At 34.3% G+C, this 105,856-nt stretch overlaps 10 protein-coding genes, 1 non-coding gene and 1 pseudogene across 12 annotated transcripts; 4 read left to right on the top strand and 8 right to left on the bottom strand.

Moving 5' to 3' along the window:
- The first annotated feature begins 14,040 nt into the window (after nt 1–14,040).
- LOC145558959 (cyclin-D3-1-like) lies at nt 14,041–19,314 on the top strand. Its single transcript, XM_081620335.1, has 4 exons — nt 14,041–14,832; nt 14,943–15,144; nt 16,600–16,730; nt 18,312–19,314. Exons 1-4 carry the CDS (start codon nt 14,323–14,325, stop codon nt 18,744–18,746), a joined length of 1,278 nt encoding a protein of 425 aa, XP_081476461.1. The 5' UTR covers nt 14,041–14,322; the 3' UTR covers nt 18,747–19,314.
- A 19,427-nt stretch (nt 19,315–38,741) lies between these two features.
- LOC145560316 (DNA-directed RNA polymerases II, IV and V subunit 3-like) lies at nt 38,742–45,998 on the bottom strand. Its single transcript, XM_081621572.1, has 4 exons — nt 45,445–45,998; nt 41,161–41,398; nt 39,465–40,103; nt 38,742–39,144 (listed from the first exon to the last, which is right to left on the bottom strand). Exons 1-3 carry the CDS (start codon nt 45,891–45,893, stop codon nt 39,834–39,836), a joined length of 957 nt encoding a protein of 318 aa, XP_081477698.1. The 5' UTR covers nt 45,894–45,998; the 3' UTR covers nt 38,742–39,144; nt 39,465–39,833.
- Nucleotides 45,999–49,266: 3,268 nt separating this feature from the next.
- LOC145558955 (uncharacterized) lies at nt 49,267–51,693 on the bottom strand. Its single transcript, XM_081620332.1, has 2 exons — nt 50,701–51,693; nt 49,267–50,207 (listed from the first exon to the last, which is right to left on the bottom strand). Exons 1-2 carry the CDS (start codon nt 51,590–51,592, stop codon nt 49,432–49,434), a joined length of 1,668 nt encoding a protein of 555 aa, XP_081476458.1. The 5' UTR covers nt 51,593–51,693; the 3' UTR covers nt 49,267–49,431.
- Nucleotides 51,694–55,377: 3,684 nt separating this feature from the next.
- Nucleotides 55,378–58,554, bottom strand: LOC145558958 (cyclase-like protein 2; annotated as a pseudogene). The gene is made up of 7 exons (XR_014092631.1): nt 58,253–58,554; nt 57,674–57,718; nt 57,368–57,440; nt 57,031–57,128; nt 56,767–56,837; nt 56,135–56,270; nt 55,378–55,601 (listed from the first exon to the last, which is right to left on the bottom strand). The product of XR_014092631.1 is annotated as a cyclase-like protein 2 (transcript).
- Nucleotides 58,555–59,448: 894 nt separating this feature from the next.
- LOC145558957 (cyclase-like protein 2) lies at nt 59,449–64,501 on the bottom strand. Its single transcript, XM_081620334.1, has 7 exons — nt 64,025–64,501; nt 63,727–63,771; nt 62,690–62,762; nt 61,132–61,229; nt 60,671–60,741; nt 59,903–60,038; nt 59,449–59,809 (listed from the first exon to the last, which is right to left on the bottom strand). The coding sequence occupies exons 1-6, from the start codon at nt 64,431–64,433 to the stop codon at nt 59,913–59,915; spliced, it is 822 nt and encodes a 273-aa protein (XP_081476460.1). The 5' UTR covers nt 64,434–64,501; the 3' UTR covers nt 59,449–59,809; nt 59,903–59,912.
- A 4,809-nt stretch (nt 64,502–69,310) lies between these two features.
- LOC145558956 (uncharacterized) lies at nt 69,311–70,942 on the top strand. The gene has a single exon (XM_081620333.1). The coding sequence runs from the start codon at nt 69,359–69,361 to the stop codon at nt 70,529–70,531; it is 1,173 nt and encodes a 390-aa protein (XP_081476459.1). The 5' UTR covers nt 69,311–69,358; the 3' UTR covers nt 70,532–70,942.
- Nucleotides 70,943–76,123: 5,181 nt separating this feature from the next.
- LOC145560315 (uncharacterized) lies at nt 76,124–78,267 on the top strand. The gene is made up of 5 exons (XM_081621571.1): nt 76,124–76,299; nt 76,384–76,442; nt 76,552–76,601; nt 77,557–77,699; nt 77,771–78,267. Exons 1-5 carry the CDS (start codon nt 76,280–76,282, stop codon nt 77,973–77,975), a joined length of 477 nt encoding a protein of 158 aa, XP_081477697.1. The 5' UTR covers nt 76,124–76,279; the 3' UTR covers nt 77,976–78,267.
- Nucleotides 78,268–79,110: 843 nt separating this feature from the next.
- On the top strand, nt 79,111–79,181 carry TRNAG-GCC (transfer RNA glycine (anticodon GCC)). Its single transcript has one exon. It is a non-coding gene; the product is annotated as a tRNA-Gly (tRNA).
- Nucleotides 79,182–79,362: 181 nt separating this feature from the next.
- On the bottom strand, nt 79,363–83,513 carry LOC145558954 (transmembrane 9 superfamily member 3). Its single transcript, XM_081620330.1, has 7 exons — nt 83,250–83,513; nt 81,915–81,955; nt 81,250–81,835; nt 80,929–81,066; nt 80,670–80,826; nt 80,049–80,533; nt 79,363–79,758 (listed from the first exon to the last, which is right to left on the bottom strand). The coding sequence occupies exons 1-7, from the start codon at nt 83,402–83,404 to the stop codon at nt 79,539–79,541; spliced, it is 1,782 nt and encodes a 593-aa protein (XP_081476456.1). The 5' UTR covers nt 83,405–83,513; the 3' UTR covers nt 79,363–79,538.
- Nucleotides 83,514–85,156: 1,643 nt separating this feature from the next.
- Nucleotides 85,157–89,756, bottom strand: LOC145558934 (transmembrane 9 superfamily member 2-like). Its single transcript, XM_081620309.1, has 7 exons — nt 89,407–89,756; nt 88,513–88,553; nt 87,844–88,429; nt 87,524–87,661; nt 87,250–87,406; nt 86,657–87,141; nt 85,157–85,704 (listed from the first exon to the last, which is right to left on the bottom strand). The coding sequence occupies exons 1-7, from the start codon at nt 89,562–89,564 to the stop codon at nt 85,485–85,487; spliced, it is 1,785 nt and encodes a 594-aa protein (XP_081476435.1). The 5' UTR covers nt 89,565–89,756; the 3' UTR covers nt 85,157–85,484.
- A 704-nt stretch (nt 89,757–90,460) lies between these two features.
- On the bottom strand, nt 90,461–96,160 carry LOC145558051 (ADP-ribosylation factor 1-like). The gene is made up of 9 exons (XM_081619202.1): nt 95,917–96,160; nt 95,727–95,828; nt 94,366–94,541; nt 92,963–93,064; nt 92,040–92,202; nt 91,676–91,746; nt 91,199–91,318; nt 90,950–91,068; nt 90,461–90,856 (listed from the first exon to the last, which is right to left on the bottom strand). The coding sequence occupies exons 1-9, from the start codon at nt 95,960–95,962 to the stop codon at nt 90,781–90,783; spliced, it is 975 nt and encodes a 324-aa protein (XP_081475328.1). The 5' UTR covers nt 95,963–96,160; the 3' UTR covers nt 90,461–90,780.
- A 6,991-nt stretch (nt 96,161–103,151) lies between these two features.
- On the bottom strand, nt 103,152–103,882 carry LOC145560314 (uncharacterized). The gene has a single exon (XM_081621570.1). The coding sequence runs from the start codon at nt 103,816–103,818 to the stop codon at nt 103,249–103,251; it is 570 nt and encodes a 189-aa protein (XP_081477696.1). The 5' UTR covers nt 103,819–103,882; the 3' UTR covers nt 103,152–103,248.
- Between the last annotated feature and the right edge of the window lie 1,974 nt (nt 103,883–105,856).

Below are 105,856 nucleotides of genomic sequence, written 5' to 3'. Positions count from 1 at the left end.
ATCGGAGCTCTTTTGAGGCAGTGAATAGCTCTTGGAATTGTGTGATGATCTATAATGGCATATTGCCTTATTGAGTATGACAATGGACATGTTCTACACTCTACAATGAGTGTTAGGAAATTGGAGCTAATTCCAACAGGCTTTTTTTGGAGGCTTTAGCTCATTCCAGGATACCTTCCCTTGCCCATGAGGAACCAAATGAGATCTAGAGCTTATATCGCTGTGGTTTGGAGTGGCGACTAATTTCTGTTGACACAAGGGGCAACAGTTGTTTAACACTGCCACGGCTGAAAGGGGGTTGTTGGCGCGATAATGTTGGATGCTCTGGATGAAATTTCTTGCCTTAAGGGAGTGACTTGGGTCCATAATGGTGACTCTAGACCTTACATCTACCAGACATGAGAACTGTAATCTATAACTCCTGCATGCAAGGCCTTGATTAGACTCAGATTGGTATTTAGCTTTTTATGATTTTGCTATGGCCAATAAGCAATAGCCCGTTTCATAAAAAAAAGGCCCTAGATAGCTCCAAAGAATTGTCTACAAAAAGGCTATTATAAATGGCATAAAACCTAAAATAGTCTGAAGTATTGTATTAGAATTTACATGTGAGTTAATATAGGTTGATGGATAAACTGGTAGATTTCGTTTTCCGGTTGATTGTGGCTTAGGTGAGGTTGGAAACGACCAGGCATGATAGGAAAGAGGAGGCGATTTGCAATGGCTAAGTCGAGGTAGACATGATCATGAGTTTACTTAGTTGTTATTGTCTGTTGACCCTTCATGCACACAGATCAAACATGAAGTCAACTCGTAAAATTGAGAGATTAAGGGAAGTCTAAACCTTTCAGAGAATACACAAGTTTGAGTCCTTGTTTAACTGTGATAAGCAATTGTCGTCGATTTTGATCTTGATTTAGGTTAGTACCTTGTAGCATTGCCATACCAATTCAGATCCAGGCCTTTCACTTATCACTTTTATCAGCCAGCAAAATGAGTATATCAAGTGCCTATAAACTGCCTGGAAAAAGGAATTGGTTCCACTTGGACTGTAACTTTCATCAATTCATCTATCCGACCATTCTCTTTAATAAGAATGATTATGTCATGAAATGGTCCTAAGAAAGCCAAAGGGCTACTGAATCTACCATTTTGACCAACTACTCTACATAAAACACTCTCCTATAATACTCCTTCTGTGTCTAAATAATGAAGGCTACACTTGAAAGAAATATCATCTTTAAGAAGTGAGTTTGAATTCCTTTATCATTCATGTATCATTAAGGGTAATGTTGAAGGAAAAAAAAAACAATAAATCTGGAAAGAAGCTTATTGTTGCTCGATTTGATTTCACTTTTTAGAGATTAAATTCAGATTAGTTGAAGTAAGTGTAGATAAACAATTTAGATAATTCTAAACTACGTAAGTCAAATAAAAAAAGTAGTCTCCAGGATGAGTTAAAATACTCCATTGAAATGTAGCATATTACTTAGGGACAAAAAATCGAAGAACTGTGATGTGATCAATTCTATAATGAGATGAAGTAGCTATGTATGGAGAAGCCATAGAGGTTATAAAAAGAGTTGTATGGCACTAAAGAAGGTAAGCTAGCTAGCACGCATGCAAAACCCCGGTTGCAATTATGATCACATGGAGGAAACTAAAACTAAGGCTATGATCATCATGCATATAACAAAGATGTTTGTGTTTGAATCATACTAGTCATCCTACTCAAGTATATGCTTCTTTTCAACTCCCTTTTGACCATCCAACTATAAAAAAAGACAAGTAAAACCAAAAAGAAACATATATTAAAATAATTAATAAAGAAATTTTAGCCCCCCTAAAAATTGAAAGAGAAAAGGTAAAAAAAGGGGGGAATTAAGGGTAAGGTTTGTGTAATGTCACATTCAATTTTGATTTTATTTTTTTTTGTTGTTGTTTTTTTAATATATACTTCGTACAAAAAAAAATTTATTCTTATTTTGTTTTTATTTTAGGCAAGGTTGAAACCTGAAAAGCACATGACAATTAATATTTTTTTTATAAAAATTTAAATTTATAAGGAAATTAATTTTAAAAAATTAAAAATCAAATGTTCCCACTGAAATTCACCGAATAGTTTGTCCAAGTGAGTGGTTGAGTGTAGTTGTCAAAAGGGTCAAGCTTAGTTGAGAAATGATGAGATGACTATATGAGAAGTTTGAGGAGTATGTAATTGTACTCTCCCCTTTTTCTTTTCTTTTTTTTTTTTCTCTTTTTTCTTTCTTCTTTCTTCTTTATTCAAACTTAAGAATTTGTGTCACTGAATCATGTTTGACATTATACTCACTCTTTGTAGTTGTAGTTGTTATCAGTAACAAAAACTTCAGCAATTGAAAGACTTTGTGCAAACTTTGGCCAACTATTCTGTTTGTTAGTCAAATTGTTAGTTCTTGTATAATGACATTTTCTTTTAATGTATGTTCTAAAGGCTTTGTAGTGTCTTTGTGTCTGTGATGCTTAACTAAACCCACTTTGCCTAGTGAGCAATGGTTAATATTCGCGTAAACTTTTTAGTCCAATCACAAAGGATGTTATTGATATTTTTAGTATTAACGTAGGGTGTTTTATGATTATATATAGTAAGTTCGTAACTATATAGAAGGGTAATTTTGGAATAAAAACACTTGGTAATGGACTCTGGTCTGAATCTAAAGATCAACTAGGATTTCCTACTGGTTATTGATTTGATATATTTGATGGTTTTATGTACTTTTAATAAATTTTAAAACCTTAGAAAGGAAAATGTTGAAGATTGTCATTAGGTAAATACTAAATAAAAGTTTCTTGTACATTATTAATATGCTCATTAAGGGCATGTTCTCTCCAGCTTAATTTCAATTCATTTCAGCTCTATTCAGTTCAGTTCAGCTCCGCTCCAATCAATTCAGTTCAGAACAGTCCCTAAGATACATGCAAAGTGTTATCTATTTATCCGGGAAAAATTAAGATCAAGCAAGGCTTGGTTTAATGCTAGTGACCGAGAAGTCTTTAGTTCAATCTACAGTACTGACATTAGTGCACATGTGGGAGTTCATTCCCTTCCATTGTTTAATGATTACATTAATGAAGAATTTAAGACTAAGTATCAATCAAGTAATATCAAATTGGAAAAATGGGGATCTTGTTTTCACCTTTATTTGCTGTAAAAACCTTGAATTGAAACTTAAAACATCCCACCACATAGTTTTATGATTACTCTCTTATGATATTGCATTACAGAAAATCATGGTAAGTCTTTCTCTCTGATATAAGTATTTTATATTTACATTTGTTTTGAAACTTTAAACTTTTTTAGGCAAAAGTTAATCCAGGGTAACATTCTAACTAATTAGTAATGAGTGAGTCAAAGCTGTAAAATTGCAATATTAATGAAAAATTAGCACATAATTAGAATGTGATCAATGACCCAACAAAATTCTTTTAACTTTTAATTGATTCAATGATTATTACCAAATCATATCTGACCCATAACACTGGATCTTTCTTAATCTTTTTTTTTAAAATAAAAAATAAACAATTATCCCAAATATCGCCTTTTTGTGTTACAAATTCCCTCTCAAAGGACAAAGATCCAGGACCAAAGGGATATTGGGTCCCATATTATACAGATCCAAGAGGCAGTTTTTAGTGACTTAGTGGGAAGGAAGATGATTATCTGCATTTTTTTGTAAAATAATTCAAGTTTAAAAAGTAATTTGATTTTTCTATTACTTCCTCCGTTCCTTAATATTGCAATAATTGGATTTTTATCCTATTTACCAACGCTCCCTTCCGTTGTAGTTATTTACTCGGTATAATGACAGTAAAAATCTACAAAGTAATTAAAGCGTAAAATTCAACATGTTGTAATTTGAAGGGAATTATTTCTTGCTATATATTGTATCTAGAGTTTTTTTTTTTTTAAAGGAAATTTATTACTGTATTACTGATTGTGCAGTTCTGGTGTAGTACATTCAAAATCTTTTTGAGAAATATGTTTGTGTACTTTGTGGGGTACTTCTGAGTTTTGACTTTGAATTTCTAAAAAAAAAAAAAGAAAGAAAGAAAGAAAGAAAAAGGAAAAAAAAAAAAAAAAAAAAAAAAAGGTGAATGAAATATTGAATCTTTATGCAAACCAGCTGGGAAGGGCAATTGTTTTATGTGTTGTTTGTGGTTAGGGCTTCATCATAAGGAGATGATTCTTTTTAACTGTTTTGCAAACTTTGTTTTTACCTTTTTATTTCCTGTGTTTTACAGTAGTTTTGGTCTGAACATTATTAATTAACAAGTCTTTAATTTTCATAGAAATGGTTTTGCGTCAGGTGATTGTGACTGACATATATGTACATTGTGCAAGTAGGTTTCAAATATCACTCTTATCAGGTATGTGCCGACCATAGTACCATACGCACTACATACATATGTGGCATACACTACGGAGTACATAATCCGAAGTAAGTAGTACGGAGTATAAAGTAATCAAGTAGACCTGGAAAACGGGTCGTTCGGGTTGAGTGCGGGTCGGACCAATTCGGGTTTCGGGTTAGTTTTTGGGCCAATGGTATTTCGGGTCGGGTCGGGTATTGGGTTAACGCTACAGGTCGAGTTAGGATCGGGTCATCCTTCGGGTCCAATTATCGGGTTGAGTTCGAATTGGGTCTATTCGGCTCAAGTTAATTTTCGTCTGTGTCGATGTATAAATTTGACTAATAATATAGTATTGTAATTATCAATAAGTATAAAGTATAACAATTGAATATTAATAATATATTCAATAGACAATTCCAACCTCACTATATACACAAGACTGTATTGTTTCATATGTTTGATCACTAATTCACTATCATTGATTAATTGGTCAAAAATTCAATGTAACACTTAAAAGAAAAGGCTAAGAGTAATAGTAATAATAACAATAACAAAAACTAGTGTTCCTAATCAAATGGATTTCTTTATGAATTACGAGTAATAAATTACATGCACATTTCAACAGGTGTATACACACAATATCAACTGGGGTCAAAGCCAGGTCGGGTCACTTCGAGTATCAGGTCGGGTCAATTCGGGTATCGGGTCAAGTTCGAATCAACTCCACTTTAGGTCGGGTCGGGTCACTTACGGGTTTATGTTATCGGGTCAATTTTGGGTCACAGGGCAAGTCATTCAAGTTGGATCAGGATTGTCAGCTCTAGTATAAAGCACCTTATATGTTATATGTGTAATAGTAAATGTTACACCAAGTATCACATAATCTTGAGTTATATTAACTTTAACAAAGACAATTTGGAACAAGGATTTCCTTACTTATCCCTCCACACTCAAAGAACCTTATTACATGAAAAAAATGGATATGCTAATCATAGTGGAATTCCAGCCCATAGGGAGCTTCTCATTACTCATTAGAGAAGATGCCAACTATCAAATATACATTGGAGTACTTTTGAATTGTGATCATCACATAAAAAAATGTACTACTTCTTTACTCTTGTACTTGTATGTTGTGTGAGTACTTCTGATTATTCATGTAAATTGGTTTGAGATTTACTCTTATGTGAATGTCATATTTATCCACACATATTATACGCATTGACGTATGTTATGCAATGATTAATGAATCATCATACACATGTATGCATAATTTGATGTGGATTTATCAATTAAAGTTGTGTATTTTTATTATTTATTATTCTTATTGTGATTTACTATTTACTAAGTGTACAATGTTGTCCTGTTTTTGTGTTTATGATAGGATTTGAAAAATGAAAACATTGATCTTCATTTTGGACAATGATTCGATCCTTTATCAAAAGTTGGATATTATCTCAAAACAAATCAAAAAGAATATATTCAATAAATAAAAAAAGTTTTGCTTTAAGTCCTTATTAATCTTTTAATATCAAATTGAAAGATTAAAAGATGATACTGTTGTGGAAAAAAATAAAGTATGCAACACATTTAAAATTGAATTGTTAGCTGGGGGATATAGAACATGGAGGTCACTTAAGTAACTTTTCTTTCATTTACTTTTAGGAAAAAAATAATAAATAAATAAATAAATAAATAATTGTAATAGTACTTAAAATATAATGTTGGAATTGATTCAAGAATGTGTATTCTATTCAACTAATTTTGTTTGTTTATATGGCCTTAGTTCTACTCTGATCATCGAACAATTTTCTACGGGATAGAAGTAGAAATTGAGAGAGTGTAAAATGACAAAAATGCTACTAGAGAAAAGAAAGGATACAAGTATACAACTCATAGATAATACAAACGATTTAATGAAGATTTCAACAACAATTCTCAATCATTGTCTCACACTATAAATCAGATAATCTTATGATTCTCATAAGACATTAGTATATAATTTGGAAAAACTGATTTAAGTCAAGAGGACCGTGAGCTAGTCTATCTAAGCAAAAAAATTGCATATTTATAAAATGATCAAAATAGTTTAGTCAGCAAAACAAAATTAAATCAAATCATATGAATTGAACATAATCTATGTCTTAACTTGATTTCTATTTTATAAAAAAGTAGTATCATTTAAGCATAACTTAGGGTCTGTTCTCTTACATTGAAATTCAGTTCAGTTCAGCTCAGCTCAGTTTAGTTCATTTCAGCTCCTAATTTTCTTCTCTTATAAAATATTCAGTTCAATTCAGCTCAGTTCAACTCAGCTCAACTCAGTTCTACTCAGCTCAGTTCAGTTCAGTTCAGCTGAGTTCAGTCAATGAGAACAAACCCTTAAGTTATTATTGTATATTTAAAAAATGTCGAAAAACTACTATGACAAGCTAATCAACAAAAATAACTTTTTTTTTTTCAATAGATCACGACCACTTTATTAGCTTTCATCCAATTTTTTTTTTTCCAATCTAATGGAGTACCTTGTAAATTTTAAACACACAAATCTTAAATAAGTTACTTAAAAATAAAAATATTGATTTAGTCAGATTAAGATTTACGCCAAAACTGAATTAGTAATACAAAGTCCAACATGCATACATACTCTTTTACTTGTCAGTGAGTCAGTTGTCAGTGCAAGAGGGACAAATATGTTTGATTAATGCATGCTATCAGCGTAAAACACCAACAAACTAGACGTACGTTTTCTATTTAATTCTGCTAATAAAAATAAACACATAATTCCAAACACACATAAAATATTCATACTAGTAGTATAAAGTATATACTCTTCGAATTGCCTACACATTTATACCAAATACTATATTTGTCATATTCATATATACTTTCGGAATATATATAAACCCCGTAATATAGTTGCATGACATTTATGACGTACCAAAAAAAATGTTGCATGTAGGTCCATGCATTTCTAGAATAGGGTTAAAAATTTGAGGACAAAAATAAATTAAGATAGAATTGTAAAAAATTCCAAAATAATATTGTTACACTAGTGACAGAGCAAAGGGGTAAAAATTGAAGTGTCATTGGTTTGTTTTATCATAACTTTGGTGCACGTCAATAGTAGCGTACCTTCTCTTTGGCTAGCTGTTTTTCTGCAATCTTCCCTTTCCTCTCTCCTCTGTTATTACAAGACACCATTAATTATGACTTTCTACACTCCTCCAATTCACTTGCTTCTATTGATTGTGCTTATAACGCACCGGAGTACATTGCATTGCATCACCTTGTACTATTGCTCCGACTCGGGTAGTTGTGTTAGGCATGGGTAGTGTCACTTGTGTATGTGTGTTCAACTTCAACTGTTTATTTAATTTAATGTGGGTTGCGGAGAAGTACTTCTATTGTCTCCTTTTATTCTTTGTCATGAACGAAGATAGGACTATAGGAGAAAAAACTTTGTTTACCAACCAGGTTGTTTATTAGAGATTAGTGGTAGTGGAATCCAACTCACCATCACAACAAATTAGTATACTTGATCAAAGCAAGGTAAAATTAACCTTAATTATATTTCCATACAAATCTACCTAATTTTAATTAGCATACGAATAATACAAACGTCCAAACAAACTAGCGTTACAAATTTTACGATACAAAGGTACCAAATGTACCATGATAACATTGTGGGAAAAAAAGGTACGTGGTACTTGAAACACATAGCAAAACCCATAAAGCTAGAATTAAAGGGCAACGTCTTACGTCTATAGCTATATTGCTCCTTCCCAATCGACATGCCTATTTTCCCTATTGCATTTACAAGAGCGTGCTCTTTTGCCAGGGTATGGCTTCTCATTTGTCAATTTTCGCTTCATTTTTATTTTATTTTATTTTTTAAATTTATTTTATCCCCTCCTTATATTATTTCCTCATTTATATAACACTCATATTAATATTATTTTGAGGATTACAACTGTCATCCTAAACTGTACTTCATAATTCTCTCGTGATATTTTATTTTTTACAAACTCACTTTTTTTAATTTTTTTCCTTTATTTATTCCCTTTATTTATCTTTTATATACTTTTTTTTACCTTATCTCTAATTAAGATTTAAGAGTATAATTTTTTAGACCTCCTTTATAAAAAAAAACTAAATTAATTTTTTTTAATTTACCCAAGAGAGGACCAAAGTAAAAAGAGCAAAAAAATGCATTGAAATACGTAGTCCCATAGTATCACGGTGTCTCTTTATTTAAAGTTTTTATAATTTTAATTTATACTTTAAGAATAATAATTTTTTTAGGGAGTGCTTTTGGAAAATGTAACATCATGATTATTCAATATAAATGAGGACAAAAATTGGTATAATTAAAATTAATTTTATATCAGTCAACTATAGATTGACCTTGGAATAGTAATTTTTATTGATGATCGAGTCCTTTAGGTTTGAGTTGCTTTTTAGTTTGTCTGTCAGAAGGAAGTGCTGCAAAAACAATGAACAATTTTCGTGTGTTTGTACTTTTAATAAAATTAGGAATTACCCTTTAGTTAATATTTAATGATTGATAATATAAAATGTACATTGTGTTAATGTTTTGGAATGCAAGTAATGATGGAGTTCCCACGCTAGAAGGGAATTGACAGGGTGTGAATTGGTGATAGTAACCTATTTTTGATTACCAAAGAAAGAGAGAACTATTCTTAGAATGTATTGATAAGGAAAGGATGAATAATGATGATTATACTTGCCAATAGTTATGAGATTCGACCTCTTACAAATGGTTTTCAATTTTAAATCTCGAGAACTTGATAAAAATAGGTTCAACTTAGGGTTTGTTCTAAATTTCAGTTTAATTCAGCTCTAATCATTTCAATTCAGTTCAGCTCTCTAATCATTTCAATTCAATGTCTAATTTTCGTCGCTCATAAACAATTCAGTTTAGCTCAGTAAATCAGAACAGACCCTTAGACATTTTGTTGTATTTATTACTTAACTTTTTGATGAAAGAATATACTTATATTGCTAGATCATTATGGTATAGGAGAAGTTAAGTTTTTTTGGTTTAGTCGCAAAGGTAAGGTATTGAATTTATATACGAAGTAAGTTGAATCTACATGTCTAATATGCCGTATATGTCATTGTTCAAGCAGGTTTTTCATATTGAAATTTAACCTGTCACGGGATATCTAATGTTGTGAATAGTTAGTTTTTATGGTTGTGTGTAATATTTAAGGACAAAACGCACAACACACCTAGAAAAAAATAAGAATGCAAGAATTGGTGGAGGTAGAGCTTTTTGAGCTATCCAGAAGAGTAAAAACAACAAAAGAAAGTCCCACACTCTACTCTAGTCTCTCACGAGTATTTTGAATCCTTTTTTGAAAGAACTCGAGTATTTTGAATCCTAATAATAGTCCAATTAACTTTATACGTTACTCGTATTAGTCTAAATATAGAGTGGTTGTACATACTAATGAACCAAACAAAGGGTTCTCTTTGTTTGATCTCTCGAGCAGTGTTGCCTTCTCTTTTTCGTCTTCCTCTTCTCTTACATGTTCTTTTCATTGGGGGTCCATTTCCTTTTATTTGCCTTCTTTCTTTCTTTTTTTTCCCCCTCTCCACATAGGAGAAAAAAGTTTGCATTTCTCAAATTTAAAATAAAGATAATATTTGTTAAATTAAAATAAAAGAAAAATGTTATACATAATCTATGGAGCTACATAAAAGAAGCATAAAATGGAAACACAAATGAAAATATAATAGTAAGGGTCTATTCCAATTTACTGAACTAATCAGTTCAGTTCAGCTCCTAATTTCCTTCTCTTATAAAATATTCATTTCAGTACAGTTAAGTTAAGTTAAGTTCAGTTCAGCTCAGTTCAGTTCAGCTGAGTTCAGTCAATGAGAACATACCCTAATTGGGGCCGAATTGAATTGAATAAAGCTGAAATGAATTATTTATGAGAGAAAGAAACTAGGAAATAAACTGAACTGATTGGAGTTGAACTGAAATTAAGGGTATGTTCTCTTCACCTTATTTTCAATTCAGTTCCTAATTTTCTTCTCTCATAAAATATTCAGTTCAGTTTAACTTAGTTTAGACCCTAAGTTGAATAGAAGTTAAGCTCTTTGGATTCATGGCATGTTATTTCAGTTCAGTTCAGTTCCTAATTTCCTTCTCTCTTAAAATATTCAGTTCAGTCCAGATCAACTCAGTTTAGTAAATCAGAACAGACCCTTAGTCGCGACTCTCGAAGGTAAGATATTGAATTTTACTAACTAAACTAAACAAGGCTATGCTATTTTTTTCCTGGTGAAGTTTTGTGGAATTGAATTCTTTTTATTTTTTGAACTAATTTTTACTATTAATATTGAGTTTAGTTTAATCAAGAATGTGTTTTGTTGTGCAAGTATATTGTATAGAATTGAATTATAAATCAAACTAGTATTGTTAAATAAAAGAATGCAATAATGTTTCCATCATCACATGATAAACAATGACATGAGTGATAATAATTGGATATTTAACCATTTGTATAATTGGATGTTGTTCAAGCAGATTCTTCATATTGAAATTTAACCGAACACGGAGTATCTAATATCGTGACTAGTAAGTTTTTATGATTGTGTATAATGTTTAATGACAAAACGCGTAACACATTTACAAATAAAATAAGAATTCAAGTATACAAGATTAGACACACGAAGAGTTCCTTGAAGTTTCCAGAAGAGTAAAAACAACAAAAGGAAGTCCCACTACTCTACTTTAGTCTCTCAGGAGTATTTGAATCCTAATAATAGTTCAATTATTCTTTTACGTTATTCGTATTAAGCTAAATATAGAGTGGTTGTATTTGTATATACAAATGAACCAAACAAATGGTTCTCTTTGTTTGATCTCTCGAGCAGTGTTAGCCTTCTTTTTTCGTCTTCCTCTTCTCTTACATGTTCTTTTCATTGGGGGTCCATTTCGTTTTGTGTGCCTTCAAATTTTTTTCCCTCCCACATAAATGGTTTACATTTCTCAAATTCAATTTTTTTTTTCTTTTTTCCTTTTTTTAGGTAAGAAATTGGAAAATACAAGAAAACTCTCCTCACGATTGGAAGATACAGTAAGGGTGCTTGGGATAGCTCGATTTGACTATTTAACATATCGTGTTGAGCTTAGTTGAGTCGAATTGTGACCGAGTCGATCTCAAGTAACTTGCAATTTTTATTTATTAATTATTAATGGTAAAAAAAAATACGTATCAAATTTTTTAAATTTTTAGTAAATATAATATTATATAACAGAATTCGAGCTTCTCGCGACTTTTGAGTTGAGTAATGAGCTACACAACTTGACTCATTAATCTTTCGAGTTAATATCATAGCTCGTGAGTTGTCTCATCTCACCCCTAAAATACGAAGCATATTTGTTAAAAAATATATACGGAGTATAACTTGCACCTCTCTTTCTTTTTTTTCCCTCTAGAGTTTATGGATTTATTTGTTTTGGTGAAAAACATTGTTAAAAAATGGTCTTCTCTTTTTTCCCCATTTTCATTCGTTTGTTTACATAAGAGTATTGTCAATGGTGGTGCATAAGGACATGCTAGCAGTTTTTAAATAATTATTAGCTACATACTAGCCATTGTGAAACTACAACCTCTTATAACTAGCCAAACTACATAGTTGTATATAGTTATGTAATTTCACTCCACCATGCTATTATATTTATTTATTTAATATATTTTTATGTATTTTTTTAATGATTTATTTATTATAAGAAAATACAGCTTACCATTGTAGAGGCTATAGCTTAAATTATGTATCTTAGAAATTTATGATGTGGCAATCCAAAACTACATGTACATGTAGCTAGCCATTGTGGATGCTCTAAAGAGTAGAAAACAATTTTTCCATAAGTAGTTGGCTAATTCTCTCCGTACTTTTGTAGGGAAAAAAATAAAAAATATTTTCCTTTTTTTTTTTTGAATAGAATATTTTCCTTGTAATTAAGGTATTTCACTCTTTTCTTTTTAGGACTTGTTTAGTCCATTTTATTTTTATTTATCTGATTTGGTTTGGACTTATTTGATCTGATTTAATCTAATTTGATTGTTTAATTTGACAAAACTTTGAAAATTAATTATATTACCGGAGAGAACGAAGGATATGAATCAATTAATGTCTTTGTTAGTTATCCAATTGTTGCACAGCTTATTCATTTTTTACACCCATTATGCTCATCCCACCCAAATAATTTTTTTATACGAAGAACGGCCATGAACCCATCCTATAACGGGGGAATGTAAGGGAAATTCATTTTAGAATGTGCAAGGTGAGATTCGATAACTGACCTCACGCCTGAAAGTTGAAGAATTAGTCAATTATTATAGTCTCATATCTCATATATTATACGGAGTAGCTTGATACCCACATCATACTAGTTGTGGCGTGATCACACTTGCTCATTTTACTCTCTCTATTTGCAAAAAACCTTGTTTAAATTGTTACCGACACATAATCTTATTTAGAGCCTAAATGGTTATGGATCAACTAAATTAAACAGAGGCTGCAAAATTAACTGAATTGTGCACTAAGGGCTGGCCTGTTCACATTTACTGAACTGCGCTGAGTTGAAATGAATATTTTGCGCGAGAAGAAAATTAGGAGCTAAACTGAATTGAATTGAAATTAAGATGAAGTGGACAAACCCTAAGAGGTTGTTTGGTTCACTTTATTTTTGTTTATCTGAACTTATTTGATCTAATATGATTTAATCTAATTTGAATGTCATATTTGACCTTAAATTTACGATAATCTATACGAAAAAAATATATTAAGTGGGGTCTTGTTAGATTCGTAATAATGTGTATTTTATTAATATGTAATTTTCATATTTATTTTTATTACGAAATCAAATATATTTAGCGATACAAAACTGTACATAAAACGATGATATGATATGAACTTATTTGTTCTAATAAAAATTTATAATTTTTTTTATCTGATATGATATGAACTTATTTTATAATTCCGTATGAAATAAGTAAAAATAAGGTGAACTAACACAAGGCCTAAGTAACCCTGTTTTTTAGAGCTGCTCTGCTCTGCTCCGCAGTGTATGGAAGCCTAGCCCTGCTCTACTTTATACTGCTCTACTCTACCCTACCCTGCTCTACTCTGCCAGAAGCTCAAAAGAACAAGGTCTAAGGGTCTGTTCTCTTACGTTGAAATTTAGTTTAGTTCAGTTCAGCTCAGATAAGCTCAGTTCAGTTCAGTTCAGCTCAGCTCCTAATTTCTTTCTCTTATAAAATATTCATTTCAGTTCCGTTCACTTCAGTTCAGTTCAGCTCAGCTCCTAATTTCATTTTCATTTCAGTTCAGTTCATTTCAGCTCAGTTTAGTTCAGCTCAATTCAGTTCAGTTCAGCTCACTTCAGTCAGTGAGAATAGGCCCTAAGTGAGTACTACATATAATACTCTGTATAATACTACGGAGTAATCTACTATACTGTCACATACGGAGTACTTACCACCGAAAGCAAGAGCTTTTCTCTGTACTAAACCCCAAAACCAAAAAACAAAAAAAAGTAAAAAAAATAAAAATAAATTCTGCCTCAAAATCCCATCTTATATAAAAAAGGACAAGCGTGATATCTCCTCACTTCTCTGAGATTATAAATCTCATCCCTCTCCCTTTCTTCTCCCCCCTCTCCCCTTTCACTTCACTTCTTCCATTAAAAAATTTCACATCATTTTCTCTCTCCTCTCTACTCTACTCCCAGAGTAGCAAGAGAGATTACTATCATCAATGACGATTATCTTTATCATTTGTTAAATCTTTCACCATTATGAAAACTACTATGTAAACCACCAAAAAAAAAAAAAAAAAAAAAAAAAAAACCCATTTTTTTAATCTGAAGTTGAAAATTTTCCAAAAAAAATGGCATCTTCGGATGAATTCCAACAAAACCCATTCTTTCTGTTAGACGCTCTGTATTGCGAAGAAGAGAAATTAGAAGACGATGAAGCAAACAACGATGATGACGAAGAATGGGATAAACCCAACAATGGCGGATGTTTACTGCCACTTCTTTTACTAGAACAAGATTTGTTCTGGGAAGATGAAGAAATTCGGTCTCTGTTTTCCAAAGAAGAGGAAGAAAAAAAACAGGGGATTATTTTTTCCAACGAAAATGGTGGATTTGATGTTAAAACTCTCTCTTCTTCGAGAAATGAAGTTGTTGAATGGATTCTAAAGGTCAATTCCTATTATGGGTTTTGTACCTTAACCTCTGTTCTTGCTGTAAATTATCTTGATCGATTTTTATCAAGTTTCTGTTTTCAAAAGGATAAACCTTGGATGTTTCAGCTTACTGCTGTTACTTGTCTTTCTCTTGCTGCTAAAGTTGAAGAAACTCATGTTCCTCTTCTCCTTGATCTTCAAGTTCTCGTATGTCCTCTTTTCTTTTCTTGTTTACTACGTACCCGTGTTCGGGTTTTTTTTTAATAGTCGTAATTAAAATGTGACGACTAAATTGGGACGGTGTTTGTGTTTTAAAGGTGAAAGGAGGAAACTATGTGTTTGATGCAAAGACAATACAGAAGATGGAGTTGTTAGTGTTGTCAACATTGGATTGGAAGATGAATCCAGTGACCCCACTTTCGTTTCTTGATCATATAATCAGACGGCTAGGATTGAAGAATCATCTTCATTGGGAGTTTCTCAGGAGATGTCAAGGACTCTTACTCTCTCTTCTCTCTGGTAAGTTTAACTAAAATAAAATAAAACTCTTATTTATTTTTATAAATTAAACTTAAATAAATAAATAAATAAATATTTGTAATAAGTATTTAATTTGTTTCTTGTAATTTATTATTCTGAGTTTCTACAAGTAGTTGGTGGGCATGGGCCGTGCCGGGCCTGCCGTGGGCCGTGCCTAGGCGGGCCATGAACAGTGTCGTGCCGGGCCGTGCCGGCCCACGGTGGAGGCGGGCCGTGCCGTGCCGTGCCGGCCTTCAAGCTTCCCCTGTCCACGGCACGGCACGGCCCACCGTGCCGGTCGTGCCGTGCCGGGCCGCCCGTCGTGCCGGCCACCGTGTCGGCCCACGGCTTACCCTTTTTTCTTTTTTTTTTTAAAAAAAAAAATTAAAAAAAACTTTAAAAAAACTTGAATTTTTTTTATGAAAGAAAAAATTGAATTGAATAATTATACAATTTAATATTTGAATTTAATAATTATTAAATTTTTTATGGAGTTAAGTTATATTAAATATTGTTTAAATTATATTAATATTTATTGTTCATTCATAATTTACTATATATCATATTATTCATATAACTATATAAGTATTAGACAAAAATTAAATAACAATATAACATATTGCCTCCACCGTGGGCCGTGCCTGCGGGCCGTGCCGGCGGGCCATTTCACGGGCTCGTGCCGGGCCGTGCCATTTTTTGCTTTTTTTTAAACGCAGCCCGCACGAGGCACGAGGGGCGTGCCGTCGTGCCGGGCCGGGCCACTCAGCGGGCCGTGCCGTGCCGGGCCATCCTCGGGCCGTGCCCGGGCCGCCCGCGTGCTGACCCGGCCCATGCCCAGCTGTCAACCATAATGTGCACCTATTCTAGAATTTGTTTAGTTTTTTGAGTAAAAACGTTCAGACTTATTTTGTTTTTATTCTACTGTATTTAATTATAGTATGACTTTCTACATGTGTAAATCTTGACTTTATTATTTGCTCTACAACTGTAAATTTTCATACATTCTCATAGTGTAGATGTCCATGAATAAGATCATGTGAAGTTTTCTCTCCTACTTAAGAATGTGTTTTGCTCTAGTCCTAGTGTTGTCACATTATTAGTTCTTGTCACGTTATTAGTTCTAATTGATGATGACTAATTTGGAGACTCGTACTTTATCTAGTTAGTCAGTTGTCACACTAATCGTTTATACTCCGTATTACATATCAAACAAGACAACCGATCTATATCATTTTATACTACATCTAAATTGACTGGTCGTATTATTCACTATCCAATACTCGGTATTAGTTGTCACGTTAATAGTAAACATTGAAGTATCACTGTGATGAATAATCTAACATGTAGGGACTAGAAGCATTTAATATATACATGTATATTTCAATGTTTCATATTTTTAGTTGGAAAAATTGGTAATGATGATTGGTTGGTTGGTTGGTTGATGATGAAATGTAGATTGGAGATTTGTGAGTTATCTACCATCAGTATTGGCAACTGCCACAATGATGCATGTCATTGACCAGATTGAGCCATGTAACCCTCTTGATTACCAAAATCAGCTTTTGGGTGTGCTTAATATCAGCAAGGTTAGTCCCTAATTCTAATTAATTCCCTCTAATTATTATTAATTAAACTTATCATCAGATCTAATCTAATTAAGAATGCTAATTCTAATTTACTAGTGGTCAATGGGATCACATTTTATATATTGTGGGTAGGTCACTAGGTCATAATTAATCCCTTAGAGATCTAATAATTAATTTTGATTCACACTTAAAAATAATAAATAATAACCTTTTGTCCTAAGATATATGGATGAGGTGTCATTGTCCCAAAATATTTAGGGCAGTTTTGGTTTTTGTATGGAAGGGTAGTTTGGTCAATGTCATTCTTTTTTTTTTTGAATGTATTGTACTTCATTCCTCAAGAGTAGTACATTTTATATTAAAAAAACAATAATGATATATTGTCTCACGAAAATCTTTAGGTATTCAATGTGCTATATGTATCACATGTTTTGGTACACTTGGTCAATAACCCTCTCTACCTTTGTCTCTTATCTTTAAATTCTAGTCCGCCTCTTTTATTTAAAATAAACATGGATGTCCTCCTCTTGAGGGCTAACATAAGTATATACGAGGCTAATACAAATAATTCATGTATAATATTGTAAAAATGCTAATTGAGAAATGCATGCAATTGTTAAATTTGTTTGTTGATTAATCCGTTGTTTTATTCTTTATAGGTGTTATTTCAATAAGACCTTTAACATAATTCTTAAAATACCTTTAAAATTCGGAAAATAATCTTTTTAAAAAATGTACTCAGAGTTAAACCTATCAATAGTATGCCAGCGCGTAAAATAAAGGTTTAAACTACAGTGTACCCCGTATATTTCGAAAAGTACCTTCATTAGTTGCATAGAAATGACAAGACAAAGTTCATCGTGTTTCTTTCCCTGTTGTTAAATGTTTGTTCCATCCATCACATTGGGAAACTCCTTTGTTTTCTTAAGTTTAAAACTTACATTGCTTGTACACAAAACTTGCTTGTGTTAATCGAACTTTAATCACTAAAGTCTCTTCGATAAGCGTGAATAATAATTTGTTTGAGCTCAGTGCGATCCAGTCTTCCCTTGAAACTCTTGATTTTTTCAAGCTTCAAAATTATTGGTTTAAGATTATTGTTTATTCCTAGTGGTCGATTATTTGTGTATACATCAAGTTAAAACAGTGTGTGATTTCATCATTTCTCGAGGTACTTTCAAATTCAAAATTATGATTTAACTAGACTTAAGTGGAGTAACTTTTTTTTTTTTTTTTACTGAGTATGGTTCCAATAAAGTGCATGCTAACAATCCTATACGTCCCTTGGAATTATTTTTTGGTGTTAAGTTATACACTTGTACGGTTAACTTGACATATTTACGTGGACACACAAAAAGTCGGATAAAAGATTTTATCTCCATTTAAATAACAGGTTCTTTGAGAGCTATTACCTCCGTTTTATATTATTTGTAATAATTAGACATTTTTTACTCACTTTATGTCAAATTATTGCAAAAACGGGGATAGTGTTTGATCTTTAGAGTGTGGCCTACGTACCATAAATAATCTGTACGATTATCATTATCTTTGCTTCTTCTCATATTGAACGTACTATTACAGGACAAGGTGAATGATTGTTATCAACTGATCGTGGAGAAATCATTATGCGGAAGCAAAACCGAAGACAATCGCAAGGTAAAGAGAACGTTCGACGAAATGATAACGGCGAAAAACAATTATCCTCCTCCCCCTCCTCCTGGACCTCAACAACCTACTTCGAGCAGTGATGTTATCCCAAGTAGCCCGAGTGGAGTAATGGATGCCTACTATCTTAGCTGTGACAGCTCCAACGATTCATGGGCTGCCACGACAACTCAAATGATGGGAACATCATCAACATCTTCGGTGTCATTGTCATCGTCTTCATTGTCATCTTCAGTATCCTCCTCACCAGTGATGAGCAGGAAGAAGAGTAGAGTTCATGAACAGCTCATGCCATTGCAGCTGCCTTCTCTCTCAAGAGTCTTTGTCGACGTCGTTGGTAGTCCTCGTTAAGCTTATTCCGGTCTATTTCTCTCCTTTTGGCGGTCTATTTTCGAACTAGAGCCTTTCTTCTACTTCTTCTCTTGAAGTCCTATATACTTGCAAAAAAAAAAATGGGGACATATTTATATCATATAATAGTAAACACTTATATATTATATGGTTATAAATTCATTCCCGCCCTACCATTTTAAATTTCATGTATGTATGTGTCATGCAATTATGTTATGGTTCATGTATGTGCATGCATGCATAAACATTTACTATTACATGATGAATTAGAGAAGACATAACATGGGAGAAGAAACTTTGCATGCATGTGAAGAAAAGAAACATGGAGTGGGGGCCCAAATGAGGATTTTTGGGAGCAAGACTTTGGACCTTATAATGGGGGGTTTGACCTAGAAGAAGTGGGCCACCACTAAAAAAAGGACTAAAGAGGAAGTACTATTTTTGTATCTATTTTCTAATTTTTCTTTGGTTTTATTAGAGGGAGTAGGGGAATGAATTGAGTGTACACCATTCATTTTAAACTACTCCAACAATCATGATTAATTAATAAAAATTAGTATTAAGTACAGTTTTGTGAATAATTGTCAATTGGGGTTGATTGAAATCATTTTATAGGTACTATGATTTTTTTTTGAACGGGATTATAGGTACTATGATAATCATGCATATTGAGACTTTATTTTTTTTACTTGGTCAAACTAATAGTAAGATGCACTTGGTACAAAGTATAAACCATTAGGGTTGTATATAACATTTGATCTGTGATAGATAGCGAATTAGTTGATTACGATGCGAGATAGTAAGTCGATTCATAATCCATATTGATAGTTTTACATTGTGCACATTAAGCACACAATTAAACTTAAACCCCTACTTGATCATCACTGGCTCAAATAACTAACATACTTCTTCAGTTTTTTTAGTGAGTCATGCAATTTTTGGAATAGAAAAAGATAGAGAGAAGAAATAAAAAGGACTCATGTGATATGATAGATAAGATATAGAGAGAATATAAAAGAAAATTTGATGCAACTAAATTAAAACTTCTATTTATAAAATGTTATACAACGGAAGAAAGCACATAACAGTAATGTAACATACATGAAACATTCACGATATAAATCAATGATTGAAGATCAATCAAGTCTTTTTTCATTATACTATTGTCGGTAACTTACATTTAAGCAATGTAAAGCTTACATTCTTCTATAAAAGAAACTTAAGCATGTAAAGTATACATTCTTCTAAAAAGAAAACTTGTACAAAACAAAGTATATTAAGAAAAAGGGGCAATAAACATTATATTGGGCCACATATAAAACATCTTTAAGCTAAAATGTGCGTATTAGTGGATGATCATATCATGGGAAGAAGTATAGTCTTCTTTTCTAATGGGGTTTAGATTTTGCTTTGGCTTTATTCACCAGGTTTTCCACTTTTGGAACCACAAAAATGAATCTAAGCAGTGCATGCGAGCCATTTAATTTGTGCATAAATCCACGATAATATGGAGGGCCCCATTTGCCGGTTGACATGTCAATCCGAGCTATTCCCTACATGATTACATGTCCTTTACTTTTAATGGAGTAATAATAATAATAATAATAATAATAATAATAATAATAATAATAATAATCATCCTCTATACTAATGCCTCCTCCGTGTTTAAACAAGGGAAACTACGTATGTCAATGATAGATCAATAAGTACCCACTTGATTATATCTATTCTTATGTAATCACAAACATTAGTCAAAGTGAATTAAATGAACATTTACTCAACTCCTCATTACTTCATGTCTCAGCCTTACCATCTAGAATAATTATCAATTATGATCTAATGTTGCACACAAATTAATATTATACTACAAAGTTTTAAAAACACATGCAAATAGTTAAGCGTCTTCAAATGCTCAACTACAAAAGTAGCAATATGGGGCAACGCTCAAACTACTCACTAGTCCACCTTTAGGAAAAGTTGTCTTACCTAGGCATTTTAAGTTACATTTAAAACATTCTTTACACATCTTTATGTTAATCAAACGACACCTTAGAAATAATGTTGTTTGCAACAATATAAATTAAAGTCAAATAAAAGACTTGTGATGATTTTAAGTGATACGTATACGTAAACGGTTAAATTGGCAGTTTAAATGTAAAATAGGTGATTCCAATCACTTTGACGATTTTATGAAGTGTTATTTATAATTATTGATAAATAAAGATATTATTAATTAAAATTTTGCATTAACAATTAAATTGTATCATTTGCTTTGAATTTGAAGTTCATAGAGTAGATGATTTACATATTATATGAGGTGATCATATGAGAATGAGATGGAGTATTGGAGACTTGGAGTCCATAGATAGAGGAGTCACCAATCCATGAAAAAGCAAAAAGGTCAATAGTGTTGGGGGTAAAATTGAATTATTTAGGGGACAAAATCTTTGATTGTGGAGGAGAGAGAGTGTATTCCTACTACTTTGTTCCCTACTTTTAAGGTTGGGTAAGAGAAAATAGGTGCATGCTGGAGATCATGATTTATAGGACAATTTACTTCCTTAGCCCACGATTATTTGCACCAAATGTACTTTTAATGGACTCTTAGGCAAAAATTTTAGTGTAGTTTAATTAAGTTTGGGTGAGTTTAATTAAATAGTAAAAGGGAGGAAAATAGAAGAGAGAAAGTGATCCCATATGTTTAAGTGTGATAATGGGTTAAAGTGTGTGGGAAAGATGAGAGAGAATGTGGTCTCATATGTTTAATTAAAAAAGGTTAAACAAAATTAAAACATAAAAGTAATTAAGGGTAAGATGGTCTTTTTACACTTTAAATTTTACTAAAGAGGAAAGAAAATAATTTGTTGCACATAATAGAGAGCACCCATTTATGATAAATGCTACAGATAATTATAGGCGGAGGTAGTATATTTACCTCTATTTTTTTTTTTTAATTGACACGTATTTTTTGTAGGAAGTTTTTTTTCTTAGTTGACATATTTTTGTTGTGAAATTAGTTTTATTTTTGCATTTACTAGCTACCCTATTTGTTTTATCATTCTCTTTCACTCTCTCTTTTCCCTCCTTAAGATATATGCCTAAATTAAACGCGTTAACTAAATAAAAATGGAGGAAGTATTATTTTGGTTTTATTTTTTGATTCTTCCCCATAAAAATAAATAAATTAAGACCAACAAAATTGAGGTCAAGCCAGCTAGTCCCCACTTCTATTATTGTAGAATAATATGATGGCTAACCTCTTTCCAACCTTTTATAATAATAGATGGTTTTATGTCTCTTTGTTTATAATTAGTGCTTTGAATTGGTCTTTTCTGGTATATTATTAGCGTTTGAATGTGTTGTTTTTTGGCTATGTATATTAATAGTTATCTACAACTTTGGAATATTTTATCTCTTACAAATAATACCCCAAAGTTGCAGATAACTATTAACGGAGATAGTACATTATATTGGTCAGTATATGTATGTGGTATACAATTTTCGAGCTTGTAAGAAATAATATAGTAAAAAATACATGTGATTTAGTATAGAAAAGTGTACCAATTAATAAGATAATTGATTGGAGATAGTAGCTTAAATTATGTACAAAGTATATATATATATGTAAATGTATATTAGTTTAAATGACCAAAAGAACAAACAATTGACTCTAGGAAGTAAAGTCTAGAAAGTTATTTCCTTGATTAAATAAGTAAAGTTAATTTGAAAAATAAGACACCTAATGTTTGTTTCAAAAGTCTATAGATTTCAAATTAAATCATTTCCCTTAGACATATGAACAACGCCCTTGTTGAACTGTTGAATGCTAGATGTCAGTATGTCACACGTTATATTAATCACTAATACTACCTCCTTTAAATGTTATGTACAACTTTGGGGTATTGTTAGTGAGATATAAAATATTTCAAAGTTGCATATAACATTTAACGGAGATAGTATTAGCTGAATAGATGTCCACATCAGAAATGTTGCGATGAATAACAGGCTTGACTTATAGTATGTCTCACTAATGTATAAAAATCATTATCATATAATGATCAATCTATCAACATTAATATTATGAAGCTAGATTAGCTTACTATACAATATACATTAGCTTTAAAAAGTCTACAAGAACAAATTAACTTGTCAATTCCATATGGACTAGTAGTATAGTATAAAGAGTCGCATTGCATGAAAAACATCTCAGAGAAATCACTATTTTTTATGATTACAGCTGTAAAGCTAAAAAATGACAAAAAAAATTAAAAGAAAAGAGAGAAAAATGGACCAGCTGATCTAGTGGTCTGATAAGTAACAGCAACAAAGAGAGCCTATAATATATGGAAGAAATAAAGCAACAACAGCATAAACATTACAATAACATTCTGAATTGATCTGAACTAAACACATTTGTAGTGAGAGTGAGTTTTTTTTTTACAGTTTCTACACATTTTGTTTTTAAAGCTTTCTGACATTTCTTTACCAACTTTGTGCAACTCACTCTCATCATTTTGACTCAAAACCACACAAAACTTACAATCTTTTTATAAAACGTTGTCACTATTTATATATAGTTATATACACATTTTATGTTACATGGTGTAACAACTAACAACTATGGAGTAACACTGTAACAACAATGTAACAACCATCAAGTCAATCTGCTTGATTTCAGAGCTACTCTTTAGCTAGCCTTTGAATGAATCTGTTAAGTGTTAATTAACAATGTTAGTTTCGCATAAGCCTTTGAATGAATCAATAATGTTACTTGGTACGGAGTATTAGATTTTGTTCTCCTTATCTGAATGATTTGATTTATTGTATGAGTAGAGATACGTTTCTTAAAAAAAATAATAATAATAAATAAAGAGGGTATAATTTAGTCAAAATAAGAGTAAATTTAAGCAGTCAGAGAAAATAAGCTAATAAGAATAAAAAGTTTTATTAGTGGCTAATAAATGGTTCTCATATATTCATTCGGTTTGAAAATAATACTTATCGCTTATATTCTATGATGAGATTGATGACATATAAAAAATTGATGGAGATACACATGTTGAAATCAATAGTTGCATACGAAGTATGTCTTATTCAAAGATGTTTAATTTGAACAAATTGTTGTAGACATGCATGTAATGATTTGTGATAGATTTTACCACTACACTCTTACTTAAAATTGATTGTTTGAAAGAGTATGTGAACTCATGATTATTCATTGAATTGATGATTTGTCACACACACACACAATAAAAATAAAAATAAAAATAAAAATAAAAATAAAAAACCAATTCGATGTACGAGTACACAATTCACGTAAATTTCACTAGTGAATAAAAAGTTCAATAGGGTACGTTCTAGAGCTGTCAAAAGTTGACCCAATCCGAAATAGCGACTCAAACTCGATTATTAACCGACCCATTTAAACCCGAAAAATAATGACCCAAACCCGACCTGAAACCAACCCTTGACCCTAGTATGTGAGACCCGATCCCGAATATGAATTGAACCGGAGATGACCCAACCCGAATGTAACCCGTAAATTATTGACTAGAACCGAACTCGACTTGACCTGAAATTGACCCAAACCCGTTTTAACCCGTCAAACCCGAATTTAACCCGACTTGTTACTAAATAGACTTGAATTCAACCCGATCCGTTCCTAACCCGACCCGAATTTAACCCAATATGTTACAAACCTGACCCGAAATCAATCCAACTTGTTATTGACCTGACCCGAATTCAACCCGGCTTATTATTGACCTGACCCGAATTTTACCGAACTTTACTAACCCGACCCAAGAATTCAAGCCGATCTGTTACTAACTAGACTCAAAATCAACACGACTTGTTACTGACCCGACCTAAATTCAACAAATTGTTCCCGACCCGATTTCAAATCACCTTAAATGCAATTTAGACCACTTTATTATTGTTGATCAAAACATTTGTCTAAGGAGACCAAGTCGGTCCAGGCCAGCAAAAGAAAGGAGCATCATCCTCAAATTTAAGATTTAAATATAGTGAATATTTGTGGTATGGTCAAAGGAGATAAGTATCTTCCTAAATTATAAAGTATAGTTCCCTAGTATATTGCCATATATATTATAGTCAAAGAAAATAATTAACTTGATAAAAATGATGATTATCTATTTATAGTTACTTGAACTATAATATGACCTAACTTGGAAATGACCCTACCTGATTGTAATTTGCAAATTATTGACTTGAACATAACCCGACTTGACTCCGAGAATGACCCGACTTAGCTTGGAAATAACCCAACCTGATTATAACCCGCAAATTATTGACTTGAACCGAACCCGACTTGAACCCGAAAATGACCCAACTTGAAAATGACCCGACCTGATTATAACCCGCAAATTATTAACTTGAAGCGAACCCGACTCAAACCCGAGAATTAACCGACCTGATTCTAACCCGCAAATTATTTACTTGAACCGAACCCGACTCGAACCCTAGAATTACCCTAACCCGTTTTAACCCGTGAAAACCCAAATTAAACCCATCCTATTGTTCACCCGACCCGAATGTAACCCGACCGGTTATTAATCCGATCCAAACCAGATAAGAAGTATGACCCGACGTAACCCGACTCAAGCATGACCCAACCAAAACCCGACCCGCATAGGTATGGAATTAATCCGAATTAACCCGACCTGAGTTGACCCGACCCACTCTTACCGACCCAAACCCGACTCGTTTACCTAAATTGACACATCTACCCGAAACCCCCAAAATTTCTAAAAAAGCGTGGATATTAGCCTTCAATTTTGGAATTTTTTTGACTTTTTTTCACCCGAAAATAAAAATTGCCAAAATGTTTACCATTATCCCTAATACCCACCAGGAGTCCAATTGGGTGGGTGGAACCATCCAATTTGCCTTTAAACGACCAATTTACCGGTTTACAACTTGCACCGATTTCATTAACTCAAACTTATCACGAACATTTATGACAACATATAATGATCATATATGGATCCAAATGGCATTATATGACCCCGAGATTTATCCCCTAAAATCTTAATGCTTTCGACATCGGGCCCCGAAACATTCGAAATTTCTCTAAAAAAGTGGATATTAGCCTTCAATTTTGGAATTTTTTGACTTTTTTCGCCCGGATATAAAAATTGCCGAAATGTTTACCATAGAATCAAATACTCTTCGGGAGTCCAATTGGGTGGGTGGAACCATCTAATTTGCCTTTAAACGACTAATTTACCGTTTTACAACTTACACGATTTCATTAATTCAAGCTTACCACAAACATTTATGACAACAAATAATGATCATATATGGTTCCAAACGACATTATATGACCCTGAGATGTATTCCCTAGAATTTCAAGACTTTTTGACCCCGGACCCCAAAAACTCCAAAAATTCTCAAAAAGCGTGGGTGGAACCATCCAAATTGCCTTTAAACGACCAATTTACCGGTTTACAACTTGCGCTGATTTTATTAACTCAAGACTACCACAAACATTTATGATAACATATAATGATCATATATGGTTCCAAACAGCATTATATGACCCCTAGATGTATCCCCTAAAATCTAAAGGTTTTTCGACACCAGGACCCGAAACATCCAAAATTTCTCAAAAAACGTAGATATTATCCTTCAATTTAGGAAATTTTTTAATTTTCTTCTTCCGTAAATAAAAGATGCCGAAATGTTTACCACGGTCTCTAATACCCTCCAGGAGTCCAATTGGTTGGGTGGAACCATCCAATTTTCCTTTAACAATCAATTTACCGATTTACAACTTGCACCGATTTCATTAATTCAAGCTTACTACGAACATTTATGACAACGTATAATGATCATATATGGTTCCAAACGACAATATATGAATCCGAGATATATCCCCTTAAATCTCAAAAGTTTTCTACACCGAGCCCCGAAATCTCCAAAATTTCTCAAAAAGCGTGGATATTAGCCTTCAATTTTGGAATTTTTTTATTTTGTTCGCTTGGAAATAAAAATTGCCGAAATCTTTACCATGGTCCCTAATACCCTTTGGGAGTCCAATTGGGTGGGTGGAACAATCCAATTTGTCTTTAAGCAGCTAATTTACTGGTTTACAACTTGCACCGATTTCATTAAATCAAGCCTACCACGAACATTATGACAACATACACTAGTAGAAAACACTAAAAGGGAAGCGGTTCAAACCTCCTAATGGGAAACGGTTTTGAACCGCTCCGGTTTAGGGGGCTTCCCATTGCCCATTTAAATAAGAAGCGGTTCAAACCGCTTCCCTTTTAGAGATAATGGGAAGTGGTTTTGGCGTCAAACCGCTTCCCATTATGCCTAAAAAAATTAATTTTTTTTCACTAAAATTAAAATACAAACAATTAACATATGCATAAACATAATTTTTATTAATCAAATGATGTAATATTACATTTTCATCAAAAAAAAAAAAAAAAAAAATTGTAATATGACAAAATACTTAAATTAAAATACAAACAATTAACATATATATAAAAAAATACAGCATTTTCCTTGAAAAAAAGACAATAATAATAATAAAAAAAAGCATCCAACACCGCAACCACCAACCGCCACCAGCCACGCGCAATTCATCCACCAAACACCAACATTTACCCACCAAAACCGTATCACCACCACCACCACCAAGCACCTTTAACCAACCTTTAAATTTTTTTTAAAAAAACCCATCTTACCAACCACGACCTCCACTCAAACCAGATCAGCCGCCACCTGAAAAAAAAAAAAAAAAAAAAAAAACAAACACAACCACACATCACCGTAAAATAAAATAAAAAACCTCAAAAAAAAAAGGAACATACCTTAAAATCCACCAAAACACCAATTTTGGCTTGAGATTATGATTTTAAAGGTCAAATTCGACCATGAAGAACTCTAGATATAGGGTTTTCATGGATGAATTTGACCTAAAAACCTAAAAATCCATGGTGGTGCTTGCTAGGTGAGTCGGTGGTGCTTGCTCGGTTTGACATAAAAACCGAAAAAAATTGTAGCTTTGTCGGCGTTTGTGGTGGTGGTCGGCATTTGTGGTGGTTAGAAGATAGAAGAAAATCGAAGAGAGAAGGAGATCGAAGAAGAGGAAACAGCAGGAGAACGAGAGAGATGAAGAGGAGAGAGAAAGCGCCAAGAGAAGAGAGAAGAGAGAAGAGAGGAGAGAGAGAGAGAATAAGAAAATAAGGGGAGAGAGAATATAAGGGGCGGATACTAGTTGTACAATATTAGTTTTAGGGTTTTTTTAAAGGGAAGCGGTTCACTCATAAACCGCTTCCCATTTGTATGTTTCTCTCTTTTTTTGGCGGGTTTTTGGAAGCGGAATTCAATAACCGCTTCCAATTTGGGGCTTCCCAATTGATTTTCTCTACTACTGATATAATGATCATATATGGTTCCAAACGGCATTATATGACCCTGAGATGTATCCCCTAAAATCTCAAGGATTTTCGACACCGTGCCTCGAAACCTCCAAAATTTCTCAAAAAACGTGGATATTAACCTTAAATTTTGATTTATTTTTTTTACTTTTTCTTCGCCACTAAATAAAAATTTCCGAAATGTTTACCATGGTCCCTAATATCCTCCGGGAGTACGTCCAATTAGTGGGTGGAACCATCCAATTTGCCTTTAAAAGTTGATTTTAATTATCGGTTTATAACTTGCACCGATTTCATTAACTCAAGCCTACCACAAATATTTATGACAACATATAATGATCATTTATGGTTTAAAATAGTATTATATGACCCTGAGATATATCCCCAAAAATCTCAAATATTTTCAACACCGGGTCCCGAAACCTCAAAGATTTCTCAAAAAGCGTGGATAATAGTGTGCAATTTTGGAATTTTTTGACTTTTTTTTGCCCGAAAAATAAAAACTGCCAAAATGTTTACCATAGTTTCTAATACCCTTCGGTAATTCAATTAGGTGGGTGGAACCATCCAATTTGCATTTAAACAGCCAATTTACCGGTTTACAACTTACACTTATTTCATTAACTCAAGCCTACCACGAACATTTATGACAACATATAATGGTCATTTATGGTTTCAAACGTCATTATATGACCCCGAGATGTATCTACTAAAATCTCATTTCTTTTCGACACCTAGCCCCGAAACCTTCGAAATTTCTCAAAAAGCGTGGATATATATTAAAAATAATGAATTTTTTGACTTTTTTTCGCCCAGAAATAAAAATTACCGAAATATTTACCATGGTCCCTAATACCCTCTGGGGGTCCAATTGGGATGGTGGAACCATCTAATTTGCCTTTAAACGACCAATTTATCGATTTATAACTTGCACCGGTTTCATTAACTCAAGCATACAACGAACATTTATGACAACAAATAGTGATCACATATGGTTCCAAACGACATTATATGACCTCGAGATGTATTTCTTAGAATTTCGATACTTTTAGACACCGGGCCTCGAACACTCCAACATTTCTCAAAAAGCGTGGATATTAGCCTTCAATTTTGGAATTTTTTGACTTTTTTTCGCCAGTAAAAAATATTGCCGAAATGCTAACCATTGTACCTAATACCCTCCGGGAATTCTATTGTGTGGAGGGAACCATCCAATTTGTCTTTAAATGGCCAATTTACCGGTTTACAACTTGCACCGATTATATTAACTCAAGATTACCACGAACATTTATGACAACATATAATGATCATTTATGGTTCCAAACGGCATTATATGACCCCGAGATGTAATCCTAAAATTTCAAGGATTTTCGACACCAAACCCCGAAGCCTCCAACATTTCTCAAAAAGCGTTGATATTGGACTTTAATTTTGGAATTTTAAAAAAAAAATTCGCCCGGAAATAAAAATTACCGAAATGTTTACCATGGTCACTAATACGCTCCATGAGTCCAATTGGGTGGGTGGAACCATCTAATTAGTCTTTAAACGGCTAATTTACCGATTTACAACATGCACCGATTTCATTAAATCAAGCCTACCACGAACATTTATGACAACATATAATGATCATATATGGTTCCAAACGTCATTATATAACCCTGAGATGTATTCCTTAAAATCTCAAGGTTTTTCGACACTGTACCCAACCTCAAAAATTTCTCAAAAAGCGTGGATATAAGACTTCAATTTTGTAATTTTTTGACTTTTTATCGCCTGAAAAAAAAATTGCCGAAATTTTTACCATGGTCTCTAATACCCTCCGTTAGTCCAATTGGGTGGGTGGAACCACCCAAATTTTCTTTTAACGGCCAATTTACCGGTTTACAACTTGCACCGATTTCAGTAACTCGAGCCTATCACAAACATTTATGACAACAAATAGTGATCATATATGATTCCAAATGACATTATATGACCTTAAGATGTATTCCCTAAAATCTCAAGGTTTTTCGATATCGGACCCTGAAACCTACAAAATTTCTCAAGAAGCGTGGATATTAAGCCTTTCATATTTGGAATTTTTAGTCTTTTTTTTTCGCCCGGAAATAATAATTGCCGAAATGTTTACTATGGTTCCTAATATCCTTCGGGAGTCCATTTGGGTGGGCAAAACCATATAATATGCTTTTAAACGGCCTATTTACCGGTTTATAACTTGCACCGATTTCATTAATTCAAGCCTACCACGAACATTTATGAAAACAAATAATGATCACATATGTTTCCTGACGGCATTAAATGACCCCGAGATGATCCTAGAATTTCAAAACTTTTTGATACCAGGCGCCGAATCCTCCAAAATTTCTCAAAAAACGAGGATATTAGCCTTCAATTTTGAAATTTTTGACTTTTTTTTTCGTTCGGAAATAAAAATTGCCGAAATGTTTACCATGGTCAGTAATACCGTCCTAGAGTCCCATTGGGTGGGGGGAACCATCTAATTTGCCTTTAAACGACCAATTTACCGATTCACAACTTGCACCGATTAAATCAACTCAAGCCTACCACGAACATTTATGACAACAAATAATGATCCTATATAGTTCTAAACGATATTATATGACCCCGAGATGTATCCAATACAATTACTAGATTTTTCGACACCGGGTCCCAAAACTCCAAAATTTCTCAAAAAACGTTGATATTAGCCTTCAATTTTGAAATTTTTTGACTTTTTTTCGCCCAAAAATAAAAATTACCGAAATGTTTACCATAGTCCCTAATACCCTCCGGGAGTACAATTGGGATAGTGGAACCATCCAATTTGTTTTTAAACGACCAATTTAATTACCAGTTTACAACTTGCACGGATTTCATTAAATTAAGCCTATTACGATCATTTATGAAAACATTTAATGATCATATATGGTTCCAAACGGCATTATATGAACCCTAGATGTATCCCCTAAATTATTAATACTTTTTTACACTGGGCCCCGAAACCTCCAAATTTCTACAAAAGTGTGGATATTAGCCTTCAATTTTGAAATTTTTTGATTTTTTTCGACCGGAAATACAAATTGCCGAAATGTTCACCATGGTCCCTAATACCCTCCGGGAGTCCAATTGGGTTGGTGGAACCATCATTAAATGACCAAATTACCCGTTTACAACTTGCTCTGATTTCATTAATTCAAGCCTACCACGAACATATATGACAACAAATAATAATCATATATAATTCCAAACGGCATTATATGACCCCAAATGTATCCCATAGAATTTCAAGACTTTTCGACACTGGGTCCCGAAACCTTCAAAATTTCTCAAAAAGCGTGGATATTAGCCTTCAATTTTGGAATTTTTTGACTTTTTTCGTCCAAAAATAATAATTGCCGAAATGTTTACCATGATCCCTAATACCCTCCGAGAGTCCAATTGGGTTGGTGGAACCATCCAATTTGCTTTTAAATGAACAATTTAATTACTGGTTTATAACTTGCACGGATTTCATTAACTAAAGCCTACTACGATCATTTATGACAACATTTAATGATCATATATGGTTCCAAACGGCATTATATGAACCCGAGATGTATCCCCTAAATTATTAATACTTTTTTACACTGGGCCCCGAAACCTCCAAAATTCTCAAAAAGTGTGGATATTAGCCTTCAATTTTGAATTTTTTTGAGTTTTTTCGACCAAAAATAAAAATTGCCGAAATGTTTACCATGGTCCCTAATACCCTCCGAGAGTCCAATTGGGTTGGTGGAACCATCCAATTTTCCTTTAAACGACCAAATTACCGGTTTACAACTTGCACAGATTTAATTAATTCAAGCCTACCACGAACATTTATGACAACAAACAATGATCATATATAGTTCCAAACAACATTATATGATCTCGAGATGTATCCCATAGAATTTCAAGACTTTTCGACACCGGGTCCCGAAACCTCCAAAATTTCTCAAAAAGCGTGGATATTAGCCTTCAATAATTTTGGAACTTTTTTGACTTTTTTCGCCCAACAATAAAAGTTGCCGAAATGTTTACCATGGTCCCTATACCCTCCGGGAGTCCAATAGGATTGGTGGAACCATCCGATTTGCTTTTAAACGAACAATTTAATATAATTACCGGTTTACAACTTGCACGAATTTCATTAACTAAAGCCTACTACGATCATTTATGACAACATTTAATGATCATATGTGGTTCCAAAAGGCATTATATGACCCCGAGATGTATCCTCTAAATTATTAGTACTTTTTTACACCGGGCCCCGAAACCTCAAAAATTTCTCAAGAACTGTGGATATTAGCCTTCAATTTTGAAATTTTTTGATTTTTTTTCGACTGGAAATAAAAATTGCCGAAATGTTTACCATGGTCCCTAATATCCTCCGGGAGTCCAATTGGGTGGGTGAAACCATCCAATTTTCCTTTTAAACGACCAAATTACCGGTTTACAACTTGCACCAATTTCATTAATTCAAGCCTACTACGAACATTTATGACAACAAAAATGATCATATATAGTTCCAAACGGAATTATATGACCCTGAGATGTATCCCATAGAATTTCAAGACTTTTCGACACCGGGTCCCGAAACCTTCAAAATTTTTTAAAAAGCTAAGCGTGGATATTAGCCTTCAATTTTGGATTTTTTTGACTTTTTTCGCCCAAAAATAAAAAAAGGTGCCAAAATATTTACCATGGTCCCTAATACCCTCCGGGAGTACAATTGGGTTGGTGGAACCATCCAATTTGCTTTTAAACGAACAATTTAATTACCGGTTTACAACTTGCACGGATTTCATTAACTAAAGCCTACTACGATCATTTATGACAACATTTATTGATCATATGTGGTTCCAAACGACATTATATAACCCCGGGATGTATCCCCTAAATTATTAATACTTTTTTACACCGGGCCCCGAAACCTCCAAAATTTCTCAAAAACTGTGGATATTAGCCTTCAATTTTGAAATTTTTTGATTTTTTTCGACCGGAAATAAAAATTGCCGGAATGTTTACCATGGTCCCTAATACCCTCCGGGAGTCCAATTGGGTGGGTGGAACCATCCATTTTTCCTTTAAAAGACCAAATTACCGGTTTACAACTTGCACCGATTTCATTAATTCAAGCCTACCACGAACATTTATGACAACAAAAAATGATCATATATAGTTCCAAACGACATTATATGACCATGAGATGTATCCCATATAATTTCAAGACTTTTCGACACCGGGTCCCGAAACCTCCAAAATTTCTCAAAAAGCGTGGATATTATCCTTCAATTTTGGAATTTTTTGACTTTATTTCACCCAAAAATAAAAATTGTCGAAATGTTTACCATGGTCCCTAATACCTTCCGAGAGTCCAATTGGGTTGGTGGAACCATCCATTTTGCATTTAAACGACTAATTTAATTATCGGTTTACAACTTGCACGGATCGGATTTCATTAACTCAAGTCTACTACGATCATTTATGACAACATTTAATGATCATATATGGTTCCAATCGGCATTATATGACCCTGAGATGTATACCCTAAAGTATTATTATTTTTTACACCGGGCCCCGAAACCTCCAAAATTTCTCAAAAAGTGTGGATATTAGCCTTTGATTTTGAAATTTTTTGATTTTTTTTCGACCAGAAATAAAAATTGCCGAAATTTTTACCATGATCCCTAATATCCTCCGGGAGTCCAATTGGGTGGGTGGAACCATCCAATTTTCCTTTAAACAACCAAATTACGGTTTACAACTTGCACCGATTTCATTAATTCAAGCCTACCACGAACATTTATGACAACAAATAATGATCATATATAGTTCCAAACGGCATTATATGACCCCGAGATGTATCTCATAGAATTTCAAGACTTTTCGACACCGGGTCCCGAAACCTCCAAAATTCTCAAAAAGCGTGGATATTAGCCTTTAATTTTGGATTTTTTTGACTTTTTTTTTTTGCCCAAAAATAAAAATTGCCGAAATGTTTACCATGGTCGCTTATACCCTCCGGGAGTCCAATTGGGTGTGTGGAACCATTCAATTTGCTTTTAAACGGCCAATTTACCGATTTACAACTTGCACCGATTTACCGGTTTACAACGGCCAATTCAATTAACTTGCACCGAACCCGACTTCAACCGAATTTGACCCTAACCCGTTTTAACCCGTCAAAACTCGAATTTAACTCGACTTGTTATGAACCTGATCTGAATTTAACCCGACCCGTTCCTAACCCGACTTGAATTTAACCCAACCTGTTTTAACCCGACCCGAAATCAACCCGACTTGTTATGGACCTGACCAAAATTCAACCCGACTTGTTGTTGACCTTACCCGAATTTTACCATACCTATTACTTACCCAACCTAAAAATTTAATCCGATCTATTACTAACATGATTCGAAATGAACAACGATTTGTTATTGACCTGACTTAAATTCAACCCAAATTGTTCCTGACCCGATTTCAAATCACTTTAACTGCAATTTAGACCACCTTATTATTGTTGATCAAAGCATTTTGTCTTGGGAGACCAAGTCGGTCCACGCTAGCAAAAGAAAGGAGCATCATCCTTAAATTTAAGAGTTAAATATAGTATATCTTTTTTGTATGGTCAAAGGAGATAATTATCTTCCTAAATTATAGACTATAATTCCCTAGTATATTTCCATATATATTATAGTCAAAGGAAATAATTAACTTGATAAAAATGATAATTATCTATTTATAATTAGTTGAACCCGAATATGACTTGACTTGGAAATGACCCGATCTGATTGTAACCAGCAAATTATTGACTTGAACATAACCCGACTTGAATCCGAGAATCACCCGACTTGGAAATGACTCAACCTGATTATAACCCGCAAATTATTGACTTGAACGGAACCTGACTTGAATCCGAGAATGGCCCGACTTGGAAATGACCTGCCCTTATTATAATCCACAAATTATTGACTTGAACCGAACCCAACTCAAACCCGAGAATGACCCGACTTGGAAATGACCTAACCTGATTATAACCCGCAAATTATTGACTTGAACCGAACCCGACTTAAACCCAAGAATGGCCCGACTTGAAAATGACCTGACCTGATTATAATCCGCAAATTATTGACTTGAACCGAACCCGACTTAAACCCGAGAACGGTCTGACTTGAAAATGACATGACCTGATTATAATCCGCAAATTATTGACTTGAACTGAACGTAACTCAAACCCGAGAATGACCCGACCTGATTCTAATCCGCAAATTATTGACTTGAACCGAACCCGACTCAAACCCGAGAATGACCCGACCTGATTCTAACCCGCAAATTATTGACTTGAACCGAACCCGACTCGAACCCGAGAATTACCGTAACCCGTTTTAACCCGTGAAAACCTGAATTAAACCCGACCTATTGTTCACCCGACTCGAATGTAACCCGACCCGTTATTAACCCAATCCAAACCCGATAAGAAGTATGACCTAACGTGACCCGACTCAAGCATGACCCAACCCAAACCCGACTCGCATAGGTTATGGAATTAATCTGAATTGACCTGACCCGCTCTTAACCGACCCATTTACCGAATAGACAGCTCTAGTACGTTCTATTAGACGAAATGTATCTTTATTACTCTGTAGAATAATGTGAAGATGTCACCATCTAATGTAACGTTAAACAATCATTCATCAAGGTCATAAAAAAAATGCAATTATCAAGGGAATGAAAAAAAATTAATGTAATGCCAAAAAGCATGTAACCATTTATAGGAGCGCTTCTGCAATCTTACTTTTAGAATTTGTATTTATCAATGAAAATTGAATTTGAATACGATATGATATTCACAAACAAATTAAACAAGAAGATGTTGGTATTTTTGGATATAAACAAGCTTATTTATCTTTTTTGATGTCCTTTAACGAAGCCATTCTGTGTTGCACACTTCAGCGGGACGTCTACAGGAGCAAGCATGCTGGTCCTAGCATTTAAAATCATACTAGGAGCACCCTTCTCTTTAGAAGTTATGTTCTTGCAAATTATTGTCGAAAAACTAAGGATACTAATCATACTATAGTTTGTGAGAATCGATCGATCCCAGGATTTTCTTAAACTGAAAGGGGAGTTTTAACCACTTGAGCTATTTCTCAAATTTTCTTACTACTAGAAGTTCATACATTAAAAGTTACATTTAACGTCTCATAATAAGCATGGTAAGTCAGCTTTACTTTAGAGTTGTGGATCATATAGGGAATTAGTTGGAGATAATGTAAGTCATTAAATAAAAGTAACTCAAATTGGAGACAATGTACTAAACACAAGGTTTGTACTCCTTAATATGTATCAATTTTGAAAAGTATGTTCAAGAATTCTCTGTAGAATGAAATCCCAAAACAGACTACTCGTAACATTTCACATGAATATTTTTTAATGAACCCGTGTAAGATTAATATTGTGCATTATTATCATCTAATTTGTTATATAAAGTAATCATTTACTTACTATTAAGTTCATACAATTTTTACTTCATTATTGTCAATGCGATACGAGTATATTGAAAGAAAATAACCGTCAAAGTTTTGAGTAAACTTACAACCAGAAAAAAACATGTTGTACAATCAAGATTGAAACCTGTCATAGGAAATCTCCAAAAAAAAACATTTTTAGTACGGAGTATATGTTATTCTATGGTCAAGAAAAAACATACTCCTATACCACATAGTAAGATTAATAAAAACTATTATGTATTAAATGATACTATGTATATTTCACCAAAAAAGATCTTATAAAAGAGTAAATATACGAAAAAAAATAGTGAATAGTGAATTTGTTAAGGAGTCCAAATTAATAGGGGCATTGAAGGAAGACATGAACTCCTTAACTACTCAAAAATAAAAATTTCGGGAATTATAAAGTTAATTACAATTTTGCCCCTGTGGGAGCCTAAAGAGGTCCCTATTATCAGGGCCAAAGAAAAGGACAAGTGCTAAAATTGAATATTTATAATTCTATGAAAATTAGTTGGACACCATTTATATACAAGTATGTCTCAAATCTGTGATACTAAGCTGCAATTTTGTAAGCATGTTTGTTTTTCAGACAGAGATACTGTTATTTTAAATAAATTTTATTTAATTTTAAATTATTAATTATATTTAGGAAATTTTGTGTAGAACTACCTTAAAGATACGGTCATTTGTGAACAACTACCCATTTTTTTTATTTGTTTAGAACTACCCACAAGTTTGAAAACATTTGGGTAGCACTACCCATTAACATTTTTCGTCCAATTAAGACGTTATCGGAGCTCACTTTTTTCACTTTTGCCACCCAATTAACTCTCCCAATTTGTATAAAGGTTTTAATTTACCTTAATTAACCTAATTAAGGTTTTAATCATAATTTATTTTAGGGTTCATGAGTGTAGTATTATTTGGGGATTTTAATTTCTAAGGTTTGGGGTTTAATTGAATTGGGGTTTTTGCTTATTTTAGCATTAATTGACTATTGTAATTGAAAAAAGTAAAAAAAAAATTGGGCCAAAATAACGTTTTAATGGGACGAAAAACGTTAGTGGGTAGTGCTAACCAAACTTCTCCAAACTTACGGGTAGTTCTAAACAAATAAAAAATAAATGGGTAGTTGTTCACAAATGACCATATTTTTAGGGTAGTTCTACACAAAATTCCCTTATATTTATGTGTAATTTTAAATTTTTTTTTTTTGGGGACACAACTACAACCACCCCACCCTCTAAAATTAAAAAAGACTGGCTAAGAAATGAATGTACAATCTCACAATGTCTGACCTCCCACTTGGATGTGGGTTTACCAAGAAAACAACAGCCCTTTTTTCTCAGATTTTATCCTGAATTTTACATATATATTGCAGAAAGGACCATTTTTATTTCAAAAAAAAAAAAAAAAAAAAAAAAAAAAAAAAAAACTCATAATTGATTTTAATTTATTTTTTGATAAAAGATGGATGATTGGCAAATCATGACAGGATTATGTGAGAAGCGTCAAAAACAAGGGCCTTGGCTTACGGTGTAAATAAATAATCATGAGAATACTGAGAATTTGTTTTTCTAAATTAATTTGCAAGATATAATCATGGAGATAGGTTTCCTAAAAAAAATGGAGGCAAGGTTTATTATAGAAGTATGAACTATCATATACATTACTTTCAAAAAGAACAAATAAAGTTATTGACTTGTTGATCAATTCCTAATGTTCCTATAATACATTCGGGTGTATGTTTATCAGGTGTAGTTAATCGCGTAAATGAGTGGTTTTCTTCAAATGTAAATCTTGATTTATTCAATTGCTTCAAATGAGCAATTTATTGCGGCATTTTCCTTCCAAAAGCGTGGCTAAACTTATCCAAGCCAAGATAGTATCTCTACGTTCTACATGTTTTCCAGTTCTTAATTAATTTTGCATCATAGGAGCATTACTATTAAAGAGTTAACAGCAGGACTATGTTACAATCTTTAATACAATACATTACCAAATGTAGCATTAGTACTACATTTCATTGGAGAGCTAACACAAAATCACAAATAATACTTTCATATCTCAAACATCTTAGAAGTTAAAAGAAATGTAAAAATCTGTTTGGCCATTCTAAGCTAAACAACATTAGTTGCGATTCAATCATCAAACATGTTGCCGATGCCACAAACATATCAGGCCTAGAAGGGGTTAGAACCACCACAAGAAGGCGGTACCAACGATAAGTATAAATTAACAAGACGCTCAACTATGGAAAACAAACAACAGCTAAGGTAAATGAGATATCCAAAAATAAGATGTCATAGTCAAAAACAAGGACATAACATAGCACCTAAAACTGGGAATTAAACGGACCACAAATATAACAGATAGTATTAACTTTTTTTAAAACATAGTAGTAATCTCGTGACTGCTTCAACAACTAACAGTTGGGTTTGGGGTGTCCTACAAAACCAAATTTTATCATCAAAACTCAAAAGCTTGGAGGAAATCAAGAGTTAGCTTACTACATAGATGACAAATCAGTACTATAATTTGTCTCAAATCAGGCAGTATAATTGCTGATGTTGAAGAGTCAATTAGAGCAGCTGTCACAAAGAACTCATTTCAAATTCATAACACAAACAAAACTAGACATTCCAAAATATACTGAATTAAGGGACAATTAACCAACAAAAGTGTAAGGTAGTTAGGAGCATAATTAAATAACTGGCACTGAATGTGCAGTAGGGAGTAGGGACTAAGAAGCAAGAACACCTTAATACCTTATCATATGGTTGCTATAACAGGATGACGCGGCATTTTACAGTTTGTCAAAAGCTTTAGACTTTGCTTTTCACTGTGAGTTGCACAAATAAAACTGCATCAGTTAACAATTTAGAAAAAGATGCACACACAAAGAATAACAGGTCAACCAGACAATGCATTACAAAGGAGAGTCTATACAGCAGTGGTCTATGCCAGTGATTGTTAATTAAGAACAAAATAGCAGGCCACTTCTTGGGAGTTAGGGTCTTAGGGATTGAGTTTAGGATTACATTACACGAGTTTAATATCCAGTAGGTAATGAACAAGTTGAGGATTGTCTCAATCATACACGAGTATATAAAATTAGACAAACTGTACCAAGCTAATTAACCGCCTCGCATGTGGGCACCTAATTCACCAAAATCATCAGCGTCCACGGTGTCTTCAGGCAGCCGAACTGCATCAAGCTTCTGTTTTAGGACTTCAATTGCATTGAGTAATAGTTGAGGAGCCTTGACTGCACCAGTAGACTCAACTGTGAATATAAAACTGTCCTCTTTCGGGTAGATCTCTACAAGCCCGGACTTTCCCATAGCTTCGGCTTTCTTAATCACCTCATCATCATAGGTATAGGCCTCAGGATCAACTACAACTACCTGTAAGATGGGCAAAACAAAGATACATTGTGCTCAGTCTAGGCACCACATTATTGTTCATATCTTGAAATATGAAATGCATGCATGGAGTCTAAGTATAAATAATAGACACAACCACAAAGCTATAAAGTTAAACCTGTTGGGTGTTGGCCTATTAAGGTCATAACAAAGTTGGATAACACCTCAAAACACATCCTGTTCCAAGTGGGCCACTAGATCAAACATTACACTTCTACAAACAACTTAGACATTAGACAGGTTAGCTTATAAATATTCACAGATTAAAGCTTCAATCACCATCAACCTCCCCAAGCAAATACTCAGCATGAATATATTAAGTGATTCAAAAGGCTTTTACACTGTTGACCCATAGAATACTTAATTTAGCTTGCCATGCCATGTACCTTATATGGCTGAGATGGCAGGATCATACATTAACAGATAAAGGGGTTTCAAAGAAGTGATGAAATATAAATAAGATAATATTGTAGTTTATGGTACAAGTAAGCCCTGTATAGAAAAAGGCTCCATACAACAGGGAACAAGAGGAGAAAGATATAGCTATGCATAATGAAATTCTTTTGGTACAAATGGCAAATTAAGCGACTCATAGAAAAAGCTAGCAAAACCAAGATAGGCAATGAAAACATCTCCATAACAATCCCAATAAATAATCATGTAGCTGATAAGCAAGCTAACGAAATTCAAAGTTGAAAATTCTATCACTAACCATGCTTTGCACAAAGAGGCCTACTTATAAGCATGTCGCAACACATCAAAAAATTGGAATTTTTTCCATCTTATAATGCTCTATTTCACAAAGGGGTCAAGAGGGTATTTCATTCTCATCAACATATGACAAAGCTGCTCTCTCAGAAATAACCCCATCCATCCCAATAGATTCCTTAAATCATATTTTTCACTAAACTAAAATTCTATTTATGACCTGACAAAACTTATCAGCAAATCTGCCTTAATAGTAACACACAACTTATCACATAACCTCAACAGAAGCAAAATGATACAATCATGCCAGTAAATTTAATGAGATACCAACCTGTTGAGTATTAGGATCAATGTCAAAGACTTTAGTAGGACTGCTTTCAACCCACTCTTTCTTTTGTTCTAGTGACAAGGATTCCATCATATCCTCATTAATAAGAATCTCTGGCTCATACATAAAGGTTACTGTAGCAGCAGGAGACCATTTGGCATGATCTTTTCCAATGCCTTTTCTAGCTATTGCTCTAAGCTTCAATTCTTGACCTTTACGCAACTTCACAATTATGATTCCTCTGCATAACGCAAAAGCCAAAATGAACCTCAGTAGCAAGATTAAATATACGAACTATGTGAGATATATTGTTCAGTTGCGCCAAAGAAAACATATGACCATCAAAGCACAGCACTGCATCTCAAAGAACAAGGGGAAGAAACCTATATTTTGGAAGGGCCTTGGCAAAATTGAAGAGAGAACCTCCTCTTATCAAAGATACCAAAACAGCAATAAGAGAAGGTATCATTTGTGAGAGTAGAAAGAAATCAATCTACTATTGCTTATTCTTTTAGTTGCAAGGTGAAGGGGATTTACTGTATTTTAGGAGATTAGAAAGATAGAGGGAAATAAAAGGGACCCATGTGATGAGGAGAGGGAATCATTGTCTAAACAAAGTAATGTTCGATTAATTGCAGAGGAAATACATAATTTACCCTTGAAAAATCAGTTATCTATCTTCACCTCTAATCAATGCAAGAATTATTCATGTCCTTGGGTGGCATTTCATATATCCAAATACTTATATGTTAACATGTATGTAAATTCTAAATTGATAGATTCATGAGATCATGACTGTATGATATACCAAACTCTCTAGTCTGTACATAAACTGCTATCTACTAGTCATTTATATTGAATAACCTGCAAATCATCAAAGTACAATTATACAAGGCAAAAATCTGAACTAGAATACAACCTAATTCAAATAAGAAAAATCCATTCTTGAGTGGTCTCTGGTTTGGTAAGGGGTGACTGAGAATCTTGGTTTTAAAAAGCGCGCCTCAGACTGGGAAATGGGCTTTAGCTTGGCGAGGCTCAGTCACCTACGAAAGGCGCGTGCCTCGTGCGCCACAAAGTGCCTTTGGTAAGGCGCGCCTTTGCGCCTCAAAGAAAATAACTAAGAGTTAAGTTATAAATTGAAGAATGATGGACATTTTTTCAAATTCAGACTACCTTAGCTTTAAATATATTATTATTTAATTTATTATGAATCTTTTTAATTGGTATTAAGTACTATCAAAGTAAAAAATAATTTGAAATAAATATATAAATACGTGCGCCTTGCATACAAAAGGGGCGCGCCTTCGCCTTGCGCCTAGGCTACAAGGACCATTTGCGCCTTGGTGCGCCTTGCGCCTTTTAAAACTAAGCTAAGAATTAAAAACCCCCCAATCCCCATCAAATCATCAATGACATAATCTAACTTGATGTAGTTTTAAAATGAAAACCGTAAAACCTGATGTTCCAAATTCCTTATAGCCCACAATTTTTTCTAATGCACAGATTTATCGAACATCATACAGACAAACATAGCAACATAGGCAGAGGCGGACCTAGGAAGGCACATGGGGTAGCACATGCTACCCCTGGAAAAAAAAAAAGGGTTAATCAAAGAGACCTGTTATTATAAATAGACAGTCTCTTTGATTTAGCGATAGCAAATTGACTGTACTCCATACAAAAGCCCGTGCTTTTTGTTTCAAACTAAAAAAGACTCGTTGTGTACACAATCGGTCTCTTGATTTTTTGCTTCTTTAACTACTCCCTCCGTGTTTATTTAAGTGACACAATTTGACCGACACGTAGTTTTAGGAGATTTTATTGACTTTAATAAAATAAGATGTTAGTGGGTAGGTTGGAGGAGTGAGAAATGAAAAAGTTAAAGAATGTGAGAGGAAGTGGGGACCATGAAAGGAGTGAGAAATGATAAAGTAAGAGATAGTGGGGTGAAGATACATTATTAAAATGTAAGGAATTTCTAAAAGAGGAAGTGTGTCACTTAAAAAAAAAAACGGCCGTTTAAGGAAAGTGTGTCACTTAAAAAAACACGGAGGGAGTAGAAAAGACCTGTTGTGTACAGCACAACAGGTTTCTTATAGTATTTTTTTTCCTTCCTATTTTCCTTTTGCTTCTACTTTATGTGTGCATAATTTTATTAATCATGTATTCAACTTTTAATGATATAAATCATAATTTTATTTATTTATTTTTTTTAAACCTTGAATAAGCAACTTATTATTTTTAAAAACTCCTTTATCTGATGAAATTCTTACCATTCTACTGCACGTACTTATTTCAATACATATATATGTAAGTAATTTATTTACCTATTTAAATTTATATATATGAGTAACACAATAAAGAAAATTTATAATATAAGTACAAATTACCATATACAAAGTACTAATTTTTAAACTTGTGAATGATGATACGTATTACATAAAAAGGTAATATTTTGAACATATAAAGTACTTTAAAAGTTGATCATTGTATTATATTGATAACTACTCGTATAATATAAAATTATTTCATATTTGTAAAACAAAAATTTATATACCAAATTAAATGTTTAAAATATAAAGACTGTATATAATAACTCATTCTAACCATTTTTTTTCTTCTTATTATTCAATGACACAAGTTACCCCAAGTTAGAAATCCTGGATCAACCACTGAACATAGGACAATGCTGTACTGTTGTCATTTACATTTGATAGTAATGTTTCAACGCTGCCAGTATACACACAATTTACACTTCAAAAAAATTTCTTTGAGAGTACCTAGAAGTCCAAAACACTTTCTCAATCTTTCTCAACTCTTTAGCGGTAAGTTAAGCTAGGTTCCATAATCCGAAAAACTAGGATTCAAAATAGTTGTTATTACAGCTCAATGTACACTTTTTGCACTGGTAATCAACTTGCGCACTGCATGATTTATAAATGCAGTAGCATGACTGACCACACTCAAGAGATCCAATGTAAGCATGATTTATCTACTAACAGATTTACACATCCAAGTGTCCAACACACATAATTGATAAATCTATCCCCTGCCGTTCTACCTCTAAAACCTCTTCCTCAAAAATTAAGACCTACCACACCCATTGATAAGCCCCTATTCACATTAAAATCTCTCAATCATATTAAAATATTAAAAAATGAAACTCTAAACCTCATCCCCTGCTAACAACGAGATCCAAATGTGATGTAGGTTCTATTCAAATATATCCCGAAATTATTTCCATGTATCGAACCAACAAAAACATGATTTGTCATTTAACTACAATGCTGTTGTTGTTTCTTTTTTTTTTTCTTCTTCAATATTGTTCTCTAAAATGGATCCAAGTACTTTCTTCAAAATTTCTCTTTTTGAGGGTGATCCCGAACATCTATAGTTTTCTTGACCCTTTAAACGTAAAATAGCAAGGGCTACAAACATCTCAGATTTGCATCCAAACCAAAAGTCACAACTAACTTATCCTAGATGACTTTTGCAATTACATTACAGCATTGCATGTTGCATGTTGCATGAGTGCAGTATGTTGATCCATTAAAAGCTTTTAAATCTAGCCTTAACCAGTTCTCTTTCTCTCTTTCCTTCTCTCACATCAAAGTAATTGTTCAATTTAAAGCTTATAAAATCATCAAACACCAATAGATAATATCCTAGTAAATTAGAACAAAGTTCTCATAAACTCCTCTGAACTTCTGAACATCTTCTAAGATTCTAACCAGCATTTATTATTCAATTTAGCCCATAAGAACAAACAACATCTTGCCCATTTCATTGGCAATTGTGACTTATCTCATTGGCCTAATGCCTCACAAAACATGTTCTTAATCCAATAAGAGGAAACTCAACTAGCAATCCAAATCCCACAGTCCAATCTATTTACTCATAATAGTGATAATATCCTTCTCTACTCAGTCACCTCACTACCTCATAAGCTCATACAGTCAAATACACACCTCACTGTGCCAAAATCCCTAATAATTGGCCAAAGAAATCAACTTTAATCACCAAAAACCTAGAAATAACATAAACAACCTATTTTCCAACTCCAAAAATATGCATGGGTTCCAAGCTACTCACTAATCCCAAATCACAAGCATTCAGAATAACGAAGAACTCAAAATGCAAACACAGAAAATCCCAAACCCTAACAATTCTAGAATATATGACCCCATAAAAGGGAAAATTCGTTTATTTCAACCAAATACCAGTAATCAAACAAAAATTAACAACAAAACAATGAAAAATTGATGAAAATTGACGAAATTATACCGATTATCAGTAGCATCATCAGAAGCAGGAGCCTCAGAGAAATCAACAGGAGTAACGGTGTGATCAGAACTCAGCAAATCCTTGCTAGTAACATCTAGGGTTTGATCGCCAATACACTTGGCCCGAAGATGAAACTCCACTGAGCAATACTCGCACTGTCCATCACCGTCGCAAGCGTCGCAGTCGCGGGAGAAGCGCATGGCCATTGCACGCTCGCTGACAAGAGGGATGAGGCCGAGGCGGTGAGCAATGAACTCGTCGTTGAGAACGGAGGAATTGACTTCGATTTCGACGAGATCGACGGCGACGGTCGGAACTTCGGCGATCATAACGCGGCGAAGTGCATTGGCGACGCTTGAATCGGTTTTCTTGAGCTCGAATTTCATGAAATCATCTCGCATTTCTCGGATTTTGATTTGGGGGAAGCGTTGGTAGGAGATTCCCTCCATTGTTGTTAGGGTTTTGGATTTCGGAGGTTTTTGATAGCAGGGTTTTTGTGAGGGAGGGAGAAAGGGAAGCCTAAAAGTCTAAAACCCTTTGCCTGAGTGAGTGTTCGGGATTTGGGAATGTAAATGTTTTTACTTTTTTTACTCCGTTTTTTTTTTTTTTTTTTTTTTTTTTAGAGAATCACAAGTGCGGATGATGAAAATCAATTCCAGAATCTTCTGAAATCGGGAAAGAAGCTCTAACTAGGGGTGTGCAAAAAAACCGTAACCGTTAACCGGTGTAACCGGCTCATTTAAATGGTTAATTTACCGAACCGTTTAAATTAAACGGTTACGGTTAACCGTACCGCTAAATATAGCGGTTAACGGTTACGGTTACAAGTTTTTGTAAAAAAATAAATAAATATATATATTTTTTTTAATTTTTATAGGGAAAATATATAATGTAACCCTAAAAAAACTCTTATTTTCCAATTCACTTCTTCAGCCTCCACCCTTCACTCCTTTCAGTCCCTCACTTCACCTCACTTACTAGAACATCACCGGAGCCTTCACCGACTCACCGGAGTCCAAGGAAGGTAAGTCTTCTATTATCTTACTATTTTTTTTTTCAAACTATTTATTTGTTTGTATAGTTGTATTATTTTATAAATTTGATGTTAACTTCTAAGCCTATTTTGTTCTTTAAAATAATTTTATAGGGATGAAGGATTTAACTGTCCAGCAACCAACAATTGTGATAGATGAATCCAATTCCATTTTGGATGATTGATGATGCAATGTGATCTTCAAGCTTGCTGCCAATCTACTGCCATGGTCTTATTTTGAAGAGGATCACTTAATATTTGAGTTATTACTTATTATGCTTTTAAAAAAAAACTTAGTACGAATTAAAACTTTGTAATGTATTTGGTTTGTAGATTTGTAATCTTAATTAGAACATGAATTTTATAGTTTATTACTTTATTTTTAAGTTTGTATTAGAGTTGGATGTTTGGAACTATTGGAAGTAATGCACTAATGCAGGGTTTAAAATTTATAAAACGGTTAATGGTTAGCGGTTAACCGTTCCTTAACGGTACGGTTCGAAATTTTAAGTAACCGACATAACGGTTAACCGTACCGTTAAGGCTAAACGGTACGGTTAACCTATTGTGCACAACCCTAGCTCTAACCACTTGAGCTATACCTCACTCTCTCGAGATTTGGGAATGTGGAAGAATACATTTTATTACTAGGAAATATATTAAATAAAAATGGTACTAAGTAATTAAAAGTCTTTATCACGAGGAGAAATAATCCTAACTCTAAAAGAAAATTATAACAAAGTATATACACTCAATGCAAGGATTTTTTGTAAATGAACACAAAAAAATATACTCCGTAATATTTGTAAATGAACACAAAAAAATAATAATATTTGGTCACATACAATGATGAGACTAGCTAGATTTGTGCTCGTTTTAGTAGCCAATTAGCCATATATATAAGCTTTTTTTTAGTTATAGGCATAAGAGTTGATAGAGGTGAGTTCTACTTACATAGAATAAGATTAACAGGAAATTGTAGTTCCATTTCAATTTTGGGAAGGAACGAGTATTAAAAATCATTTTATCTAAACCTATGAGGCTATAATATATATGTTTATTGTGCAACATTTCAAATTGGGAAGCATCGAGTATTGAACATGCAAATCATTTTATCTAAATCCGTGAGGCTATAATACGTACGTATTGTGCAACATATTTAACCTAATTCATTGGCCTTGCTTAGTAAATGATACAAGCATTTTGCTAGCCTTTTGGTGTTTTAGTTTTTAAATAAATTGAAAAAAAATCAACTAAAATTATATATAATTGGATAAATGTCATTCTTTTAATTTTAATGAGCCTTGATTCGAAGATATGTGGAAGTTATTGCAAAAAATCACATCCAAGTATGTGCATTGATCATCATAGCCAAAAATCATTGTGAATTTGTAATTATAATAATGATAATTTTGTTACACAAGCTTTTCATTGATCATCTTTTATCCTGTGTACGAGTTCAAAATTAGTTCAATGTTTACATAAAAGTAAACTAGAGTAATTTTCCTCACTTGATTGACCGTTAAGATATTAAGTTATTACCTCTTGCAAACTACACCCTCGCCATTCATCCCACTACCACAATCCATGCTAGCAAGGTTTAAGGCCTCTAATGAATTTCCCTCTTGGACACCATCAAACCTTGAAGCTAAACAATCGGTCGCGAAAATGCTACTAGTAATATACTCCCTATCGCCTCCCATAATTGGCATGGCTACTCGCCTACTTCCATTTTCACTCGACTCACATAATCCTCCCTATAAATTTTTCCTAACACACCATCAACCCTTTTGGTTAGTATAATAAGTATAATCCTATAATAATTTGATTTAAGAAATTGGAATCACTCAAAAATGAAGCAAAAATGTAAAATGTATTGAGTGAATTGTGATAATAGGATTTAGATAATGGTACTTTGTCTAGAGTAAGAAATGCCTAATCCATAGTCATTCGGAATTTTCAAGCATTTTAAGCAACTTTACAGCTATTATACGTTTAGAATTGGAAGAGATGGAATAAATTATCACCAGATTGAATAGTTAATTAGATTTTACAACTAAATTGAATTGTATGTAATAGACCTCAACAAGTATAATTTTGGGAAAAGGTACTGATGTTAATGGTTGCAATAAATGTGTTACAAACTAACAATTGATGCAAAAAACATCCAAAAACAATGCACATATTATGTCATTTTATAGATTGATAAGAGGATTGAAAGTTTAATAGATCTTGATAAATAATTCAAATTACAAAAATATATAGGATAGTTTAAATATATGAAAGTGACGCATAGTAGTGTAGTATTCTCATAACAAAAATTTAAAAAGCTCAAACAAACTCTTGTGTATATACATATACATATGTACAAGCATATTCAAGGCATAATCTAACAAAATGTCTTCTTTTTTGTAAGAGTTGAATTACTTCCTCCGTTAAGAATTATAAGGTGCCACATTATTATCTTAAGTTCTTATAAGCAAAGATTTGATAAGATTAAACATAGAATGATATTGTCTTGCAAAAGAAATTCATAGTCCCTAGTCATCCGGAATATCGTGGTGTGAAGTGTGGTAGCTAGGGGTTGATCTAGTCCGACCTTTTATATATATATATATATATATATATATATATATATATATATATATATATATATATATATATATATATATATATATATATATATATATATATATATATATATATATATATATATATATATATATATATATATATATGACATAATTGAACAAATAGAACACACACAAAATTATATTGTATCACTTTAACATCTTCTTTTGATGATGTGTGTAAGTCGACAATCATCTTACAACTTCATATATACTTCATATATAATTTTTATTACAAACATCTTAGGTATCTAATAATAAATCCTTTTTTTTTAGTACAATGATTTTGCATAGCATGGGAATTTATATAATATTGACTTGTAATTATCTTTTGCAAACTACCCCAGCTCCTGTGCCACTAGCACAGTTCATGCTAGCAACTTCCAAGGCCTCAAATGAAGCCTCATCTTGCCCACCATTATCAAACCTCGAAGCCAAACAATCAGTACCGAAAATGCTACTAGTTACATACTCCTTTTCGCCTCCCACGACTGCCATGGCTGCTCCTACATTCACCTTACTAACATAGTCATTCCTATAAGTTTTTCCTAACACACCATCACCTTTACCGGTTAATGAGTAGAACTTAAATCCTAGGTCAAGATGCGCGAAGCAATCTTCATTGGTTATCCCATAGTTGTGCACCCTAGACTCATGCTCGGTAATAGGCACAACCTTAGCTGTGATCTTGAACTTACCTTCAACTTCAATAACAACATTGTTGGTAACACTATCAACCCTTGTTATTGTTACTTGTGGTGTAGATGTGGATTGCCATTTGTACCCTAGGGTTTCCTCTAGGAAGATTGGCTCTCCATCGAAAGTTAAGGAAAGGCGGTCATTGGCATCATCCCATGTGGAGGTCTTCTTGGCACCTAAGAAGAGACGGTGGTTGTCGAAGAGGATTCCGGTGGATTGAATCCAAGTGAAGTCACGGCCCATGTTTTGGTTTCTTTTTCCTATGAAGTGTGCGTTGATGTGGAGGTTGGGATCGGTTACAAGGCAAAAGTCTTGTTCTTTTTTACCATGGAAGTAGAAGGTAATGCCGTCTCCTCCTATGAATCGAGGGTCTTGACATACTGCTCCCGGATAGTCACAACCTATATATAACCAATCAAACATGGATTAGATAGAAAGGCATACTATAAATGATATGGAGTAACATGATTATATAAAGCTCCTCAAATTAGAATTAGCATAATAATGAGCATATAATATAGAATGATATTTATTTGTTCTTGGTGTATGTATATGTTATAAATAGCAATATTACTTGCTATAAAAATGAATTATTATTTTTCTTTATTTTGTAATAAAATTTGACATTTTAAGGTAACTCATCATGCATTCAAAAAGGGATGCCCCAGTTTCTCGTAATGAATTTTGTTTCTCATATGACATTTTCGTAAATAAACCAACAACTTTATTTAATTGTGGAGCTCACAATAAGAAAAAAGTTGTTAATTTATTCACGAAAATGCCCCATGAGATTCAAATTTCGTTTCTCAACAGGGAATTTCCCGTTCATAAAGAAAAAAATGATTAATTAAGTTGAAAATACATTAGGTAAAGATAAAGATAATAGAGTCTTACTGCAGACTGGTTTGCAACTGGCACAATCAACTTGACATGAAGTAGGGCAATTAGCAGGACAAACATGCTCTTGATTATAACATTGTCCATAGTAACTATTCCTGCATCGAACTTTCTTTCTAGAGGCAACACCAGAAGAATTAGGAGGAGAAGATGGCATCGAAGGGGTAGTTGAAGGAGATGGTGGTGTGGGAGGTTTTGGGGAAGGTGTTGGGGTAGAGGGTGGTGATGGGGATGGGGATGATGGTGTAGGGCTTGAAGGCGTTTGCGAAGGTGGTGATGGGGATGGTGAAGATGGTGGGGTTGGAGTAGATGGAGAGGGTGTTGTAGGTGTAGGAGGATTGTAGATTGGGGGAGTTGTAGTTGAAGGGGATGGTGATCCTTTATCATCATCATCTTTCTTACCTCCTTTATCATCTTTATCATCATCTTTCTTGCCACCTTTATCATCTTCTCCATCATCTTTCTTACCACCTTTATCATCTTTATCACCATCTTTCTTACCACCTTTATCATCATCACCTCCTTTCTTATCATCATCATCATCACCATCTTTCTTACCACCTTTATCATCACCTTCTTCTTTATCATCATCACCATCGTCTTTCTTACCACCTTTATCATCTGAATCAGACGGAGGAGAGACATACTCATCCTCAGGAGGCGACGATCCAGGACCACAAATGGGCTTACATGAAGCACATTCAACTGTGCAACTATCAGGGCAAAACTTAGGACAAACATGCTCTAAGTTATAACACATTTTATACTTTTTTATCTTACATGACGCTCTTGAAGGATTTTTGGCAATTCCTGGAGGAGTCGCGGCCTCTATTACAACAACCAACAACAAAAGAAAACACCCAAGATAAACTACCTTGGGCAAAGCCATTTCTAAAAAAAATTCAAGCAAAAACTAGTGTTTTTTTTACCCTCGACTAACTATGGAACTTAGGGATAATAAACTTGTATTATTAATTAATGTGTATACAAGTTTTGAGCTGAGGACTGATATCTAGTACCAAAGGAAACCAACCCTTTATATAGATGTTTTGGTACGTATGTAGTCCGATCCATGCATGTTGAGGATTTATTAGTAGTCCCTTAGATTACGGGTCAATGTATGCGTTGAGCACAAATTAACTAAATGAATACGAGTATGCCTTTATTAAGTTATCTTCCACATGCATGCATGGCGGTCCAAGATATTATAATTCATATTATGCTTGTCTACATGTTAAGGGCCTAATTGATTCTGCTATATCAGACTAGCTAGCTAAGAGCGTAAGAAGGTTAATTTACATTGAATTGGTTGTCAATCTTGTCATTAAGTTTTTTAATGCTTAATGCACTTCTTATGCACCCTGAATTCGACTCCGTGAGCTCTTACAACTTTTTTTTTCGCAAGCTTATAACTTATATTACACAAATGATGTAGTGAAAGCTCTCACAATTTATTTAATGATATCTCAGGGTCATATAATGCCGTTTGGAATCATATATGACCATTATATGTTGTCATAAATGTCTGTGGCAGGCTTGACTTCCCGAAATCGGTGCAAGTTGTGAACAGGTAAATTTACCGTTTTAAAGCAAATTGGATGGTTCCACCCACCTAATTGGACTCCCGGAGGATATTAGGGACCTTGGTAAACATCTTGGCAATTTTTATTTTCGGGCGAAAAAAGGTTCCAATGGAATGCTATTATCCACGCTATTTGAGGAATTTCAGAGGTTACGGAACCCGCTGGCGAAAAGTCTTAAGGCCCTAGGGGATACATCTCATGGTCATTTAATGCCGTTTGGAACCATATATGACCATTATATGTTGTCATAAATGTCCGTGGTAGGCTTGAGTTCACGAAATCGGTGCAAGTTATGAACGGGTAAACTGGTCGTTTATGCCAAATTGGAAGGAACCACCAACCTAATTGTACTCCCATAGGATATTAGGGACCATGGTAAACTTCTCGACAATTTTTATTCCGAGCGAAAAAAGGTAAAAAATTTCCAAAATTGAAGGCTATTATCCACGCTTTTTGAGGAATTTCAGAGGTCACAGAGCCCAGTGGAGAAAAGTCTTGAGGCCTTAGAGGATACATCTCAGGTCATAAAATGTCGTTTGGAACCATATATGACCATTATACGTTTCCATAAATGTCCGTGTTAGGCTTGAGTTCACGAAATCGGTGCAAGTTGTGGACGGGTAAGTTAACCGTTTTAAGGAAAATTGGATGGTTCCACCCACCTAATTGTACTCCCGGAGGGTATTAGGGATCATGGTAAACTTCTCGGCAATTTTTTATTTGCGGGAGAAAAAAGGTAAAAAAATTTCAAAATTGAAGACTATTATCCATGCTTTTTGAGGAATTTCGAAGGTCAAGAAACCCGATGGCGAAAAGTCTTGATGCCTTAGGGGATACATCTCGGGGTCATAAAATGCCGTTTGGAACCATATATGACCATTATATGTTGTCATAAATATCCGTAATAGGCTTGAGTTTACGAAATCGGTGCAAGTTGTGAACGGGTAAATTGACCGTTTTAAAGCAAATTGGATGGTTCCCCCAACCTAATTGGACTCCCGGAGGATATGAAGGACCATGGTAAACATCTCGGAAATTTTATTTCCGTGCGAAAAAAGGTCAAAAAATTCCAAAATTGAATGCTATTATCCACGCTATTTGAGGAATTTCAGAGGTTATGGGGCCCATTGGCGAAAAGTCTTAAGGCCCTAGGGGATACATCTCAGGGTCATATAATGCCGTTTGGAACCATATATGACCACTATATGTTGTCATAAATGTCCGTGGTAGGCTTGAGTTCACGAAATCGGTGCAAGTTGTGAACGGGTAAATTGACCGTTTTAAGGCAAATTGGATGGTACCACTCACCTAATTGTACTCCCGGAGGGTATGAAGGACCATGGTAAACATCTCGGCAATTTTTATTTCCGGACGAAAAATGGTCAAAAAATTCCAAAATTGAATGCTATTATCCATGCTTTTTGAGGAATTTCAGAGGTTACTGGGCCCGGTGGCGAAAAGTCTTGAGGCCCTAGGGGATACATCTCAGGGTCATATAATGCCTTTTGGAACCATATATGACCATTATATGTTGTCATAAATGTCCATGGTAGGCTTGAGTTCACGAAATCGGTGCAAGTTGTGAACGGTAAATTGGCTGTTCTAAGGCAAATTGGATGGTACCACCCACCTAATTGTACTACCGGAGGATATTAGGGACCATGGTAAACTTCTCAACAATTTTTATTTCCGGGAGAAAAATGGTCAAAAAATTCCAAAATCGAAGGCTATTATCCACACTTTTTGAGGAATTTCGGAGGTTACGGGGTCCGGTGGCGAAAAGTCTTGAGGCCCTAGGAGATACATATCAGGATCATATAATGCCGTTTGGAACCATATATGACCGTTATATGTTGTCATAAATGTCTGTGGTAGGCTTGAGTTCACTAAATCGGTGCATGTTGTGAATGGGTAAATTGGCCGTTTTAAAGCAAATTGGATGGTTCCACCCACCTAATTGGACACCCGGAGGGTATTAGGGACCATGGTAAACATCTCGGAAATTTCTATTTCCGGGCTAAAATAGGTCAAAAAATTCCAAAACTGAAGGCTATTATCCACACTTTTTGAGGAATTTCGGACGTCACGGGGCCCGGTTGGCGAATAGTCTTAAGACCCTAGGGGATACTTCTCAGGGTCATATAATGTCGTTTGGAACCATATATGACCATTATATGTTTCATAAATGTCCGTGGTAGGCTTGAGTTCACGAAATCGGTGCAAATTGTGAACGGATAAATTGACCGTTTTAAAGCAAATTGGATGGTTCCACCCACCTAATTGTACTCCCGGGGGGTATTAGGGACCATGGTAAATATCTCGGCAATTTTTATTTCCGGGCAAAAAAGGTCAAAATTTTCCAAAATTGAATGCTAATCCAAAGAAAAGAGGGGCATTTTAATTTTTTTCAAATGTAGCAACACTGCAACAACTAGATTAATGGGCACAATTAAATGAGAGCTAGCTTATCTTACGATGCTTATAATTGAAGATGGATATATATCAAATAAGTAAGGGGTCAATGCAAAACAAATTGGAGAGATTAATTATCAAATAAGAAATCAAATACTTTATTTTTAGTCAATTGGGTTTTTGCCTTTTGAGGTAAGGTTGAGTTTTAATTGAAGCTAAATTTAGAAAGGGATTTATTAATAATTGTCTTACAAATTAATTATGTTGCATAGTATGATCGACTCAAGATAATTAATTGTCACTTGAAACACTTAGTTCTAGGAATAATTTTGGATTAGTAACCTTAGGAAGAAATTCAGAAATTAAATTGGAATTGCCTCTACATGAACATGGCCAGATTCAAAGAACATACGTTACTTCAGTGCTAAGTTGGCTGATATGGACTACAAGAAAACAGAGATTCCACATTGCATCACATGCTCACAACACTATGTTAGTAAATTGAAGTTTAGTACAAGTCGATTCTGTTCAAGTTCGGTTTAAGTCATACTCGAGTTATGATTCAGTTGATTCAGTTTTAGAGATCATATTATTGTTGTTTCTTACTTGATGGATTATTGGGTAACTCATTGGAATTGTAGGTTTTTCAGAGTATAGAAGTACTGCTTAAAGTTAAAGGTACAACAAACAGGACTTGGAGAAATTTATTCTAGTTGCTAGTTTTGTATGAGCTGTTTGAGCATTCTAAAATCAAGATTACATTATTTACAATAAGAAGCATCATGCAACCACATGCCCACAGCACAACTGGTATGGACTTCCAGCGTTCAACATAGTATGATCACTAGAAGTCAATTGGTATCCCCAGTCCACAGCCAGAAACTCATAATTCCTGCAAAGAACCTGAAACCACAGTTTCATTTGTCAGATATTATGCATGCTTCTTATTTGGTTGCAATATAACCCTTAATTGCACCAAAGACTACCTTCCTACCAGGATGATACTGGAAAACAAGAAACAATTAGGCAACTCTAGCAGAGTGGAATTAATAAACATTCAAAATGCTACAGCAACAATGGAGGGATAAGTTAAATAATACCGGCTTTCTATACTATAGAGAATAGATTAATAAACTGACAGAAAATTTCAGAAGGTTAAACCATTACAGGGACTGATGTATCACTACAGGAACACAATTTTCAACCTAGGAGCAGGCCAACGAATGAGGCTTCACAATTCGAGGTAATAGAGTACACAGAGTACAAACATGTGAAAGTTTACAACTATTCTCCGAATAAAGGTTTTTCAGCTGTGCTAAGAACAAATTGGAATAAGATCAATCAACTATTGAAGTTTAATTTTGGTCATGATAATTTGCTAAAAACAAAGTACATCCCAATTAGACTTTGATCTAATTGGAACGAAATTAACTTACATTCAGAGTTTCATTTTATGAGAATGCATCTTATAGGTGATCCCTCAGCACCAAGCATCCTAAGGGGCAAGCAATGAACATTGTATGTTCCTGCAGGGACACCGTCCAGTTTTAGAGCTTCTACGAGTATAATTTCCTGCAGCATAACAATAGGATTAGTACTACTGTCACGCTAAAACTGTTGTGATTCAGATGACATGACACCCTAAATTGCCAGAGCCAAATTTCAAAAGTTACATTCACAATCACAGTTTCACACCTATAATACCCTTTCAATCACAGTGGGAAAAATCAACTTCTATGGCTACATAATGGCCATTGGTTACATACACGAAATCAAACTCAAGGTATTTGCCCCCCTAACGAAGGTCAGGCCATATATTGCTTTACTGAACCTAGTATGGAACCAAATAAACCCAATAAAAAGTCAGGTTGAGTCATCTGAATAAAAAGTTGTGTTTTCAGAAGCTCTGCAAAGCCCCTACCAATTGTTTTGTATGTTGTTTTTCAGAAGCTCCGTCTTGCCCCCAAGGATAACTTTCAGTTCACATAAGTTAGACTGTTGTACTCGAAATTTCTAATCAATGTTAGCTGATATAAGCAATGAGGATCAATTTGAGCAAAGTTCTTACCCTGCTTGCGAGGAAAACAAGATGAGAAGAAGCCAGGTGATCGTATGCAGCAGCAGATAAGTAATCAACTCCTACAACATTGATGTGATATAAGTAAACTGCAAGTAAACTGTCTTATAATATCACAGATTTCAGCATTGTTCATTTATAAACCTCTTCAAAGGATGACAGCAACAAATAATCTACTATGACATTATTAGACTGACAGGTGAAGCAAATTATCTGCAGACTGAAGGGATGTGAAATCCTTGTGAAAAAACTTACCAACAAGCTTGATGTCTGTATTATCCACCAACCATTTTGCCCCATCATTCATGAAACCCACATAGCTAGTATCAAACTCCTTATTGAACATGAGGCCCCTAGCATGACAAAATTACATTTTTAGAATTGTTGCACCTTTGGATAAATGATTGAAGAAAAAGGTGCAGAATATGTCAATGCAGATTGGTTCAAGCTTCGGTACACTCTTCTAGCAATCTTGTGCAGGGAAGCAAATATGATACCACATGCAAGACCTGGCTAGTTGTACCTTGGTCCTTGCCAATAAGCAAATGGATGATCAAGTATGTTCAAGAACAGCACCAGATGTTAAATTTACCTGTCAGTGTTTAGAGTTCTGAAAAGCACACGGCGTACTCCTTTTGGAATGTGTAGTGACTTCATTACATCCGCTGTGAAAAAAAGGTATACATGGTGCTGTCAGTCTATTATTCTGTGACAGCATTTTAGGGATACAAGTGAAACCATTATTCTAGTAGCCTTTTTTCCTCTAAATTTTTCTTAAGCCAAGTAACTAGCTCATGAGAGAAATGGAAACTCTTCGGTCAACCTTTTCAATTAAACTCTACACACACTTTTAAATGCACAAAACAGAAGGTGAACAAACAGAATTTAGGAAGGGTACCAGTTATGTTGCTATCCCTTGGTACATCAACCAAAAGGGCAGGACCTGTAATCAACAACAAACAACAGCAATAAGCAATTAAATGTTGAACAATATCTAATCATTAGCCAAATATTCAAAAATCAAACAAAAGCCAAGTACTATCAATTCAATAAAACCAAAATTTTACCAAATAATAACAAGCATCACCATCATCTAGCTAAACATAACAGCAAGTACCCATAAACACTTATTTTGTGTAATCAACAAGCAACAGCAATAAGCAATTAAATGATCAACAATATCTAATCATTAGCCAAATATCCAAAAATCAAATAAAAGCCAAGTCTTGAGTACAAACAAGACCCACTTAACTCTATTTCGTGTATTAGAGCCATAAAAGACAATGATGTAGCCCGACTAAATCTCAAGTCTTGAGTACAACCACTACGATTCTACGACTTTATAACCAAATAAGCCACTTTACCTGATAAGCTAGAATTAAGTCAACCACAAACACCCATTATATAACACAGAACTAAAATCATTGATCCAACAAATAATTAATTTCCAAAAAAAAACATAATTTATTTGTATTACCATTAAGGACATCAAGATCAAGAGTATCAACATTAAAACCAGCCTCGAGATAGTGATCAAAGAAGTGGCTAGGAGCATCAACATGAGTACCAGTATGAGTGTGAAATTTCATCTTAGAGAAGTTGGCTATGGAACCATTTCTCATGGTCTTAACAAACCATATAAACTGCCCCAAACTATCAGGCATACGGATAAAGTCCGGCATGTTAGGGGTGATGCGGTGGGTGATGTCGATGATCCGGCCGCCTTCCCCGAAAGTCTCTACGCTCTGGTGGATAAGATTGCATGATTCTCCGCCGTATGCGGTGGTGGAAAGGATGAGGAGGAAGAGAAGGTGGTGGTTGGAATTCATGTTGGAGTTTAGTGAAGTTGGTGAGTAAGAGTTTGACACAGAAATACCATTGATAAGGATGTTAAATACTACTACTAAAATCCATATGATTGTACTAGTGGAATACAATAATTGTCAAAGTTGATGATTCACTGTTTCATATGAAAACATCCCGCTCTTTTTCCTACCTCATTCACAATTATTACTCGTTATACTCAACTAGATAATGCCCGATCCATGCTCGAATTTTTAAAAGTTAATACGGAAAAGCAATTGAAATATAGAATTCACTATATAAATGTAAATAATAGTTAATTTATAAATAAATAATAAAATTTTTTAATTTTTTTTTTTTTTTTGACGAAGTTAATTAATTAATTTAGAGTGGGTAGAAAATGTGCATAACAATTAAATAATTAGATAAAAACTAATGCTCTTAGAGGAAAATTAATAATTATGTATAAAAAAAGAATTAGGAGGAAAAATTTCCGTATAGAGTAATAGATACTCCACACCAGTTAGTACTGTTTTAGATTTTAACTTTTGATTATTATTAAAAGGACCAAAGTCTAAAACGTCAAAAATTCAAAATACACTTTGACCGTAGTGTTTTAGATAAAAGGTAAGCCATGTTGATTTTTTCAAAAATTGATCAAATAACGTTGTAATCAAACTTTGACCGTAGTTGAGTGTAAAATTGTAAAATGAGGTGATTATTTAGGTACGGAGAGGGTATAGTTGAAAACAAGGTTCCACAATCCTGAATTCCTGATTACTGTACATGCAAACCGATGAAATTTAAGATATTAGACAGAGATTGTTCTCTTCTGATCAAATTACGATGTGATTTAAACTGTATTCTTAATTTCTTATTCCAAATTCAGAATCCACTATTCTGGAATAGATTAAAATCAAGATCAATCTAATCCAATTTGCATCCAAAGAAGTTAGCCAGCAGATGGCTTTATGTAGAAACAATACAAGACCCTGTTTTGTGTTCATCACAGCAAGTCTGCCATTTTGGGTGTTGGTCGAAACCTGGCTAAATATATAAGCAATTTACATTAATATGTTATGACACAATATCTACTGCAACGTAACGTGGCACAACATATATAATCTCTTCAATCTCTTGCAACCATCAGTTACCAGCCTTACCACATTCCACTTCCAGAACCCATCCTGAATCCACATATCAGAAACGCTCTATCAAGTTGGAGATTCACCTGAACAAAAACATGTGCATATAAATAAGGTGAAGGGGGCATCAAAACAATAATAGGAGCTCCAGCAAATCCAATGCAGAGAAATCCACTTACGGTGGAAGTATCACTTTATTAGAATGCATCTTATAGGTGCCCCCTCAGCAACAGACAGCCGTGGAGGCAAGCAATGCACATTATACATTCCTGCGGGGACATTATCCAGCTTTAGAGCTTCGACTAGAATAATTTCCTGCAGCATGACAAGATGATCAGTGTTATTCCTACTTACTATAGAGTTAAAAAGAGAAGGGATATGTACTTAAAGGTAAAAAGCACAGTGACAAGGAACTCATAAACAATACAAATTTTCCTGTTTCGGATCAATAGAAGAGAATTTAATTGCATGTTGCAGCATATGAGAATGCTATAGTAGGAATTTGGGAAGATGATTGAACATCTGTTAATACCAAGCCATATTAGTGGCAAGAATTTATCCTTCTATAAAAATATAGGCTGAAAATTTATTTCTCAATTAGACACGAGATCATGCCAGCTTGACTGATTTCTATATTATATCCAGTCACAAGTTTAGTTGAATTATCAGTATAAAGTAACAATTATTTTGAGGAGCTTGGGAATTCACAATCTTATACTTCCTTTGTTTATCCAAAATAACAATTCCCTTGTGTGACACCTCACTAGATCTTGCCTTTCCTCTCCAGAGTTATAAAAGGAATAACATGAAGACCCCATACACCGCTTTCCTCCTTAAGTCCTTATCACAAATATTACAATTTTCCACCCTCAAAGCTATCATAAGAAGTTTAACTTAATGCAAATATGTAACCAACTAAAAAAAAAAAAATTAAAGTAGGCTCTTACCTTGCTTTCAAGGAAAACAAGATGAGAAGGAGCCAAGTCATCATACGCAGCAGCAGATAGATAGTCGATACCTACAATGCCAACAGGATTATTAGTTCCATCTTAAGAAGAGAATTTTAACTTTCCTACACAGTTAAATTTTCAGTAATGTTCTTTTATAAGCATCTCAAATTACCATCACCATCTAATATCTATCAGGCCATTGCTGAGGTCTCAAAAGCCAAAATTATATGCAACTAGAACAAATTATCACGATTTTAAATGATATGGGCCATATGGCCTTATTTGTTGATTCAGCTTGCCTCAAGCGCAAGATAAACTACATAATCAAATAGCATTGTAAGGAAAACAAGACATGACTTGACATAATATTTTAACAGAGATAATACTTTGACTGATAAGTGATTAGGAGTAAGTATAAGGACTGAAGGGGTGGTAAAATCATACAGTAAAAAACTTACCAACAAGTTTGATGTCTGTATTATCTTTCAACCATTGAGCACCATCCTCCATGAAACCCACATAGCTAGAATCAAACTCCTTTTTGAACATAAGGCGCCTAAAATGAGAAGAATTATAAATTTCATTATAAATAATAACCTTGAGTCCTTGGGACAAAGCATCAACAGAAGACAAAAAGGAAAAAATTTCCAGCTAAAATTGTCACGGAGATCATTAGATCCTAGCTTCAGTAATTTGGAGAGAGAGAGAGTGAGAGATCAATAACATTGTGAATACATGAGAAATTTTCACCCAGAAAACTATCACTTGACTGGGAATGCAATCTTCGTTTCACAATTTCTACAGGATTCACGATCAGTTAAATTTAACAAGACTAAAAGTTTTCAACAAGTTCTATAGCTGTCCTTTTAATTCAGAGTACAATAATCTATGCTACCACCCATATTTTCTATGAAGTTTATTAGGTACCAAGTTATAAGTCTGCTAGACTAATAAAAGTGCATTCCCAGTTGGACAGTTAGCCCACCTACTTGCCTGTCTAGCTGCTAATGCACTATGCTTAAAGCAGAAAGAAATGAAGCAGCCTAATAACACTCGAGCCAGGCACTACAAGCTTGACTAAGACAAACCCAAAAACATGCAATGATTTCAGAGCTTCTTTCCCCCAAGATTTTTTTTTTCTTCGCTTTTTGACCAGACAAGGAAGGGGCCAGAGGGGAGAGGGGAGGGTGGATTACATAATCAGTTAAGTGACAGTATTTATCCATCTACTCGGAATCCTAATTATCAAGCAAGAAGATAGGCCACAATAGCACCAATGCTTTTGACATGACTCCAGCAAAACTTATGAACTAAAAGATAGCAAAAACACAGTATATTACCCTTTATGAGGTGTGTGAAGTGGCTGATACAAAGCAACAACATGCACCAATAACCCAGCTCATAAAACTTAATGAAGTGGCTCCCACCTAGGTTTCCATCAGTCCATAGGCTTCACCAAGGGCAATAAATATATCAACCCATTTCAGTTGTGACAGCTTATAACACAGTCCTTGTAACAAACTTATGCACGGAAGCAACTAAGACTCCACATCACATGCCAAAAAAACAAACTGGCAAGGCGAGTTGTGATGCTTCATAAGAGCAATATAACTACTAAAGGGAATGGTCTTCTGAAGAAATAATGTGCAAAGTGATTGCAATGAAAATTGATAAGATTTGGGAGGTTAGTAAGATACTTAGATGTCATAGTTGACATCTCCAATAGAACGAACTCCACATGACAAAATGCCAGGAAATTTCTACGCAAGTATGCAGCACACAGCAATATAGTTTGCAAGCAAAATGTAGGATGCAATTTGATCATAAAGTTATCTCTGGCATTTCTTTATTGCGCACACCAAAAGGCAATGAAAAGTCAGCTATCCCTAACACCCAATATTCCATTCTTGTGTACATGTTCCTATAACTATGATAAATGGCTATGGAAAGAATGCCTAATAGATGATCAATTGATCACATATGCCAGCAGAAAGAAACAGCAGGTATCAATTTTACCTGTCTGTGTTTAAAGTTCTGAAAAGAACCCGACGTACTCCTCTAGGGATGTGTAGAGATTTCATCACACTTGCTGTAACAAAAAATGTTCACAATCCCATCAGTCTATTAATCCATTTCAGCAATTGGAAAAGAAGCCCTAGCTTCATTAGCTTCCTAATAACAGAATATGCAATACATCATTTCAAATGCTACAGCAAGTCCATGAATTCAGGAATTCTCAAAGGAAACAAACATGATAGAGGACACTGTAAAACTATGCAGAGTATGTAGTAGTTGTTCTAGTCAATAAGCACTGATCAAAAGTAATGTAAGACTAAGCAATGCTAACATCAAAGGGAAACATGTCAACTTCTAATGAAATAATTTCCCGCCTAAACTATTTTTGACATCATCCTCTTTAGTTCCAAGACTAAATAAATACTTCTTTACAAAAATATTAACAAGATTATGATTACACATTTTTCGAATAAAAGAATAACAGAAATTATTTTCAGAAAATGATTTAAGATTTTACAGACTGACATCTCTACATGTACTGCGCTGCAGTAAACAGCTTACAGACAGAAGTTACAAGAATCATTACTTAACCCCTCTTTTTCATAATACTTACATATAATGCACGCACATCCATTAGAATATAACTTTATCAGCTAATCTCTTTTAAAAAATTGATATAATGCTATGATTTTTACGTTGTAAGTATAAAGAGCAACTAACATCAAAGTTCAATCTCTAAACCCGTGTATGCCTTTTTGTTATCCCTTGGTATTGATAAATCAACCAAGGGTGCAGGAATACTCATCCTAGTGACTAACTGACTTTGCTTTTGACAATCCGAAATCCCACTATAAATTAACTGAACTTTAACAATAATCATCCCAAAAAATGCAACTTACAGCCCAACAAAGTAACAAGTAACACCCTTTTAAACAAATTAATCATTTCTTAATTCACACCAAATGAAGATTACAAACACTTTAGAAAGTACTGAAGTAAATAGCAAATAAAGACAACTCTGAACTAAAAAAAAGTACCAGTTATGTTGCTATCTCTTGGTACATCAACCAATAGTGCAGGACCTGTAATCAACAACAAAACACAGTACACAGTACAAATAAGAAAATCAACAACCAATTAATCACCATCTTAATCATTAAACAAAACACTACCCAAAAATCAACTAATCATAAACAACTAAAGTACTAAACCATCATCAAATTTAATCCCCGTATCAACGAAGAACACGAGAAATATCATTAATAAATAGTCATACGACATCTCAAAAACAACAATCACTAACCCACCAAAGCAATTTAAAAACCAAAATCATACCATTAAGAACATCAAGGTCAAGAGAATCAATATTAAACCCAGAATCCAAATAATCATCATATAAATGACTAGGAGCATCAACGTGGGTCCCAGTATGAGAGGCGATTTTCATCTCAGAATTATTAGCAATGGACCCATTTTTCATACTCTTAAGAAGCCAAATGAACTGACCAACACCATCGGAAGATTCAAAGGCCGGCATATCTGGGTGAATAAGGTGGGTAATGTCGATGATTCGTCCGTTACCGTATGTTTCCCTTCTTTCCGGGGTTACGGCGGCGCCGGAGAATCCGCATGATTCTTCGCCATATGAAGAAGGGTATGCGGAGGTTGTTGCGGCGGAGATGGTGGCGGAGAGAAGGAGGGTTGCGGTGGTGAAGAGGAGGAGGAGATGGAGTTGATGATTCATGGCGAGAGAGTTGGTGGGAAAGATTGAAAGAGGGGAGTTGAAGTTGTTTGGAGTTGGAGAGAATTATTGTTTTAAATAGTGCGTATCATACTCGCCTACTCGGTGACTTATCTGAATTTATTAATCTGATCTGAATTACAATGCTCGGTGACTTATCTGAATTTATTAATCTGATCTGAATTACAATACTCGGTGACTTAATTACGGTACTCGGTGACTTATCTGAATATATTAATTTTATCTGAATATACCAGTAGTTGTAATTTGAAGTTAAATTAACCTTTATCGATTTTTATCAAAACTTATTTTTCTTGAATTTATCTTTATCAAAACTTATTTAACCTTATCAAAATTCATTTTTGGGTTAAATGAGGATAAATAAGGTGAAAATTTGATTTTATTTGAAGTTGAATGGAGAATCAAAAACTAATTAAGATATTCGTGAGAATTGACTAGTAGTCCATTAGTCTATTCTTTTGACTAACAATGAAGTTTTAGTATTTGAGATGAGATTAAACTTTGTCACAAGTGACCTTGCATAATTTGTGTAACCAAGAACCTAATACATGGTAAAACTAATTGGCTCGGAGAGAACGAAGACACTAATTCTTCAAGTTTTTTCATATTGGAATTTTGCGATGTGAATCTGAGTCATAAGATATTGAAAAAATAATAATAACAACAAAGAAGATTGAGATATATGGAGTAATAATTTTCAATAAGAATTGAAAATTATAGAGTACTCCATTATTTAAAGACTTAACTAGTTATATGAAACTCACTAATCGTTAATATACATTGTAATTTATGATTTAATTTTCTTTGAATGAATATGTGTTTTTTTTAAATAATTAACCATGTGTTATATATATATTTCATAGGAGAAGCTCATACGTGTACAAAATGGATAAATGAATGATGTCAACGGGAAGAGAAGCTTTAACCACTTGAGTTATCCCTCATTCTTAAAACACATTTCGTTGTAAGTACTATGTATTTCAAAAATTAGATAGTACGGAGTATGGATTACGAAGTAAATCACAATATAAAAAGGTGTTAATTTTTTTATTATTTTTTTTTTTTTTTAATTTTGTCAATCAAACAAACACTTAGGGGTTGTTTGGTTACACAAAGAAAATGGGGGAAGTGGAAAATCATGGGAATTTGAAAATACATGAGTTGTTTGGTTGACAATAAAAAGTGTAAATGAGGGAATTGCAAATTCATGGGAATTGTGACTTCCCACAAAATATGGGAAGTTAATTACCTAACCCCCCCTAGATAAGTCAAACTTCCCATGATTTGCAACTTCCCTCATGCCAACCAAACAACTTTATACAATTCCCATGATTTTGATGTAGGAATTTAATTCCCATGAAATACAAATTCCCATGGGAAGTAATTTCCCATAGCAACCAAACAACACCTTAGAATCATATTCATATGCTTGCATTTTACCTACATATATGTAACAAAGCTTGGTAGAGTGGGTGGAGAACTCACCTTGTGACCTTGAGATCACGAATTTGAGCCCCACCAACTACATTTGCTTGGGAATATCTCCAATGGTAAGCTACAAAGGCTTGTAGCTTGCTTTGCCATGTCAACTTTTAGAGCTACAACATTTTTAAGCTACAAAGTACTCCAATGGTAGTTGTAGCTTGATTTGCCACAGCAATATTATTTTTATTTAAAATTGTAAAAATAATTAAAAAAAAAAACTATGAAAAGTGAAAGATACAAATTACGATCATTACATTACGAGTGAATTTGTTACGTGAAACCTACTGTCTTGTAACTCCTATTTTTTTTTTTTTTTTTTTAAAAAAAAAGGTCAATATCACTCATCTATATGTCAGTTGATAATAATGAAAATAATATCTTAATATTTATTTTTGTAGCAAAAGATAAAAAATGATATTTTTAATTTAATTTATAAATGTTTAATATTTTCAAGCAGTGTAGCTTAACTCAATAGTACTGCTCAAGAGAGCAAGTACTTTAATAGTGCTCCAATGGTTAAGCAACACTTTTATTATTTTTCATATTTGCAATCAAGTCCTTAAAAAACACCATTGAAATAAGGGGATTCCCTTACCTCTCCCCCTCTACTCTCAAGCGTTTGACCTGCGGAACTGAGATGTCGATTTAGTAAAGTTCTTTATATTACCTTAGTAAAAATAAAATAAAAAAACAATCCTAAACATTGAATTATTTTCCAAATTTACACACTAATAATTCATGATTGTTTTCTTTACAAAAAAAAAAAAGGCTTTTATGAGTGTTGAACTATATGTTCAGGCCCAAATAATGCATGTTGGCCTAAGCAATATACTCCAAGGTCCAACTTTAGCCAGTTTGGCCGAGGTTCTTTATGTTCTTCAACTCTCGATTCTTTTTTTTGCTTATTATGTACTTCGTATCACCCAAATCATTCTATAGTTCTATTTTACCTATGTACTTCAACTCTCAAACCTCACACTACCATTCTATAATACTCCATCAATTACAAGTCCTAGCCTCAAAATAATACCTGTAAGTGGATAAATCGATAGTATTCAATTCGATACTACATGTTTAAAAGTTATGTGCCCTTATATCTTACTATTATTGATCAATCACTACTATACCTTGATCTCATGATAAATTATATCTTATATACAAGTAACTGTTATATCCATTTAATATGTCGCGTCATTGAGTATCAAAATTAACTGGTCCTCTATCATCCGTCACTCCGTTATACTAGCTTTTAAATCCATATGGTGCATGATATAATAGAAGTACTTGGTTACTTAAATTGCTACACAGCCAGTCCACAACTAAGAAAATGTCTTACTCTCAAAAGTTCACTCCAGTAATATACAAGTATATAAGCCGCACATATTTAAGTGAGATCATATGCTTTTATATTGCTTGGACCAGAAAACACATACAATACGTACACATTGTTACTTTATTTGACTTGAGTTTGAAAATCCTTGTTTTTGAAGATTAAATTATGAAGTACGAAGTAGTGCATATCCAACAACAGGTCATTCAACAGCTGTTAACTAAATTGATTTAATGATTGTGAAAGATATGATTCCCATGGTTCTACGAGTTTGGCTTTGTTTATATGGATAATTGCCCAATTTAGGATTTGTTAACTAATGGCTATATACAGTTGAGTAGTTGATTATTCTTTTGTCAACTAGCTTAACTTAATATGAATGTTACCAACCTCAACAATTTAAACAACTTCAACAAAATTTTATAAAAATGCAGCTTCTAAAGAGGATACTACACTAATATAGGCTGTTAATTTTATTATGATTTCTTTATATATTGTTAAAAGGATCTTGCTAACGAACGCCCACGGAGTGTTGAATAGACATTTAAATATCACCTAACGTAGTATTAATTTGGACAAACATGACAAAGTAATTAATGTTAATATTTAACATCTCCGGGGGGGGGGGTGGTTCGTTAGGTTTTACCTTAGTAAAAGGGGTTATAATTTGATGCAATTTACAATATATTCAAAGTTCAATTTGTTGAGAGAATGATAAAGTTCTTTTCATTTTGATGTCTTTGGTCTCTAGCTATAGCATGAGTGCATGACGCTTTACATACAAGAAATCGTTATTTTAATGCGGTTATGATCATATATAACTACAATATTATTATTATTATTATTTTTTTTTTTTTTTTTTTTTTTTTTTTTTTTACAAAAGATACTATTAAAGAAAAACAGAATTGCAACCTAATACTAACTAAAACAAGAACACTTAACAACCTACACATACTAAGTACCATACATGTTAGAAAACTAAACATGTTGGTTATTATTTAGATGGAAGAATAATAAGACTACTTCAAACAACTTTGAATTTGGTTTCAATTTCAAATGGTATTATAGCTTAAGTTTAAAATGATTGTTTTAAGCCCAATTTGACTTGAATAAATAATCCCAACATCATTTCAATGTGAGATCTAATTTACCCTGAATATGGAGTGCAGTTAACTAAGTAATAATCGATGATTGGTAAAATTCAGCATAAAAACTTTATACACATGCATAAAAGAAATGATCAGGAATCAGACATCCTCCACAATACCAACCTTATATCATGCCATGAATGATGAATCATGACCCACAAGAACAATCGGATAAAACTTGGTTGTTATATTCAACTAACTCTGTCCTCAAGCAGCCCCAACCTCCGGTTCTCATTACACTTAACCATATACAAATAACACATTATTGTCCTAGATTTTAGTGCATTCCACCTGGTCCAAGAAATATTTTTAAAAATCATTTTTTTTCTTCAAGTTTTATTTTGTTTATTGATAAACATTAACAGGAAGCTATGAGCTAGTTTTTCAAAAAAAAAAAAAAAAAAAAAAAAAACTATGAGCTAGTTATGACAATTTTCTCTAAAGAATGTAATCTAACTTAGTAATTGAACTAAACTGAACAGAGCTGAAATGAATTGTTTATGAGATAAGAATATTAGTAACTGAACTGAAATTAAGCTGAATAAAATAGGTCCTTATTTAAGAAAGTATGATATTTTTTTTTTTTTTTATGTTGGTAGATCGGTACGTGAATCAATATATCGATGAATTACTCCCTAACATATAATGTCTCATGGACATAACACACTCTCTTTGTTAGTTTTATTTATCTCTTCATTATGATTTTAAAATTATACTTGAATTTTCATTTCTTGTTATAAATTAGCAATAATTTATGCAAATTTTTTCTAAACAAATAAGGACACTTAGAGTACCGTACCTTGTTACTTAAAGATACGACAAGAATTGAAAGAAGAGAAATGCTCCTATATAAGTGAAATTCAACCCCATTAATTTATACACCATACCACATTACATTTCATTTCTTCCACCAAAAACAAAAACCCCTCCAAAACTCCCTCATCATGCTTAAACCCCACCACCACCTCTACCACCTCCTCTCCCTCCTATTCCTCTCCCTCCACCTCCCATTTACCCTCTCCACCACCGCTCCCGCCGATATCGCCGCTTTAAAATCATTTAAATCCTCCATCACCCCCTCATCAATCCCTCCCTCCTCCTGCCTCTCAAGCTGGGACTTCTCATCCGACCCATGCTCCAAACCAATTACAACCCACTTCATTTGTGGACTCTCCTGCTCATCCAACCGACTCACCTCAATCACACTCGACTCAGCCGGTTACTCCGGCACTCTCACCCCCCTCATTTCTCAACTCACCCAACTCATCATCCTTGACCTCGGTCAAAACTCATTCCATGGCTCAATCCCACCCTCTATCTCCTCTCTCTCTCTCCTCCAACAACTCACTCTTAGATCAAATTCCTTTTCTGGCCCTCTTCCTTCCTCATTCTCATCCCTTAAATCTCTTCAAGAGCTTGACCTTTCTGGTAATTTACTCACTGGTATTCTCCCTAATACTCTCCATTTTCTCTCTCATTTGACCAGGCTTGACCTTAGCTTCAACAGATTCTCCGGTAATCTCCCTAAATTACCCCCTAATCTAATCGAACTTGCAATCAAATCAAACTTATTATCTGGGTTAATCTCAGAATCCTCCTTCTCCGAGTTGACTCAGCTTGAAACGGTCGAACTCAGTGCTAACTCGTTCACCGGAGTTTTACAATCATGGTTCTTCCAACTTCCGGGTTTACAACAAATCAACCTCTCGAACAATAGTTTTACACGTGTCGAGATCTGGAAGCCTAGGAAATACAACTCATTAGTAGCCGTTGATTTGGGGTTTAACAAAATCGAAGGGTACTTTCCTGTGAATTTGACGGAATACCCTGTATTAGCCTCACTTTCGTTACGGTACAACCGCTTACGTGGAGCAATCCCATTGGAGCTGAGTAAAAAGGCGAGTTTAAAGAGATTATTTCTTGACGGAAATTATTTGACGGGGATTCCACCGGCGGGATTCTTTCCCGGTGTCGGAGAAGAATCTCCGGTGGCCGGAAGTTTAGGGGATAATTGTCTGCGGGGGTGTCCACCGAAGTCGCAGCTATGCCTGCCTTTGCAAAAACCGATGTCAGTGTGTAAGCAAGTTTACGGCGGTAAAAGACATGGCAAAAATTGAATAGTCAACTTTGTCGGGAAAATTAATTTATTTATTTTGATAAATGTTGTTTGAATAAATGACTTTCTACTTGCTGAGGTGGCGCGTGGGGGATACTCTTTGGTGTGAAAATGTGAATTTGGGCGTCGATGAGGTTAGGAGGGCGGTAGCGTGGTTTCGTGGGCTTACGTGGACAACTGAGATTTGTGGTGTTTTTGAAGGGTTATAAACTAATTTGCATGCGCGTGTAGATTTCATTTCTTTCACTTTCAGTTTTGCTTTATTTATTTATTTATTTTTTTTTTTTTTTTTTTTTTTTGGAGAGGATGGGTTTTTTTGTGTAGTGTAGGACTATGCTACTTTGTAAAAGTGTATAATAATGTGTATATTAGAATTATTCAAATAATCAGATTTATAGTAGTGTATTCATTACTTGTCGTATGAATTTCTTTGTTTAGTCATTTTAAGATTGTCAATTAATGTAAATGAATAAAAGATTTGATGTAAGTAATGAACATAAATATCAAATTAGGGATTGAATCTTTATCTACAACTATGCTCTTTTAGGCCACCATATAGCTTTTACAGTATATAATATATACCTCCGTTACATATTATTTGCAACGATTTGACATAAAGTAGAGAGAAGAAATGTCTAATCGTTGCAGATAATATGTAACGGAGGTAGTAAATAAAATAAGGAGTAAAAATTAGTAGCAATAAACATGATACGTGTTAGTGTGTTACATGTATATGCGCACTGCTCAAATTTTCACAATATTGTAGGAAATAACTCAAAACAAGTACTAGTATTTAATTTCAATTGTCTATTCCCCTTTTGAGATCTAGCTAATGTTTTTATTATATATTATGTCCATTTTTTATTTTTATGTTCCTTGATTCCTTTTCTTATAAGTCTTTTTTCTTTATAAATAATTTTATGAACTGATCTTAAAGATGGCATATCACTTGGTCATCTATTCTAATTGTAAGATGGGAAGAATATATTCAATTTTTCTAAAGTAATCACTTTTGCTAAATTATGCCTACCCATACCATAGCTTTAATCAATTTATCATCTTTAGTAAGAACATTAAACTATAGTCACCTTTTGACAACCTTTGTATTAGTAATAGCACTATAGCATATGTACCATTTAATTTAGGAAAAAGATATATGCAGCCCTTAGGGTTGCATATAAGAAGCTAAAAATGGAAAGAATTGACAATTAATAAACATTTATTACACCGATTTACTCGTGAATTGTCGATAAATTCCCAACTTAATACTAAAAAAAAGTATATTAAATGCTTATATGCAGCCCTAAGGGCTGCATATAGCATTACCCATTTACTTTAATTTATTAAGCGGTCTCAAGTATACAAATACTCAAACCAATTGAGTAGTATAATACTCGATCTTATATATTACCCTTGTTTTCGAATTGTTGCAACTGTTTAATCGAAACATTATTATTTGTTTGTCACTACCGGTACATAAGTTTGATTATAATTTTATAGTTGAGGTATTGTATTTTTGGTCTTTAGTAGTTTAGTGTGAGCCACAAGGACGGAAGTGAGGATTGATCTCAAAATTTTCTAAAATCAGAAAAGAAGTTCTAACCATTTGAGCTATCCCTCACTCTCTAATCGAGACATTGTCCATATTGAAAAACAAAGATTCACCCCGTTGCCAAGTTGGGTAAATGTCGGTAGTAACAGCATCGCATGTCATCCATGCAAATACAAAAACTATTACACACCCAAAAAATTAAATAAATGGTGGGTCCAAATATAAAAACAAAATTTTCAGTCCAGATATGTTGTCAATTAATTAAGCTCCAGGTACAGACACTGTTATTACTCCGTAGTTTGATCGATCATATGATACGGAGTGATTAATTAATTTGACTGTAATAATCTTGGATAAAATAAAATGACCAATATTCAACTATACTGTAAATTTCGTTGATCAAATTTATCACATAGTTTATTGTGAGTTAGACTTAGAAATGACGTTAATTGGAATCCAATGACTGACTGGACTGACTTTAGTCAGAAATCTTTTTATAGCTATTACTCCGTATAAATCATTGACATAGTACGGACTATATTACATTTTAAGATGATTTTTCTAGCACTCGTATTAAATTACTGGATGACTGTTTCTCGCTTGTTTGCAACAATTGCAAGTACTACTGTACTAGTGTACTTTTTTTTTTTTATGATCATCCAAACTCTTAATTAGACTAAAAATTCTTTATTGTGTGTGTATATATATATATATATATATATATATAAAGAAAGTTGTATTTCAACAATTGTATGGTGAAAATTGAAGGAGTTTAGATGTATATTACCATGAATTGATATTTCGGTGAGACAATAATCAAATAAAATGAAATTTACAAGATTGAGACAATTTACCACTCCCTACATACCATAATATAAATCCTATTTTCTTATTTTAGAGACCCAAAATGTTGTTCATGTTTTTATTTTTGAATAGTTTGTAAAGATCATTACGAGTATACCCTTATTTTTAAACTTTATTCATTGTACTTTTTAAACTACCTTTGAATTTTGCACATATTTTATACTTTTTTCACTTTCTCTTTCTAACTTTTGTCTATAATTACACTCTTCACATTTATTAATGTACTTCACTCACTTTTTCCGTCTATTTTTCAATACTGTGAAAAAACACAAACAAGAACTGTATATTGAGACGGAGGGAGTAGTATGTAAGTTTAATTTTTATTTGTATCTAAAGAGCTAGAATTATTATTCAAGTTAAACTGCCTGGAGTTTAGCTCCCTAATGCTTGTTAATCGTAATTAATAATTAATAATATAAATGTTATTTGTCATAACAAAAAATGCTATCTAGCTTATGACATGATTAATAACCTATCAACTTTACATAATATAAATCAATCTGTTAATTGGTTTATACTCCATACTTCATATTAATTTATTTTTTTATCCGTTTAATTCGTTTATTATATATAAAGCATACTTTTTTTTTGAGAAACATATATAAAGCATACTTTGATGTAAGTAAAAATAAATCTTATAAAACAAGTAATGAAATTTTGAGAGTGGTGCATTCATAATTGCAGATGGATGAATTGAGAAACTTGAACTTAATGATTTTTAACTTTTTTATCACCAAAGATTAGTAATAGTGTATACAACTTTTTAATCACCAAAAATTAGTAATAGTACGTGTATTATAATATACAAGTAGAGTATATGTGAGATGTCTCCTTACAACTTTATTTACAAACATCATAGGGATCGGACCAATATACAAATACTTCACCCGTTTCTTTAATATTGCAATATGGAGGAGGAATTATGCATCCCAAAGCACAATTTAAATCTTAAAATTGTCACGACGTACATATTTAATCCCTAGTCTTTTAGGGAGGTGATGGGGATGATGGTTATGAAGTAGGAGGAGATGGTGTTTTAGGCGGCGTATCAGGAGGGTAATAGACCGGTGATGGTGCAGAAGGCGGGGTTGGATCAACAATTAGAACAGGAGGAGATGAAGGTCTAGGTGTATCAGGAGGGTAGACCGGTGATGGTGGAGACGGTGGGGTTGGAATAATGGTTGGATCGTCGATTTGAATAGGAGGAAATAATGGTTGTGTATCGGGAGATGGTGGTGGTGGATCGATGACTAGTATAGGAGGAGATGGGCCGAGATATGAAGTTGAAGGATATGGTGTTGTTGTATTAGGTAAATCAGGAGGATAGACATGTGGTGGTGGAAATATTGGGACTGAAGTTGAAGGGGCTGCTGGTGGTTGAAAATAACAATTTGCAATCTTACCGCCTTTATTCTCATCAATTGGAGGCGAACCATATTCAGGAGATGATGGTAATGATACCGGAGGACTACAAATTGGCTTACATGAAGCACAATCAATTGTACAACCATTAGGGCAAAACTCGGGACAAACATGCTCTAAGTTATAGCACATTTTGTACTTTTTGATCTTACATGATGCTCTCATGAGATGGTTCGTGTTCCCTTGAGAAATCGCGGCATCTAGCAAGACTGTCAATGACAAAAGAAAACACCCTAGGTAGAGTATCTTGTGTAGAGCCATTTTAAAGAATTTGATTAGTTCTCAACTGATGGGTTTGTACTTTGTAGCATCATTGCAAAACAGCTTATTATGTAGAGGTGTAGGCATCCAAGTTGATAATTTACTATTAATATTAATTCCCTAAGATGTCGGGTCAAGGCGTTAATTAAACACAAATTAAATTATATGTATATACATACCTTCATTCAATGTCATCTCCCATGTATATATATTGTGCATATGGCGGTCCAACGTAAATAAATGGCTAATGATGAACAAGATATATATATATACTTGTATGAAAGTTGCAGAAAATACAAATAATTAAGGACCTTTGATTGTTAAGTCTGCAATGCTTCTTTGTTTTAATACTTGTATAGTTGTATATATACAACTTGGGATCACCTAGCTTAATCATTTAGTTTGAAGAATCTTAATTAGAGGTGTGCAATGCTAATTAGTAATTACAATACAAGCAAGTAGCTAGCGCGATTGGATTGGAGCTTCTAATATTGTGAATTGTGATGCTTAATTATCGATGAAGTTGATTATCATTTAAGTACCGAACATAAACCAATTGGATATAGTGTGATCACAGGGTTAAGAAATAAATTAAGACTTAATTCTTGAATGGAGGATGCTTAATCCTTAGACATCGGAGTTATTTTCCTTTTGGGAGCATTGTCTGAGTTAATTGGAGCCACTTTAAGTAACGGACTATTAATCAGTAATCTACTAATCTTTAAAGCTATGCAAAATTCAAATAATTAATGTTATTTCTAGCAACATTGCATATCATCATATCCCTACTTTTTCAAAATATGAGATAACTCTTATGACTAATGCTTAGATAATTATGTCCTCTAAAATATTTATTTACTTAATTGCCCCATTAATGTTTATCAACTCCTTTTGTACTCTTAAGAATAGTGCCAAGAAGAATGCTTTGTAACAAGCAGTCCCTCGATTTCAAGCAAGTAACCAAGTTTGGAGCTATATTCTATTTTTGATAGGGATAATATATATTTACTTAATTAGTTGATTAGATAATATAACTATATATAATATAAGTTTTGACAAATAGCGCGTTTTGTGTGCAGATGGCCACACCATGTAGCCGCTTGTAAAATAACAAATTAACACCTACAACATTGACCAAGTAGCCTAAATACTGACCAACTCCTAAAATATTAATCGAGTAACCCTTGTAACATGACAAATAACCCTGGTAATACTAATTAACCCCCAAAATACTAATCGAGTAAATAGTAACTCTTGTGACATTGACCGAGTAACCCCTATTATAATAATAAAAAAAAAAACTAACGAAATAATATTGTCAACCATATACAAGAACTTCTAAAATGCAAAGATAAGTGTTTGGATTGGATCTCAAATGTAAAATGGGTAAAGTCTCAAGTCTGTAAACCCTTTAAGGGTCCGCCCTAGGATGTACTGGGTTGGGTCGGACCCTATTATTTTAGGGCTGGGTCGTAAACCCCTCCAAAAAAAAAAAAAAAAAAAAAAAAAAAAAAAAATTAAAAAACCTTCTTTCTCTTTCCTCGAAAAAAAAAAAACAAAAAACTTCTCTGTTCTTCGTAGTCGGCGAATTCAGAGACGTCATCAGTGTGTATTTTTCTGTTCAATCTTTAGCTCGGGAAATCATTCAATATGGGATTGAAAAACATCAGGTAATCTCCTACCTCAAAAACTTATTAGAATTGTTAATTTTTTTATGAATTTGGGGATTAAAAATCTGCAAAATTGATGTCTAGGTCGGATGCTACGAAGAAAGCAGATCGGAAATTTGAGAAGAAACTTGAGTTTTATTCGAGTAATAATTCCTTTTTCAATTACTGAAATGTTATTAATTTTCTGGGTTTTTTCTTTAAATGTTTGAATTGGTTGTTTATGATTCTGGGTTTTGTTTAAAACAAGTGCAGAAGTCAGAGATACAGTTGCTTCATTGAGTGTTACGAAGGCGATTACAAAGGTGAAATTTCTAATTCAAGCTTCATCTTTGTTGTCTTTCTCAAGCTTAATTAATTTGCAGTAAAAAATAAAAAACAAATACATTGTAGAATCCAAAAAAAAAAAAAAATTAAAACTTTAGGCTATGATAGAAATAATTTGTTTATTACCTTTGTTATGGTTAATGGTATATGTATATATAATTATATAGTGTATTGTTGGAGGCATTATGGTTGTTGGCAATTGAGATATACAATGCACTTTGCAGTTGTAGTTGTAGCTTGTAGCTGTACATAAGAGAAGTAGCAAAAGTCGATTATAAATTGGCGTGGCTGTGCTAACCGCCACCCTAAGAGCAAGGGCGATGCATTGGCGTGGTGCCTAGGGTGGTGATCGTTGTTAGAAGGGCATACACATTAAAAACCTGACTGTCAAATGTCATACCACCACTAAATGAATGAGTCTAAACTCTGAGTTCTTAACACTTTTATCACCACAACCATAACCAATATCAGGAGCAATGTGATTATTTAGAAAAAATAAAACAAGGGAGAATGTGTGAGCACCTAATTCTGATAAAGGAAGGCAACGACAGTGGAGGGGGCGAGGTTGATCCAGAAAATCACAATGATCTTGATCCAGAAATATGGCCTCTGCCTACTTTGCTATTACTGTTTGGTGAATTGGGAGGTGGCGTAGTTGTGTAGTATTTTAATCAATCGAATGCAAGTTGTTCCCGTGGATATAAATATATTTCTACAACTTGAAAGATTTGAGGAAGTTTGGAGGGTTTTGGGTGATAATGCGATTAGTGATAGTGCAGCATCTAGAATGAGGAAGATCCAAGTCAGATGGACTGGTGATAGCCTTTGATAGATCGCAATAGCATATTTGTATTTGGATAATTTCTCTGATTATAATTAACTCTATATTACTGCTGCATTTGGTCACTTGTGTTCTGTTTCTTTTGTTGCCAGAAAAGCAAGAGTGCAAGAAAACGGGAAAAGAAATTAAAAGCTTATGACCTATCCCTCCTCAATGAAGTCTTACCTGAGGTGAAAGAATCACAACCTGCTCCTCCACCTAAAAAATTGAACTGCAAATCCAGACAGAAACTAGTGTGAGTGGCTAATTCTCTGTTTAATTACAGTTTTTTTTAACTTGATTTACTGATATATCTATTGATGGCAGATTGAAGGAGACAGAACGAATGGAGCCTGTCTTAAAACATCCTGCTTTCCAATCCGATCCATTCGCTGCCATACATCGGTACCTGGTGAACACCCAACCAGCTCCTAAAGCTGAGCCTGTAAAGAAGAAGTCCAAAGACGATGCAAAGAAGAAAAGGAAGAAGAAATCAAAATCTTCTTCAAAACCACAGTCCATGGAGATGTGAATGGCAAATTTGGGTGTATTAGCAACAGCTTTACTATCGATCCCTCTGAAGACATATCCAAGAGGTCAAGCTTTGCTGATGTGGGGCTATCATCATCCGATGGAAAAAGAATTTAGTCTGCTTGTTGGCTTGATTATCCATCTTATATGGAAATTTTTAAAATTATCAATAGGTCATGTAGTAGTTCTTAAATGAAAGAATCATTGCAAACCCAACCACATCAACAGTCTTTTATGGCTTTAGGTGAGTAGATGTAGCAATGTCTTATCAAATTCGAACTGCAGTTTTTGTATGATTGATTTTTTTTGGGTAGACATCTCAATCGATTACATAAGTTTTCTCTTGGCTCTAATATGAATTAGTTATCATGAAACTTTTTCATTAATATCACTATATGGAATAGAAATCGTACATATTAATAAACCAACCTCTCCTTATTTTTCCTGACTTCACTACGATAGCTAGAAAGTGGAGACATACTCATATAGGAAAACTCTTGGCGCATAGTCCCTATGTATTAAGGATGCAAATAGGATGACATTTTTGTAAATAATGGGAATGTGAAGGTGTAAAATATGATGGCAAAAAGTACCACTACATGATAGTACATAAAAAAATACTATTCAAATAACTTATACTTTAATGGTACATACATGTATAATAGTACACAAAAATGTACCACTATACTAAAACAAGAGAGAAAATGTACCACCGAACTCCAGATTGCCTTCCTATGTGCATGCCAAATACATAGGTCCTATGTGCCTAGAATTATAGGAATGTAAAGAAAGGCTTCATGACATTTTAAGAATGTTTTTTTTTTTTTTAAAAAAATGTTTAATTTTCTTTACATAAGTTATTATTATTTTTTTTTCTTCTTTTTCATAAGTTATCCTCATGCAAGTAAGCAAAATTAGTACTACCTCCGTTACATATTATTTGCAACGATTTGACATAAACTAGAGAGAAAAAATGTCTAATCGTTGCACATAATATGTAACGGAGGTAGTATATTCACATTTAAGAGGAACTTGATGCAAGACTAAACAAAAAATTGTGGATGGAATTTAAAATTTTAGGTTCTAAAATGTTTGTTTAAGATGTGTTGTAAAAGCGAAATGATACCAACAAAGTCGCACCAGTGGTCTAGTGGTAGAATAGTACCCTGCCACGGTACAGACCCGGGTTCGATTCCCGGCTGGTGCATTCTTAAATTTTTTGCTCGAATGTATCCATGACAGAAGTTCAAATCTTCATTTTGTATTTAGAGTTTAATTTTTGACAGAAGTAAAGATAAATCATGACCATAAATCTTCATATTAAGGTAATACTAATATACTATTATACTGTACTATATTACTATGTGAATTATGTGAGAGGATTAACGTATAAGCAAGATCGTGCATATAAAAATCAAAGAGGCAAGTCTATATAAGATTACAAACTCTCTCTCCTGAGTCCTGAATGAGGTCAGGCATAGGTTACAATACAAAGAACATCGCTGTCCTACTAAGCCTACAGAACAAAAAAACATTGGTCCAACATTGAAGTCGCACCACCTATCTACTCGCATTTGATTGACCGATATATATGACGGACAAAAAAGAGTGCAGCACGGAAGCCAACCATTCCAAGCATAAGGAAGAAGCCATAGCATATGCAGGCCATGTAGCCGAAGAAAAATGATGTCTGCATGAACCCAGACATATCAGAACGGGCATAATAGTAGTATAGGCAATAGCCATATATAAATAGCCCTGTAGAACCACCGCATAGGAAGGACCTGCCATAACAAGTACCAAATCAGTTAATAACTTAATATCATACTAACATGATTGCATCGGTAATACAGACTTATCTACTATATTAACGAATCCAAGATAACATGGGGGAAAGTCGGGAAAGCAACAACGCAGACATACAAAAGAGACATAAGCACCAATGAACTTATTCCTAGAGTTTAATGAAAACGACGACTTTCAAACTCACTAGCATGGCAAAAGCATAGAAATAAATCATACAATATGAATATACCATTCATGAAATAATCAGACATAAGCGCAGAATACATACCTCCACCACCACTCATGGTCTTCAGCAGCAAGTTGGAAGTATGTCAAAGCAACAGTAATGAAAGCAGTGACTATAATCAAAATAATGAAGACAATGAACAAAATGCTATAAATTGTGTAAATCCTGTGTCCCCAAACACTGGCAAAGATGTAGTAGAGCTCTATGTATATCGCACTGAATGGTAAAAACCCAGCCATTGCCATCTGAGGAAGAGTCCCTCGGTACCACGGCAGTGGTGGAATTTCTCTGGGGTACTTTGTTGTGCGACAGGGAGCTTGGAACTCAGCCTTGCTATTCTTTCCAGCGATCCCACCCAATACAAGCAACGGTGAAGTTACAAGTGTCCAGATAAGAAGTATAACCATTATTGTGCCAAATGGAAGAGCAGCAGTAGCATGGTATGCTATCGCAACAGTGTTGAGGAAGCAAAAAGTGAGAAACAGAGGACCACAGAACAAGAAACCAGTCAGCAACAGATTCCTAACCTGTCAAAACAAATGGGGGAAGCAATCAGTAAGCTTTCTGATACCATTTAATCAATGGGATGGAAAGGGGGTGAATCAGATGGAAGGCAGAAGCAGAGAAACTAAGATTTAGCATGCCATATGCGGTAGCACATACCCAGTTTGATCCTTCTAGCTGGCAATAAAAGGAGGTTGCAGTATAACCAGCAATGCCAGATGTAAGAGCATAGATAACAACCAGTGCTGTGAACAGTGCTCCTCGGTTGTAAGGATAAAACACTCCAACTAGTGCAAGCAAGAATATGAATACCGTCCTGAGAACACAGAAGATACAGGTCAGATAAATATTACAACATAGACTCCCCTATCCTCAAATGATGAAATAAATCAAGACAAAAGAAAATTTAGGTACTTACAGAGTAAATAGCTGAGTACCAGATCCAAGAGCAGCTGCCAGCACTGATTTGTACTTGGGAAACCTGAACACATCCCCATGAATATATTTCCAACCAGTTTCTTCCTGGTCTTCAGCTGTTTCTTCATCGTGTGCATACCTTTTCAGTAGAGAAAATGATACATTAGATTTACAATAAATGATACAAATTGACCACATGCCTTGGTAAAAACAACTACTTGGCTATCACTTATATAAACATTCAATCATCAAAGTTGGAGAAGCTGCATGGTATCCTTAAATACAAACAAAATAATGAAAAGTTTAAATCAGCGATTCTTACTTAACAAAATCATTCTTAAGCACTCGCATGAGAATTGTGGCAAGGAATCCAGTCAGGAGAAGCACTGTGACACATGAGTTTATGATAGAGAACCAATGGATCTCTAAATGATGAGGAAGAGAGGAAGACTGTGAGTATTTATCCATTCTCTTCTCAAATGGGGTGTTTGTCTCTTTCCACTTCACAGAATACATAAATTCTACATCCACTTCCTTATCATCAGTAATGTCCACCAAAGAGTTGGGATCAGTTCGGACATTGATTTCAATAACACGGTCCTTGTTGTAGAAGATGTCAAAATGGATATGCTTATATAAATAATACTTGTACTCGCTTGGATCCAGTTTGCCCTCCTTGTCAACTTTGCCAAGGAACCCCCAGATTGGCAAGTCATCATAGTACATTTGAAAATAGTAATCTTTGGCTACTGCATCTCTAAATTGAACAATGTCTTCCTTTGACAACTTTTTCTTGCAGATGACTTCTGAGTCCTTGTCCACAAGGAAATCAAGCTTGTAGGGAGCACTGACTAGACGATCTCCATTTAATACTTCACCAAGAGCTTCTTTCTTCTCCTTGACATGATCTGCAATTCAGAGAAAATAGATCTAGAATACAGCAATACACAGGTGAAACATGCACAAATGACTAAAATAGTTATTTACCTGGAATACAAAATGGAAGATCAAAATATCGATATGTTTCACTGAAAGAAAAGGACATAAAAATCAGACAGCAATATCAAAGCCAATATGGATCATCAAATTCAAACAAGCATAAGCAATCAAAATTAAACCAACTCAATTAACCAAAAAGAACATTCACAATACAATATAAAAAAAAATCCTGTAATGTTGAAGCTCAAGCCTTTGTCACACGCGATGAATAAAATCTAGTCCTGCTTGTCAGTAATTATTTACTGGTTAACCATTAGATGTGTTATTGCTCAGTAACATTCTAACAAAAGGAGGCCTACATTTAAAACCCACATATCTATGACCTTCCAAGTAGAATAATTACCTCGTACAAAAGCAGAAGACAAAGCTACAAACAAGGGATGAGCAAGTTCTTACGACCAGATTCCTAGGACTAGACACTCAATCCCAGAAGACGAACTTTTTTGCATTCACAGCTCAAAAGTCTACATTTACCCAAATCTACTTCAGAAAGTAAGAAAATTACAAACCAAAAACTGAACAATATCCCCAAATTCTCCAATTTCAGTCAGAGGTAACTTCACAACCAATATAATTCACACTTAGCTACAAACTTTGTATTTAAGACAGCATATAGCAAAAAGTCATCCTAAAACAACACAGCCTAACGTAACATATCGTCTTCTTGTTACATCTGTTTTCAGTCACTCAAGTGTAAGTTAGATTCAATATAAACCCAAATCCCTAATAATTGAGCAAATATCTTAGGTGTAGAGTATTTAATAGCCTGATTGCACATTCTCAAAAGTTAAAATATCATTACCTATTATGGTGCATTGTATTTGTATAGACCAATATCAAATAAAATCGAATTTCAATATCATGCAATATCTGCATTTAATAGTAACCAAATAAAACAAACCCTAAAAAGGAAAGTAAAATTCCTTCCAAAATCAATTCAAACATGAATCTTGAACAATTCACCATTATTCTATGAGCTTAACACATCAGATCACAATCAGGACAACCAAGCATGATCCAACCACTAATCCAAACTAATTACACTATAACATCATCAATTTCTCACATTGATCAAATTAATCCCAAATTTCACATCACTAGACTAAAATTCAACATATTATCAACGCAAAGATAAATCATCTTAAATCGATAAAACGAAATCTATTAATCTAAACTACAAAATTAGAAACACAACCAATTCTCACATAAATCAAAACAACGCCAAATAATTTCCTAAGCTCAAAAAATACAATTACTTCACAAATTAACAACATAATTAGCAAAAATTAGGACAATAAACGACGAATTAGGAAAGAAAGTGACCTAGGGTTGTGGAAAGGGCCGACTTTGTTGGCGTAAAGAGGAACTTGTTCTCCAGCTTTGTAACGATGATTAGAACCATCGGATCTCACTTGAATAAAACCAGAAAAGAGCAGAATAACAATGGCCACCATTAAAGTGGCCTTGGATTTCTCCATTGTTGCGCAAAACCTTAGTTTCTCTCTCCTCTTTCTCTCTCTTGAATTCTCGAGTCAAATCGCAGAAATGTAGAGAAGAAGGGGAAGAAAGAAAGAAAGAAAGAAAGAAAGATTGATCTGAATTTGGGTTATTTTGGGCCACCGTTTTATTGGGAATTTTTATGGAAGGTTGGTTTTTTTTTTTTTTTAAGTTTTGTGGGTCCATGTAAATATTTTTTAATTTTACTGTTTGAGGAAATATCCAAAGGTAGAAAGTTGTAAGTAACTCATGAAATCATGATTGAAATTTCTTTATTCAATTTTCTCAAAAAAAAAAAAAAAAAAAAAACAAAAAAAAAAAAAAAAATCTTTATTCAATTTGTGTATAAAGTTTTGCCCTAGAGGGTGACAAACTGATAATGCAATTAAATTGGTGGTAATTTATAAAGTTGAGATTGGTACAAACATGACGACAATCAATGTAAAGTTGTGATTTAAGCGCATATTCTAATTCAAGTACAGTTTATATGATTTGGTAAACATAAAATAAAGGGAGTACATGAGAAATGTGACTTACATCTTGGAATTACTAGTACATGGATGAAATAAACAATATACTCGTATTAACTAGGCATATATCAATTGTTAACGGAAAATTAGTAGTGGTTGCGTATGTTCACTTTACATGAATACGGATTACAGAACATGTCTATTATACACCCGAGTGTACCTAAAAAACACGAACTCAGTCACTTAGCAAAATGAATGCATATTAACATTCAAGATTGTTATTTTACACTTGAAAGCTAAGAAATCAATTGGACTATTGGGCACAAGTTCAAGGATATAGTAACAATTGTGACATGCACTTAATTTAGTTTCTTGTACAATTAGGCTACCTTGTATGTTAGAGTTGGTCTTCTTCACCGTCACTTAAGTGCTTGTCCTTTTGAAAATCCATTAAATACATTTAATGGAAGTTTAAACATCCAAATTTTATTGGGGGGATGACAAAGACTATCCAACTATGTGAATGAGCAATATTTCAACCAAAGTGGTGGGTTGGCCTAATTTTGATAACAAGTTTATAACATATTCTCGTCACATTATGCCAATACTAGCTAAATCATAAATCCCAAGAGTATACCAATTTCATTTACAAATTATGAATTGTACTAGCTTAAAGTTGTATTGTTTAAAGCACTAATGTAATGGTTAGCGGCATTGAGACTAATTTTTACTTTAAGAAGAAGAAGAAGAAAAAAAAAAGGGATGGTAACTCCTTCAAGGCCATTATTCATAATAAGTGACAGGAGCAACCACCATCATACTCACATATTGGAAGAAGTGGTAATGCTCTAGTCTTGCCGTCTTGGCAATGTTGATGTTGGATGGGACAACTTACAATCACTGAGAAGATGAAGCTGCTGATTTTTTTTACTTCGGGTGTTTAGAAGATGACAGGAGTAAGGGGCTGTGAGAAGGTATCACATTTGCACTGATGTAAGTTATCGATCACATTGAAGTGTATATAGTATATAAAGTTCAAAACTCGAATCCTTATGCTGTATGTTTACTTTCAAATACGACGTGGTGTTGCACATTTTTTATTTAACTCAAAGCTCTAAATAGAAATAAGCTGAAATGAACAAAATTAGGTTGTATACACTTGCACACTTGGAATCTGGAGACCATGTCCTGCCAGAGATCGATAGAGAGCTCAAAGGATGAAAATTTCATACAAACAAGGAGAAAGATGATGGAAAAAAGGCATATAAACAAATTTGAAATTTCATAAGATATAACTGAATTAATGTCAAAAATCTCTTAACAATTGATACAACTCTAGTATTCTATTACATGACATAATTCTCCAGAACTGAAACTATTTTCTTCATCCAGCCAATTTTATAAGAAGAGGATTTGGGGGCAAGATCTCGTGTGTAGCTAAAACTGCAACGGCAAAGATGCAGATCAAGTTTAAAAGAATACTTCTCCCTGATGAGATTAGAAGTCGGTTACAACACCAGATGGATCATTACTGGTGATGGTGTACAGAACAAAGACGACACCGGCACAAACCTATAGTTCCATCGCTTATCTATTCACATTTGATAGATCGGTAAATATGGCGGACAAACAGAAGTGAGGCACGGAAACCAACAGTTCCAAGCATGAGGAAGAAGCCGTAGCAAATGCAAGCCATATAGCCGAAGAAAAATGATGTTTGCATGAAACCAGTCATATCAGAGCGCGCATAGTAGTAATATAAGCAATAGCCATAGATAAATAGACCAGTGGAACCACCACACAGGAAGGCTCTGTCATAAAAAGAACCAAACGAGATTAGAATCATGACCACATCAGAGTAGAGGGAGATTTAGTGCGATCTTTCCCCTCCCAACAGTTTACAGGGGATCACAAAGAGGAGACATGACATCCAAGACATTAGACAAAAATGAGAACAAGCAGTACACAGGACATTTAAGTAGATGAGTATTCCACAAAGGATGTAAAAGTCCTACAAGAGTATGTTTTGGCATGCTAATGTCAGATATTGACCATTCTTTTACAGTAATAAATTTAGGGTAGAAATCACATCTACATATTGGCCAGCCAAAATGGGTCATGGACTAGAACCCGCAGGAAAGTTTAGCATGCATGAACACTGCATCTCCAGCAAAGTTTCCTAATCCACCTTCCACACCCAAAAGGGCAATTACTATGCACAATGGTGCAAACTCATCCCCTTCACCTCCCTTAGGCCCCTTGCCAAAACAAAAAAGCAATGATAACATGATTATTGTGTACTCCTCACACTCCTGTACATCCTCAAAGTAAGTCCACAAAGAATACATGGCCTGAACATGTGATAAGCAAGTGGGCAATGAAAATAATGATACAAACTCAACTATCTGGGAAAGTTCTCCAACTTTATAGTATGTGAGTCAAAAAGCATCAACATCATAGTCTGTTACAGTCCACAATCCATTTTCATACCATTGAAATAAGTATTTTCCAAAATAGAAGCTAATAACATCACAAGGATCTCACAAAGTGGAAAAAGACACGCACAAGCAATCACAGAAAGCAAGAAAAAAAACACCTTCTCCATCATAAAATGAATGATATGAAATGAAACCACCACCACCAAAATCAAAGCTATCTAGCATGACAGTATCGTTGGAAGTATGTCAAAGCCACTAATGGGAAAAGGCATGAAGACTTAAATCAAGCATATATAAAGCCAGAAATTATATAAATAGTGCATACCTCCACCACCACTCATGATCTTCAGCTGCGAGTTGGAAGTATGTCAATGCCACAGTGATGAAAGCGGTAACTATAATCAATATAATGAAGACGATGAACAAGATGCTGTATATAGTGTAAATCCGGTGACCCCAGACACTGGCAAATATGTAGTAGAGCTCTATGTAAATTGCACTGAAAGGCAAAAATCCAGCCATTGCCATCTGAGGAAGAGTTCCCCGGTACCATGGTAGTGGTGGAATTTCTCTAGGGTACTTTGTAGTACGGCAAGGAGCTTGGAACTCGGCTTTGCTATTCTTTCCAGCAATTCCACCCAAAACAAGCAATGGTGATGTCACAAGTGTCCAGATAAGAAGAATCACCACAATGGTCCCAAAAGGAAGAGCTGCAGTAGCATGATATGCAATTGCTACCGTGTTTAGGAAACAGAAGGTCAGAAACAGAGGCCCACAAAATAGGCAACCTGTCAACAACAGGTTCCTTACCTGCAAGAAGGAAATTTTACAAAAAGATCACACACGAGTTGTTTCTTTTAAATTTTATCTGGTATCTTTTATCAAAATAATTTAGTCTTTCCAAAGAAAAGATCATACCCAGTTTGTTCCTTCCAATTGACAATAAAAGGAGGTTGCAGTGTAGCCAGCAATTCCAGATGTGAGAGCGTAAATGACAACAAGGGCTGTGAACAGGGCTCCTCGGTTATATGGGTAAAACACTCCAACTAAAGCGAGTAGAAATATGAAAAAAGTACTGAAAAAAAAAAAGTGATGTAAATGTTAGATCACGTAGGATGAAGTAAATACATAGGATGGCATTAGAAAACATGTTGATGCACATATGTGGAAGAAAACAACAGTAGAAACTTACAGGGTAAACAGCTGGGTGCCAGATCCAAGAGAAGCTGCAAGTAACGATTGGTACTTTGGAAACCTAAATACATCCCCATGGATATACTTCCATCCAGTTTCTTCCTGATCTTCTGCTGTTTCCTCATCGTGTGCATACCTTTAGGCAAAAACAATGAAGCATGAATTTTAAAAATTACATGATCACTTAATAGCATGCCCAGATATAAACAAATATCCAGACCAACTCTCCACTAATCAACCAGGAACTCCAGCGCAGTTAATAGATACAGTATATATGACTGAAAGAAGGGAAGGGGAGGAAAGCTTTTCGATTCTTACTTGACAAAATCATTCTTAAGAACTCGCATAAGAATTGTGGCAAGAAATCCGGTGAGGAGGAGTACAGTGACACATGAGTTAATAATGGAAAACCAGTGGATCTCTAGATGACGAGGAAGAGAAGAAGATTGTGAATATTTATCCATCCTCTTCTCAAAAGGGGTGTTTGTCTCCTTCCACTTTACGGTGTACATAAATTCCACATCGACATCTTTATCCTCAGTAATGTCAACTAAAGAGTTGGGATCAGTTCGAACATTGATTTCAATAACACGGTCCTTGTTGTAAAAGATGTCAAAATGAATATGCTTATACAAATAATACTTGTACTCGCTTGGGTCTAGTTTGCCTTCCTTGTCAGCTTTACCAAGGAACCCCCATATAGGCAAATCGTCATAATACATTTGGAAGTAGTAATCTTTTGATACTGCATCTCTAAACTTAGTTACTTCTTCCTTTGTCATTTTTTTCTTGCAAATAAGTTCTGAATCTTTGTCCACTAGAAAGTCAAGCTTATAAGGAGCACTGACCAGACGATCTCCATTCAATACTTCACCTAGAGCTTCCTTCTTTTCTTTCACATGATCTGCAGTTAAAAATAATTGTTAATTTTGTCCAAAAGAAGAATTACACGTGCAAAGTAGTAAAACCGATTCAACTAATGTGTACCTGGAACACAGAATGGAAGATCGAAATAGCGGTATGTTTCACTGAAAAGAAAAACCCATAACTATTAGACTCTGTCAACAAGGTAATGAACACAATCAATTCTAAACATTTACATTCAAAGATTTTCATATGAAAAGTTACATGACAATCATAAACTTAGCTACTGTAAGGAACTTGATGGTGAAGTTGCAAATAACAGTTTAGTGATGGCCGTTTGATGTTCATCCACACTTGGATGCATGTCACTAAATTACTATATTGGGGCAAGAGGACATGGTTAGTATGCATGCAACTTTCACTAGCTTAATTCTAAAAATAGAACCCAAATATGAACCTCTGTAGCTATAATCCTAAATACAGAGCTCAAATCAGCAACACTTTCCCGATTGTAAGATTCTCGACGTCGACGGAATAACCCCAGAAATCTACATCCCCCACTAGCCTGCTACTCCCTCAATTTACAAGTTATGTAACAACACTTCAATGCCTATTACTTCTAGGTTACTAGTAGCATCATCATTCCAATTATAGCAATATAAAGACCTGCTATACCAAAATAGAAATCACAACTTTTAATTTTTTCTGAAATAAGGGCAACAATCACGACAAAAGAGAACCTTTAGTTGAAAAAAAAAATTAAGATCTCAACTTCTCTACATTACAGTTTCCAGTCAAACAATGATCAAAAATCACCCAAACACACTAATATAGCACAAAAATCAACAAATAACTCATCATTTACTCCAGATTTCAATCAAAACTCAAGAATGCATAAATCTCTAGCAAAATACAATACATTATCAACATTTTTTTTATAATGTGAGATCTATAATCAAATCAAAATTCGCATAAATCTCAGTAAAAATGGCCGATCAAAGAGAAGGAATGCGAAACCTAGGGTTATGGAAAGGGCCGACTTTATTGGCGTAAAGAGGAACAGCTTCACCAGCTTTGTAACGATGATCAGAAGCATCAGATCTCACATGACTAACACCAGAAATCAATACCACTGCAAAAACGGCCACCATTAAAGTGGCCATTGATTTCACCATTTTCTTCAAAATCTATCAATTTCTCCCTCCAAATCACAGAAAAAATACGGAATTGAAGAAGAGAAATCGAGAGAAAATAGATCGAATCTCGAGATGAAGATTGAGAAATAAGGGTTTTAGATTTGATTTGTAAGAAAAGGGAGTAACGTAAGAGATAAAATTGGGGGAGAAATTAAAAAAAAAAGAAAGAAAGTGATAGAATGCCGAAATTAAGTAGAGAGAATTATAGTGTGGGGTTTTAGTGTGTAAGCTCTTTCCCACCGACGCTTCTTTCTCTCTCCTATTTCAAGTGTGGTGGGAGTGAGAAATGGGAGATCCAAGATTTGGAAACGTGACTTTTCCGTGACATCAATTGTCAACGAGTTATGGTATCAATCCCGTTATCAGATCTCTGACTAATATGGAGTTCGAATCAAGTCGGGTCAAAAAAAATCATACGGTATGAATCTAATAAATGTTTAAATATACTTGTACCATTGTTTAATACACTTTGGCATATATGAATATGACTTATCAAAGAAAGGGCGGATATAATCTAATAGCCCAAAACCTAATACATACATATGTTTTTAATACAAGTAGTATTTATTATTCTTATTGTTATGGAATAAACCGAATACATAACTACATACATATGTTACCTACACGTGCTTAATTGCTTATAATTTTATAAAAGCTATTTGCTCTATTCTCACTCTTTTGACATTTTACAATATGTAGTATATGGAGTATGCAACATGCTAGGTCAACTTCCATGCCCTTTTTACATCTCTAACTTTGAAAAAAGAAAAGAATCATAATCTCTATTAAGTCCAACAAAAGAAATGCATACTTTTCCCTCAAGCAACCAAAATAAATAAAAGAAAAGGAATATAAATTAGACTTCAACATGAAACTTTTGAAAAAAGGTTTATTATAAAAGAAAGACAACATTTAGTAGTATGAACACTTTGGCGGGAAAGGCAAACTGTACCTACATGATGCCTTCGCATTTGTTCTGCTGCCATGCAATCATGCACAAAAAAAAACTATTGAAAAATTCGACAAAAAAAATAGACATTTTACATTTGCTACAATCTATTTGATGAAATTAAAAAATTTCATCCTCGATCACAATGTATTCTACCATCAATGGTGCAAGTCTTTGTAATTTGTAAAAGCTTTCGAAACTTGGGGAGGCCGGGGAGTGTCTATCATGTAGCACCATCTTAGAGACTTAGATATTCTGACTCAACCAATTAAGACCTTGATAAAGTCCGCGGCCAGATATTGCAGAAGCATCCTGGATAAACCTACAACAAACACGAGATCTATAACTATGCTGCTCTTAGTAACTTTCAAATATGTGAAACAATCATTTTGGTTGATCTAGAATGACAGTTTACCATCTGTGATCACGAAGTAGATGTAACCCAAGCTTGTGAGCAACCTCTGAGACTGACATAGCATTTGGAAGGTCTTGCTTGTTGGCGAAAACTAATACCGCTGTATTAGACAGTTCATCCTGCTACAAAGATATACTTTCTATCAGCAAGTTGCGCCTATGATGATAATAAAAAGTTTAACAACTATCAAAAGCCTGAAAGGAATGACATGTCAAACACCAAGAAATTTAAGTGTAACTATTTTCTAACCTCGGTGAGAATCCGGTGAAGCTGATTACGAGCTTCTACAATTCTTTCTCTGTCAGTGCTGTCCACTACAAAAATGAGTCCCTGGGTGTTCCGAAAATAATGTTTCCATAATGACCGAATCTGGGGGACAGATAAGAAGTTAGTTGTGTTCCCTCATTGTGCAACAGTTTAATACTAAGAATTTAAAAATGCACTTCTTGCCCATTTGTATAATCACAGCAAAAGAGAGTAAGAAAAGGTCAACAGCATCAGAAGCACAATAGTGGGGATTGGGGGAGAATAATCGCCACTAGATGAAACAAATTGAAGGTTGTCTGGTACAGGCCAAATAGAGGGAAGTTGGTATGAAAAAGTAGTACGATGAAGAATGTTAAGACAAAAGACAGGATCTGTCAATTACCCTTTTTATTTATCTCTAATCTTTTTCAAGAAGGGTGGGGAAGGGAAGAGTAGAGAGCAAGAATAATATGCAGATACCTTCTCTTGTCCACCAAGATCCCACACAGCAAAGCTTAGGTTATTGTATTCGACTGTCTCCACATTGAAACCTGATCCAAATTGGGAAATGCACAGTTAAAATCAAAGCAGTTGCTGAATTAGAATTTCTACCGTCTACTACCTTAACATCATGCAAAAGAAACAGCACATGGAATGATTATACCATACCCGCTAATACTTTCATACTACCTATTCATAATTTATCATAAATTATAAAGAGTAAACAGATATTTCTCCCTTCCCTGTCTCCCAAGAGAGAGAGAGGAAAAAAAAACCACTAAAGGAAAATGAGCTGAGCATGGATGCATGCTGACATAAACTAGATTTGTAGACTGGTTAATACCTATAGTGGGGAGTGTCCGTACAACTTGTCCGAGCTTGAGCTTGTAAAGGATTGTTGTCTTCCCTGAAGCATCAAGGCCAACCATCAGTATCTTCATCTGATGTTTAGAGCCCCTCCTTTTCATAAGACGGGATGTGCCTACGCCCATGGAACAATTAAAAAATTTGACAAGGTGGAGAATTCAAAATATCCAAAACAAACAAAGGGACAAAAGTGCGATGATCACATCTTCCCCATCTGCAAATTATATATACTGGAAGAAAGGCAATAGAATTGGATTCTCATAAAGGAATAAATATAAAATATTGAAAAGATCTACTGTCTTGAAACTAATTATTAGTTTGAAAAAAAAAAAAAAAAAAACATTTTTATTCACATGGTCAATTAAAATATTTTATTGCAAAGAAAGAGAGTATTTAATTCCCAGCTTAAACAATCAGATGTTACCTGGAAATTCAGCAGCAAGCTATGACCTATTGATCTTCAACATATCAAAGTGTGTACACCATTCTCAGTAGTCAGTAATAAAAAATAAAATAAAAATAAAAAAATAAAAAAAAATTAAAAAGTATAGCAATAACTTGAGCTTTATTCTCTTGAGGAGCAAACAGTTGGAAGAATCATTTTCCACATGCTTCAGAATATATATTTTTCTCCACTGTTCTACAGAAGTGTAAAGGTCATGAGAACAGGTATCGATATGAAAATTTCACCATGCATTGAATTATTATACTCAACATCATACCCAAAAGTATATAAGATTCAACAAAATCTTGGAAGAAGATATGTTTGCATTCAAATTGCACTTTTACAAAAGGTTAGTTCTTCTGCTTGAACTGTAGTCAAAGCATCCGTACTTGAGCTTTAAAAACTAAGACAGAATAACAAACTTTACAAAGAGCAAAGATAGCAGCTTGCATTCAATTCTTTGAGGCAGACTGGAATATGAAGACAGCAGTCAGAACACCGACCAGTCCTGTTACTGCAAGAGCCACAGTTGGCAATGGGGATGTGAGCCCAAAGTTCTGCAGTTCGGGTTAAATCATCAGAATTAGAAATTGGCATTAACTTTTTACATGAATGAAATAACTTGTCCACAACAATGAATCACACAAATTCAGTTGCTAGAAGCTGGAAAATATGAGGAAAAATAAAACCTTAATTCTACAGAAAAAAAATGGACTATATATCACCTTAGAAAATTGGGATACACACCTGATTGAAAACAGTTTCAGTGATTTTCAAATTTTGTAGAGTATATGAGAGGTACATGTCAAGAAAGCAACTTAACGAAGACATTTTTATTATAACAGCACCAATAACATATTTTTTTCCTCAAAACCCTTTGTCAATACTACACCAATATCAGAGTTATACACTTAGTCACTTACACTAAAAAGTTAAAAGTACTAGCCAATATTCACGAGTTGTACTTATTTATATAAATCTAGCGTCAATCCGATTGTATTTTAATTATAAAACTAGAAACTTTAAATGGTTCAACTCCTTGTAGCCAGATTTGAGTCCTCATAGATATGTTTGTGTTTTTTGCATGGATGAAAGGGAAATTTGTTTCTTGTTTGCATGGATGAATAAAAGCGAAAAATAGTATAAGGGTAGTTGTCACTACATAAGCCACATAATATAATCTCTTATTACCACCGTCACAGAATAGTCATTATTTTTACGTTACTTAGAGAAGGGGCCTAAGAAACTGATGAGTTTGTGGGTTACAGTGATTTATACTTTTCCTGTAATATGTTTAAATTTTCAATTAAGCCCCAAACAAATGTACATTTTCCTTTCCAAAAACATTATTACAAGGCTCATATCCATCCATCATTCAAGGTAATACATAACTTAATATTAGATCCCTTCCAAAAAGATGAATATGGAACTGCACAGGTCTCAGAGCTAATCTTGACTGACGGGAAATTCTTTCAGTTTTCGTGTTCAAGAAGTTTACAAGTAGAAATACACACTCTATTGGGATATCTACAGTCTCTTAGCCCGTTGAACTTAGGGATAGTGCCATGTGGTGCGAAAAATCTCAAGTAAAGTAAACAGACATACATTCCTCCAACCATCAGAATTGCGTACAAAGGTTGGTGCACAAGAGAATCAAAGCACCAATTTTATGGTAGGAAGAGTGACACTGGTAAAGTATGACAGATTGACAGCCAATAGGAAAGCTACCAATTGTTAGCCATTCAAATGATGAGAAAGGGTTATTGCATAATATGCATAAAAAGTAAAGGGTTTGGAGAAAAGGGAAATTATGAGATGCCAATGGAATATATATGTAATAATGATCAGAACTCCATACCTCAAGAAGACCCTTGCCAGTTGATACTTCAACAGTAATTGCAACAGCAAAGCCAATCATTGCAATCCTTCCTAACCAAACATCCAAGCCACCCTCATTTGCACTTTGCTGACACTTAATAGAAACTGAATTTGATTTGTGTACAGCCTTCAATTGAGCAGCGCTTGTCCGTATCACTGGCAAGACAATTACAAGATAAGTTGCTAGCTAGAGATAGGTTGATTCAATTTTCAATACCTAACATTTTTTTAGGTGCCAAACCCCCACGATGGCACTACACCAAGCCACCACCCACCCAACATAAGAAGTAAGTAACTCAATGCAAAGTAGTAATTAAGCTAGTGAATTTTTTCTCGATGGAGCCCAGGTGTGGGGGTGGACACCAGAGAAGAGATTCAAATAAACAACAGTTTCCATGATCAGGAGCAAGAACTTTTGGATCATGAGTCTAAATGCTAGGGTCAGCCAACATCCATGATCCAAATTTAAAATTATGAAGATGGAAGCTTTTTACAAGCTTAGTACACAGATCATGTTTTAATAGCAATATCTGACCTTACTTCAAAGCTAGCCAATACATCAATCACTAGCAGCAACTTAGTGACCGATGTTAACATTATCTTGGGAATGGAATAAAGTAAGACCATTTAAAGTTCAAAGCACATTCACCATATCTTCATTAACTGAATTAATTTTACACCATCTGCTCTCACTTTCCTCGTCCCTAATAACCAATACACCTCCAATTAATTATTGTCGCATTAAACCAATCGATCATAATCATCATTATGCCAAGATACCTTTTAATATAATTGTAACTCTCCCATCCTCCATTCCCATTCCCACTCCTTATTTATTAAGTCACTAGTCACAATCTCCTATCTTTTTAGTTTTTAAAGAAATACAAAAACATTTTCATACATCCTGAAACTCCCATTCTTCTAGAGTCATAGTGGTGATCAACAGCAGTCAATCTAACAAAAGATCACATAATAGATTCAAAGGCCAAATTTTCGCCGCTAAGGCTTAATTGCTTTCACAACAGCTAATTACAATATACTAACCACCATAAACAATATACTAAGAGTCTGTTTATGATCGCGATTATTGCCATAATCAAACATAGCAATTCAACCACATTGTAACTGGAACATTGAGTTCAAAACCCAAGCATCAATCAACCTATGAACTACCTCCTGAACACCATCAATGCATCCAAAAAATTCCACCAATCACCCCACTAAATCAAATGACCTTAACATCAAAACACAAAACATTAAACCCTCGAATCGATTTCAAGCCGAACCTTACCACAAACATTAAGAACAACATACATTTATGAAAATTCATAGAGGCATTACCAAGTGGAGAACCCCTCACAAAAGATGTAGCATTTCGAGCAAAATTTGAAGTGGGTATCCTTGAAACTGTACAAAGTCTTGGAGAATTTGGAGTACAAGCATCTATAGTAAGAATTGAAACAGAGAAATTGTGAGAAATTTCAAACATTTCTAACAACCCAGGAAAAATAAAATAAAGAGAAGATATTACCATAGACAGAGAGATTAAAAGAAGCAGAAACTTGAGAAACAGCCATGTTCTTCTACAAATTGAGTGGCTAAATTCTACCTCACCCTTGTTTTTTCTTCTTTGATTATCTTATCTTATTCAGAAATTAAGTTCAGCAAAGGCTGAAGGTAGAAATTGGAGTATGTAGGAGAAGAAGGGAAATGTTTTTCGTTGGAGGAGAAGATGTACACGTGTTTTGGGGGTTAGAGAGTAGAGACCAGGCATTCCAACTTCCAGCTTGTAAGTTGCCACTCTTATCCATAAACAAAATTAAGCACCAAAAAAAAGGTTAAGCATAAGCTTGGAATCTAACCTTTTAGATTTAACCCGCATTATCTTTTGAGATACTTGAATCCACTTAAATGTTTATTTCACCATAAAAACCTCGGTTAAATCATATACAATATTTTTACAAAGGATCTTGCTAACGAATACACTCGGGACGTTGGATAAACATTTAAAATATTTCCTAAAGTGGTATTAAGTTGGGAATGCATGTCAAAATTACACGTTAATCAGTGTAATTCATGTTCATTTTAATTTGATATTTTCACTTTTAGAAATCAACTAAAGCATAAAAAATGACTCAAATTGGCTTCTTAAGCATGATTAGTTCGCTATAAAAGAGATAAGATCTTGTATACAAAATGTAAATCAACAAAACAATTTTAAAAGCTAAAAATAAGTTCGTTGGAAATTTGGAATCAATAAAATTTAATAGTCTACTACGAAGTATAATGGATAACGATTGAAAATTAGTATTGAGGGTGTTTCAGCTCTAGCTATGAAGTATAGATCACAATACATTGTCATTGAGTCATTAATGTGACAATATAGTCCATTCGAATCTTCTATTCCACAATTTGTGTACCATATATTTGTTAGTTTTATTTATATTGCTATTAATGCATGGTCCACCCTGTTATTGAAATTAAAAATTACAATATTATCAACTGAAACAAACAAAAAGTGAGACACAAGTGATACACCAATTGTAGGACAAAAACTTCAGATTTAATTCAGTTTATTGTTGATTTGCTCCCCAGTTTGGCTTTTAGGAATTTTTTTTATGCATATTCATACATTCTACTCCCCCTTATACCCACTAAGGAGATTAAAGAGTTGCTTAGTACTGATCATGTAGTTTGATCAAGGCAGTGCAACATTAGTTAACACTCATAAGAGCACATCTTGTTCAGCTAAACATGCTATTTCCAAATTTTGTGTATCGGTTTGTTTTGAGAGTTTTTCGTAACAGTGTTACTGCAATAACACTTTAAAATCATACAGAGTATATAGATAAAACAAAGACGGATGAATGATCATAGCATCATACTTTTTGCTTCTGAATGGTTTGCATTGGGACAGTTTAGACTGATTCATCCATCTTTATTTTATCTCTATATTATTCATAGGTGTTATCAAATGTGGGGTGTTGTCTTAGAAATAGAATACTTCAAGTAACCAAGCTGAAGAATACCTATTCAAACATAAAACTGCAAGTATCAATTTAATTAATATAGTTGCTTTCAGTTACTGGGTATGACTAAGTAAGTGACACTTCCATTATGTGTTTCTAAAGTTTCTGTTTACACCCCTGCTTGTGATTTTTTCTTTCTTGGTCCTGAATTGTCTTCATTGGAATATTTCGAGCTGATCTTTTCCACTTCCGTTGATCATCTTTCTTATACTATTGTCTTAGACTTCAAGTTGTCAAGCAGAAAAATACCTGTTCAAACTATAGACTGCAAGTATCAATCAATATCGTTCCTTCTAGTGCTAGACATGACTTGGTATCTGTCTTTTCCTATCACATCTTATCTGCTGGCTTCAATGTGTATTAGACTAGTAAATAAAGTCAAGCAGAAGACAATTGCACGCGCTCTTATTGTTGTTGAAGCATTGTGCTTGAATAGAATTCTGATTGAAATTTGAAGGAATTATACATTTTGAATCCAGTATGTATTTGTGTAACCAAGGACACTTTTGAGTAACACTTAAAAAAAATACTGAAATATCACAAGTGTAATATCTTTGTTTTTGTTTTTCAAATTGAAACACAATTACAATATTTTTTACATCAAGAAATCAGTAGTGCTACAAACCATATTCCTTTACTCACATAATTTTCATATTATCTTTCAAAAACCACAATCCTGTATACCAAAACACCACACATCAGACACCATATTTACATCCAAACAATTTTTTTAAAAAGGATAGAATATCAACTGCATAATGCAATCAATCGAGTGGATAATGGAACTAACTTTCAAGTAAACTCTCAATAATACTTGATGCTGGAAGTCTGAAGTTGACAGTAGTACTTGCTGTTGACGGATCCCTTGGGGATGCAATATGTGAATATGAAGATATTAGATTCACAACTGGCAGTACTGTAATTTTATGCTCTATGTGATTCTGTCTCACTTCATCGTCTAGACCAATTACAGACTTCTTTAATATGCAAGTATGATCAAAATCAAGACCACACTGTGTACAGCTATACTTAGAGCCATATGTCTTCCATTCCGAACAAGCAGAACAACGATAATCACTGCATGATCTCTGAAGCACAAGTGGATGGGGAGGGTGCAGTGGATGAAGCAAGTACAGTGGTAACTGGCTGCACTCAGGGTGCATGAAGAATTCACAATCTTTACATGTGTACACTAGATTATTTCTGTCACTCCCTTTTGTTCCACATAGTTCACAGTATTTAAAATGTGGCCTGAGCTTCAGTTCAAGCTCGTGTTGGGGGTGCAGGTGGGAAATTAGTCGGGTTGGTTGCTCAGCACAGACCTGGTGTAACGTGACATTACATGCTTCACAATAATACCTTAGGCCATCCCCAACATTCTTGCAGTGGTCACACCTGAAAAGCTTCTGTTTGTACTCAGAAGTCATCGAGTGTTGGGGATGGGCGAAAGTCTCAATGGTGTCATGATGGATCCCAAACCTTTCAATCTCTTCTGATGGCATTTTGTGCAAGAGCCACACGATGGGGCTTTGAGCACAAACCTTGTGCAGATCAAAGTTGCATTGGGCACAACGGTATCTCTTTCCTTTCCCATAACCTGTGCAAGAATTACAACGATATTGTTTATACTCAGACTCAGTATATGTGAGGGGATGTGGGTGGGTGAAGTGCTCGGTAATCTCTGTTTGAAGATTATCTTGAGATGTTTTTTTCTCCAATTCTCTTTCCCTCACTCTCTCCTCCTTGATTTCTCTGTCTTTTAGTTTCATTTGACTCCTACCCTCTCCTGTATTTCCACGCAACATTTTCCCCCCTTCTGTCTTGTTCAGGATTGTAGAGCTCTTATGCACGAATATATAGAGAGAGAGAGGTGCTTTGTCAAACATGATATCATAAAACAATTCAAGTGAAGAATGAGTTTTTAATTTTAAATTTGTATCTTTGCTATCCCTGAATGGTTTATGTTGAATAATTCTTGATTATCTTTGCGTCTTTTTATATTTGTATGATCAGTTCATCCTGCACGTTAGGACATGAGTACTTCTTATGAATTAGTACATAAATAGCTGTTTGTGTTTAACAGAATGTAGAATTTACTTAGTATCATTGACATAACAACTTCATACTACACATAATATTTACCCCAACAGCTCTGCTATACAACCTTTTTCAATATAGGATGGATTCATGGATTAAGCAGCTCAAATGAACAATGCAAAAGCAGAAACAATAATTAGCACTAAAATCAAAATTAAAGCTTCATAACAAATTAAAGCCATAACATTATAATTTAACATTGCAATCATCTTTATATCATTTATCATTATAAATCATACATAAATAAATGTCTCAATTTCTGTCCATCCCAAAATCCTCTAACAACAAAATTGAAAATATAAGATGCCCAATTCAAAGTTCATAAGTCAAATGAAGGGTGTTGACATTGAAATAGAATACTTCAAGTAGCTAAGCTGAAGAATACCTATTCAAACATCAACCTGCAAGTATCAATTATTATCAATATAGTTGCTTTCAGTTACTGGGTATGACTAGGTAAGTGACACTGCCCTTATGTGTATATGAAGCTTCAGTTAACACCTGATTGTGCTTTTTTCTTTCTTGGTCCTGAATTGTCTTCATTTGAATTTTTCGAGTTGATCTTATCCACTTCCAGTGATTATTTTCTTGTATTATTTTGCTTAGACTTCCAAGTTGTCAAGAAGAAGAATACCTGTTCAAACTTCAGCCTACAAATATCAATCAATATTGTTTCTTCTAGTGCTAGACATGACTTGGTATCTGTCTCCTCATATCAAATCAAATCTGCTGGCTTCAATGTGTATTAGATCGATTAGTAAATAAAGTCAACAAGAAGCCAATGCTGAAAATCACAAGTCAAATAACTTTGTTTTTGTTTGTATTGAAACACAATTGCAATATCTTTTACATAATGAATTCAGTACTTCAAACCATATTCCTGTACTCACATAATTTTCATACATTTTACAGAAACCACAATCCTGAATACCAAAGCACCACACATCAGACATCAAGTTTACATCCTAACATTTCTTTAAATGGGGATAGAATACCAACTGCATAATGAAGAGATCAATCGAATGGACAACGGATCTAAATTTCAGAAAAGCTCTGAATAATATTTGATGGGACTGTGAGGAAGTTGAAATCAATACTTGTGGTAGAAGAATCCTGTGGAGATGCAATCAGTGCATATGAAGATATTAAATTTGCAACTGGCAGTACTGTGATCTTATGCTCTGTGTGATTCTGTCTCACTTCATCATCCAGACCAATTATAGACTTCGTTATGATGCAAGTATGATCAAAATCAAGCCCACACCGTGTACAACTATACTTAGAGCCATATGTCTTCCACTCCGAACAAGCAGAGCAACGATAATCACTACATGATCTTTGAAGCAGCAGTGGATGGGGAGGGTGTAGCGGGTGAAGCAAGTATAGTGGCAACTGGCTGCACTCAGGGTGCATATAGAATTCACATTCTTTGCAGGTATACACTCGATTATTCCTGTGACTCCCTTTGGTTCCACATAGTTCACAGTATTTAAAATGTGGCCTGAGCTTCAGTTCAAGCTCGTGCTGGGGGTGCAAGTGGGAGGTTAGTCTGGTCGGTTTCTCAGCGCAGACCTGGTGCAACGTGACATTACATGCATCACAGTAATACCTTTGACCATCCCCAACATTCTTGCAGTGATCACACCTGAAAAGCTTCTGCTTGTACTCAGAAATCACTGAGTGCTGAGGATGGGCAAAAGTATCAATAATGTCATGAAGGATCCCAAACCTTTCTATCTCTTCAGGTGGCATTTTGTGTAAGAGCCAGATGATGAGGCTTTCAGCACAAATCTTGTGCAGATCAAAGTTGCATAGGGCACAATGGAATCTCTTTCCTTTCCCCTTGCAGTTGCAAGAATTACATTGAAATTGCTTATAGTCTGACTCGGTATATATCAGGGGATGTGGGTGGGTAAAGTGCTCAGTGATCTCTGTTTTAAGATCATCTTGAGCTGTTATTCTCTCCAATTCTCTTTCCCTCTCTCTCTGCTCCTTGATTTCTATGTCTTTTAGTTTCATTTGACTCCTAGACTCTCCTCTTACCCCACACAACATTTTCCCCCTTCAGTTTTGCTCAGGATAGTTGAACTGTTATGCATAAATACAGTATATATAGAGAGAGGTGCTTAGTCAAACATTATATCATAAAATAATTCAAGTGAAGAATGAGCTTTGAATTTTATATCTGTATCTTTGCTATCCCTGGATTCTGTATGTTGAATGGTTCTTGATGATCTTTTCACCCTTTCTAATTTATATATATGATCGGTTCATTCTGCACGTTATGACATATGAATTACATAGTGTGTATGTATCAGAATGTGGAGTTTATTTGGTACATTAGTGACATAATGACTTCACACTGCATGTATAATATTTACCCCAATGGCTCCGCTATCGGCTATACAAAGGTATGGTTCAGGACTTCAGGTATAATACTCTAATCCCATCCAACCTTTTTCTCTAACTCCAGAAGACTAAGGATCAGAAACACACAAACAGAAATTCATCTTAAGTTCTTAAAGTTGGAGACAAGCTAACATAGAGTAGAATTGTAGAAAAGAGCAAAGTGAGTTCACATCTCAGACAGGAATCACCAGGATTTTTCAATGATCACAACTCTATATACGTAGTAACTTGTTTCGTTGTAGCATATGAGACATGAAATGACCGGGGGGAAAAATAATTCAAGGCATCAGGGTTCTAGTTCAGTACGTGGTTCTACTAAAGAAAGTATCCCATAAATGCTTCCCAATCAGCAAGTTGCCCCCAAAACTCCCTTATATGTAACCCTAAGTCCCTGAATATACAGTATATACTCCTGATGCTCATCTAAATGCAAATCTGATGTACACATATCATCCCTTGAATCTACAGGCATGAAAGAGTAAAGGTTCTAAGACTTCTAACATTGATAAATGCTCTAATAGTAACAATGAACAATACAGAATCAACAATTGCTGGGCTCTTAAGTGTTCCCACGATTACGTCTACAACACCCAACCAAAGAAGGCAGCATCTTCTTACTCTATGCTTAAAGCACTAGAGTCCTTTGCAAATGAAGCCCAAATAGGATAGTAGTGATACAGGTTCACTTAAAACAGTCTCATCTTAAATCAGTTTATGCAAGAAAGTTAGTTGAATCCTAGAGTGTCATATATACAGCTACAAAGTTTCGGCAACACAAGCTCAAGGTTTAACTTCAGCAGGAAGCTCGTGCAGGGGCAGCAAACAAAAAGATTTCATCTTTGTTCAAGAGATCTAAATGTTATCAAAAATATTCATCGACTCTCCATAAAATTGGATACAATAAATGAGTAGAGCCAACTCTTAGCGACTTCATCAAAATCAAAATTGATACTCCATAAATATTAGTACAACTCCAAAAGATCAATAACCTGACATTCAAATCTCTCCCCTGCAGTGGCCAACATACATACAACCAGCCTACACATCTAACTAGAGTACTAGACCATAGAAAGATTAATATCATGTTTAACCAATATAGGATGGATAAGGCACTCCCCATAACATTAGCTCAAATGAACACAAAAGCAAAAACAAAACTCAGCACTAAAATCAAAATTGAAGCTTGATAACATTATAATTTAACATTGAAATCATCATTATATCATTAATCATTATAAACCATACAAAACCCACTAACACAAATGTCTCAATTCCCATCCATCCCAAAAACCTCTAACAACAAAATTGAAAATTTGAAGATACCCAATTCAAAGTTCATCCTCCATCCTCAAATACTCACCAATATCACCCTGATGAATAACCACCATAGTTTGCGGGTCCGATTTACGAACATCCTTAGTCGATTTAGTAGCAATTCCAAAACCCAAAGGAACATCAGACATAGAATAAACAACAATACCATCACCAGCATTAATATCCTCAGTAATCCTCCCTAAATGAGCCTTCAACACAGCATTCCCATACAAAAACGACATCTCCGAGGTGGGTTTAAGCCATACCTTATGCTTCGCATTCGCAGCAAGAATAGGAAGCGCGTGAATTGTGAGATGGAAGTTTCCATGGTGGGTGAACTTCCCGACTTGAACACCCAACGAAACGAGCTGCTCCTTCGAAACGTTTGTGGCGCGTTTCACAAGCGATTCGCTTGCGTAGTAGACTCGATTCTTCTGGAGGCGGAAGCAGTAGCGACCTGGAAGTGGGTCTGAAGCTGGGCCTTCGTAGGCGGGGTTGTCGACGATGTTTTTCAGGTTGTTGCCCACGAATTTGAAGAGCTTTTCGAAGACTATGGTGGTTTCTTGCTCGTCTAGGGTTCTCATCTTCTTAGCTGTTCTTCAATGGTGGTTGAAAGGTGACGTTAATGGCGGCAATTAGGTTTTAGAGGATTTCTGAAGAAAAAGGAGAAGTTTCAAGCAGGGTTTAAGACCTTTTATATGGAGTACTTTGTAAAATTTGTGTGCTTAGGTCAAACGCAGCGTTTAATTGTACGAGCAAATTTTTTTTTTTTTTTTGAAAACATAATTGTACATTTGTACAAGTAATTGTAATATGACTAAACCCATATTTCCTCTGTTCTTTTTTACTTGACCTGTTTTTTTTTATCACGCTTGCCAATGCAAAATTTTAGTGATCAATAACTTTATTCTTCATAAGTAAAAATTATAAAAGTTGTATATTACAATAGTAATTATTGAGACGAATTAAAAAAGATATCATATGAATGTATTTTTCCTTACATATCATTCACAAAAGACGGTCAAAGGAGAGGTGGTAAATAGTGCAAAAGTCAAAGCGGGTCAAGTAAAAAAGAACGGAGGAAGTACTTATTAGTACAAAACCTCCAAAATTTCTCAAAAAGCGTGGATATTAGCTTTTAATTTTTGAAATTTTGTTTTACTCTTTTTCACCCGGATATTAGTTTTTAATATCCTCTGGGAGTCCAATTGGTTGGGTAGAACCATCCAACTTGCCTTTAAACGACCAATTTACCGATTTACAACTTGCACCGATTTCATTAATTCAAGCTTACCATGAACATTTATGACAACATACAATGATCATATATGGGTCCAAACAGCATTATATGACCTCGAGATGTATCCCCTAAAATAGCAATGCTTTTCGACACCGGGCCCCGAAACATTCGAAATTTCTCAAAAAGCGTGGTCCCTAATACTTGCCTAGAGTCCAATCGGGTGGGTGGAACCATCCAATTTGGCTTAGCTTTAAACTACCAATTTAACATTTTACAACTTGCACCAATTTCATTAACTCAAACCCACCACGAACATTTACAACAACAAATAATGATCATATATGGTTCCAAACGGCATTATATGACCCGGAAATATATCCCCTAGAATTTCAAGACTTTTCGACACCCGACCCGAAACCTCCAAAATTTCTAAAAAAACATGAATACAAGCCTTCAATTTTTAAATTTTTTGACTTTTTTTCACACGAAAATAAAAATTTCCGAAATATTTACCATGGTTCCTAATACCCCCCGGGATTCCAATTGGGTGGGGGGAACCATCCAATTTGCCTTTAAACGACCAATTTACCAGTTTACAACTTGCACCGATTTCATTAATTCAAGCCTATCACAAACATTTATGACAACAAATAATGATCATATATGGTTGCAAACGACATTATATGACCCCGAGATGTATTCCCTGGAATTTCAAGATTGTTAGACACCGGGCCCCAAATACTCAATTTCTCAAAAAGAGTGGATATTCGCCTTCAATTTTTAAATTTTATGACTTTATTCGTCCGGAAATAAAAATTGCCGAAATGTTTACCATGGTCCATAATACCCTCCCGGAATCCAATTGGATAGGTGGAACCATCCAATTTCCCTTTAAACAACCAATTTACCGATTTACAACTTGCACCGATTTCATTAATTCAAGTCTACCACCACGAACATTTATGACAACATATAATGATCATATATGGTTCCAAACGGCATTAAATGACCCAAGATATATTCCCTAAAATCTTAAGCCTATTCGACAATGGGCCCCGAAACCTCCAAAAATTCTCAAAAAGTGTGGATATTAGCCTTCAATTATGGGAATTTTTTACTTTTTTTCACCCGAAAATATAAATTGACGAAATATTTACCATGGTCCCTAATACCATTCGGGAGTCCCATTGGGCGGGTGGAACCATCCAATTAGCCTTTAAACGACAATTTTACCGATTTACATCCTCCACCGATTTCATTAAACTCAAGCCTACCACGAACATTTATGACAACATATAATAATCATATATGGTTCCAAACAGCATTATATGACACCAAGATTTATTCCCTGGAATTTCAAGACTTTTTGACACCGAGTCCCG

The sequence above is a fragment of the Chenopodium album genome, chromosome 9, assembly GCF_948465745.1.
Source record: "Chenopodium album chromosome 9, dcCheAlbu1.1, whole genome shotgun sequence".
Classification (NCBI taxonomy): Eukaryota; Viridiplantae; Streptophyta; class Magnoliopsida; order Caryophyllales; family Amaranthaceae; genus Chenopodium; species Chenopodium album.
Note: the sequence above shows the minus strand (reverse complement) of the source record. Positions and strands in the feature narration are given on the sequence as shown.

What these genes read in the sequence shown, in the direction of transcription:
- LOC145558956 (XM_081620333.1), top strand. Translation starts at nt 69,359, where the DNA reads ATGCTTAAACCCCACCACCACCTCTACCACCTCCTCTCCCTCCTATTC.
- LOC145558934 (XM_081620309.1), bottom strand. Translation starts at nt 89,564, where the DNA reads ATGGTGAAATCAATGGCCACTTTAATGGTGGCCGTTTTTGCAGTGGTA. An exon ending in GGCACCCAGCTGTTTACCCT is followed by an intron (nt 87,407 to 87,523) that starts GTAAGTTTCTAC and finishes TTTTTTTTTCAG; the next exon opens with TACTTTTTTCATATTTCTAC. An exon ending in AATTGGAAGGAACAAACTGG is followed by an intron (nt 87,142 to 87,249) that starts GTATGATCTTTT and finishes TCCTTCTTGCAG; the next exon opens with GTAAGGAACCTGTTGTTGAC.
- LOC145558955 (XM_081620332.1), bottom strand. Translation starts at nt 51,592, where the DNA reads ATGGCTTTGCCCAAGGTAGTTTATCTTGGGTGTTTTCTTTTGTTGTTG. An exon ending in CAGTTGCAAACCAGTCTGCA is followed by an intron (nt 50,208 to 50,700) that starts GTAAGACTCTAT and finishes GGTTATATATAG; the next exon opens with GTTGTGACTATCCGGGAGCA.
- LOC145560315 (XM_081621571.1), top strand. Translation starts at nt 76,280, where the DNA reads ATGGGATTGAAAAACATCAG. An exon ending in GAAACTTGAGTTTTATTCGA is followed by an intron (nt 76,443 to 76,551) that starts GTAATAATTCCT and finishes AAACAAGTGCAG; the next exon opens with AAGTCAGAGATACAGTTGCT. An exon ending in AAATCCAGACAGAAACTAGT is followed by an intron (nt 77,700 to 77,770) that starts GTGAGTGGCTAA and finishes TATTGATGGCAG; the next exon opens with ATTGAAGGAGACAGAACGAA.
- LOC145560316 (XM_081621572.1), bottom strand. Translation starts at nt 45,893, where the DNA reads ATGGAGGGAATCTCCTACCAACGCTTCCCCCAAATCAAAATCCGAGAA. An exon ending in GATGATGCTACTGATAATCG is followed by an intron (nt 41,399 to 45,444) that starts GTATAATTTCGT and finishes TGCGTTATGCAG; the next exon opens with AGGAATCATAATTGTGAAGT. An exon ending in TTGATCCTAATACTCAACAG is followed by an intron (nt 40,104 to 41,160) that starts GTTGGTATCTCA and finishes CCCATCTTACAG; the next exon opens with GTAGTTGTAGTTGATCCTGA.
- LOC145558957 (XM_081620334.1), bottom strand. Translation starts at nt 64,433, where the DNA reads ATGAATCATCAACTCCATCTCCTCCTCCTCTTCACCACCGCAACCCTC. An exon ending in AGAACTTTAAACACAGACAG is followed by an intron (nt 61,230 to 62,689) that starts GTAAAATTGATA and finishes TTCTCATTTTAG; the next exon opens with GCGCCTTATGTTCAAAAAGG. An exon ending in TTGTTTTCCTTGAAAGCAAG is followed by an intron (nt 60,039 to 60,670) that starts GTAAGAGCCTAC and finishes GTCATGCTGCAG; the next exon opens with GAAATTATTCTAGTCGAAGC.
- LOC145558959 (XM_081620335.1), top strand. Translation starts at nt 14,323, where the DNA reads ATGGCATCTTCGGATGAATTCCAACAAAACCCATTCTTTCTGTTAGAC. An exon ending in TCCTTGATCTTCAAGTTCTC is followed by an intron (nt 14,833 to 14,942) that starts GTATGTCCTCTT and finishes TGTGTTTTAAAG; the next exon opens with GTGAAAGGAGGAAACTATGT. An exon ending in CTTACTCTCTCTTCTCTCTG is followed by an intron (nt 15,145 to 16,599) that starts GTAAGTTTAACT and finishes GATGAAATGTAG; the next exon opens with ATTGGAGATTTGTGAGTTAT.
- LOC145558954 (XM_081620330.1), bottom strand. Translation starts at nt 83,404, where the DNA reads ATGGAGAAATCCAAGGCCACTTTAATGGTGGCCATTGTTATTCTGCTC. An exon ending in CTTAAGAATGATTTTGTTAA is followed by an intron (nt 81,067 to 81,249) that starts GTAAGAATCGCT and finishes TCTACTGAAAAG; the next exon opens with GTATGCACACGATGAAGAAA. An exon ending in AGCTAGAAGGATCAAACTGG is followed by an intron (nt 80,534 to 80,669) that starts GTATGTGCTACC and finishes TTGTTTTGACAG; the next exon opens with GTTAGGAATCTGTTGCTGAC.
- LOC145558051 (XM_081619202.1), bottom strand. Translation starts at nt 95,962, where the DNA reads ATGGCTGTTTCTCAAGTTTCTGCTTCTTTTAATCTCTCTGTCTATG. An exon ending in CTGGCAAGGGTCTTCTTGAG is followed by an intron (nt 93,065 to 94,365) that starts GTATGGAGTTCT and finishes CCCGAACTGCAG; the next exon opens with AACTTTGGGCTCACATCCCC. An exon ending in ACGGACACTCCCCACTATAG is followed by an intron (nt 91,747 to 92,039) that starts GTATTAACCAGT and finishes AATTTGGATCAG; the next exon opens with GTTTCAATGTGGAGACAGTC.
- LOC145560314 (XM_081621570.1), bottom strand. Translation starts at nt 103,818, where the DNA reads ATGAGAACCCTAGACGAGCAAGAAACCACCATAGTCTTCGAAAAGCTC.